Genomic DNA, 144179 nt, shown 5'->3' on the forward strand with positions numbered 1-144179 from the left:
TATATATTACAGGGAATATGTGAAACTAGGGATTACACGTAAACCCTGAAATAATCAGGGATTTCATGTAATCGCTGTGACCATCAGCAAATACATGAAATCTCTAAATTTTGTTGGGATTTCGTGAAATCACTGGTTTATAAGGTGTCCTGATACACAAATTCCCTGTTAACTTAACAAGTATGAGGTTCTACAATGTGGTGATATTGAAAAGCTTATTAAGAAGAGACGCAGGCCAGAGGATGATATTTTGTATTATGTCTCTATAGATGACACCTATGATATAATCAAGCGGGCACATCTTGCCACTGGCCACGGTGGGAGGGATTGCATGCTGAAGAAAATTGGAAAGAAGTATGCCAATATCACAGAGTATGCTTTACAACTCTTCAAATCGCCCAATTTTATCAAATGAATTCAGTTCACGAGCCCAAATTGATCTCATTGATATGCAATCTATGGCACATAAGTCATTCAAATGGATCTTTGTTTACCAAGAACATTTGACAAAATTTGTCATCCTCCGTGCTCTGAAATCAAAACGAGCTGCAGAAGTTGCTCATCATTTACTGGATATCTTTCTTTTATTTGGTGCCCCGTCCATTTTCCAGAGTGACAATGGCAGTGAGTTTACAGCCGAGGTGATAAATGAACTCAAAGTACCGTGGCCTAAACTGGTCATAGTACATGGTAAACCACGGCATCCACAGAGCCAAGGGTCAGTGGAACGTGCAAATGCCGATATTAAGGATATGCTTGTGGCTTGGATGAGTGACAACCAGACAAATGAGTGGTCAGTGGGGATAAAGTTTGTGCAGTTTTATAAAAATTCCAGTCTACATTCTGGCATTAAAAGAGCTCCTTACAGTGCAATGTTTGGATGTGATGTTAAGGTTGGACTTACGTCATCATCCTTGCCAAACGAAATCATTGACCGCATGCAGAGTGAAGATGAATAAATAGTTGACCAGATATCATTTTAAATAAAATTGATGATTTAAATAAAGTTAACCAACATTACGAATTACATAATTTTTATTCTTAATTTTTGTGATTTTATATTATTCCAACATATTTTATCATTTAAATGAAAGTGCATTATTGACATATCATGTAATAAACCTTATGAAGAATGTTACATGATTTTTTTTCTTAATTCCTTATTATTTTATAGTTTCCTGCAGATATATTTTACCATTTAGATGTCAATGCATTACTGATATACCATACAAACTGCTCTATAGGTGTTATATTTTATATTAAACACATTTTTAGAGATTTCGCGTAATAACTGGAGTTAAAAAACAGTGATTTCACGAAATCCCTACAAAATTTAGAGATTTCATGTATTTGCTGATGGTCACAGCGATTACATGAAATCCCTGATTATTTCAGGGTTTACGTGTAATCCCTAGTTTCACATATTCCCTGTAATATATATATATATATATATATATATATATATATATATATATATATATATATATATATATATATATATATATATATATATATATACACATATGAGCATGCTGCGCGCAAATGTCGTCTTGGATTTTTTTTTTTTTTTTTTTTTTTTTTTACGTTGTGGCCTATTGCGCCTGTAGGCTTCTTCCCGCTGGGACCTGATGGTCGGCCCAAGTCTTCTTCGCGGTGGGGCCTGATGGTCGGCCCAGCCCGTTACGGCGCAGGCGAGTGTTTATAGTGGCACCATCTTGATAGTTTTCAAAGTACCGCAAAAAAGTACCGCAGGATTTTTTTGTGCGGTCTGCGGTATTTTCAGAAATTTTGCGGTAGCGTTTTTTTTTTTTTTTTTATTTATTTTTTTTTTTTTTTTTATTTACGTCGTGGCCTGTTGCGCCGGTACTACCGGACTAAGTACCGCACTTGCCCACCTCTGTTATCGCCCCAACTCGGGTGAAGCAGCAGGCGCAGGGTAGCGGGTCAGCGGTCACATGCCTCAGGCGTGTTCCATGGATATTAACCCTGTTGAGGTCTCATGGTACACTATTTTGACGCAGCATCTGCACAAAACAAGTTATTACAGGCGACTTACTTTTTTCAGTTTTCAAATAAAGTTTTTTTGCAAAATTGTTTCATTATTCCCTAATACCTTATAAAATAATGTTTGAAGTGTTGGATGCAAGAAACTGGACTCCTCTATGTAGTTTAGTTCCAGGGATATACCCCTTTAAACTTTTTGTCACGAATATGACTCATGATACCAATACCGTAAAAAAAATCTTATGATACCTGAGCAGGGTTAAATATATATATATATATATATATATATATATATATATATATATATATATATATATATATATATATATATATATATATATATATATATATATATATATATATATATATATATATATATATATATATATATATATATATATATATATATATATATATATATATATATATATATATATATATATATATGATTGCCGATCATTAAGAGGATAAAAAAAGTATGGTAAGTCAACTAAAGAAGAATTAGGTAACTTTTGTAGGAGTGAATTTGAGATGAAACCATCAACCAAAGTAATAACTATTTATATTACTTCCAGTAAATTTCATTGAGGCTTATGATGACAAGAAAATTGAGTTAATTAAGGTACACAAAATAGCCTGTCAAAGTATGTGCTGGTAAAAGTGAATTGTAAATGTGGGTTGTTTTGTCGACTGTAGTAGCAAAAGCAACGTTGGTTGGCAATATCTCTGGTTTGTTGGTGGTCATTCAAAATTGTCACCATATATGCTATTTCTACCAAGGACCCATAAGAGAATCTCAGGATCAACAATTACTACCGCCAAGCAATGAACACTGAGCCACTGAAATCCTTTACAAATCCTTTAAGAGTAATCCTGTCCTGAAGCACTTGATAATGTCTTATGAAATTCTATATATGTAACAATCAAATGTAGAGTTATTTAGCCCGACACATGAATTTTTTTGATGTAATATGGACTATGTATTGCTCTACCTTAGCACTAAGAATAATATCAGGGGTGAAAGTAAGCCGGCGCACAGTGGTACGCGGCGGTACGCCGTACCGGTAAGAGATATACAGCCGTCTACAGCTGGTACACAGGGGTACGCTTTTGAAGACACAACTTTCACTCCTGGCTACCTACCAGGCGACAGGATTTGTTTGTAAACATGAAACGCTCGTATTGCAAAATAGCTCATTATATTTGGCGGATTTCTAGCGGATTTGGATACCCAATCTAGCACATTTTCGTCCATCAGAGTTGACAGCACTGCCTGAGTGGCTTGCGTTCTCAGTTTCTCACGGGTTCTGGACGAGAAGAGTGGCGGCCAGTGTCGCGTGCACAGGGGTATGCCGTACCGGGAAGAGATATACAGCCGTCTACAGTCAGTATGCAGAGGTACGCTTTTGAAGACAGTACTGGCAAGTATCCAATCTTATTTTCACCCCTGACTAATATGTTACTCATGTAAGGAAAGGCATCATCTTCATCTCACATTTAATCTAAACACTGTACCACAGGGCCAGATGGGGCTCACATTTATGCTCTCCAACATATTTCCTTTCAGTGAATAACTAACAAACTAGTACAAGTTGTATTAATTATTCACTTACATTAACCTACAAAGTCAGTTCATCAATTACAAACAAATCTTTACCCCTTGTGTTAAGAAGAGCACAAACATACCCTGGCCCCATACAGAAGGAACATGTCTTCTCATCATGGTCCAGCAAAATAAATTAATATTAATTAACATTAGTTTCACTTGTATACAAGGCAGTGGGTACACTATTGGCTTCCTAACCTTGGCAGTGATGAACTGGAAAAAAGAGCCTCACAATAGTCTTCCGTACAAGAGATCAATTACATCACAAGCAACATCAGCGCACCATGGCAGTAGATCTCATTAATGAATACAACAGCTTCCATGTCAGGAGTACAACTCCCACACTTCAAAACAGTATTGCAAAACAAGAAGAATTGGTGATTCCTTCAAAAATATTACCAAGTGAATATATATATATATATATATATATATATATATATATATATATATATATATATATATATATATATATATATATATATATATATATATATATATATATATATATATATATATATATATATATAAAATCATGTGATATCTAACAAAAGACACTTCTCAGTGCACTGATATTTTGTATATTCACTGTATATTCATACACAAGAGCACTTTGAGTTTGATGAAAGAGCATTAAAAATTGTCATCATTTGGTAGACAGGCAGTAACCGTTGCTGGCATACAAACTACCTATACACTTACTGTTAATTACCTGAATGGTACTGGCAGTGCTAGTTTTATGTATCACTATAACAATAAAATTGTTTGGACAGTATAAGTCCCACAAACAATCAATAAAATATTTAAACTGAATGATACAACAAAAATACATACAAAATCACTTTTGCACTCCGTTGACAGACTATTCAAAATGAGTGTTAGATGGCTTACATATAAATTACAGCATACACAGTAAAATGTTTTGGGCGCTGATGTGCTAAAATCCAGGCATTGATTATATAGCTACGAATTTTTTTCCACATTTACAATACAATTGCATGTCTAGACTGTTGGCTCTTGCAGTGCAGTTTAGTACAGACTATGCTGTGTAAAAACATCTGATCCCTGTGAGAAATAGGTTATGTGTAAAATGCACGTGTTCTTTATAAATCTATGTATCAAACATCCCCTCTCATGACATCTGGATTCTTTTTCCCTTAGATGCTCTGAAATCGTTGCTAGATAATACAATGTGCTGCATTACATACAAAACTCCCTTGATGCAGCTTTGATTTGATTTAACTTGCAAAATTGTAGTTTTCTTTAATATGACCAAGGTGGCATCTTACCCAATGGCCCCCTGACATGGCCCTCTGACCTCATTGTGGAGGTTTAATAAGAGTTCTGATAAAGTTTCTGCATAAGTGCCATTTTGGCCTTTGGATTTAACTTAATACAAATTCAGTATTATGTAAAACCTTGAAGAGAATTACAAGGCAATGATCATGAACACTGCATGATACTTTGCATTGTTACACACATGCTTAGATTCATAAAAATCTACAAAAAAAGCATGGCCAACAGATGTAATTATCTAGATAATTAAATTTGTACACCAAAGGTAATTATCTAGTGCTAATTCTGTACTTTCACTGCTGCCTAGTTGGTGACAACAGTTTTCATAACTTTAGATTTATATACCTTCAATTTACCAAACTTGACAAAACCAAGGAAGCTTGTGATATGTTCCCTACTGCTGAGGAAAGGCACTGGTTATGCTTGTTTTTGGCCAGGGCTCTATTTTGTAAATCATAAGGAGGGCATTTGGGATTTTTTTCATCTAACCAATTTTTTTTACATTGAAAGTTATATCTAGTTTTCCATATATAGGACAAGTCTACATAATTTTAACTTTACATTATTCACTAATCAACAAGTAAGCACTGCTGATGTCTTCAGTACTTCTTTACATAAACTGAATCTTTCCTTCTTTATATGAATATCACATATATCTCATAAAAAACATAAAAAAAACACTAGTTTATTACACCAAGCATACCATGTTCTGCTGTGACTACCTACACTGATAAGGTGTATACAAACTCCACAGTGGCAGTTTTACATGCTAACAATGCCCATTTGTTATTCAGTGCTCATTTATAGGATCTTCATACCAACAGTGTGCAAGGTATTTATCTCCACAGTGGGTACAATATTTATAGTTACTCAAATGCCTGTTTCACCACTCACTTGCATGTCAAATGCTGGTTTTCATAATTTAATGGGCATTATAATTAATGAAAAAAATTACAGTACAAACTGTGATATTATAAATATGATAAATATCCATGTACTTAGATAATAAATATATTTTGTATGAAGTATCCCATAGTCAATCCCTGGCCACAATGATGAGAACACAGCCTATCATGTTGTTACTATGAGAATCAAAGTAAACGTAACAGAAAATGTTGTAATTTTAAACAGAAGAACTCATATATAATGTTTTCCTCAACAATCTGAGGCCACCAATGGCCTGAGCCAGATGAAGGGAACACCAGGGCCTCAAACTGTGGTGACAATGTAAATTTCAATTACTGCCTTTTTTTATTGTGCTATGGACACATGGGATGGGTATCTATTGTAGAAAAGTACAAAAAATCAATACATCACTTGTATAAAGTGGTCAATAGCCAACAGACATGACATGGATGCATTCAGAAGTCATATATGTATCTAAAACCTAACGCATTCTTAACCATTTTTACATTCATACAGATATTACTTTTACAACCATAAATGCATCAAGTACTGAGTTCCCTTGACTGTTAACAAGAATTTAATCTTCTGAATACAGTCTGATGGTACTGAAGGCAAGTGGATGCAGAAGTAAATAAATATTAATAAATCACTGAAGAAATGGCTAAAAATTCTAAAAAACAACAGGTTAACAAATATTCATTTTGCATATAGTCAACCATTATCTGCAGCTGACTTTCCTAACAATGTACCTCTAGGATAACTCAGAGTAGATACTATGGATGTACCTGGAACACAGACCACACACACACACACACACACACACACAAACACACTCAGCCAATGGCTTTTTGTTGAAATATTTTTCCTAGTATCATTAATATGATAACCTTTTATAACATAGTTCTTTTCTTATTAGAACTACAAAAAAGTGATTTTCTTTTTTGGTGTACTAAAACTAAATGGGTATGAATGTCACTGAAAATTTACACTGGTGCACCATACACTTATGAGTATGTTTTATGCTGCATTGCAGATTTATTTGACCTTATTTCCAAGTCTAATTATGTGTTATCCAGTTGAATGGGTTAGTACATTTTAGGGTTTCAGAGTTCACAGTACAGCACATCTGATATTATACTGATGGAATTATTTTTCTCTATTTAAGTATCCAATCAGTGTTGAAGAATTTTGATTTTCCTGTTTGGATGTGAAATTAGATGAATTAAAGCAAATCATGTTTCCCCATTGTAAAGGTATGTCCAAAATAGTTGAATAATAAAGTACTGTAGGGCAGGGTTGTTTTAATCTGGAGAGAGAGAGAGAGAGAGAGAGAGAGAGAGAGAGAGAGAGAGAGAGAGAGAGAGAGAGAGAGAGAGAGATTTACATAGATTTACATAGAAAATCAGACCACACAGACCCCATGGTCCAGACTAGGTGGTCTGTCCTTAAACCTAAGTGATTTTACATTAATCAGATGGCTCCAAAACGTTGCTTTTCTACTCTAGTTAATATTAAGTTGAAGGAAGTGACGGTCGAGCTTGTTTTTAAAGGAGTCAATCGTGTTACACTGGACCACTGATGGTGGGAGCTTATTCCATTCTCGCACTACAACGTTGGTGAAGAAAAATTTGGTGCAGTCTGAATTTACTTGTCTACATTTGAGTTTTGTGCCATTGTTCCTAGTTCGCAAAGTGTCATCGATCATAAACAATTTTGTTCTGTCTACATTCGTGAAACCATTAAGTATTTTAAAACATTTGATCAGTTTTCCTCGGAGGCGACGTTTCTCAAGAGAGAACATGTTAAGGGTGGAAAGCCTTTCTTCGTAGGATTTGTTGCGCAAGGAAGGGATCATTTTTGTTGCTCGACGCTGAACACCTTCTAGTTTAGCAATGTCCTTTGCATGGTGGGGAGACCAAAACTGTACCGCATATTCCAAGTGGGGTCTGACTAAGCTATTGTAGAGCGGAAGTATTACATCTTTATTCTTGAATAAAAAGTTTCTTTTAATGAAGCCCAACATTCTGTTCGCTTTATTTGCTGCATCGATGCATTGATGTGAGAATTTGAGGTTTGACGCGATTTTAATCCCCAGGTCCTTAACACATTGAACGCTTGTGAGTTTAACCCTCTGAGTACCGCGCTATGGCGAGAAAACTAGTACACCCCATACCGCACTATGTGCAAATTTTTTTTTTTCTTTCAAAACACTCGAATCTATCCCAAAACCATAAAAAATGTTGTCATTCCCCTTTCCGTAGCTTAGAAGTGTACCCCCTTCATCTCACCCACAGCCCCGCCCCACCCGTCCAGCCCCGCTCAGCCGAGAGCGAGTTCATGTGGCTGTGCCCGCCACTCCGTTTCAGCACGGTTTTGTAGTTCCACACTTTTTACACTCAGTGCATCATGGAACAATTATATTTCGAGAAATAAGACCGGTTTTGAAAATTATAAAATGACGATACGGTATCGTCACCCGTATGGGAAGCAACATTTTGTTTTTGGCAGAGGGTGGTAAGCTGTCCTGAACTTTTCCTTTGTTTTCACTATGTGGCGTATCCCATAGGATCACGAGAACCTGGGAGAGGCTAGCCCAACTCTCTAGCTATCACGTGATACCCGGCTGGTCTTCGGGGAACCAAAACTTTTCGCGAAATAAGACCGAGTGTAAGGGTAACTCAGTGACGATGTGGTATCGTCACCCGTACTGGCGGTAACATCCAGTGGTGACGATACCGTATCGTCATCGGTACTCAGAGGGTTAACGCCGAGTATTTCGTAATCGAACTTCTTATTTTTTGTTCCAACTTGAAGGACCTGGCACTTGTCTACGTTAAAGGGCATCTCCCATTTATCCGACCAAGCTGAAATTTTGTGCAGATCCTCTTGGAGGCTTTGCCTGTCTTCGTCAGTGAGAACGGAGTTACCAATCTTTGTGTCGTCTGCAAATTTACTAATGCGATTATTGAGTCCAACATCCACGTCGTTGATGTAAATAATGAAGAGCACTGGGCCAAGAACCGAGCCCTGAGGGACGCCACTAGTGACCAGCGCCCACTCTGAGTTAAATCCGTCAATCACTACTCTTTGTTGTCTGTTGCTCAACCAATTCGCGATCCATTGGTTTACTTGACCGTCAATACCTATTTGCTTTAATTTATAAAGTAATTTATGATGTGGGACTTTATCAAACGCTTTCTGGAAATCAAGATAGACTACGTCCACTGATTTGGTTACGTCATAAATTGAGAAGAGATCGTTATAAAAGGTCAGTAGGTTTGACAGGCAGGATCTTTTGTTACGGAAGCCATGTTGTGAATCTCCAATTAATGAGTGGCTTTCGAGGTAACTCACAATTTTGTCTCTAATTATGCTCTCGAGTAGCTTACCTACAATTGAAGTTAGACTAATGGGTCGGTAGTTACCTGATATTTTTTTGTCTCCTTTCTTAAAAATCAGAGAGAGAGAGAGAGAGAGAGAGAATTAATTTTCAGTTACATAATACACACACACATGTATATATGTCCAGCCAGAAAAATAAGCTTGAGAGAAAAAAATGCATCAATCACTTAAGAAACTTGATATGACAGGTCTGGAATAAACTCTACATTTAACATTAAAAATGTACTGAAAAAGAAAATAATGAGATCAATTACAATGAAATTATTGTAACTATATATTGTGTTAGGCTGTTATAAGCCACTGAATCGGCTTCATATAACTGAGCTGCTGTTAGCCGGTTATGTTAATGGAAAAATCTTACCCACCACCACTTGTCATCTCATCTTTACATGTGCTAGAAACAGTTGATTTTGGCAAGTAAACGAAGCTTAACATGATACCAACCATGGGAGAGACAGGGCGCATATAGCGGGTATGTCTTACTAAAAGTTTGATTCTGCATAGCTTTGCTACTGGGAATATTTTAGTATAATCATAAAAGAGAGAAAATGAAAGACAAGATATAGTATGGTCATTAGGAATAGAAATAGCAGGATAAGTATGATAAGAATGATTGAAGAACACTTGAGTTTTGTTCACCTGTCACAAGTTTGAATGGCATACCTGTGGGTTAGACCTATTATCAACTGCAAACCATGCCTCTGCCTCACAAGCAGTGTGCATCACCACTTAGCAACTGCTGATTTATATAAAAAAAAGTTGTGTGCAGTCATTGTATTTTTCAATGTACACATTTAATATTTTTCACAATGGAGTTCACAACCTATAAATTTGCAAAGTACGAGGATAGATTGTGCACCTGTACAAAGAGCTATTGGTTTCACCATCCTCTCACTATTTCATATGCTCCTCCTAAGCAAGTAATCTCATTTCCACTCGCCATAAGTTCACCTGTTATGCCTCATTTTATAACTGTCGTTGAGGCACTGAGATGGAAAAACCAGTGTTCTTCAATTTTCTTTATCATACTTATTATCCTGCTATTTCTACACCTAATGACCATACTATATCTTGTCTTTCATTTTCTCTCTTTTATGATTATACTAAAATATTCCCAATAACAAAGCTATCTCTTCCACATTTTTTCTCAAAACTCTTCCTAATTTTACTCAGCATTCTCATAATTAAATGGTAAATCACTTGCAGCCTCCATTTTTTTTCTTCAGATTAGCATATTTAGAACTTTCAATGGTGATGTGTGACAAGGTAAGTCATGTGCTCTGGGAGAAACAGAATGACTAGGGGAGGGGATGATCAAGATGGAAATCAAAGCCAAATTACTGCATAAAGTAAGTTGTCATCTACACATCTAAAGATGAAATACTTGATGCAAGACATTTTATAATTCCTAAGATGATGACCTTTGTTTTTCATCATATTTACATTGTAAGTAGTTTCAAGAAACATGAAAGTTTTGGCCTAGTGGAAATGAAGAATCCCCATTCTATGGACATTTGATTCCTTTATCAACTTAAATATCAATGGATTTTTTTTCCAAACACAGTACCATTAACTGCTGTACTGAGAATATTGTATGCTGCACATAATAAAAAAATAAGGGTCTGGTCCAAGCAGAGTAACATGGTCAGTCCCTTATAAGTAATAAGTGTGGTGCATACTACTTTGAACCTAATAATTCAATACTTTCTATATATCAATGGAATAACATTTTTAATCCATTCAGCTCTATGCCCAAAGAGTTTCCCCTTATCACATGAGTAGTCAGATTTTTTAACCATTTCCACTGTCCAAAATTTATTTATATATTCAGGTTATTAGGCTGTGTTTAATGTCTCTCTTAAAAATGCAGAGGCAGTTTAAATTCTATATGCATGTCTATGTCAGTATCAGTCTTTTCAGGTGAGAGATGCCATGATGCAGGGGTGGTACAGAAATATCAAGAATTTTGAGGGAGAGAGAAATTAGGCAACAGATCTACTTGCACCCTGATGATGACATTAAATTAAGTTTTAGTTGGGGAAATAAAAATTACAACAATATTCATGATCCCTGTTCATCCAAATATTTCAAAGGTCACACACAGGAGGAAGCCCTCAGTATCACATAAAACAATTGCAGTTAAATAATATAAAAAAATAAATCATCAAGATTTCATATTTTCATGATTTGTAAAAAGTAACCATACTTTCTGGTGAGCATAAAACCTCATGGTGAGTTTAAAAAAAATGTTTTTAGCAACTTTCCAACATTTTCATATTTTCAATGTGTGCCATATCACTTTTCTGTCATTAAGAACTCATGGATCTTTAGAAAAAGGGAAATCATGTAAAATAAAATTACAATGTTCCCTATTTTTTTATGACAAACAACTGATTGCATATTCTTTAAACTAAAATAATAAAATTAACAACTATAAATACTGATGATCAATACAACAAATAAAACTTAATATGATGTACACCAAACGCACACTAAATGTCAGATTTTTATAACCTAACACATTAAACAGCACCATAATTTAAATCATTATAAAAATTGAAGTTTTTGCTTAGAATGTTAAATAAGTATCAAGAACACAACATGCTAAGTTCTGGACTTTTAAAATAATGGTGCAAAATGCTTTATATCTTTAAAGAATTCTTAATTACAGCAGCTAAAACACCCAAAATACATGGTAGTGAAAAATATTTTACCTTCTCGAACATAAACACAGAATTTCCGAGTATATAAATATTTTACTCATATTTGTGGTGCACCAGTGTAGTTTTCCACTAATACATACAATACTTTTCTTTTAATTATTATAAATGCATTATACCACTCATCCAGTTTATATGACTGGCAATGCTACTCAGTTAGTACATTTACAGAAACTAATTATGATCAGGAAGCAATGTGCTTCCATTCAAATTGAGGCTGAGGTGCCACAGAGGCTGGAGGGCTGGTGGGTGGAGGTGGGGAGGCTGGGAGAGGGTTGGGCTGTGTGTCTGCAGCAATGCATGATTCAATTATTTTTACTTTTTTTGTTGTTGTTAATTCATGAGTTTGAGGAGAAATTGAATACTGATTAGAGAAAAAAAAATATACAAAAACATATTCAAAACGGACTCATTGTCACTGATACAATTAGATTCCACTGGTTTTGATCCTTGCAACACAAATGCCCATTTATTGCCATGAGGCAAAAGCATATCAAAGCTGAGGTATATATATCACAAAAACCTGAGAAAAAATCCATCAAAACATGAATGTCAATAAAATTTCCGTTTCATATGATGCATTGAATATCTAAAAAAAAAAAAAAAAAAAAAAACAAAAAAAACTTTTGGGTTCAAACTCATGCAAAGCATTTGTAACACACAATCCCAAGTGACTAGTATGACAAAGCGACTTAGCAAAAGGCCAATTCGCTACAATTTTTGTATGACGCAGTAGAAGAAAACAGATGCCAGTACATTCTGTCATCTTAGAAAATAATTCCTCCTAAAGATGTTCAGAAGAATTTCTGCATGGCATATTAAAAGTCCCTTGACTTCAGAAAAAAATGACACCTGATCCATATAAGATGAGTGTCATACCTTTCATGATGGCAGTCAGCTATCTTCTACCAAATCCACTCAAAGAGGAGTAAACAGCCCTATGTCCTACAGAGATCACATTGAGCGTATCTGAAGTTTGTTGAAAGGTGAGGAGGGATATTGTCATCTTGGCATGGGTAGGTTGTTTTAGTAAATATATGGCACCACATATTGGGCAGAGGAGGTAGGAAGATTCACCTTCTCTCTTTTACAGCAGTAAATAAACTAAAAGGTAGTAGATAACTGAAGTACAAGCCATTAATTCAATATCACTAATATCGATTAAACAAAGAAAGTTGTTAGAAGTGGGTTCAGAATTACATTTCTTTATGGTCTAAAAACTTTTGCATTGGCAGTTATGAAATAAAAGATATTTCTCTCATGATTAAAACAACCTAGTGAGGAGAATGATCAATACACATTTGAATGAAAATAAGAACATTATAAAACAGTAAAGTAATAGTCTTATCATATAATGGGCAGTGTTGGCATACTAGGAACTATCTTGAGCCAGACCCCACAGTAGTCCAAAGCTATAAGGACCTATAAATAACAAAATACAAAAACACACACACATAAAATTAACCTAGGGAATAAAATCAGATCTCTTATAAGTCAATGAGGACAAAAAGAGATGCAACAAAAGATACATATTTGCAGACACACAAGACGAACAATTATACATAATGGGCACCCGTTTTGTTGTGTGTGGATTGGTCTGGCCGAGATGTTCCTGATGTCTGGCAGTGGTAGTTTCTGAGTGGCCAAATGTCACCATTACAATGCCACCTCCCAGATATATGGCAGTTATGCTACTGTTAGTAATCAGTCTATAAGACACTATAATAACTACTAATCTTTACAATCAGATAATTAATATAAATACAATTTTAATTAACTAACAACAATTATATTTTCTTATAATTTTCATGTCACTCTAGTTGCCAAATATCTGTACGAGACAGCAGTTCTGGATCACTAGGATTAGGTATATCCTAATGTTGGTCACATGACCCTTTTACACAAAGTAATAGTATTAAGAGCTCCTGGCAGTGGACAAACTATGCTGGTTGTTCAACTCTCACGCTATTTACAAATATACAAAGCAGACTGTACACACAGACACAAATATTTCCCCTTAGTTTGCACAGAATATCATTTTTGGTCCAGTATTTGGTCCATATAATCCATAAGTTCAACATTCTGAGCTCCCAATGTGGTGAGGTCTCCCTCCACCACAGTCATAGAGGAATGCTCACATCACATACACACACTGTGTTACTCCGTAATGGAATGAGATCAAGACCTAACTTTGTCTTTAAAAATAATTTTCCCTAAGATCACACAGCTTTAGTTAACTCTAAAGATAAAGATTTAGGACAAGAAGAGCCTTTGCGTTTGTGTTTACGAGGCCATGATAAGCTGGGATAACACAGCTGAGAGACGACTTGCTTGGCCTCAGGGGACAGCTGCTCGAGGGGCACCTGCCGGGTCGGTTCCAGTTGACCAATGGGAATCCACTCATCAGCAAGTCTGCCAAAAGAATTACACAGTTGTAGTTACTAGAGAAATGGACGAATACACATAACAGCAAAAAGCAGAAACAAATGGAAACACTTGAGAGAGGCCTATGTTCAGTAGGAATGATAAAGGCTGCTGCTGCTGCTATGTCTTATACATTTTAAGGAATCATTATGATATTATATGATGCTGCACAATAACCTAATAATGCAGACACCAAATGGTCATGTAATGTCAGTCCTGTGACTCAAAGAACATGAAAAGATTACACCATTAGCTACAAGCGGAAATGACTCTTCTAACCCTTATGTTAAGAAGCTAATGCCAAAAGTCTGCGGTTGTCTTAAGTCTTCCTGTATAACAGAATGGAAGAAAGTACAATAATATGAAAATTATGAAATTTAAAATGGCTTCTTGAAAAGCAAATGTAAACAAACTAACATCTTCATATACAGGAATTACAGTACTCAAGGCTGGACACTACAGAACACTTGACTTGTCCTTGCCAACACTTCTAAATGGGGCAGGGGGGACTCAAGTATCTTTCAATGGCTTAAAAACTCAATTTTTCCACCTGTCAACTTGACACAATCTTCCAAACACCTATTCCTCATTTTTTAATAACACTCAGCTGTCCCCATCTTTTTTGCTAAATATTCTCGGTCTATCTATATTATAGATAGACCGAGAATATTTAGCGTAGAAGGGGACAGCTTCTATAACTAATAATCTAAACTGGAAACTTCATATCTCTTATTAAATCAGCTTCCTCAAGGTAAGGTGTTCTGTATCATCTCCAACAAGTTTTTTGACCCCTCACTGATGCTATCCATAAACAAGGGCCACATACATACTGATTATGCATCTCGTGTGTGGAAAAATTCCACACACACATAGCCTTATTTGGACAGAGTAGAGTCAAAGGCTTTTTGTCTCATCAATTCTCCTCTTATTGATAGAATTCTACCTCTTAAACTCTGCTGCAATGTTGTATCTCTTTCTATCTTCTATGTATTTTTGGGGTTAACTGCTCTACTGAACTTGCCAACTGCATGCCTCCACTCTGCCCATGTCCCCGCTGCACACATTTTCCTCCTGCCCACTCCTCTACTATTCAAATCCCCTAAACAGGAGTTAACCAACATTTCCATTCTTTCATTCTTTTTACTGGTAAACTCTGGAACAGCCTTCCTTTATCTTTATTTCTTCCTGTATGCAGCTTAAACACTTTTAAGAGGGGTGTCAAAACACTTCTTCTAATGGCTCTGTCCTCTCTATTTCAAACACTTCAACTGAACACTGTTTGTGGGAGCAGTACCATTGCAGGCTTTTTCGTTTCTTCTTCTTCTTCTTCTTCTTCTTTTTTTGTATCCTTGAGCTGCCCCCCCCCCCCCCAAAAAAAAAACACCTGCAGAGCAAGATCTGAAATCCTTGCCATACATCCAGGCCTTCTCTCCACTTAGTACAGGGCTATAGCATAGGAAGAAATTATGAACAAACACAGGATTTGAACTTGTGATTTTCTTGGTTGTGTGCTGACCATTCTAAATACATTACCAAATTCCTAGGTTTACTAGTGCATATTACTAATATAAAAAAATAACTGTAGGAGCTATATCCCTTTTGGTTGCCTCTTTTAACACAATGGAATACCAAAATGTATTTGTAATATGCATGTCTCAGATGGGAGAAGTTGATAATAATAATAATAATAATAATAATAATAATAATAATAATAATAATAATAATAATAATAATAATAATAATATATAATATATAATAATAATAAAAAATAATAAGAATGATGATGATAATAATAATAATAAAAAACTCACATTGTAAAGGTTTTCTCAGATAAAAAGTAGGGTGGGGGGACACCAAACCCCAACCTTTTGGCGTAAGAGCTGCAACTCTTGGTCACCATTTCATGAAATGTTATGGAAGGTAGAGAAGATGGAAAGCATTACAACTCCTTGAAAGAGGTCCTTGCCTGCTTGTTGTCCACTAAATAGGAAACCACGTGAGAGGACACCAGCTTATAATGGGGGGACACCAAACCCCAACCTTTTGGCGTAAGAGCTGCAACTCTTGGTCACCATTTCATGAAATGTTATGGAAGGTAGAGAAGATGGAAAGCATTACAACTCCTTGAAAGAGGTCCTTGCCTGCTTGTTGTCCACTAAATAGGAAACCACTTGAGAGGACACCAGCTTATAATTTTCCCACCTAAGCTAAGATTTCAACTGGAACCTCCTGGGCTGAACATTCTTGGCAATACCAACTACCAGGCAGCTCATGAGAAACCCACAGAGACATGGAAATCTAAGTAAAAGGAGGAAACGCTACCTGGTAGAAGAGGCCATACATTACATAAATCATTAAACCATATGATATTTAGTCAAAGAATGAGATATGTGATGGTTTATCTACAGTACTACTGTATAAAAAGCAAATCATATAACTCACATTCATTAATACACTATATGATTGTTTAATATACCAATACACAAGACCACTGCATATCAATCAATTATTACATTGAAGATAATAAGCATTTCATTAATGTGCATTAAGTACTCTCTTATTGGAGTCATTAACAGGGTTCGGTTCATAATCAGGAAATTTGAGGCCGAGTCTTTATCCTGACATACGCAATTTGGGTGGGTCTCTTTAGTCCCTGTTCATTTAATAGAGAATTAGACACAGACCTATGGATAAAAGGTTCATCTTCCTTGCTGACAAAATGGGTCCCAATTCTATAATAATGGAGATGCAGTATTACAGGCCTGATGACAGGCCTAATATAAGAGTTTTGTTCTTTTGTAGTGAGATGCTGTAAAGGCATGCACCTTTAGTTTCCTTTTTGTCCAAACCCATATCTCCACTCTCCCCAGTAGAATGGAACATGTAAAATTAGGAAAAAAAAAAAAAAAAAAAAAAAAAAAAAAAGTACAGTAAAATTTCCTCATTTTAGTGCAAACACTGTCATTGAGGTCTGGATCACTTTTCTCACTGGAATAAGGCTTTGTACCTGATGCGACATTTTTATTCTCAAACAAGCAGAGGTGGGCACCCACTATTTTTTTGTTAGTACGGAATTCGCAATTCTGCTAACTTTGTTGGGCATTCCGCTACTCGCTAATCCGCAAATTTTCCGGCTTAGCCGGTCCGCTATCGCAAATCCACTAATGCTAATGCTAATATTTTTTTTAGTCCACTAATAAAGTCTGCAACAGTCTGGTAACCATTTCCATTTTAAAATGTAAATCACTGTGAAAATATCAAAATAAATCAAATACAAATACTGCAAGGAATACGTCTCTAAGACTCGGCGAGTTATTGTAAACTGCCTCCCACGCAGGCTGCCGGGACAGGCCGGCTGCACAAGACAGTTCTAGAATATTCCTGCCCATGCAGCCTGGGCAGCCTGCCGCCTGCATGCTGCGCAGACCAGCTGCACATCAGACATCTAGAATAGGGTGGCCAGATTTCTGGATGTGAAATCCGGGACACTTTAATGAAAAAAAAAATTCCGGGACAGTGCATGAAACCCGGGACAATTTTATTTTCAGGATGAACCATTAAAATCCGGGACTGTCCCGGAAAATCCGTGACGTCTGGCCACCTTAATCTAGAAGTTTCTCCACACTTTCAAGAATACTCTTGAATTTCCCGGAAATTTCATTGTTGGCGGATTTTTACAGTTTGCGTTAGCAGACTATAATTTTGGCATAATGTTAACTGCAAATCCGCTCATTTTTCTAATTTTTTGCTAACGCTATTCCGCAATTTTTTGTTAGTCCGCTATTAGATGATTAGCGATTAGCGGACTTAAATTGCGGAATGCCCACCTTTGCAAACAAGTAATATGCTTTTGAATGGCAGTCACCGATGCATATAACACACGGACCTTTAGATTCAATGTTTTGGCTTGGACGCTATTCAAACACAAGAACTTCACAACTGTTCATCAGTTGGCTCTCCTGCAATCAGGAAATAGGATCAACAATTTTGTGTAAAACATACCAAAACCTATGGTAATTGAGACAAAGTCAAATTTGTCCAATCTGGGAGTGACTGTGGCAGAAATTTCTGTTACATCATCATGTGATTCGTGACATATGAAGTTTATGGAAACTCCATGAGGTCATTTGTCTGGAACATTTGCAAATGTTGTCATGGGTTATTGATAATTATGAGATCTGCACTGAGATCTTTCGCTTCACCAGAAGGAAAGGAGTCCTTCTGTACTAGAAGTCAAATTCACAAAATTTTGCATAGCTTTGAAGGTTTTGGGCTATTTTTATGAGAACATTACTAAGTGATGAAAATGGTAAACAATGGTAGTAGACTTATCTCAGTCGTACAGAGTTACGCTGACCCCAAACCTGTTGAGTGGTGAGATCAAGTTGATACGGCAGCAAGGGTCAGGTCACCCAGGTCAGTGTGGTGTGGTCTTCAGTAACAGGTGGTTGTCGAGCAGATAATATATTGGGGTCGCTCTTCAGGATTTAAACCTCATTTGACATCCTCTTTATCCAAGAGGTAGACTTCATACCTTTGGTATGGAACCATGAACAAGCCACTTTCAGTTTGAGAACTATTAAATATCATATAACAAACAGTAAGCCAACTCTAGTTTTATTCTGGGCTATCTTGCAGATGTGGATATCTTTTCTATCCTTCTTGTAAACAAGCTCACTTCACTCTCAGGTTGCAGAGAATGCTTAACAACTTCTTAAGTGAAGATCTTACCCACATCTTTTAATAATAATGGTTAAGTTAGGCAAAAACTTTTAATTTCAGTACTGAAAATCAAAATGATTAATCCGATGATAGATTAATTGAGGTTTGAAGGCAGTATAAAGGTTACTGCAAATAATTTTAACTATGGAGCATATCTGTTGCTTATAACAAATTGAAAATGGTGTTCAGTTGAAGACGTACTCTTGGATGCTCCAAACATTTAGCTTATAATGAAAAAGTGTGCAATGCAACTCCACACATCATCAAAGTCATTCTTATTTAAGTGATTGGGCTCGGGAACTGATTGGCTATAATATTCAATAAATAATTCAGACATAATTAATTAGCTACAGTCATGAGATACTGAACATATTAAAAAATGGAAAAAAATATAGAGATAAAATAATTAAACCAGCATTGCTTAACATCGTACCGTCATTTCTTAACATCTTAGTATTTGTACAAGATGCTCTATGTGACAATACTGCAGAAATGGTTTGATTTCTAATTCAGAAGTTAATTTTTTAGGTCTTTATTACAACAATATTGATTTCATTCAATTTACTTTTAGATAATATTGCACCACTGGAATTAATTAAATCGGCATATCATAACACATGCAACTGGTGGAACACTCTTACAGATAGCTTATGAAAGAATAAGACTGCATTTTATCACTTTTGTTTAATACAAAGGCAAGATATCATAATGAGAAATATTTTTCCTTTTTCACTGTCCAGAGCAAGGTTTAATGAAAACTACTTTTAAGTCGAAAATTCATAAATTACTCTGCAAAACAATGGAAACTAAACATGAACAACCCAAAATGTAAGTGGGTCAAATATTTTCTAGTGCTGAAACCAAAGAGCGTGCATACCACCAGGTCATCATTATAAAGAATGAATTTAGAGCCATTTGAGTTCAACTTATGTAATATGATCAGTATTTCATCCTGATTAACTGGTATATTTATATGAGGCATACTTATATCTTCTGCCCTTAATATTTACAAGTGTTCAGTATCTATGGAGTCTTCAGAAATCAAATTAGTTCGTTCGTAGGCCTCAATCACATAAATAAAATGCTATGACTACTGTAGCCAAAGCTACAATGTGCCCTTCTCTGGTTCTTCTTGCTCCCAGCTTATTTCAATTGCATCTCAAACACTGCGTCATACCAGTGATGACTAGGGAATAAAAATAATTATGAAATGGGGATTACACAGAAGATAGGTGATACACAAAGTTCTGCATCTAAAGAATAAAGAAGTTGTGTGGACTTGCAGATGACAGTTCACACTAGTTTGCTATTCATATCAAGTCATCAGTAGCTCAGCCAAGTAAGAAAAGTAGTGTACTTCAATAAGGTAGATACTGATTTCAAATTACTCAAAAATAGTATTAAATTATAAATATATCCACTACTTCAGAAAGAAAACCATGGATGAAAGACTGAAGAAATAATTCTAGGTGCACAGGCAGTAACTGTGAATGAGAAGGTCCACTCATAAAGAACAGCTGTGCTGACACTGCAGTATATAATTTCAAATTCCTCATCAGTACCTATACAAGAGCAAGAGCTCCCTTCTACATGCACCGTACATCTAAGGTGGTGGTATACAGGTGACTGGCAGTTCCTTCACAAACATGTCTGAACACCAGATGGTATTCAGCACATAGTCAAATAAAGAACTTGTACACTTTTCACTAGCAACTTCAGTATGTACTTAAGTAACGATCCTGTAAAAGTCTTTAATCCTAACTAGGCAGAAAAATAGAGAGCAGTTACTCCCTGGGGGTGTCCTTACGACTTCCATAATTAGACCACGTAGACATACACTCATCCCACCAAACCTAAACAAACCAATATTTGGTATGACTTTGCTGACACTAATGTTCACAGGTTGACGGAGATAGAATTATGGAATATGAAATGATCTGTTTACTTTCAGTCAGCTGACTTGGCATGGTCACACAGCATAAATGATGAGCACACTATAAGACTCACTGCATAGCCACCAAGGTTTCTAGAGAAATCCTGTAGATTCCTTGGTTACCACTGCATGCCTCATGTCTATATATGCACCCAAGCACACAAGCACACATGTGCGGACACACATACAAATGCATGCAAGCACACACACACACACACACCATGTCATCTTTTCTATTACCGCCTGACCCTTGCCTATAAAGTCTCACCCTGGTGTTGCAAGCCATTGCCTGCCCATTCCCTACAAATAGACATACATGCCATATGTCACATTGCCAGTGCCTTCCTTTAATTTTTTTTTTGTGGGGGGGGGGTGTAGATTGGACATTGTAAAAATGAGTGCATTTGTGGTGGGTAGCCTAACAAGAGCAAGAAGAGGCTTAGAGAGGGTTGTATGACTTTTATACAATATTACGAAGCAGAAAGACACAAGGCAACCTATGCAACAGTTAGGAAAGTATAGTTTCAAGTAAATTTGAGTTACAAATTTCAGCTGGTGCACAGAAATCTGTACTTTTGTTGTACATGAGTTACTTATTATTTTTCAGTGTGTTCATTCCAAGTGTAAATGAGGCAAAACACTAAGAAACTTATGCAATCACTCAGCAACTACATTATTCTCACCCTCAACCAATCAGGGGCAAGGAGGGACTCAGTCACAAAGAGGCTGACACAGCCAATCTGAGTCTGCGGTGTTCTTGCCCCCAGTTAGTTAGGGGTCAGTCTCCTGCCTGTCAGACTCTTCTTGGTGCACTCATGATACTGACTTGCCTCACAGAGTGGCTCATTGATATGCAACAAATTTGATTGATTCTAAATGCATAATATTCTAATAGAATTGATACTGTGACCCAAATTCAGAGCTTCAAGATATATATATGTAATGCCCCGACGAGCTTACTTTCCATCCTTCCTATTTCTCAACACGGCCTCTGCGTGTATCGAAATAACACGAGAAATTAATCAAGAGTGAGGGTATTCCCCGGCTGCCTGGGATTGAACCCGCGACCAGCGTGACGGGAGAGCCACTCCTTACCGAGTCGGCCAAAGAGGTACCCCACTGGCTAAGTGGGTTATGGGAGGCTCGTTCATCAGGCCGTCGCCGCACTACATATATATATATATATATATATATATATATATATATATATATATATATATATATATCTATATATATATATTTTTTTTTTTATGAGACAATCCTGAGTGGGGGAGGCCCACGAAGCTCATGCCTAGAGTAGGTCAATGGATCCTGGTGAAAGTTACTTGGTATGGGAAAGGTGCCTGCATGGAGACTTGCTCAGACTGATGTTCTACTGTACTATAACTGCAACTGCAAGTAACATTTTTCTTTACTGCATGCTTACATATCAAGGTATTTTCAGCTTACTTAACCCTAGCATATAATGATAATTGCTTCTGCAGACACACCATATCTTTAATTTTTCAGGAAGTCACAGGGCTGGTAGATGACACTAGGGAGAACACTTAAAAACAAATGTCCAAATTTTTCCTCACAAAAAAATAGATGCAAGCTGAGGAATAATACAAAATTTATAAAACTTTTCTTCATCAGTAGATGGAGTTCATCACGGTATGAAGGCTTCATCTGACCTTCAGACAAATGTTACAAGAAAAATGCCAAAATGTTTCAGCACCACCACCTTTGAATATTTCTCAAACTGTGTATGAGATTTTAAATAAAAGGATTTTATATACAAACTGCCTTCACTTATCTGTCTACCCACTCACTTTCTAATGCCTGTGCACATCAATTCCACCATAACCATTACTCAGAATATCTGAGTAATCACTTATTCCTGGATAACAAAGAAAATACCACGTCTTTCTTGTATGCACGCTACCCTTTGTATGACATTCTAATACTCAACAATTTTACCAAATGGCCAGCCAAATAATGAAGTTTACTTCAAGAAATTTGACTGATGGAGGAAAAAAGTATATCCTATCTTGTGAAAACCCATCATCAATAACAATTGTTATCAAATTGTGTCATATAAAGAGGTAATAATAAAGATTTTCTTGTAGACCAAAGGAAAATATCTTAAAGTTTGCTAATACCATTTAAAAATAACTTAAGAAATTATCATGCATAACTCTGCAACTGTAACACTTACATTCCTGGTGGAGACCATCTTACTAAGACTTCAGCAGAATCTTTGTTACATGCGCGTCTTGCAAGGACCTGGCAAAAAATGATAATATATAAGACATGTGTACAATAATTGATGAACTCCTGTAATGACAATGTTAGGAAATCACATATTCAATTTATTATCATGTGATTAACATAACTTTACCCAATAAAATTGTCCTTTGGTTAGGTCTTACCTTTTGGAGTTCAGCTCTTCTCAATTAACACAAAATTGCTATTAAAGTCACTAGGAATAATCTTAAAAAATCAAACAAAACCTAAATAAAAATTAATGATGCAGAAAGGCAGGTGAGCACTGCAGATTTTAAGAAGCTCAGATCAAGGTTGGAAATTTTCTTTCTTGTTCCCTACAATAGTCACAGTCCTAGAAACGGATTCTCCTAGTGAACAGGTGTGTAGCTAGCTGGCAGGTGTGAGAAACGAACAGATTACTGACTACAGGCAGCTTATTTAACCAAGAATCTGAAGATATGCTTCCTTGAGTATTGAGGAGAATTACCTTTTCATTAATTACTAATAAATTACCAAAAATGCAAAATACAAAGTGAAATACACATATTTTCAAACTAAAGAAATATTAAATAATTATGCCTGTAAGGGCATGTCATAATATCAGACTATTCAGACCTAGTTATGCTTATGTAAACTAAGGGAAACACTGGAAATTAATAAGAAAAAAAATATTCGCATTTTGACAACAATCACCTTCTATAAAAGACCTTAAAACCAAAAAGCCAAATACTCAAGAACCCAATTCAGAATATGGAAAAATGTGAGTAGGAGAGAGGACTGACAGAAAGCCAGGGCAAACCAGGCACCATGTTTTTTGTTTTTAAGAGGGGGGGGGGGAAGGGAGCTTGGACCCTTGGCATTTTGGAGGAAGCTGGAGGAAAGATTGCCTGGACTGAACACGAGGAACCAAGACACCAAACGTAGCCAAGACATAAGACTCAGGAGGCGCTGACGGTGCGCGTAGGGCTCTGAGGGTGACCTTGAGGTGCTGCCGCATGGACGATGAAGGAAGACCTGTAACCCTCAATGTGTTGCACTTCATCTGCCTTAGATCCTCTGCTTTCCTTAGCTCTTGTGAGTGACACAATATTTCCACTGTGAACCAGAAGATAAAGGAGTGAGTGCAGCCAGTGAACTGGTGGTAAACGGATTCCTCATTACATGTGAATGGAAACTTGGATTTCCTTTTTTAATTAAGGCCCCAACCAATTACATATTCTTCTTCAATGAGGCATTCACCAGCAAGTATTTGTGCCCATTCACTGTGTTGATGGTTTGGTGTGTTTGCTGAGCACACACTCAACAACTCTACTCTGAGAAAACCTTTAAAGCAATCCTCCATAAGGATATCCTTCCTCTTCTGAACAGCTCTTTGCAAAAAGATAAGATTTTATTTTAGTGAACTCCTTAAGCTTGACTTGGCTAGGAAACCCTGGACATATCACTGAAATGCATACAGTTCATCTTGTTTTTAGATTTATTTATTTTTTTTATTTTTTTTCATTGGTAAATTTGTAGAATGTATCTTAACTCTTAAACACACCAAAAGTTTAATAAGTTTCTCTTTCCACTGCGACATCTGTCTGGGGCTCCCTATGGGGCCTTGTGGAATGGCCTGACCGTGCAGCGAAAAAAAAATTCATGTTATCAATTTCACCCACAAGTATTCTTTTTTCCAGGTATTATTATATATCGTTGGTTTTGAAAGAGATTATTCTGCCTTATGAAAGAAAGAAAATATCAAGAAATGCAAATAAATAGTGAAGTTTACCGACTCGAAAAAAAAAAAAAAAAAAAAAAAAAAAAAAACATTGATTAAAGATAAATAAGAAATGCTTACGTTCACCACCTCGTAGCTCGAAACTTCCTGAGTCGACTTTTTATAATTCATATGCCAATATTTTTATGAAGATTCCAACACTATCATTGGAATTTTCATATGACCAGTAGCTCTTGAGAAAATGGAGGAAAACTATATTCTTCTATCTATTCTGTTCTCTCCAGTAGAAGAAACAGCTAACTGGCAGCAAACAAAACACAACGGGCAGGTCAAGGCTATCAAAATAGAAGTCAATTTTGTCTGGAACAGAGTTTTGATAATAATAACAAACATGACTATTAGCGCACCTATTTGCTGTCGGGAAGAACTTCGCCAGACGTAATAATAATCATAATAATTACCACTAAGTCTCTCTCCCTAACACTCTCTGCTGGAGTTTTTTTCAATTTTTCCATCATCACCATCACTTTCATGAGAACCATCATCATGCTCTGTACAAATGGGTCTCAAAATCTCTTCACTTGATAATTTCTTAGCCATATTTTCTAATAGAAACAGTTACTGGTCCCTACGAATATAAAACAAAATACTGTATCACAACACGATCACTTAACATCGCAAGTAAGAATAAATTTCAACAATTTCGTCTGACAACTGTAATCCAGGCTTACCAGGCTTCGGACACAATTTAAAGGGATGACAGTGCGTGCTCACAGGCTGCCTGCTGAGAGGCAACTAAACCACCGGCAATTATCACTTCAAATCCAACGGCACGAGAGTTGACAATTAGTTTATTTTATAGGTCCAGCTTGGATCTCTGATGCAAAAAATTTTGATGCGATTTTGAAAGATACTTTATTTTTGGGGAATTTTAAAAAAAAATTTGACGCGATTTGAGTCAAAAGCTCTGATGTAGACGATTCCGTTTTGACGCGAATCGTGTCATGGTGTGTGAAAGGGTTAAGAGACCCAAAACCCATTGAAATGGAGCCTCTCAGGGTTTAACTGTATGCATGTAGCTGAATTTACACTTTATTGGTTCTTTTAATCTAGTCTTTCAATAGAAAACAACAACATTAATTCAATGTAGAAATCACTTGTTATACCATTACCTCAAGAACAGAGTTAGTCCTTTTTTTTTTCTTTTTTTTTCCCCAGCAGAGGAGTCAGTACTTGATAATATATTACAGTTATTGTTCCAAGACTATCACTGCAACTACCAAGTATATAGGCCTAGTCGACACAATCCTCACTCCAAGTCCAGCTATAGTAAGATCTATTTCAGATGGTTCCATTACATCCATCTTAAATGCCTTTCTCTAAAGTACATTGAGAGATTTACCAAGAGGTTCAGAATACTTCAGGTATCTTGATGGAGAATCTTTAAAGGTTCACTTAGGGGCTAGAATCACCTCTGCCACCACACCACTGTAAGTAGTTTGATAAGGTGTCTTTCGATCAGGATGCAGGGACATCAATCAATTTGCCTTACACCAATGCTGTCTCAATGGCTGCATGCTGTCTCAACACCTTGGCTTTAAGATAGCATGCTGGGAAATTACATTCCACCAGAGTTGAATCAAGATCAAAACTTTATCTAATCCTGAATCCATATTTCTTTTTTTGTGGTCAAATTCAATATCTTTTTCTTCAAGGGATGGATTACAATCCCAATCCCATTCAACCACATCAAAGTTTAAGTGGGTAGTGTCAGAGGCTCCAGGGGGCAGCCCTATCTAACCATTTTATATGATTACTCACACTAGAATTTAAAAAAACATTTTGGCTGGTCAATCATTACACCGTTATCCCACAAGGAATGCTACTTTAGGAGGGTGCACCAAATTCCTACCACACAAATAAAGATTGATGGTCACCTACCTATCCATAAGACAAACATGGATAAGAAGATGGAAAAGCTTCAGAACCCAGCTCTATTCACTGAATAAGACTTTATAGTAGTTACCAGAACAAAATTACTGTTACTAATGAAGGCAAATCCTATGATACTAAAATGGCTACTAGTCAGAGTATGCATTTTTACTGCCATGCACTGTTTACATACTGTAAGTGGCATGTAATACCAGCCTTTCTCAAACCACAGTTCCTTAATACCAGCAAGTGTAAACATGAGACCAGTTGTTTTTGTGCATCTTACCATTAAACCATTCCTATAAGAATATTTTGTCTGGCAATACATTTTTAGTACATAGCTACAAAATAATGCATTGATTTTATAACAACATATAAAAGTACTATATTTTCTAAGCTGCTCTCAAGGCAGACACCCACACCACTAATTCAACTAATGTAAAGTGCAACAAGTTGCAATATAGTTGTCATTTTGTGGCCAGCTTTACTAGAAATTTGTCTTTGTTTTCAAGCTCCATGCTCTCTTTATATTTATATTTCTTATAGTGTTATTATTACTTCCTGACAAATTATCTGAGCTCCAGAGAGTACTTCTTAAATTAAACACAGAAACTGTCCATGTTAATGAGAGTTTAGTAGAAGAATGAACATGTGAGCCAAATAATGAAAGGAATTTAACATGTGTTTTATTTTCATGAATTTTATTATTGTCAGTAAAAACTAATGAGCAACACAAAATTTTGAGGTTATGCTTTCTTGGTGGATACTTCATGTTTACAGTAAGTCAGAGTTAAGGTGCTGATAATGAAGGCCAATGGAAGAACTTGTTACAAATATCTAACACAATTAAGTAGCTTGCTACCATGTGTAATACAAAAGATGAACAAATCTGTATCCAATACAAGCTGTGACAGTAGAATGTTGAGATACATGACAGGCATCAACTGGAAAGATCAAGTATTGATCGAAAGGTGGCCTGTTGATGTGGAGTTTGAGAACTAAGCAGTGTACTAACAGCCAGAAGGTTACATTGGTTCGGTCATGTGAAGAGAAGAGAGGATGGGCCACAAGCACAAGTTGTAATATAGATGTGGAAGGTCAAAGACCACCCAGAAAAACAAAGAAGTCATGGAAGAGGTGCACTGAGAAAGACCTGACTAAACTGGGAGTGGAGGAAGAAGCTCCTGACCGAACAAGATGGAGAAAAGTCACTGAATGTCAATCCCTTGAAAAGGGAACAATTAACAAAAATTAAATGAATGAATGATTGAATAAATCTTTACCCAAGATATATGAACTTTAAGAATCTTGAAGATGATCATAATCATTTAATATTCAATGCTACATGAGTGAAAATAACTTCACTTTTCATATTATGCATTTAGTAAATGAACAGTTTAATGATTTTCATTGTTCGAAACAATGGCATTATTTTAACATAAAACTGCCTTCAAAATGTTTCATATATTCTCTCTCTCTCTCTCTCTCTCTCTCTCTCTCTCTCTCTCTCTCTCTCTCTCTCTCTCTCTCTCTCTCTCTCTCTCTCTCTCTCTCTCTCTCTCTCTCTCTCTCTCTCTCTCTCTCTCTCTCTCTCTCTCCAAGCTAACTTACAAGCAATCAGTTCTACTGTTGGTTCATTCTTGTCAAGCTGTCGTCTTGGACTTGAAATCTCTGATAAAATTCCCCCTGCATAACACACACATTATGTTACAGACATGATATTTGTGATCAAGATGATGATATTGGTTATGAAAAGATTAGGAGTTTCCCTTACAATGAAGGTTAACTACCAAAGAGATAAATAGCTGTAGAAGAGTAACATTTACGTTAACATTAAACAGATGACAACTGGGAGTCACAGCCAAACAATAAAAATTAAGGTGACAAGAAAAATATTTCATTACCTGTGGCCGCAAAGTGAAGGTCTGGGCAGAGGTGATGGCAGTGCCTCCGTTCTGCACCTGAGTGGCACACATAAGCCGCCACTGCAACCGTTCCATCACTCCAACATCAAACATGTCAAACATCCGGGCAGCTGCACCAACATGAATCAGTTTAGTGTACCTCATTTAGAAAGGTTAATTAATCTTTCATACTTATATTCCTGCCGCTTGAGTATATCATTTTCAGGATGTCACTTGAAATATTTCAAATGTGAATGCTTATCCATTATTTTGCAGATTATGAAGAGTAATGTGTGTATAATGTCAAGAGATGAATTACATTTTCAATGAGCACTGATGATCATCCAGTCATTTAAGTGTACAACAAGTAAACATAAAAAAGGTCATGAGCAGATGAAATGAACAGAAATTCAAAGGGGAATGAGAGAACCAGATTAATAGAAGTAAACAATTAACTACTCACGGAGCTTCATCATTAGTTAAGAAAAACAAAAACACATGAACAAGGGACAGTTATTTGTAACTCATTACAGCACTATGTAATCTAAAGTTTCTAACTTTATGAGGTAACATAGAAAATGACCTTTGTATTGTAAAAATCAAGTCAGGATGCAATGAAGTTCCTTATGTATTTAACAAAAAGCAATCATCACTTCAATATAGGTACATAACATACATGGAAAAAAAAGAAAACTAAAAGCAGTTAGAAGCAGGATGCTACTAGGAGGAACCCAATCTTAGAAAAAAAGTAGGCACCATAAACACCACAGAAAGTTAAATATCCAATTTTTAGGGGCACGAAAATCTTAAAGCAATGACAATTAAGAATGGCCTAGAATAAATTTAGGATTCTGAATAAACCTAATACACTTTGGCAGCCATTTGCTTTAGTGAATTGGCATATTCCAACTGATACAAGCACACTGATGGAAAGCATATTTGAGATTCCTTATTAATTTAGTATCCAGCAGTCCAATTATTTTTCTCTCGTCTCTTGAGAACATCTTTAAAGGGCAGCCGGTTTAGATCCTCTTTAAATGTTATTTTATTAGTTAGGGATCCCATATTCATCATTTTCTGCTTCCCAAATCTATTCCCCAACTCTTTCTTTTACAGCTTTTCTAAAAATTCTAGAGCTTACTCCTTCCATACTAATAGCTTTACATGTTTGAATTTATACAATATGGCTTAATTCTGACCTTGAAAGAAATAGGAAAAAAACTTTGCGAAATTCATTGATATGTAGAATAGGACATTTCTTCCCACCACCACTGCAGGACAACAGAAATCAAGGCAAAATTCAACCATATAATGTGAATTTTTTTATTTATTTTGTGAAAAGAACAGGTCTTTGATTATCACATCTCTAATTTGGTTAAGAAAGGAGTAAAGAGTAGGAATTAGAATACTGATTACTTATAATTTGGAATACAGGATTGTTTAAGCTTTCATTAACTTCAACTCGTATATACTCTGCCTTTAGTAAATTATTTTATGCCAGTGACCTTTTTCTTATTATATTCTTGAATATTATTAGCAAACTCAGAAATATATGTTCATATTCAATCATGGGTATTGATATCCAGTCATCATCTGTCTTCAGGCTCCTGGCCCCCCAACCTCTTCATGATCTACTGCATGAGTCAGGGCCCATCTTCTCAGACACTTTCGGCTTTCACAACAACTATTTCCAAAGATCAAAAAGGAGTTAAGTTCAGTTCTCAAGATTGTTTTTTGCATTCATGGAGCAGAGGCTTTGTCAAACTATCACTAACTCTTAAAATTACCCATGGAAGTACTCACAACCTCTAAAAGAGCCTTATCAAATGTGGGTGTGCAAGTCCCAAAATGTTTGAGAATAAGGGCCTGGGATATTATCTCACTTCTGAGGGTATCATAGTTACACAAGCTATTCATTATTTTCTTTGTCTTAATTTTTTTATTTTTTTTATACTTTTGTGTGTGTGTGTACTATTCCTTTTTCTTTTCTTTTCATGCATCACCAATGGCCAGTCAAGGGCTCTCGGGTTTATGCTCAAAGCTTTCAGAAGAAATGCTTTTCTATAGCATTAATTATTATGGTCTAAGATGACTGAACGAGCAACAAAATGAACCCTTGAAGCTCCAGCAAGGTCTATTGCAATGACTGAAATATCACATGGTTTCATTTGGGCTAGTGGGGGTTCGTTAACCACCCATTACAAGTAAAGTATGGCGAATTTCAATGAAATACTTTTCAGAGTGCAAAATGTCTCATGCAGCTTCAGATTGATTGAGGGGAGCTACGTATAATGTTCAACATCAGTTATGTTACTCATACCTTGGCTCTAGTTTTCATTGAACTCTATGAATACAATAAACTGCCATAGATGCATTGCCGAGGCTATCAGAGAAAACCTAGAGCATAGCTAAAACACACAACAAAATGTTGGAAGCCACAAAGATGGTGATACATAAATGGGCACCAGGTACACACCATGACACGGAACATAAAAAAAATCAAACATCTATGTGTCAAAACATTAGCGTGTATTTTACAGACGCAATGAATTACTTACGGACTGGTGGCTTTGCTCTTGAATCTGGGCCAGGTTGAAGGAGAAGCATTGGACAGGAATACAACTGAATGAGCAACTAGACTGATATTCCCAGTACAAGAGTGTGTAAAGTCAGTTAGAAAAAATGTGTGTGTGTTTTCATATAGAAAATAATTTTCAAGAGTAAAATATATCTCAATTGTATACTTATTTTTCACCAGAAAATCCATCATGTGTCGGTCAGTCAGTAAAAAAGTTTACATGCATCAACCAGTATTAGGGAGCTTTTTGGCATATTTCATTACCACAGCAACATTACTTTTAAAACAAACATGGTAGTAAAATTTGTGACCAGATGCAAGAAGATCTGTGAAGTGTAAAAGAACTCAAACTAACTAGGTTCTTCTGTCAGTGCCTCTACAAGTTCCAAATGATCACCTCATTCTCAGTTTCATCAGTCACTTTTTGGCAGTTAGTGGTTGTCACATTTAGTAAAATAAGATGACATTTTCCATTAACTCTGTATAAATAACTAATCTTACAGTCCTTTTCTTTTTTTGTTTTATTACCTCATATTTATACTATTACTACCATTTGTTCCTATCTTGTAATATGTATACTCTAGTTCTAATGGATTCTGAATGATGTCCATTCAGTCATTCATGATAGTTTACACTTAGATTATGCACATGAGCATTTTCACTTATTATCTCCTTGACAAGAGAGGTACTACTGCCAACCTACCTGACCATGGCTTTTTCCTATAACGACACTTGCGTCCATTCTTGCGTATAAGCTTGGTGGGGGAGGGCTGGGTGGGGGGGCGGGGGGCAGGGGCAGCAGCTGCTGTGCTGAAATGGTGATTGACGTGCCGTCCCAGTGCCATCTGAGGGGTATATTTTAAAAATTATTATTGACTCACAGCTGCATCTGGTCCAATTCTATTTTCCTTGCAGCAGCATCCATGAGCATAATGGCAACCTGCTAATGAAGCACTGTTGCAGTTTGAATTTTTCCTATTCATCAATCATATTAGTATAGTACTTTATTTAAAAAAAAAATCAATATACATACAAAGTCAGAAGGGCATGCATGGTATACTCAATCTAGTCACACAATAGGAATGGTAACACGGCATACTCACTTGAGAAGTAAATCTCTGACCACAGCCTTCGACGATGCACTTGAATGGTTTGTTTCCTCCATGGGCAAGGACATGGCGTTCGAGCCATGACACAGAGCAGGAGGCTTTCTCGTACACCTTGCAGCCGACCCACAGACAACGAAAGCTCTCAGCTTCCAACTGGCCCTCTACATGCACAGCCTGAAGAATGAGAGAGAGAGATTTAGAGATGTTCCAACCACACAGACCTTATGGTCCAGAGTTTGTGATCAGTCTTTACATCTACTACATAGTTGAAACAACATTGAATGGCAATGGTATTTCTGCCTTTGAAGGAAGTGGCAGCCGAGTTTGTTTTTAAATGTGTCATCTGTACTGCACTGATCCACTGAAGGTAACAGCTTATTCCATTACCATGCAATAATGTTGTTGAAAAAGAATTTGGTGCAGTCTGAATTTATTTGTTTAAACTTAAGTTTTGTGCCATTATTTCTCGTTCATGACGTATTGTTGATCATACACAATTTTGATTCATCCACATTTGTAAACCCATTAAGAATCTTTAAACATTCAATCAGTTTCCCTTGATGGGGCATTTATCGAGGGATAACTTTCTTCATAAGATTTGTTGAATAAGGAAAAGATCATCTTAGTTACTTAGCACCGAACACCTAATTTAGCAATGTCCTTTGCACAGTAGAAAGAATGTGAGGTCTGACTAAACTGTTGTAAAGAGGTACTAGGACTTTTTTACTGAATGAGAAGTTTCTATGAATGAAGCCCAACATTGTTTGCTTTAATCATTGCATCAATGCATTACTGGAAGACTTTGAGGTTAGATATGATTTTGACACCAAGATTCATAACACACTGTATGCTTTTGAGTTTCACACCACACATTTCATAACTGAACTTCCCATTTCCAGTTTCAACCCATTTCCTGTTTCAACTTGCAGAAACTGACACTTATTTATGTTTAAAGGCATCGCCCATTTATCAGATCTAATTGAAATGCTACAAAAATCTTGGTGGCTTTGCCTGTCATGATCAGAGACTTCCAAGCAACCAATCTTTATGTTGTCTGTAATTTTAATAACAAAATTATCGGGCCTAACATCGATGTCATTGATGTAAAGTATGAATAGTACTGGCCCTAAAACTGGGCACTGGGGGATACCATTAGAAATTGGTCCCCACTCTGTGGTAGATCAATTCATGTACCTCAATTCCTACTTGCTTGATTTTGTAGTTATTTATGGAAAGGAACTTTGTCAAACTTCTTCAGAATAAAACAGATAAACAAGGTTATGTGATTTAGTTATACCGTAAGCTGAGAGAGAGAGAGAGAGAGAGAGAGAGAGAGAGAGAGAGAGAGAGAGAGAGAGAGAGAGAGAGAAGGGGTGGGACCATGTATTTATTAAACTCTCTCCACTCACACACATATATAAAGGGGGGGGGGGTAAAAGCTTTTTTTCTTTTTTTCTTTTTTGGTATTTCGTTGGGGATATACCCCAATGGAGGAAGGCGGTGCATTCCGTGCAACCCCCCAGACGGCTGGTAGAGATATACCCAATTCTTTCAAGGAGGAGGCCCAACAACGGGGCTGAGGGTGTCGGAAAGAGCCCACCTTTCCACCCCCATGGCACGGGATAGGTCTCGAACCCACGCCCTAGCAACCCGCCGAAGCGCAAGGCCGAGACTCTACCACGGGACCACGGGAGCCCCCCTGGGGGGTAAAAGCTTTATATTATTATGTGCAAATAAACTTACAAGTTTAAATAAAAAAATCGGTATTTGTAGTACGAATTTTACTTGAGTATATATAACAATCGTTATCCCACAGACGATGTAATTTAATTTCACGATAGTGCTTTTCTTATAATAGCACTATTATATAAATTTCCGTGGGTGGGTGGGATCATTGCCTATATATGTTGTTTCTTCGTTGCTTGTGAATTATTCAAATCATTTACATGAAGCACACGGCAACGGTTGTGACGCAAGTGTTGGCTCGTCGGGAGAACGCCCGTGGGTCACTGCACCTGCTGCTGGAGCGGTCACCGGCCTGCAGTGTGTGTGTGTGTGTTAAGCAATGCTGGCTGGCTCTTTGGTTCCACAATAAATCGGAGATCAACTCTGCTTCAGCTTCACTGAAGATTAATTCTTTGCAGCACCTTCATTGAAGATCGCATCAGCAGCTTCGTGAGAATTCACGTCACCGAAGTCAGCAACAACTAGCAACTAGCAGCCTTGCCAGTGAGCAGGCCACCGAGGGAAAGGGTGGAATTGTGTAATAGACCACATGCCACTGTTATTCATGTCTTACAATGGCAAGATTTCATAAATATTACGCGTAGCCAAGTCTCCTTTAGCGCCCTTACAGCGACTATTGGTGGCTTAACTCTATGGATAGCCTACGTCACAAATGAAAAGAACGTTGATTGGCTAATATCCGCTGACTCCGCCTACAAAAGTGCTCCCTCCTCTGATAGGCGGAATAGAAGGCCAAACTGTGACGTCGCCAGCGCATCATGTGACCTTGGGAGAGAGAGGACGCACGGGCCAGCAGACATGAGCCAGACGTACCGAAGACACCGCCAAGGTGTTACTTGTCGCACTTTTCTGTCATTTAACCATGTATTAATGCACTAATTACTTAAAATGTTAGGTCTTGCGTTAATGACGATTGAGTGGCTTGACAGTACTAGGTAAAGACAGGCCAAGAGACGGGAACGGTTCACACCAACATGTAGAGCTGCACCCGGCACTCCGCTTACCGCAAAGGTCCTCTAATCCTAACGTAAAGGCCCACAGCTGACACGGCACCATCTACCTACCACACCTCCCCTGATGCCAGGGCGAGGCGGATATCATGTAGAGATAGTATAACAAGTGGTTGGGTGGGTGTGGGATGCATACCAAGACCATACACATCACCCGAAGGGAGGGGGGAGGGGACTCAAAAGAAATGCACCCGAGGGTTAGGTATGATCACAGGAAGGCAGATGTGTCGCGTGCGTCAGGTGTGTGTTTGTGTGTGTGTGTGTGTGTGTGTACGCTGAGGAGCCATTTAAATGTTGAGAACAGTGACCCCAAATTCCATTAAGTTATTTCTACTGCAGTGTCCCTTCGGCTCCCTGCCACAGGCCACCAGCAGAACCGGCGTCGCTCCGCCCCAGCCTCCGCCCCGCCGCTTCGCCTCAGCTCCGCCCTCGCCAAGACGCACTCTCATTAACCTACGGTTTACCTCACGCTTTATCTTAACTTGTCATCTCTCTCTCTCTCTCTCTCTCTCTCTCTCTCTCTCTCTCTCTCTCTCTCTCTCTCTCTATATATATATATATATATATAGATATATATATATATATATATATATATATATATATATATATATATATATATATAATCACAATTTCGCAGAATTGTAAAATTATTTCACTTCACTCTCTCTTCATTTTTTTTAACTCGTCTTCCTTCCCTTAGCCTACTCGTATTCGCCTTCGTCCTCGTCTTCCTTCTCCGATCGATATGGCGCCATAAGTTCCATGATCTCACACACACACACACACACACACACACACACACACACACGCTTGTGTGTAATAGTAATAATAATAATAATAATAATAATAATAATAATAATCGGTTTATTTCGGAAATTGCAGCCGTTAGGCTGAAAATGTACACACACACACAAAAAAAAAAAAAAAAACGCGCGCGTGTGTGTGTGTGTGTGTGTGTCACCATGGCCATCTTTCTCCTAACCCCCAGTTTGCTTACCTGATTTCAGATTGTGATGAAGGATCGCGGACATGGATGTTTTTGCATGGCCGAGTCGCATCGGAAAGGCTTCGTATAATAAACAAACACCTGCATTATTTGAAGGGGCCCGAGGCAAGATAAGGTGGCTCTTGCATCACACCCTATTGGTTGGGTTAGGCTACACAATTATGTATATCATTATTTCAAAACTTTCGATTGTCCCAACCTGTCCCTCCCACCCCCTTTGTTCTCCTTTGGACGGGCAGGAGTGGTTGCGACTTCTTAATAACCTTTATTTTTTTACCTCCGTCTTCGAAACAATCAAAGATTCAGCTGTCAAATGAGCCATCAATACATGTAAATTAGTTAGTATACGCAATTTTCCGGTGAATATTTTTGCATAATGTATCCGAACCATCAACGCGCCCCCCTGTCCGATAAGCGCCTAACATGATTCCCATATATTGTTGCGGCTTCGTCCATTCCTTTCCCTACAAATTCTCAGGTGAGGTGTGGCGAAATTGCGTCCATCTTTCCTTCCCGCTGACCTGTCATGTCGCGTGTAATAATTGCTTTGTGAAAGCTTTTTCTCGGCAGTTCGGTGGGACTAGTTACAAAATGTTTGAAAATAGAAAATTAGATGCGCCTTACTTGTGTGGGAGGGCTGTTGGGCACATCCTCACTAATATCATCAAGCATCTAAAAAAAAGTCTGAGGTTTCTCGGGTCAAACCCATTTACTTCCTCCCCCAAGCAAACCTCTGGGCACGGGCAGTCCTTGGCCTTTGAGTCATTCCTCTCAAGACACATGTGGGGCTCGGTCCAATGACGCCGTCCTCCTAAAACTACAACAAAGGGAAAAAATACGGGTTTTGCAACTCGCTGCAGTCTTATTTTGCGGTGATTACCAGTTACCTCTGGAAGGCCTGGTCAACAGTAACTTATCCAACAAGCCTAGTCAAATGACTGGCGAACACGAGTCCAGCACGTGATCATATATATATATATATATATATATATATATATATATATATATATATATATATATATATATATATATATATATATATATATATATATATATATATATATATATATATATATATGTGTGTGTGTGTGTGTGTGTGTGCCATTGAACTTTCACCATGATCTGATAAGGCCTCCTCAGTGGCCTGATCTCAGCGCAACATCGACGTGGGGTTTCCCTCCCGTTCCCGCCGCCGCTGCCAGAATGGTGGTGATGAGCCGATGACTTGCTCCTCCGGCAGGGCCCAGCTTATGATCTGGGCGGCTCAGCCCCGAAAAAATAGGAAGGGGCAGTAGACGCAGTGGTGTGTGGGGGGGAACACCTGTCGGATTTGAATCAAAACAAACTGTCTGTCTCGGCCGTTATAGCGGAGTTTCCTATCAGCGCCTCACGGTTCATGCCCGCCACTTATCCGTTAGCACGGATTTTTAAACATGCGGCGAAGAGGCAGTGTTCTGTGGTCGTCGGGTACGTAGAAAAGCATGACGCTTGCGGCACCGCAAGGCCGCTCCCAGGCCGCCGCCCTGCATGGTCTCCACCTTACGCTTCTTCCCTGCAGCTGGGTCCTCGGCCTGTTCCGCCCCCCTTGACCCCTCAGGAGCAAGTGTGGACAGGAGCTGAAGAGTACGCAGTGCGTTTTTGGTTTACGCTTGTCACAGCTGACTAACTAAAAATAACAGCATGAGGCGGCAACACCGTCTTGTCCAACTGAGGCACAGCCGCAAGACTAGACTATGGGGACAAAAATGTGACAGCCAATGACAGGAGACGTTGCTGCGGGCGTGCTTCAGTTTATTTCAACCTGATGGTTTCCCTTAAGATCTATATTATATAACTATGAGAAGATTTACTTCTTACTCTTTCTTATCTTAAAGTTACTGACCATAAATGTGTGAAAATGACACTTCTAGCGCACCACAAGAACCGCGGTAAAAACTTGCCGGAGAATGTTTGCGAGGTTTGGGACGGGCTGGAGAGAGGGCGGGAGGCGGCACGGGGAGGACAGTGTCTGGGGACGAGAAACCAGCACAGGAGCTTGGGACGAGCCGCCACCACCCGGTACAGATGACACTATGATTGTCTTTCTGCCACTTATATACAAACCTCTCCAGAAGGACGAAGCGATTGAAACCTCGCATTAGAGATGGCCAAAGAATATAACAGCTTTCCTCAGAGGCATGCAACGAGAAGCTAATGAATAATAAATGCTTGTGCGGCGAGGGAAGACAAGGAGTGTTGCCCTCACGCGCGCTCTTCTTTCGGGCAGCTGCTAAGTCCAAGGCGGCGGCGGCGGCGGTGACGACGATGGCAGCGGCATCCTCAAGCGGTTGGTTGTGCCGACTTCTTAGGACCTAAGCAGTCGGCACAACCAACCGCATTAAGTCATTACTAACGTGCCTTCTATCTTCAAGGGCTGTAAGGTGATACCGAGACTTACATGCATGGGTCACAGAACGGGACAGAGGAGCGGTCAAGTGCTTCCACTATATATCCACTTATACCGCCACCGCTACCGGACCACCAAGGGAAACACACCAAGCGAGGACGACTTGAGGCCCCGCCGTTGTGGGGCTGATGCCTTTAGGTTCAGCATGCCAAGGCGTTCTCAAGCCACCTCCGGAAAACTGCATAATTACCCGGTATGTAATGTTTGCCTTCCCATGACAGTGTTACACCACCGAGGCATTGCATAATCACAAATTTCCTTCTCGTTGCACCTACAATATCACAATTTTAAGGTGTTACTGAATCATAAATTTACCATACACTCCGGCAAAACTACATTAAGTCCCCAAGGAAAAAGAAAGAAAAACATGGAAATGCTTGGGGGAATACTGACCACATTTGGCAAATTTGCAATCCCCGTCACTGGACCGGCGCATCGAAGAGGACACTGGACGCAAAGAGACGTCTGGACTAACCTGAATGTGTTCCAGGAGGGAGGTGGTGGGGTCAAGGGTCACGTTGCAGTCCCGCCAGCGACACACGTCACTCGCCTCCTTCTTCTCTGGTGGGGGAAAGCGCACAGTGCATGGGGGAGTGGGCGTGGAGGTGCCGGAACTGGGGGCGGAGGAACCTGCACCGGAGCTGCTGGAGCTGCTGCGGCTCTTGCTGCTGGCGGGGATCGTGTGCGCAGGCGGCGGGGAGGACTTGGCCGAGCACCTGGCCGACGTAGGAGACAGAGGGGGCTGGTGGGCGGCCCAGGGGGTGGGGGTGGGCGGCGTGAGGCCCACATCACAGCTCAAAGTTAAGCCCTGAGTTGAGTGAGGGAATCCCTGAGTAGCACGTTTGCCTGCGGCGGGGGCATGGGTGTGGGCGCGGGTCTGGGGCAGCGTGTCCCCCTGGATGAGCCTGACGGGTGAGGGCGGTAGCGAGGGCGGTGAAGGCTCAGTGTTGTTATTGGTGAGATGATCGGCCTTCCGTCGGTGTTCCTCGCCGCTCACCCGTCGCAGCCGCACGCCGTTCAACCGATCCTGCCGCACGACCCCATTCTTTCTGCCATTCACGGGTCCAGTAAAGCATTTTATCCCATTTTTACCCAGCAGGTGACCGACGCCGTTTTGCAAGGCATCTTTGGTCACCCCATTGTTTCTATGGTGGTGGTTGTTGGGGCGGGGGCACTTCTCCCCCGCCCCTGCCAGCCCTGTGAGTCGGTGCAGCCAGGCACTCGCGTCGCCGTTCATAACGACATTCTCACAGCCATTGAGGTGCGTCACACCGTTCACTGGTGACGGAGGCGACGACGCCTTGGGTAACTTGGTGCGCCTCTCGCCACCCATGCTGACCTCCTCCCCTGGCCGCTTTCGCACATGCTCCACCGGCACTCTTCGACGGCGATGTGCGGCCTCCAGTGGGGCCGTACGCCGTGTGGTCCGTACGGGCAGGGTGTCCGTGTCCGGCGGCCGGTCCTTATGAGGTGTATGGCCCACCTGTCCCCCCGGGCCAAACCTGCCCATCAGCTGGTCCCCCTCGTGACCACCCTTACGCCCCACCCGCACGCCCGAGCCATCATTGGGCGCCATGCAAGTCACCGGGGCGTCATGACAGGCGGCAGGCGGCGGGGGCGTGGTGTGTGGGGCCCCAGCCGAAGGCGTGTGAGGGAGTGCGGGACGGGGGCCAGGTGGAGTGCCGGGCCCGGGACAGCAGTCGTCGAGGTCTTCTGGGTGGGGTGGCGGCGAGTCCGTCAGGGAAGAGCACGGAGAGGACGCGCTCCACTCCCCTCCCACACCACTGAAACAAACCATAAGTCAGTCATGACCACCTGATTCTATGCACATAAACATACAGGTAAAATATCTTAACCATATAATTTATACAACATGCCAACACGCTCAGGTCTGTATCACTTGCACTACCGATAGTCGCCAGAACCACTAGGCACCAAGTGACACTCCTACCTACTATTAATAACATTCAAGAAGTCCTAGAGCCCCTCAGTACTCCTAACCCCGCCCTTCCCCAACCAACAAGGGATTCTAGCACCTGCAGCTCCTGTTTGGGTCTTACCACACCTCATTACCCTCACTCCGCTTCCTCAGCAGACATCTGCCGTACTTCCGGGCCAGCTGGTGCATGAACTACCCGTCCCACAGCCCTCTAGCGCCCCGCCACTGCCGCCGCCCTACTCCATCACCCCGACACCAGCAAAACACAGCACCTTCGCCGCACCCCGCCGCGACGGCCACGACAGGCATGCGCCAGGAAGCTGTCAGTTAAATAGGAGAGAGAGAGAGAGAGAGAGAGAGAGAGAGAGAGAGAGAGAGAGAGACTGGGAGGCGGGAGGCGACAAGACTAGGCAACAAACACAGGAACAGGGAGGGAGGAAGTGAACAATTACCTAAGCCTGCGGCACACACACAGATACTCTCACCGTGGGACTCCCCTGACCATCCCCACATCCCTAGAGTACCCGACGACACCATCAACACGCACAGGTACTTGGCAGAAACGGTGGAGAAGAGTAAAGCGAGATGCGTTTGTGTGTGTGTGTGTGTGTGTGTGTGTGTGTGTGTGTGTGTGTGAGAGAGAGAGAGAGAGAGAGAGAGAGAGAGAGAGAGAGAGAGAGAGAGAGAGAGAGAGAGAGAGAGATATATATATATATATATATATATATATATAGATATATATATATATATATATATATATAAATAAAAAAATAAAAATATATATATAGATATATATATATATATATATATATCTATATATATATATATATATATATAGGGTCTATTTAGTCTAAGGAAATAAACCATCGTATTTTACTAACATGGAAACAACAGCTCCCTTTATCCCTAATAATAATAATAATAATAATAATAATAATAATAATAATAATAATAATAATATAATAATTAGTTAACACATGCATGCTTAAAGAGTATAATGCCAATGCGGTGATAGATGTATGTAGGAGATAGATGTGTGGGCGGGTGGAAGTATGTGCGTATGTATGTTGGGGGGAGGGGGGGGAAGGGTTGTGTGATGGGTGATCTGGGAAGTCTGCATATAGGGAGTGGGTATATTGAAGAGGGGTGCGTGAGGGTCGTTTGGTAAGTGTCGCCCCTTCACCCCGCCCCTCCCCCACCCCAGCACACGACCACAAGTAACTCAAGCAACAACAACAAAAACAATCCAAAAAACAGCAACAATCAGAAAATTTAGCATGTCATTGCCAGGGAAAGTGGCCAAGCCGGTAATCCTTCGCATCTCGCTTCCTACTCTCCCCTTCACCCCTCCCCGTCTCCCACTCATCATCTTCCCTCCCCCACCACCACAACGCGCCCAGTGCTTGTTATGAAGGTGGACGAGGCCGAGGGGGGAGGCGATGAGGAAAGAGAACGGGAAAGGAAAAGACTACAGTAGCTTTTTTTTTTCTTGTGTTACCATCAACCGCACACACAAACACACACACATGTTTATATGTCCCACTACCCCTCAAACTCAGCCCATATAGCTGAGACGCGAAGAAACGGGAAAAGAACGAAGAGACTGCAGGCAGCTTCTCTTCTTCCGCCATCGTCACCCGCACACACACTAACACACAGACTTATACTGACGTCCCTCTACCCCTCACACCACCACCACCACACGGGAAAGGAACGAAGAGGCTGCAGGTAGCTTCTCTTTTTCCGCCATCGTCACCCGCACACACACTAACACACAGACTTATACTGATGTCCCTCTACCCCTCACACCACCGCCCATACAGTTAAGACGCATGTAAGTACGACAAGACCAAATATGTAAATTAAGGATACTAGCAAAGAAAGAGCTCGGGCACATATATAAAGAAATAGACATCCGTCGTGCTAACATTTAAGCCTATTGAGAGATTGTTCTTGGGCTATACATACAGTGCACAACAGAGGACGTGGTTATATATAAAGACTACACAACAGAGATCTTTTGAGTCCGCGAAATAGGGGAGGAAGTGAAATGTCAAGACAGCTCGGACAGGGATGAGCGGGAAACAATAATTAGCTTGACCTCGTCGGCAATAATCGTTTCAGACTTTGGTGTAATCTGGAAGGTAAAGTTTGAGGACGGCCCTGTGAGATGATGATGATGATGATAATGAGGAGGGAGGGGAAAAGGGAGAAACTAACAGGCCAAGGAGGAGAGAAAAAAAGTTGTAATTACTAATGCTGCTACACCATTACAAACGACAAAAAGAGTTATTACCAACGACTGAGTCATCAAACAAATAAGCTGTTTAATTAGTCCGGGAGAGAGAGAGAGAGAGAGAGAGAGAGAGAGAGAGAGAGAGAGAGAGAGAGAGAGAGAGAGAGTATAAAACGTCAATAAGCAAAGCAATGTGATCTTTACAAAACTTACTCTCACATAAAAAAAAAAATATTAACGATGGAGGAGAAAGAAAACGAAAACAGAAAACGAGGAAAAATATCAATCCCACAACCACAAGAATACCAATAATAATAATAATAATAATAATAATAATAATAATAATAATAATAATAATAACGGGATATGAGGGGAAAGTCTCATAAAACTCGACTCGATACTAAACAAGGGAGGGAGGGAGGGAGGGAGATAGTACTAGCAGGGGAGATAACAGGGACAAAGGGAGGGAGTAGGAGAAAGAAGAGGGAGAACTAGGTGAATATGAGGAGGAGGAGGAGGAGGAGGAAGGTAGGAAGATGCAACGAACAGCACTACAGGAAGACATGGAAAAGGATAAAGGATGAAAGTTGAAAAGGAGGAGGAGGAGGAAGACTAAACTTTACGCATCAACTTTATACCGTCCGTGAGAAACCTGAAAGAGAGAGAGAGAGAGAGAGAGAGAGAGAGAGAGAGAGAGAGAGAGAGAGAGAGAGGAATGAACAGTAATACCTCCTCCTCCCATGTTTCCCCTCCTCCCTTTCCTCCTGACCTCTGTAACCCGACTCTCTCTCTCTCTCTCTCTCTCTCTCTCTCTCTCTCTCTCTCTCTCTGTGTGTGTGTGTGTGTGTGTGTGTGTGTGTGTGTGTGTGTGTGTGTGTGGTGAACAACCTCGTCAAACATCCGATATGGTAAAAAAACACCACACACACACACACACACACACACACACACACACACACACACACACACACACACACACACACACACACACACACACACAGGGGTTTTTAGGTAAATGTAATAATGTCAAATGATTTATAAGTCGGGTAATGCAGGAAGAACCAAATACACCTCAATTTATTAGCGGCATCGACCTTTTACTTTGTGTGTGTGCGTGTGTGTGTGTGTGTGTGTGGATATACTTAACCCTTACGACCCCTCATATCGCCACATCCCGTCTAGTTCATACACACACACACACACACACACACACACACACACATACATGCACTATCGTTGTCGCTTTCCTCTTCCTCCTCACTATCAATAATAATAAAAAAAAGCAGAAGCAATAACAAGAGTAAAAAAAACAGCAGCAGTATTAATGTCACAGCAACAACACAACAACAGAACACAACAAAGCAACACAACACAACACAAGAGCGTCTAAGTTTGCTACAAGAAGCCAGCAAAGGTCAAGTACACACACAAACACACACACATACACGCACATACACACACGCAGGTAACACGCACACACACGCCCTTCACTCACAATCTCACCCGCTTCTTCTGGCCTCCTCCACCTCCTCCTCCTCCTCCTCCTCCTGGCTGCTTGCGTATCCCCTTCAGAGGCTTCACTGATTGGGTGGGTCGTGTTCCCTCGAGCGGAAGAGGAGGAAGGGGAGTAAACGGCAAGTTTCCGTTTTCATTATCCTTCTCTTTACATACTGTTACCTCCACTTCTTCTCCTAAGCTCTCAGCCTCTTTTCCTCCTCCTCCTCCTCCCTTCACAAGATGAGGGGTAGAACGGCAGAATTTTCCATCCTTTCCATCGTCTCTTCTTTTAGTTTTCCTCCGTTGGGTGTATCTTTTCCCCGCTTTTCTCTTCTCTTTGTTGCTGCTGCTTTCCTCCTGCCTCTCGCCGCTCCCCACCTGCTCATGCTTCACAAATGAGCTTTTGCCGTGCCATCCGCCGCAGGACGCCTGTGAGGTTTGTTGTGTCTGGACGGCGGGAGCCTCTTTCTCCAGTCGTAGGCGTGGCTCCGGTGGCTTGGCCTCCACTTCCAGGGCACAAGAATTCGGGATGGGGAGTAGCCTGAGCCTTGGGCGGAGTACCTGCGGAGATGCAGGGCGGTGCGTGGGTGGTGGGGGTGCTTGCTGAGGCAGGTCTGGTGGGCGTGTCTCTTGCTCTAGACACTCCCGCCCCGGGGCTTGCCAGCAGGTCAAGGAGGCCTCGTGGCGCTGTCTACCTCCCCCTCGTGTGACGCAGCCTCCACGTGGCTGCTCCCTTGTCACTGGCCTGACAGGCCCCTTGTTGCCTTCACGCTGCCCCTTGTTGCTCCTCTTTCCTCTCCCCAACGGCTTTCCTTTTCCTCCCTGGCTTGGTTTCCCTCCTTGCCATGCCTCCCTCTGGCCACTCCAGGCGGGGTGTTGGGCCTGGCGTCGCCGCCCCTTCCTATATAGGGCTTTGCCTGCTTGTCTCTCCTTCCTCGGGGCAGCCACGTCTCGCCTCACACCCTCACGCTGGGCCTCACGAACACCCCTGCTGCCCTGGGCCACCGTGCCCCTGCCGAACCGCATGGTATCCCCTGTGTCAGCTTACTGGGCAGCAGGGGAGTGGGTACTGCCGCCGCTGCCTGCTCAGTCAATTATCTCTTCTCCTGAGGCACCTTCTGCTGGCTCAAACCTTTCCTTTGCTGCCTGTGTGTCGGCGTGTGTACCTTTCCTGATCAGAGAGGCGGACTGTTAGCGCAGCGCCCGCCATCATCAGACTTGTTCCCTCGTTCTTTCTCCCACAATCCCTTTTTTCTCCTTCTCTTCCTTGCATTATAGATCGCGTCCTTCCGGCGGGCACGTGAGCTGCGTTTTGTTCGTGTGTGTGTGTGTGTGTGTGTGTGTGTGTGTGTGTGTGTGTGTGTACGCGCGCTCATGATGAATAAATAAGTACTAAATTGGTGTAATTACACATTCATACATAGCGTGTGTGTGTGTGGGGGGCTTAGATCACACACACACACACACACACACACACAATATGCACATTATGCTTTTAAACCTGAGAGAGAGAGAGAGAGAGAGAGAGAGAGAGAGAGAGAGAGAGAGAGAGAGAGGGGGGGGGGGAGGAGGAGGGTAAGCTGCAGGAGAAAGGAAAAACGGACAGAGAGAAAGAGAAGAGGGGCTGAGGGGAGAGAAAAAGGGAAAGTGGGAAGCATGGGGGAGAGAGGGGAGGTGGAGGCTTGAATAAAGAGGAAGAAACACAACGTGGGAGGTGGAAATAGGAGGAGGAGGAGGAGGAGGAGGAGGAGGACTGGAGAGAAATACCGGGAAGTGAGGAAGTGAAACAGAGGACTTTGAGAAGAAAGAGACAGACGGAAAGGAGGAGGAAGAGGCGAAGAAAAGTAGGACGGTATACTGAGAAAGAAACCCCTCCTCCTCCTCCTCCTCCTCCTCTTCCTCTTCCTCCTCCTTCTTTCATACCTCCCCACAACCCAAGGCAAAGAGCAACTAGTATACGGGGTGGAGGGAATGAATGGGAGGGGTGAGAGGGAGGGAGGAAGAGGTGGAGGGAGGGAGAGAAATGTTACCATGATACCACCGCCACCCTCGCCTCTCTGTTACATCATTCAGGCTGGTCTTACACGGCCTTGCTCGGGGGGAAGGAGGGTAAGGGGGGGAGGGGTCAATGTTGCATGGCGCCCTTGTGTCTGCCGCTTCCCCCCACCCACTAACCTCACCACGCATCACCCACCTACCTCCTACCCACTTACAACCAGGCACTCACCACTATCCTTCCTACTAACCCACCCGCCTTGTGCCCACCCACTAACTCAGCCACTCAACACCGACCACACGCTCACCCACTCTCCCGACCACTCGACACACACCCTAACCCATTGATTCTACCCCCTTTCCCCTCCCAGAAGCAACCACCCCCGCACTCCACCTACCACCACACACCCGCCAGCCCACACGCACCCAAGTCCGAGGTAGTTTCCAGTTCATTGGGGACTCTTAAGATTTACTGATGTATGTGTGTTCTTGTTACTTGGAGACCTTCACAAACAGACTGATACATATCCTTACACCCCCCCCCCCCACAACACACCCCAGACGCCGGCCCAATACCACATTTCCAAACCATCCCTTCTCTTTCTCCTCCTCCTCCGCGGGGCGTCGGGGTGGAGGGAAATGGGATGGGGAAGGGGTGGCGGGGGGCAGGGTGGGTCTCACTATAAATAATAAAGCATCATGACAGATAAACACCCCCATGCCGCCTTTTTGCCTCCCCTCACCCTCCCCTCACTCCCTGACCCCTCCCTCCTTTCTCCCCTCATCCCCTCAGGCTGCCTTCTGTGTAGCACGTCAAGAGCCTTCAGTTTCCCCTCCTGAGTCACTTCTGCCCCACCGGAACTAACAGCTCGCCCCTCCTACCCCTCCCCGCCTTCCTCCGTCCTCCTCCTCCCTTTCGTTATCTTATCTCCGCTACTTGTCCCCCTTATCAAAGTTAAAGCTGCATTGTTATCGCCTCCTGAGTTAACTTTGTGATTAGTTTATCGTGAAACGCCATCTTCCCTTCCGGTGGTCAGGGTGGTCCGATGCGGGTTCTCCCCTCACACCTCCCCTCCACGCCAACACCCCCACCACAAATAGTACCCGACACTATCATCATCGTCATCTTCACCATATAGCACTACCACAATCATCACATCAGACAAAATCATTAATACTCCCCCACACCATCACACTGTTCTCACCACCACTACCGTCAAAGCAAACACCATCACCACCACTACCACCATAACCACCAACGACTCTCCTCCCCGACCCGAGAACAAAAACTCAACCACCACCACCCAATATCAGCATCCATCACTGTCCACCAACATTCCCTTCATCCACCAACCCCACCACCACAACCACCGCCGCCACCACAACTGTTAACCGTACAGTTGCCTCGGGAGAAGAAAGACTAATAAAATTTTACCAATGGGATGTGGTCTTACCCTTCCCTCCCTCCCTCCCTTCCTCTTTCCCCTCATCTGTCACAGTATGAGGGGAAGGGACGAGAGGAGAGAGGGGGGCATCTTGCTACCCCTCTGCCTCAGCTGGGTGACCGGAACGGAGAGGAAATAAGGGCAGAAGATGGGACGGAAGGGGATGGTTAGGGACAGTGGGAAAGAGAGGAAAGGGAAGGAAGGAGTAGGAAAGGAAGGGAGAGGATGCTAAGACGGATAAGAGGGGACGGGAGGAAAATATGGTGTCACAAACGAAGGGAAAGGAAGAAAGGAAAGAAGCAATGGTGAATCGAAATGAAGGGAAGGGAAAGATACTAGGTTAACGAAGTGAAAACAATAAAAGGAAGAAAAAAGAGCGAAAGGGAGAAAAAGGAAAGATGGTAAAACGAATGAGGAGAAAGGAAGTGAAGGGAGAAAAGTAAAACAAACTAAAAGGAGGAAGGGAAGGGAAAAGAGGATGGAATGCCGAAGAGAAGGGAAAAGAAAACAAATACGGAGAAATGAACGAAAATAAAGGAAGAGAAGAGGAAGATGGCGCTACGAAGAGGAGGCGGGAAGGGAAAAAAGGAATAACGAACCGAACGAAGACACGGGAAGAGAAGGGAAGGGAAAGAACAGTGGAAGTAGATGAGCTGAAGAGAGAGAGAGAGAGAGAGAGAGAGAGAGAGAGAGAGAGAGAGAGAGAGCGTAGGGGAAGGCAGGAAGGGAAGGGAAGAAGGGGAGATGTGCGGAATGAAAAGATTTGAAGCGAGAGAGGACAAGGGGACGAGAGGAAGGGAGAGGGAAGGAAAGGAAGCGAAGGGGAGCGAAGGAGAAGTTAGTTTGACCTGGATGAGATCAGAGGGGAGGGGTGGGGAGGGGAGGGTCAGGGGGGGAGGAGAGGGGTAAGGGGGAGCAAGGAGAGTGGGACAGTAATAATAATGATAATAATGATAATAATAATAATAATAATAATAATAATAATAATAATAATAAGAGGAGGAGGAGGAGGAGGAGGAGGAGGAAGAACTGTTATCGAATTTTACCTCCTCCCTCAGATGCAGCACAATACTCTCTCTCTCTCTCTCTCTCTCTCTCTCTCTCTCTCTCCACGCCCCTCCTCTCCTCTCTCCCACCTCAGCCCATTTTTCTGGCAGAGTAATTTCCTCTCTCTCTCTCTCTCTCTCTCTCTCTGTACTTTTGTTTTGTGGTCTGATATCACGTAGCCCCTCCCTTCCTTGTCCCCCCCCTCCCCATCTCCCCTTCCTCCCTATCACATTTCCCCTTCCTTACCCACATCCGATCTCAACGTCACAGGAAGCCCCGTCACCATCTCCCCCCTCCCCCCTTCCCCTCCCCTCCCCACCCCCTCCTCTCATTATCCACCCTCACCATCGCCTTCCTTCTCTTTTCCCCCTCCCCCCCTCTCTCCCTGCTTGCACTCCTCCTCCTCCTCCTCCTCCTCCTCCTCCCCTTTCTCGACTCTATCTCTCCCACCATCACCTTTTCAAAGCATTCTCTCTCTCTCTCTCTCTCTCTCTCATACATAAACACCCTTCCTCCTCCTCCTCCTCTCGGATCGTTCTTTGTCCCTCCCTCTCATCATCATTCCCCTCTTCCTCCTCCTCCTCCTCCCTTCTTCTTCCTCCTCCTCTCCCCCATCGTTTCTCTTTCCTTTACAATTGCATCTTCCTCTCCTTCCTCTTCTATATTCCCTTTGTCTTTCCTTCTATCCCTCTTCTAGCCACTTTCTATCTCCCATCTTCACGGCCGTTTCTCTCCTCCCTTCCTCTTGTTTTCCTTTCTATCCCTCTTCTTCTAACCACGTTCTATCTCCCTTCTACACAGCCGTTCCTCTCCTTCGTTCCCTCCTCCTCGTCCTCCCTCTTTCCTTCCATGCACTTCCTCTCTTCTCTGTTCCTTCTGTTTTCCCTTCTATCTCCCTTCTTCACGGCCGTTCCTCTCCTCCGTTCCCTCCTCCCTCTTTCCTTCCACACACTCGCACATATACATTATAATCCCCTTTGTATTGTCTACCCTCCCTTGCCCATGCACCCCCTTCCTTCCCCTTCCTTCTCGAATACATCAATACCCACCCTCTCTCCCTGCTTTCCTCCACATCTCTCTCTCTCTCTCTCTCTCTCTCTCTCTCTCTCTCTCTCTCTCTCTCTCTCTCTCTCTCGATGTGCCTCAGAACGCTGTTATGTGGATTGATTCAATATTTTGCTATCAACACTGGCAACTTGTAATCTCCCCTCTTCCCCCTCTTCGCAGCGGCAATAAATGTGATAATGTGTCCCCTCTCTCTCTCTCTCTCCTCCTCCACTGTATTTTCCACTTTGTCTTCTTTCCATTTTATTTTCCACTTCATCCACCTCGTCTCCTCCTCCTCCTCTAGTTCTCTCTCTCTTTCCCTTTTCTCCTCTCTCCCTCCTCCTTCCCTCACTCCCTATCTCACCCAACCCATATTGACTCGTCTCTCTCTCTCTCTCTCTCTCTCTCTCTCTCTCTCTCTCGTCCCCTCCTCCGATCCGTTTCCTCTGTTCCCCCCTTCCATTGTCTTCTTCCTTTCCCTGCACTCTCCCCCCCCCTCGCCCCCCGACTCCTCCCTCCTTTCTCCCTCCCTCTCTCCCCCTCTTTATCACCCTCACTGAGGTCTTCCCCAAACATTAATTAACACCTCACGGGGAGTCGCCCAGTTAAGAGCGTTTCTTCTCCCCCTTCTCTCTTCCTCTTCCTTCTCCTTCTCTTCTTTCCCTTGCTCTTCCTTCACATCCTCTTTGGTTTGATTGTTTTCCATCTTGCATTTATTTCTATATTTTTTTCTTTCCCTACCCTTGCATTTAGATCTTCCTTCCTTTCTTCTTCGTCATCTGGTTTTTATCTTCCTTTATTTTGCTCTTCCATTTCCGCATCGTCCTCCTCCTCCTCCTCTTCCTCCTACTCGTTTATGTCATCTTCCTATTCCTTTATCTTTGGACCAGTATCTCCCTCAGCTTCCTCTTCCTCCTACTCTTCTTCCTATTCCTTCTCCACTTCCTCCTCCTAAACCACTACTCAACTAACAGTGTCCCCCCCTTCCTTTATCATACTCCATCCTCTATCCTTTAACCCCTGATTCTTCCCTTCTATCTTTCATCCCATCATCCTGCTTCCTCCTCCTCCTCCTCCATCTTCGCGCCGTGTCATTGGTTTCAGTGCGGCCCTGGAGGATCAGCGCCCTTACACTTGCACCCTTCCTCACCCTCTGATCCGCCTATTCCAGTCCCGCCCCCCCTTCCCTTGCCCTAACCCCCCCCGATTTACCCCATCCTCCCTCTTTCCATGGCCTTCTCTTCCAGTTTATTCCCTCCTCTTCATTCCTTCTTTTCCTCCATGCCCTCCCCCTACTCTCCTCTCCCACGCTACCCCATCCTCTTCATTCCCTCTTTTTCTCCCTCCCTACCCTCCTCTTCATTTTTTTCCTCCCTTCCTCTTCCAGTCTACCCTTTCTTCCCTATTTTCCTCCCCACGCCTATCCTCATCTTCATTCCCTCCCGCCTACTCCTTTCCTTTCTCTCTCACCCCCGTTCCCTTTCCTTTCCATACCCCCATCTCCCATCCCTCCTCACCCCAGCGGCCTTTCGTCCCCCCACCCCCCGCCGGCAGCACGAGGGCGCCTCCCGCGGGGATCATGACTTCGGGGGGAGAGCGGGATGTAGGAGGGCCGTTTATTGTTGTTGTTCTTGTTCTGGTGCACGTGATGGCTCAAAGGGGGTAGGATGCAATGGCCTCCCCCCCCCCCCCTCTCTCTCTCTCTCTCTCTCTCTCTCTCTCTCTCTCCGCCCCCGCCGCCTGCAGCTGTTCTTTGCCCGCCGCCTCCGCCGCCGCCACCACCGCGCCACGCCCTCCCCCTCTCACGTCTGTCTCCGCGGGCTGTCACACACACACACACACACACACACACACACACACACACACACACACACACACACACACACACACACACACAGATTTTTTCAAGACCTCAGCGTAAAACGAAATGAGTAGCGACTTGGATGAAAACTTTTGTGAACTTTAGTGGTCCTTCATTTTTACCTCTTCCTCCTCCTCCTCCTCCTCTTCCTCCTTTCCTTCCTCATACATCGCTTCATCCTACTCTTTCTCTTCGATTCCTCCTGCAACTTGTCTTTTCCTCTTTCTCGTAACTCTTCTTAAGCTTCTCTTCTCTTTCTCCTCATCTTCATCGTCGTCCTCTTCGTTCCTCCGCTCCCCTTCACCCTCACCGTCTTTCCTCTCTTCCGTATCCCTTCTTAAGCTTCTCTTCTTTCTCTTCATCTACGTTCCTCTGCTCCCCTTTACTCTCCCACCCTCTTTTCTCTCTTTCGTATCCCTTCTTAAGCTTCTCTTCTCTCTCTTTATCTTCGTTCCTCCGCTCCCCTTTACTCTCCCACCCTCTTTTCTCTCTTTCATAACCCTCCTTTAGCCTCTCTCCTCTTCCTCCTCATCTTCATCGTCTTCATCTTCGTTCCTCCGCTTCCCTTCACCCCCTCGTCTTCAAGGGCACGTCAGCAGGCTCCAGCAGGCTGCCCTAAACGGTTCCACGGCCCCGTGTGGAGGCGGCAAGCAGCACACGTATGCCTGCGACAGCTGTGTTCCCGTTAATAACACGGTCAATAATGCAAATGAAAGTACCAAGTCGTGAGCAGAAAGGCAAGTTACGAGGAGGAGGAGGAGGAGGAGTGTGTTGGTGGGAGGGTATGGCAGTAACACCCTTGGCAAGTTACGTGGAGGAGGAGGAGGAGGAGGAGGAGGAGGAAGAGGAGGAGGTGATGATACGGTGAAAGAGGAAGTGATGATAATGGGAAGAGGAAGAGAAAGGTAATCATAAGAGGAAGAGATAATGATAAGAAGGAAGAGGAGGAATTATGGAACATATTAAGGTTGATAAAAGAAGAAGAAGAAGAAGAAGAAGAAGAAGAAGAAGAAGAAGAAGAAGAAGAAGAAGGAGAAAAAGTTGAAGTGGTAAAGAGAGAAAGGGGAGAGGAGGAGACGATGAAAATTTGATGTAAAATGAGAAGGAAGAAGAAGAAAAGGAAAGGAAAATGAGGTGATAAAGAGAAAGAGGAGGAGGAGGAGACGATGAGAAGAAAGAAAAAAAAGGTGATGAAAAATGAGAAGGCAGAAGAGGAAGAGGAGGAGGTAATGGCAAGTGTGTGTGAGGGGGGGAGGGGGGAGGGGTGGCAGGTGTGGTGATGGGCTCGACCTGTACGGAACTTTAATGCCTGTTCCCCCCCTCCCCCCCCTGCTACCCCAACACCCCCCACCTGTACACATGCATTACACGAAGGGAAGAGGAAGAGGAAGAGGAGGACAATACGCATGAACTTCTGGGGAGGGGAAGGGGAAGAGTATGATGGAGGGGAGGGAAGGAAAGAGATTAACAACAAACTAAAAGATGGGGAGGAAACAAACAAACGAAACGACATGCGAACACACACACACACACACACACACACACACACACACACACACACCGATGACGACCCTCCTCCTCTCAGCCTTTAAAAAAAAAAAAATAGAGTTGAAAGAAAGAAAAACAAGTCAACTAACCAAACCAAACAAAAAAAAAAAAACAGAACAACGAACAAAGAAAAAAAAAGAGGGAGCAAAAAGAGGAGAGGAGGAGGGGAGAAGGAGACGTCAGTTGCTAGAAAGAGTAGGGAAGAAAGAAAAGGAGGAAGGAGGGAGAGGAAGGAAGAACCACAACACAGGATGAGAACTTGGAGGAGACAGATTAAAAAAAAAAGGAAGAGATGAAAAAAATAAAGTCAACGAGAAAAATGAGGAGGAGGAGGAGGTAGAAGAAGCTGAAGGGTAAAGGACGCAGCACCAGGAGCAGTAGGAGCAGGAGCAGTAGCAGCAACAAAATCAACAGTCGCAGAAGCAGAAGCAGGAGGCGGAGAATGAGGAGAAAAAAGACACAGTAGAAGTAGCAGCAGAAACAGAAGCAATATACGAGTAGAATCAGAAGGAGGAAAAGCAGAAGAAGAGGAAGTAGCAGGAGGAAGAGGAGGTAACCGAGATGGGGGGGGGGGGAGAGAGAGAGAGAGAGAGAGAGAGAGAGAGAGAGAGAGAGAGAGAGAGAGAGAGAGAGAGAGAGAGAGAGAGAGAGACGCAGTAGTAGGAGTAGCAACATTATCCTCTACACAAACAGGAGGAGGATCAGGGGAAGAAGACGAAGGGGAAAAACAGACGCAGCAGTTACATTAGCAAAAGGAGGAGAACCATGAGAAAGAGACACAGTAGTAGTAGTAGTAGTAGTAGTAGTAGTAGTAGTAGTAGTAGTAGTAGTAGGACCGGGAGAAAGAGAAGAAGGGGAAAGAGATGTAGCAGGAGTAGCAGCTCGGGCAGTTACTCTCACGCTCCGACAATCAATACTCAACCCAACGGTACCCAACCTGCTCTAATCCGCCACCTGGCCCTCCACCCACCTGGCTCATCCACCTCCTCCACCTCCATCCCTTACATCTATGACCTTCACCTGTATCTCTCTGTGCTGTTTAACTCCTCCACTTCGGCCAACTTCCACCTGGCTCATCCACCTCCACCCCTTACATCTATGACCTTCACCTGTGTCTCTCTGTGCTGTTTATCTCCTCCACTTCGGCCAACTTCCACCTGGCTCATCCACCTCCACCCCTTACATCTATGACTTTCACCTGTGTCTCTCTGTGCTGTTTATCTCCTCCACTTCGGCCGACTTCCACCTGGCTCATCCACCTCCATTCTATACATCTTTTACCAGCATCTCTGTCTCTTCCACCTCCATCTACACCTTCCACCTGCATCTACACCTTCCACCTCCATATACTACTGTACTGCTTATCTACACAAGTACTCTCATCTCACTTTTTCTTCTCCTCCACCCCGCCTATCTACTTCTACCGCCTATCTCCTCCATCACCCTCAACCTATACATGTTCTTTCTCCTCCTCCTCCTCCATTTCCTCTACCTTCACGTTCATCCGTTCTCCTCTCCACATTTATACGTTCTTCCTTATTTCTTTCTTTCTTCTTTCTCATCCTTTAGCTGTTATTACGTTTCCTCCTCCTCCTCCTCCTCCTCCTCCTCTTCTGCGACCTCTCCTATCTCGTTTATTTTCTCTCATTCCACTTACTTGCATGCATCCACTCAAACTCCTCTTTCACTTCTTCCATCAATGCCTTTTTCACCATCATCTCCTCCTCCTCCTGTTCCACCTTTATTACATTTATCCACATTTGTTCATCTATCCCGCTCCACTACTACCACCATAACTTCCACCATGAGCACTCCACCACAATATATCCACTAGTGCTTCGTTTTCCCCCTCACGTTCCCTTTTTTTTTTTTCCTCCATTCCCACCTCCCCCACTCCCTCCACCCTCAACCGTGACTCCTCCACCACAATAATTCCATCACTAACCCCCTCCCCCTTCCCTTCCTCTCCCTCCACCTCCCGTTCCTCTTTTATTTTCTCCACCTCAACCACCACCACCGCCACCACCGTACCCAATACTCCCACGGCCGTGACCTCAACCCCGCGGCCATGGTCACGGTACCGCTCCTCCTCCTCCTCCTCCTCCTCCCCCTCCTCACGACCCTTTCTGACCGGACACGCCCACAGTCACATCCTCCATTGCACCCTATTTCTCACCTCCCTCCGCCCCTTCTCCCCCCTCCCTTGTTTGTCCTTGTGCCACGCCCCCCATTTTCTCCCCTCCATCAAGTCCCTTCCCTCCCCCCTTAGCCCCCCCTCTCCCCGAATGCTTATGTATACTTTTAGCTCCCCAATACGAGTCACTCCGTACCTACAATCCCTCCCCCAGTAAGTCATCCCCAAGGCTTTCGTCTCCCCCTCCCCCTCATTTCATAGCAAGACTTCCCCAACCCCACTAACTCCTCCCCTGACACTCCTCCACCTCACGTAGCAAGGTAAGACCCCCCCCCACCAACCTCCCCCACACCCACTCCTCGCATCACCTCTCGTCAAGTACTACCTCGCTTCAGCACCACCCCCCTTCCGCCCCTCCATGCAGCACCCCACCCGTCCCTCCCCTGCACACTGGGTTGTCTGGCGGCTTTAAGAGCAAGATCGATCACAGCAGATGAAGACAAGATACTCATGGACTCTTTCGGAGGGATGGATGGGCAGGTGATGGACAGGTAGGGGTAGGCTGGCATGGGGTAAGGATGGGGCCGAGGAGGGATGGGATTTCGTATAAAGGGCAGAGGGATGGGTAGAGGGGTTAGAGGGGATGGGGTTGAAGAAAGATGGGATTTCGTATTGGGGAAGGGCAGAGAGATGGGTAGAGGGAGAGAAGCTGAGATGGGGCAGGAGATGGAAAATGGGATGGGGTAAGAAGGGGTTGGGGAAGAAAGGGGTTTTGTGTAGGGGGAAGGGTAGAGAGAGAGAGGTTGTGATGGGGACTAGGGATTAAATATACCATGAAGGGGTAGAATAAGGATGGGGCTGCAAGGGAAGAAAGGGGATGAAGTGGAATGGATAGTAAAGAAGTAAGGGTACGAAGTTGAGGGCGTGAGGCGAGGGGGAGGAAGGACATAAGTGACAGGTAGTGGAGGGGGCTTGAGAGGAGGGGGAGTGGAGAAAGGGGGAGTGTTAGGGGAGTATGATAATAGGGAGAGGGGGGGAGAAGGGGGTTGAAAGAGAACAAAAGGAAGACAGAGCAAGGAAGGTGAAGGGGGGAGGGGGCGGGGAGGAACAGGAGGAGGAGGGAGGGAGGGAAAGAAAGGAGACAGAGACAGAGAATGACAATAATCACTGACTCACTAATAACAGGAGTAAACAAATAATAGACGACAGGACAATAACGATAATAACAACATGTACTCCCTCCTCCTCCTCCTCTACTGCTTCCTCCTCCTCCACTGCGTCGAGAACCAATATAAACAAAAATAAAAAATAACATCCAAACGAAAACAGGAAAACAACGAATCAGTACACATTGAAAATACGAAATGAGAGAGAGAGAGAGAGAGAGAGAGAGAGAGAGAGAGAGAGAGAGAGAGAGAGAGAGAGAGAGAGAGAGAGAGAGAGAGAGAGAGAGAGAGAGAGAGTAATAATAACTACAGGTAGCAGTATTAAGGCAGGGCAGGTAGGTCGGTAGGCAGGTAGGTAGGTAGGTAGGCTCAAGGGGTAGGCCGGGAGGTATTTCTGGACGCGAGGAGAAAATGGAGGGACGTGAAAAATACAGCAAACATATATATATATATGAACGTGGAAATAAAAGAGGAAGTATGGAAACGGGAGAGCGGAGGGAGAGAGGAAAATGTGCGAGGGAGAGAGAGAGAGAGAGGCAAAGTGAGCGGGAGGGAGGGAGAGAAAGGTATACAGGGGAGAGAAGGAGGGCATGAACGAGGTAAAGGGAAGGGGAAAAGGCTGTTGGGGGAGGGAGGAAACAGGAATAGTACGGGAGGGAAAAGTTAAGAGGTGAACAGCAAAGGTAATTGTGCACTGGGGGGGGGGCTAGGAAGGCAAGAACTGCAAGGTGAGGTAAAAACTGGAGGGTGAAAATAAGAGCATGGAGGTAAACTATGAATATGTATACGAACTTAGAGGTAAAATGGAGGGAAGATGAGGGAGAAAGGGAAACTATGTATAGGAGAGACCAACAAACTCATTATGACAAGGTAACTTCGAGAGGTAGACAGGTAACCAGGGAACAATAGACGTATAATGGAAGGTAAATATTAAAAAAAAAGAGGAAGATGAGGGAGAAAGGGAAGTTATATATGAGGGATAAACACTCATTAAAACCAGGTAAAGGATGCGAAAGAGGTAGACTTGTGCTGTAAATGAAGGCAACCAGTATAAAGGTAAAACAGAAGGTAGGTATTCAAAAGCGAAGATGAGGGAGAAAGGGAGAAAGGGGAACAATAAACATTAGAGATAAACAAATTTAACAAAACAAGGTAAAGAGTGAAGGAGAGGTTGACTTGAGGTAAAAAAAAAAAATGGAAACCAGTACAAAGATGAGGGAGAAAGGGAGAAAGGGAAACTATAAACATAAGAGATAAACAAACTTAATAAAACAAGGTAAAGATTGAAAGGGAGGTAGATTTGAGGTAAAAAAAAAAAAAGGAAACCAGTACAAAGAAGAGAGGAGAGAAGAGGGAGAAAGGGAGAGAAAGAGGAGAGGGAGAAAGGGAAACTATAAACATTAGAGATAAACAAACTTATTAAAACAAGGTAAAGATTGAAAGAGAGGTAGACTTGAGGTAAAAAAAAAAACGAAACCAGTACAAGGATAAATGAAAGTGACTTCAAAACGGGAATAAGGAAAAAAAAGATACTATATAATTATAAGAGATGAACAAACCCAACAGAACAAGGTAAAGACTGCAAGAGAGGTTGGAAGACTAGTTCGGTATAAAAAAGGTAAAGTTGGGAGCGTACGCTATAGCTGCGCGTGGCCACGGTGCTCATCTCCGTTTCACTGATCCACTCTCCAACCCTCTCTCTGTGCTAACTAAGTTTATGGTCACAAATCACACACACCCCTTCCCGACCACCTCTTACTAACCCTTCCAATCCCAAATTTCTCCCTCTTTGTGTCATATAACCCCACCCAGATTCATGGCTAGGCGTACTAAAAACTTCGCCACGGAGGCGTTAGAACGGTAAATAGGTAACCAGTATGAAGGTAAAATAGAAGGTAACTGCTCAGAAAAGGAGGATGAGGGGAAGAATGGGAAGTTGTGTATACGGGAAGGGTAGACTTTAGGAGAGGTAGAACTGAGTAGAAAATGGGTAAACTGCGTACAATGGAGATAACTGAGAATAGTAAAATAGGTAAATAGGGAGAATAGGTAAAATGTGTTAATTGGAAGATAGCTGTGAAGGGTGAAAAAATACTATTCTCTTGGGTATCTGTAAACTGCCTCCCCTTTCCCCTATCAACCTTCCCTTGCCCAACCACCCAAACCCTGGAACCCCACCACACCCTTTACTTTGCACCCCTCTCTCTGTGCCACCTAAGTTTATGGTCACAAATCACCCCAACTTAACCCCTTCCCGACCACCTCTTACTAACCCTTCCAATCTCAATTCATCCCTCTTTCTACCATATAACCTCAGCTAGTAACCCCCTTCACCCCCCATTACCTCAACTCCCTTCCCCCCATCCCTCCATACTAACCCCCACAATCTTAACCTCTGACAAACCCCTCCCATCCCCATATTCCTTCCTCCTTGTACCATATAACCTCAGCTGGTAGTCTCTCTCACTCCCCCCCCCCCCATTACCTCATCTGCCCCCCATTCCTCCATACTAACCCCCACAATCTTAACCTCTGACAAACCCCTCCCATCCCCATATTCCTTCCTCCTTGTACCATATAACCTCAGCTGGTAGTCTCTCTCACTCCCCCCCCATTACCTCATCTGCCCCCCATTCCTCCATACTAGCCCCCACAATCTTAGCCTCTGACAAACCCCTCCCATCCCCATATTCCTTCCTCCTTGTACCATATAACCTCAGCTGGTAGTCACTCTCTCCCTCCCCCATTACCTCATCTGCCCCCCATTCCTCCTAACCACCACCACCGCAGCCACTTCCATTACATTTCCCATACCTACCGAACCTCCCATTCCGTTCCTCCCTCCACCCTATCCTTCCTGACCACTACCGCAACCACCTCCATTTCACTCCCCATAACCTACCATCCACCCCTCTCCCCCCCTTCCCCTTCCCATACACTTAAACTGACCACAACACAACCTTGCCCTCCACCACCACCCTCGCCCCCTCTCCCTACTTACCTTCCTGATACAAAACATCCTCTATACCTCCTCTCTCTCCCTCCCTCCCCCTTTACCTTTCCTAACCTTACCTTACTAATTAGGCCCTTCAACACAACTTTGCCGCCCCTTTTCCTCCCTCTCTCTCTCCCGTCTTCCCTTCCAAACACATAACAACCTCTTTAGCGCTCCCCCCCTTTACCTATACTTGCCTTACGTTACCTAACCTTACCTTTCTAACTAGGCCTCTTGACACAACCTACACACATATATGTCTTACCTTTCTCTAACCTAAACAACTAGCCCTACCTTACCTTACCCAACCTAACCTTTCAACACAACACTACCTACCTACCTACCTATATATATATATATATATATATATATATATATATATATATATATATATATATATATATATATATATATATATATATATATATATACACACACACACACACACACACACACACCTGTCTGATTCTATAATATTTCTATTCTTTCCTTACTCACCCCGAACCACTTTTAAACACCCCAAAGAAGAAAAGAATAAATTAAACCTCAAATTTATTCATCTTCACATCACTCAGCTGTCCATACGTCTTCTTCCGCTTCCTCTTCCTCCATCATCAGTTCCTTCCACCTCTTTTCCTTTAATTCCCCTTCTTTATCCTTTCTCATCATCCCCCTTCCTCTCATTTTTCTCCTCCCACGCAACCTCCTCCTCTTCCTTCTCTCTTCCTCTTAACCTCTTTATTGTTCCTCATTATTATTCTCCTCTCCACACAGCGCGTTCATCATCACTAACTCCTTTCTCTTCTTTTCTGTTCCTGCCGTGCACCACCACCACTCTCTTCTCCTCCTCTTCCTTTCCTAAACCTCTTCTTGCTTCACTCTTAACTTCTTCATTTTTCATTATTTTCCTCTTTACATAACCACGCTTCCTTCTTCTCTCCTCCTCCTCTTCCTTCCTTCCTCCACCACCACTCTCACTCCTCCTCTTCTTTCCTCTCCTCCTCCTCCTTCCCTCTTCCCTCCCCCAGCTTCCACCTTCCTCCCGGCCCGTCAGTCGCTGGGGGTAAGGAGGGCCGGCGTCTGTTACGGGGCAGGGCATGAACACGACCACAATTGAGGCGGAATAGTGTCATCAGAGGATAATCAATAGCGGCGGATCCACGGCTCGGAAAAAAAGAGGTTTGCACGCGTACCCAATTACACTTACTTAAAGCCGGTCGATGCTCACCGGCACGAGGAGGAGAAGGAGGAGGAAGGGAGTGCTGGTGGTGGCGGTGGTGGTGGGAGCAGAAAGGAGGAGAAAGAAGTGGGTGATGATGGACGTGGAAGTGTGAAGAGGAGAATAATGAGGAAAGATGAAAAGAGGTTAAGAGGAGGAGGGAAGGAAGAAGAAGAGGAGGAGGAGGAGGCGGAGGAGGTGTGGGTAGCGCTGGAAACGATTGCGTGGGTGGAGGAAAATGAGAGGAAAGACGATGGATAAAGAAGAAGATTTAGAGAAGAGGAGGTGGAAGTAACTGGTGATGAAAGAGGTAGAGGAAGAAGAGTGAGAAGGAAGAGATGGAATATTTGTAAGAGTAGTGTTGTTAGATGGAATAGAGTAAAGTAAGTTAGGAAAGAAAAAAGAAAGAAAATGGGGAAGAGGAAGAATATGTGTAGAAGTAGCGAGTGAAAGAAGAAAAAAATGAAAGGAAGAAAACGTAAAGAAGAAAGCAGAAAGAGAAGTAAAGGAGGAGAAAAATGGAAAGAGGAGATAAAGAGGAGGAAGAGGACGAGGACGAGGAAGAGGAGGAGGAAGTCCCTTTAAAGCACACTCTTGACATGAGCTTTCACTCCCAGGAGACAATGTGTGTGTGTGTGTGTGTGTGTGTGTGTGTGTGTGTGTGTGTGTGTGTGTGTGTAATGAGATCCTGGTGGAGGTTGGTGGTGATGGTAGTGACAGCAAACGACCTGGTGACATCCTGGTGGTGGTGGTGGTGGTGGTGCATCCTCCTCCTCCTCCTCTTCCTCTTCCTCTTCCTCCCACCAATATCGACCAGCCGCCCTATGCTATGCTGCTACTGCCATACACGCACCCACACGCCACCCGCTACTGTCCACCACCACCACCACCGCCGCCGTCTCTACACGCCTCCCTCACCGCCTAGCCTCCTCCCTCTCTCTCTCTCTCCCTCTCCATCCTCATCAACATCACAATCTCCTCCCTCCATCCTTTCCTCTCTCCTTTGGATTCACCGCCTATACCAACATTTTCACATTTCCTTCCTTCCTTGCTTTCTTTTACTTTCATTTTCTCCTCCTATCCCCTATCCATCTTTCCTTATTTCCTTCCTTCCTTCCCTATTTCACTCACTTTTCCTTCATTCTTTCCGAGTAACAGCAGCATCGTAGTCGCAACATCAGCGGATAGATAAAGCAAAAGTTTCTTATTAACCCCAGAATCACATAATTTAATACGACACATAACAAAAACATACTCGTGTAACAAACATTCGTCAGTACCGTGATCCACCCCAAACCCCTTAATACGCTAAGATATATATAGGATCAAAACTGTGAATGATATACAGTACAGCAGGTTTTCCAGGTAATAATGTCAAACTGCTGCTTCAGATGGGAAGATCATTCGAACACTTATTTCTCAGTTTGAGTCTCCCAACGCACGAAGAAACTCCCCCAAAAGCAACCTGGGACCATATTCTCAGACGCTTTCTACTCTCACAACAAACATTTCTGAAGGCCACAAAGGAGATTAATCGGGTTCTCATGAGTATTCTGTGATGTTCAAAGTGCAGAAGCCTTGTCAAACTATCACTAGGCTCATAAAGCTCCGCATGGAAATACCACAGTTAATATGAAAGCCTTTACAGATGTGGTGTGTGTAAGCCCCGAAGTGTTTGTGAGTTCAGGTCCTGCCTCTCCCACGCCAAGCCCAGCGCCTTCTTCCACGGCAAGGGAGTACCGCTGACAAGTAATCTGGACGAGGATACACACGTCTACTCTCATATGTCCCTGATTTATATGTCATGTTATAAAATTTGGGTTTATAATGCAATAAAACTGGATTCTGGCTGACAATGAGTTTGACAATTTATGTTTCAAGTCCATACTGGCAATATGTACATCAGTCTCCTCAATGTCCTGAAAATTCCGTCAGTAGCGTGGCTCTTTGGGATGATAGTAAAGTGCTGTTCGAATTGCACGGGCCAAAGGATCATCATATACTGGACTCTCTCTCCACAAGGTTGAGAAATAATCGCTGTTTGTTTGAATCAGAACACGCAGGGAAGGGTATTATCATTCCATTCTACATATTATGTTATGCTGTCCTCACCAGTAAGAGCTATTTAACACACCACATGCAGCTTGCTGACTGATTACAGATACGCTGAGCCACGAAGCGCAGCCCTACAACAGTTCTTAGTGCAGCCTCCATTTTTTTCAAATAATATCAAAGAGTAATCATTATATTTGTTGACAAAAGCAAAACACGCCACGTGAAGACAAAAAACACAGCATGAACAATGGCCACAAGTGTGCTTCGTGAGTAAACAAATCAACGGCAGGCATCACCGCAGCTGCTGGGTAACACGCTTGATGGCGACGTTGTCAAAAAGGGGCCGCCGCCGCCGCCGCCTATACACACGCAACCAGCTGGTGGCCCTGCAGCACCACGCCCTTCCCATTCCCGCCATGCTAACTCCAGGGGACACCAACGACTTCTGGTGTGTCCCAGTGCTGGGCGGGATGCTGGGCCTGCTGAAGGGATGCGCGGGCCTGCAGTGCTCGAGTGAACCTAATCCGACGGGCCTGTGGTGGACGCAACAACCTGTTGCGTCCAGTGGCTCGCGTCGCGCCGCCTGTCCGCCACCGCTGCGGCCACCACGAGGCCCATCACCCCCCCCTCCTGGCGCCTCTGTCTGGTGCAACCCTCTGACACACGGTTGGCATCACACGGTGTCCAGGGGTTGTGTGTCCTCGACACTAATTCCTCACAAAGCATCAAGGCCTTCATTGAAATAAGGCAGCCCCTCCCCCTGACCTCTCCGCCTCGGTCGAGGGGCGGCAAGTATTGAAGCGCTTGGAAGATTCAGCTCAGCAAATGCTTGCGTCCCTCACATGTGGCAGGAACACCTGCACACACTTGCCCACACTTGTAGCCACGCCCCCTGTTCTCCTTACGGCACACCACCAGGGCTTACCACGCACCGCCTGCACAGCCCCTCAGGCCAACATGTTTAAAGGGCCTTCCTGATATGACCGAACAATATCAGCTCCTGCGGGTATTCAATTAATAAGTCATGCTTGGGCGAGTTCTTCGGCGAATCGTAAAAAGGTTACACATACGCCATGTTCCTCAAAAGACAGAGTACTACCCCATTTGTCAACGAGCCCCAAACACTGGCGCCCTGTTCTCCGCCGCCCCGTCTTTCAATCTGCCCTCAGAAATATTGCTTCTAATCATAATCGAGCACAAATGAAGAGGAGAGCCGCGGCCAGTAATATACGTAACTAAGATTTGTACTACGTAAGGCTTATTATTAGTTGCAACCTGAGGGATAACATGCATTTTTCTTGTGTGTGAATAGAAACATATGCTTCTGGCCGTATATCACCAACACCGCAAAAAACGGCCTGCGCGATAACACCTGCCCAACAAACCCTTCACGTCCGCTGCCCCGCCCCGCCCCTCGCCCCACCGCCCGCCGATGCGCCGCTCACCTGGCACCTGGCACCCCGCAGCTCCCCTGCCTGCACGGACACACAACAAACATGGCCACAGCGGCGGCACAGCACGCCCCGAGCCTCTCCTCACGGCCACACGTGCACGGCGTGACCTCACACTGTACCACGCTCCAAGTTTAACAACACTCCCAAACAAAAAAAGGGAAAAACCTTCACTTCCAATTCTCTTTTATATCAAACATTTCGGTGAAGCGCGAAGTTCATAAACTGTTTTTAAAGGTGATACACGAGGCGGCGGCAGCGGCGGCGGCGGGGGTGGAGGACGGGGAGGCCAGGGGTCACAGCCGCCCTGCCGCACCACCTGCCGTGTTGATTAATAACTCACGTGATGGCTGCGGTCAAGGTGAATACATCACAAAAATGCCGCGTGGCAAGTGTTTCAAAGTTTTGTCTCGACAAGGCTGTGGAAGACCCGAGGAAGCGGCCAGCGACCGCCAGCACGTGACCAGCAGCACGGCACAGCAAATGACAGAGCACGCCGCGCCGCCACGCACCTGGGGAACTCTGCGGAGGCTGCCCGCCGCCACCAGTGTCCAGGCGTTTAGCGCCGAGAGGAAAGGGCACTTGTTTTCCAGGGCTCTGGTTGCTCAGGATACCTGGCGCCGAGAGGAGCACGAAGTGGAGGCAGCTGCTGGCAATGCGAGAATCGATACGCCTCAACAATGCAGGAGGATCGACACGCTGTTCAGAGCACTCACCGTGTCGGAATTATACACGGCCTGCCGCCCAGCCTGACCAGCGCTTTGCACCTCCAATGCTAACAGTCGCAGAGGGGGCAGGTGTGTGTGTGTGTGGGGGGGAGGGGGGGGGGCTGCTGGCAGTACCCGAGGGAGGCTGCCACACGGGACAGCCACAACACGCCAGCACGGACACAGCTGCAAGTCCCTGAAGCTTCTATCGCTGCCTAACCACCGGATACAACGAAGGGTGCGGCTCCCGAAGGTTCCATGACAGCACCCATACCCGCTTCTGCCACACCGAGGAGCAACAGCCATGTAGCCTGCACAGGGGCGGCGGGGCATCGAGAGGTTCAGGAGACTTTCAGGACAAAACACAGCCAAAAGAACACCTGCTTTCCACTTGTTTCCGCCTGTTTTCCACCTTCGACACCCCCCCAGCCCCCCTTACACTACACAAGTCATTTGCACACAAACACACGAAACTTCAACATGCAGATCCCGCCCGCCTGAACAAGGAGGTATACAGTGTGCTTCTTAGCGTCCCACACCAAGGCCCACATTATACACCACACTTCCCCTCACCCCGCAAAGCGTACCGCACCTTGACCATTCACAGCAGAACAAATGTATCTGCCTCCCTTGCCCCCTTGTACGACAGCCTCTGGAGTATTACAGTGTCTTCTGCCACACCGACCCCTCATTCTCAAGGGACTCAAACCCAGATGCTAGATCGAGGGCGGTGAGGTGTGCCACGAGTGTCTCCCCGTCTAGTGCCTATACAGTGCAAAGGAGGAAAGGGGTAGGAGGGAAGGAAGGGAGGAGAGAAGGAAAGAGTTACGGGAGGAGGAAATGAATGAATGAATTAGGGACGGGGAAGATAATGTGATGAATGAATGGATGAGGGGAGGAAGGAAGGGAAAAAATGGAGGGAAAGTTAACTATATTGATTAAACCAATGGAGTAGGAAGATGGGATATAAGCAGGAGAGGAGAGGAAGGAATGATGTGATGGAAGGATGAATGAATATTTGGCCGGATGAAGGGAGGAAAGAAGGAAAGGGAAACATGGAGGGGGTAAAGAAGGAAAGAGATAATTAAGGTGTGATAAGATGAATGAAACCAAACCGAAGAGGGAGGAAAGAGGCAAAGGGAAGCATAGAAAAGAGGAAAGAAGAAAAGAAATGGAGAGAAGGTCAGATAAAATGGAATAAATAAATGGAGAGAATTAAAGCAAAGCATGGAAAAGAGGAAATAATGAAATACAAAGAGCGAACATTAGATAGATGAATGCTATTAATATACTATGAATGAACTAGACAGATTGTATGACTTTAGACAGGGAAGTGGCAGATGGAGTTCAACCAATGCCGGGAAACACAGTATTCCGAGTGTAGGCAGGAACAACCCTTCACATAATTAACCCTGAAATGACACTCCCCTGATCACTGAAGAGGGAGAGGAGAGGAAGGCAAGAGAAGCAAAGGGAGAGGGGGAGGAGGAGGAGGAGGGGGATGCGAAGGGCGGCCTGGCGGATCTGTGTAGAGGTAAACCAACATGGAGCTACAGGAACAAAGGTACGGCTTAGGCTTAGCGGCCAGGTGTGGTGGTCCTGTGTGGAGGCCTCTCGTATACAGGTGAGTGGAGGAGGAGGAGGAGGAAGGAAAGGGAGGAAGGCAAAGGGGGCTAGGGAGGCGAAGGATGGCTACGGAAGGAGGCAAAAGAGGAGTAGGTGGATGGAATGGAATGATGGGATCGGAAGGAAGAGGAGGAAGAGGTGGAGGGGATGGGAGAAAGATGATAGAGGAAGGGTAAAGGGATGGAAGAGAAAGGAAGAGAATGGATGAGGAAGAACTAGAGGGAACACACACACACACACACACACACACACGCACACGTACAGAGCTAGGCCGGTCATGAATTTTACAACAAAATTCATTAAGCTTCAACTTCACCTGCACGGCAAAGAAGTAAGCCTGGCAGGTAACCGTGTGCAGGTGTGTGTGTGTGTGTGTGTGTGTGTGTGTGTGTGTGTGTGTGTGTGTGTGTGTGTGTGTGTGTGTGTGTGATCCTTCCCTCTCTTCCTTTCAGTTCTTCATCTCCTTCCCTTCCCTTCCCTTCCATCATCTTCCCTTCCTCCCATACATACATACATATATAGACAAGAAAGTAAACAATTATATAGAGGTACTAAAAGAAGAGGGAGGGAGGAGGGGAAAGGAAGGGAAGGGAAGGGAAGGGAAGGGAAGGGAAGAAAAGGAGAGACGCATCAGGGATTACATGCCTATCCAAGCATTACCTGAGATGACCAAGAATAGGTTGGCGAGGGCAGAGGTGGAGAATGACTTGACTATGAGAGAGCGAGAGCGAGAGAGAGAGAGAGAGAGAGAGAGAGAGAGAGAGAGAGAGAGAGAGAGAGAGAGAGAGAGAGAGAGAGAGAGAGAGAGAGAGAGAGAGAGAGAGAGAGAGAGAGATGCAAAGGCCACCAGTGTAAATGTGTACAGTACAGTTGTTCCCTAAGGAGGAGGAGGAGGAGGAGGAGGAGGAGAAGGAGGCAAGGAAAACGCTGTGAATGAGCTACATAATAAGGACTGTTACAATTTAACAAAGGGAGGAGAGACGAGGGAAGAAAAGGAAAGGAAGGAGGGGGAATGAAGACAACGAGGAGTAGGAGGAGGAGGAGGAGGAAGAGGAGGACGAGGAGGAGGAAGTGATTGGAAGATGGAGAGGAAAAAATCAATGATGAGGAGGGTGGAAGAAGGTAAAGGAAATGGGGGAAAGCGGAAACAGAATGAGGAGAAGCAGGAAGCGAGCGTGAAGAGAGACGAGAAAAAGAGAAGAGAGAAAAACGAGAAGCGAAAGAGAAAACCAAAAAACAATCTACTGAACGAGTAAATAAGGACTGAATGCAGGAGTAAAGGGAGGAAACCCAGCAAGTGAAAAGATGGAGGAGGAGGAGGAGAAAACGAGGAGATAGAAATGAAGGAGAGAAAGGAAGGAGAAGGACGTGAGGAGGAAAGTTTTAAGGGAGGAAAGAGGAGTGAGAGGAAGTGAGGAAGGGAGGAAGAAGCGAGGGAGGGAGGGAAAAGGAAACGGAAGGAGAGTAGGAGACGGTGGAGGAGGAGGAGGAGGAGGAGGAGGGCTGAGTAGACCTAGGGGCAGGGAAAGAGGAAGACGCCGACAGAGTGGCCCAAGAATCAATACTGTGAACCAACCACCAACCACCACACACCCTGCCTCACCCTACCACCCTCACCCTACCACTAACTATCCTCACATGTTACCTCACCCCCTTCACCCTACCATCTTACCTCACCCTGCTATCAACCAACCTTCAACCTTCACCCTGCCGCCTACCACCCTAACACCCTTACCCTGCCACCCTTAGACCCTCACCCTACCACTAACTATCCTCACATGTTACTTCACCACCTTCACCCTACTACCACTCACATCTTACCTCACCCTGCTATCAACCAACCCTCAAGCCTTCACCCTGTTTTACCCAGCTATCACACATACCCTACCTCCCTTTTGACCAACCCTGACTAACACCCTACCTCACCCTGCCACCATTACCCTCACCCCTTCACCCTATACCAATTCTCACTCATCTTACCTCACCCTGCTATCAACCAACCCTCAAGTTTTCACCCTGTCTCCCCCTGCAATCACACCCTATCTCCCTTATGACCAACCCTGACTAACACCCTATCTCATCCTGCCGCCATTACCCTCCCACACCTTACCTCACCCCCCCCCCCTCACCCTACCACCAATTCCCAGTCTACTCTGCTACCACCACAGTCAGCACTCTTACCACACAGTCACTTTGCACTTCCAATCCCCATGAAGACTTGAATATTCGTACGACGCTTCTGTAACAGCAAAACCGTCTTAACCCATACACACGCGAAGTTAGAGGAAGACTAGGCGACGTGCGTGAGGGATGTGTGTGGAGACGGTTGAAAATTGGTGGCCTTCTCCCTCAAGTTACAAACATCCTCTTGCGTAGGCCGCTAACGAACCTATTTACGTCCTTGGTAGTTTAGGCTTATATAGGCTTAATGGACGGGTGGGTGGATGGGCGGCTAGGGGGGTGGATGGGTGGGTAGGATGGTGGGAGGTCTTGTGATGGTGGTTATGGAAGTGGTTGTTGTTGTTGTTGTTGTTGGTGGTGGTGGTGTCGGTGTTTCAGACTTTAACTGTCACGTGTACTACTACCACTACTACTACTACTACTACTACTACTACAAAGAATCACCTGTCACCCCGCCAGGTGTATACTGATTACTTTCGGCGCGGGACACCACACCTGGAGGCGAAGTATGTGAAGAAGTTTTTTTTTATTATTTTCTATGATTAAAGGCAATCAATTGACAGAAAAAAAAATAAGCCACAGGAAAAATAATAAACGTAATGATGGACACTATTGCTGCTTTTAAAAATATGAGTAATGTTCAAAAATAAGTGTAATGTTAAAAATAATAATAAGTCCACAATACGCTTCTAATAATGATGATAATAATGAACATAATGGCTGTTGCTTAAAAATGTGAGTAATGTTGAAAAATAATGTATATATAGTGTAAAAAAATAATAAAACACACAACACGCTACTCTTAATGATGAATGAAAAAAGAAGTAGTAATAAAAAAAAAAATTCCACGGTCACTTTAATATTTCTGAACGAAGCGAGTTTAATCACAAGGACAGAGACGATAGCATGAGCATTAGTACCCACAAGGACGAGCGGCGAGAGAAATAATATGAAGATGAATAAAAAAATAATGACAGGTATTACGTTGAAGAAGGCGAGTGATGGCCGGGAAATCACACACCCTGACGAGGGAAGAAAAAATACAGGTGAGGACAGGTAAATTTGATTATAAGCGGCCCGGTGAGGAATTACATGCGTCACGACACGGTAATGATTCGTGAGAAGGAGAAATAAGGTCGTAAAAGTCATCTCTCATCAAATGGTGAAAAAAAATCGCAAGTTAAATCATGCACGTAGAAAATAAAAGTGGGAGAAAAATAATAATGAAAAGACAGGAAAATACAGAAGACAGAGCGACGACAAAAAAGAAAGCCATATATCATCAAATGCAGGAAAAAAATCGAAAGTTAAATCATGCACGTAAAAAATAAAAGTGGGAGAAAAATAATAATGAAAAGACAGGAAAATACAGAAGACAGAGCGACGAGAAGACAAAAAAAAAGAAGCCATATATCATCAAATGCAGGAAAAAAATCGAAAGTTAAATCATGCACGTAACAAATAAAAATAACAGTGGGAGAAAAAGAATAATGAAGAGACAGGAAAACACAGAAGACAGAGTGACGGGAAGACAAAAAGAAGCCATATATCATCAAATGCAGGAAAAAAATCGAAAGTTAATTCATGCACGTAAAAAAAAGACTGGAAAAAAAAGAATTGTGAGGAGAAAGACAGGAAAACACGGTAGACAGACCGACGGGAAGACAAAAAAAAAAAGATCCATATCTCAACTGCAGGAAAAAAAATTGAAAGTTAAATTAAGCTTGTGAAAGAAAACATGAAAGAAAAGACCGGAATAAAAAAAATAAAGAGAAGCAAGAAACAGACAAACACAGAAGACAGAGTGACGGAAAAAAAAAAGTACACACATCACAGACATAAGAACAGAGGCAAGAAAAGAAAACCCAAGACGAGATAAAAACAAACACCAAAATAGACAGAAAGAACACGAGGCACACGAGAACGAGAAAAACACAACGTAACACATGATCAAAAAACAACAAAAAAAAAGACAAAATAAGCAAACACAACATACCAAACCACGAGAACATGACACAGGAAACAAGACAAACAAACACAACACGATAAGAGATTCGAGAAGAGAGAGACGAGACAAAACGAGAACAAGTGAAACAAGAGACGAAATGGTCAACACAAAACGAGACAAAACAAATTAAATAAACAAACGCAACAAACACAAGACGAGATAAGAGACACGAGAACAAGAGAGACGAGACAAAAGGAGTAAATATAGAGACAGACACGAGAACAAGACCCAAAACAAAACAAAAGCAACAAGCGAGAGATAAGAGACGCGAGAACAAGAAAGAGACGAGACAAACTTAGCAAACAACACGAGAACAAGACACAAAACAAAACAAAAACAAAACGCAACACGAGGACAAAGAGAAACAAGGGACAAGATGCAACAAAGACACTCCGTAACGTGACCGGAGGGAGAGTCAAGGCACACCGGAGGCAGGTAAGGTACACGGAGGTAAAAGAGGAGGCGCCACCCACTCTCACGCACACCCACGCACCACACGCCCACCCAAACCCATTCTTCATCCGATTACGTATCACCTGCCAGGCCGTACGTCTCTCTCTCTCTCTCTCTCTCTCTCTCTCTCTCTCTCTCTAAGACCGGGTAAGCTTACAGGTGCGACGAAACAATTCCTCCTCCTCCTCTTCTTCCTCTTCCTCCTCCTCCTCTTCCTAGTTTCGGCACTAGATGAAGATTCCCTTTATTGTTATTTAACTGCGGGTGGTGGTGGTGGTGGTGGTAAAGGGGGGTAGGGAGGGGGGGGGGACTGGAGATGAGAGAAGGGGGTGGGTGGGATGGGGTCTGGCCTTTTTTGTACTGTGTGTGTGTGTGTGTGTGTGTGTGTGTGTGTGTGTGTGTGTGTGTGTGTGTATGGGGCGGTCACTTGCTGGTTCTGGGGGTGGATCGGAAGGGTGGAGAGGAAGGGGAAAGGGTGGAGCATGGGAGGAAGGAAAAGGCGTGGGAGAGAAAGGGAAGGAAGGGCGGAGCATGGCGAGTGAAAACGGTGAAAGAAGCGGAGGAGAGGAAAGCAAGGGGAGGTAAGAGGAGGAGGAGGAAGAGGAAGACGAGGAGGAGTGACGTGATTGAAGAGGGAAAAAGTAGAAGAGGAATAGGTGGAGAGAAGGAAAAAGACAAGAAGAGGCAAGGGGAGAGATGATGAGACGAGGGAGGAAGAGGAGGAGGAGGAAAAAGAAGATAGTAGCTAACGAGAGAGAGAGAGAGAGAGAGAGAGAGAGAGAGAGAGAGAGAGAGAGAGAGAGAGAGAGAGAGAGAGAGAGAGAGAGAGAGAGAGAGAGAGAGAGAGAGAGAGAGAGAGAGAGAGAGAGAGAGAGAGAGAGAGAGAGAGAGAGAGAGAGAGGACGTGAGAAAAATGCAATACCTGAGGGAGAGAGAGGGAAGAGAGGAGAGAGAGAGAGAGAGAGAGAGAGAGAGAGAGAGAGAGAGAGAGAGAGAGAGAGAGAGAGAGAGAGAGAGAGAGAGAGAGAGAGAGAGAGAGAGAGATATGGGTGTCCGCCGTTAGAAGATAAGCTCCACCTTACCACCGTGGCCCTGCAAGACACTAAAAGCTGCCACGGAGGCTACTAATGGCGAGGGGAGGACGGGTGGGGGGCGAGGGGGGGGAGTGGGGCGGGAGGGGAATGGACATGAGCAGTAGAAGGGAGGAAGGACGAGTGGGAGGATGGGCGCGGGATGGGACGGGGCGGAGAGGGGTGCATGAGTGGGGGCGGGTGAGCAGTGAGGGAGGGGGGCAGGGGGGTTGGGTACGGATAGGGGCGGGGCGAGGGGGCTTTGGTTGGCAGGGGGCGAGGACCTCATAAAAGACTAAGCTGTGTAAAGGACTAAGCTTCTAAACGGGAGGCAGACTGAAAGGAATAAGCTGGAAACGACTTGGTACTCAGCTGACGTGTAAAAAAAGGAATGATTAACTTTGGACGATTTTTTATTTGACTTTTATTTTAGGTCCGGTAACGAAAATACTCCATCTAAGCTTGTAAAGGGTGAAGTTTTGTGCGTTTCAGGTTAAGCTCTACAGGGACACGATAACCAGCAAAAAACAAAAAAAAAAAAAAAAAAAGTTGAAAAATGAATACACACACAAAGAAAATATACATTCCCCAACAGAGTGATTTTTTTTGTCATTGTTATTGTCCGCGTAACCAAAGTGTTAATGAATCCTATACGCAACAGATAATTTAATCCTTCCGCTCAGGGCGTATACCTCTGTGACGCCCACACACACACACACACACACACACACACACACACACATGGCAAGGCTTCCTCAGAGGGGGTACAGTGCAGGGGAACACTATTTATAACACACACACACACACACACACACACACACACACACACACACACACACACACATACACACACACATACGGACCCTGCCCCCACGAGTCACTGACCTAAAGGGAAGAGAGGGAGGGGAAGAGGCATGGGCGTGAGGAGGAGTCAGGGGGGCGGGGGGGTGGGGATGAGGGGCGAGAGTTCATGGGGAGAGGATGTGACGGGTGACTAGGGGGAGGAGTAAAGAAGTGTCGTGGTGGTTAAGGGTGACAGGAGTGAGGTAAGTCAGTGGAGTGGATGTGTGAGGCGTGGAGTGGATGTGACTGATGATTAAGTGATTGGGAAGTGGAGTGAAGTGCCCTATCAGTGGTGGTATTGGGCTTTAGAGGATGAGGAGGACGGGGTAAGGAGGTAGGGTAGGTCAGTGAAATGTTGATGGAGGAGAGGAAAGGATGAAAGGGGAGGGGAGGGGAGGGGATATGGAGGGAAGTGGGACAGTGGCATGGGGCAATAGTTAGGGCAGTGTGGTAGGTCACTGCAAAGTTGGCACTGAATTCAACAAAATGTCTCTTCAGTTTACCTTCACAACATCCTGCGCCGATAGTCAGTAGGTCAGTCAATCCACGTATCGTTAACTACAATCTGCACAGTCAGTCAGTCAGTCAGTTCGTAGTCAGTCCGTCAGTCACTTTATTCAGCCTTCACACCACCAGTCAGTCAGTTAACATAACATTCTCACCCAGTCAACAACTCTTGCACTCTGCCAGTCAGTCAAACAACACGTTCCCATCAGTCAGTATATATCACATTTTCACAGTCAGTCAGTCAATGAAACGCAATTCTTCAGTTAGTCAGTCAAACACGTTCCCATCCACTCAGTCAACATCACACATCACACTCCCAGCCGTCAATCAGTCATTCAGTCGACATCACATTCTCACCAGTAAGTCAGTCAGTCAATAACACACACTTACCACTTCAGTTAGTCAAAAAAAATACTCGTCACCCAGTCACTCAGTCAAAATCACCCAGTCAACAACACCCACCTCTTTAGTTAGTCAATCATTATCACATCGTCACGCAGTAAGTCAAGCAACATCACACTCCCTCCCCGTCAGTCAGTCAGTTCTCAGTCAGCCTCACACTTGGCCGAACTCCGCACACACGCTTCCCACGCTTCGATCCACTCAGGGTACGAAAAGAGGCTCTGGTGGAGGGGGAAGAGGGACCCATGCTATACAAAGGTTGACGTCGCCTGCCCCCCCCCCCCCCCCAAAAAAAAAAAAAAAACTCATTGCGCCTGTAGGTTTAGTTTTTTGTTTGTTTTTTAGTCAGGCGAATGATCATATTCTCTCTCTCTCTCTCTCTCTCTCTCTCTCTCTCTCTCTCTCTCTCTCTCTCTCTCTCTCTCATTGTGTTCGTCAGTAGTGGGTGTAGATGGACTCCTCAACGTATTGCGCTTCATGCTTCACTTCACTTCACCTCAACTTCACTCACTCCCACCCGGCGCCTTTTACTCCCGAGGCTCAACTTTTCCTCACTTTTTTCTTATTCTTTTGTTTTTCACATCTTTCGCCAATTTGTGTTACTCTCAAGGCCCAGGTGTTGCGTAAGTATACCACGGTGAATGTCGCCTAACGCACCTCACGCACTTACTTTTCCCTACCTTTTCTTTTAGTCACTTTTTATACCTTTTGCCAATCTGTGTTACTTTCGGGGGCCCGGTGTTGTGTAAGTACGTAGGTGGGTGTCCCCGAACTCACCTCTCGCTCTTAGTTTTCCTTACGTTTCTTTCTCTTACTCTTTTTTTTCACACCTTTTGCCAATGTGTTACTTTCGCGGCCCCGGTGTTGCGTAAGTACGTAGGTGGGTGTCCCCGAACTCACCTCTCGCTCTTAGTTTTCCTTACGTTTCTCTTACTCTTTTTTTCACACCTTTTGCCAATGTGTGATACGTATATGTTTCCAAAAATTTCAATAGTGCGCCGAAAATTTGTCGGTGTGTGATGAGACTAGAGCACAACTTTTATTACCCTCGTGTGCGTCTGTCCGTTTCCATGGTTCTCGGTGTTATGCAGATAATGAGGCCATTCGTGACGGGACGCGAGCACAATTTCACTTTTTACACACTTCACTCTGATCCGTTCACAGCTTCCTTTGTACCGCACACAACACTCTCGCACCTGCAGTAAGCAAGGGAAAGTCACATTCAAGCCAGGAAAGCTACGCCGCGAGGGTCGGGACCTGTGTGACGGCAGCAATGGGTGGATGGGCGCCGCGAACCCTGGCCACGGACCCCCACCTGTCCCGCAGCGTCACCAAAACAGTCCACCACCACCATCACCACCACCTCGGGAGCAGCCCCCCACCACGCACCACAACAAAAACAAAGGAGCCCACATACTTAACACGAGCTCCTCCTCCTCCCCCTCCTTCTCGTGCCGGCGTGGTATTTGAGCCGCCTCCCCACACTGAGCCGCCACAGTCTCCTACAGCGAGGCTTCTTTGTATCACTCTGGCTCCGGCTCGCCAGGCACCGCGCCACAAGGGAGGGGAGCCGGACACGCGGACGTCACAACACGGGATAAGCAACGCCAGGCTCTCCGGCAGCAGTTTCAGGCATGGCACCTTGGCTTTCAGGGACACACCGTTTCCTGCAGGTGTGGCGGAGGCGGCCCTCACCAGAATAGGCCACCGTCACCCCCCGCGCTGCAGGGAAGGGCTCGCCTGCAGCAGGAGGTCCCGTGCTGGCTGTTCTTGCCTCCATTACGCCCCCACGAGGCCACCCGCCGGGGACGACTGACAAGGCGGCGTGTGCATGGCAACCTGTCCCTTGCTAGTTCTCCTTGTGAGGGTGACGTGAGCTGGTAATTACGCCGCCGCACTTCTAAAGACTGTTGTGAAGAGGGAGCGGCGGTCAGTTATTATAAACGTCCTTCATGAAGATGGCGAGCAGGGCGACAAGAAACTGAGACCTTGTTATCTCTGCTTGTGAGGACGGCGTGGACTGGTGGTTACGTCGCTACACTGCAGGCGACTGACTAAGCGTAAGAAACTACTGAAAAAGCCACATAAACATTTTTCATAAAGCTGAATAACACGTAAACGAAAAAAATGACACCAGAATAAAAAAAATTAAAAAACATAACCAAAAGTCACCCACCCGACACACTAATACACACCACTGAATACTCGTTGTCCTCCTCCTCCTCCTCCTCCTCCTACACCTCCCGCACCACCACCGTCACCAGCACAACAAAGCAACATGCACCCACAATGAATCCATTACCCCAAATCACTATTATCATTGTCCTTACCTACCCCAACCTGCCTTCTAGTGTGCAGGTGTACCCGGGGGCAACAACCAGCCCGCCCCCACAAACTACTACTCACTCCTGGCCCATGAATTCTTGCCCCCACCCTGCACACGCCCATCCTATCCTCCTCTTTAATCTCCCTTAGCGCCTCCTCGCCCCCCCTCCTTCCACCTCCAGCCAAGATTCCTTCCACCCCACTTAGCGTCTCATCCTCACTCCCCTCCTCCAAGCATCCCCCATCCCTCTCAGTCTCATCTTCCCTCTCCTCAAAGCTCCCCTCCCATGCCTCCCATCCCTCTCAGCGCCTTCTCCTTCCCCTCCCTCCCCCCGTGCCTGCCTTCCTCTCCTCACTCGCTATCTAGGCTATCTTATCGTCTGCACACCTGCCTCCCGTCACTCTCCCTATCACAGCTGCACCTACCTGGCCACGGCTCCGGCCCCACCTGTCTACCTGCACAAACCTTCGCCTCCCCACCACCTGACTTAATAACCACCCTCACCACAAATAATAGTAATTAGTAATGTTATACTATCATGATTATTACCATCACCATCATTACTGCGATAAAGCAAATTAAAACTGACACAAACCAAGCGCGAGTTGCATGCACGCACGAAGGCGCACACACACACACACACACACACACACACACACACACACACACACACACACACACACACACACACACACACCGTCATGCACCACTGAGTCTGCCATAACTTTTACATCCCAAGATAAGAAGCTTAAGTGTGAAGTAAACATTATGAACTTACATTATATAACCTCCTCGCCTCTTCTCTAGCAATGACTTGTTTATCTAACTTGTTACTTATTAATGTGTTTAGGTAAGAATCTGTTGAGACAGCACCTCGATCACCTGCCTGATCACTTTACCTGTATTTAATTTACCTCTCCAAACCCCTGCCGACACGCAACGTCACCACTACTCACCATGACCAGCCCTCATCACACCTGACACACACACACACACACACACACACACACACACACACACACGACCAAGCTACAGCCTTACTATTACATACATATATATTTCCTCTTGTATAGCAATAAAACAAGTGGATATTCGTATCCGCATAACCCGAAAACACTTGTGCAAGCTTTTATTATTTTACTTTTTTTATTACTAGTGAAGAGAAATAAATATAAAATTGTTCACACACACACACACACACACACACACACACACACACACACACACACACACACACACACACACATCGAAAACAAGACCATTTAAACGCAACGTGTGCAGTTTGTATGATGAAACAATATGCAAAACACACACACACACACACACACACACATAAAATAAATCATGCAACCACCTGGCAAAGATCCAAATGTTGAGGTCATCCATCCCCTTCGCGGCCCTAACTGAACCTTCTCCTCTCCTCTTCCTCCCTTGTCTGACCTCACCTGCTCGGCCTTGACCTCGCTGTCTCACCTGGGACTAATTAGGGGACTCACCTCTCGCCTCACCTGATCCCCACCTGACGTATTTTGTCCATAGATTTTTTTAACGTCTTCATCAACAATACTGCAGACATTTTTTTGTGTATTTTTTTTACCTGTTTTTCATGGCGTATTTAATTGGCTTTGTTGATTTTTTTATAACTTTTTTACGACTTAGTCTGCACTATGTCAACTTAATGGTGAAAATCTCTCCGCCCCTCACCTTCTTTCCCTCTCATCTTAGCCTTCACCTTGCTCATAGTGTCCACCCCGCCTCTCTCTCTCTCTCTCTCTCTCTCTCTCTCTCTCTCTCTCTCTCTCTCTCTCTGACCAAACCCACCTCATCCTCTTGCTTCCTTGTTAAAATGTGGATGCTTCTCAACGTCACCCCCCCCCCCCCCCCTTCCGTAAGCCGCCCGCCAGCCAGCCTCACACGCACGACCTGCCTCACCACTCAGGAGCTGGTCACCCTGAGCCACATGCGTGACGTCACACCTAAGTCATGTTTTGAAGGGCAACATCACCTTAAACATCGCCATCAAACTAGCCACCATCATCACAATCCTACTGAGTGTCACAAACCCAGTGATTTGTAGGGAGAATCGAGCTGTGGTCCGCTAGGCAACCCAATAACCGCCTACCATTGTTTCCTACCTTCACTACCAATACCCAACAACACCATCACCATACCAATGACAATCTCGTTACTAAACCACATAATTATATCCTCGACGTCACCTTTCACTTCTACAACAGAATATATTATGATCGCCAGGTACTTATTTGCCCTTCATATTCACCAGCAGCAGCTACCAACACGCCACACCACACCACCCCTACCTATACCACTTAGCACTTTGTTGACATTATAGACTCTCTCTCTCTCTCTCTCTCTCTCTCTCTCTCTCTCTCTCTCTCTCTCTCTCTCTCTCTCTCTCACCTGTTGCTTCCACCCCCCCCCCCTCCCCAACACCTGGTTCCTCTGTACAGCACAAGGACGTAAAGCAAGTAATAAGCCTTTTTTTAAGTGTGGAGTGTCGCAGGGAGAGAGAGAGAGAGAGAGAGAGAGAGAGAGAGAGAGAGAGAGAGAGAGAGAGAGAGAGAGACGCTAAACCTAGGCATGTCACATTCCTCCTTCACGTCCATGGTTCGCCTTCCTCGCATTTTTTTCCCTCCTCCTCCTCCTCCTCCTCTTCCCTCCATCAATACGACACGTCTGTTCCTTCCCACATATCTTCCTCCTCCTCCCTCTCAAACTCTTCCTTCTTCAAAATGTCCAAAACTCAGTCGACAGTCCGTCACCAACGGCCACGAAAAAAAAAAAATGAAAAAAAAGAGGGCCCGAGAATGGTCACCCGGTCCCTTCCTTCCTCCTCCCCCCTCCTCCTCCTCCTTTCTCCCTGCCTTGTGTGTGGGGGTCGAAGGGCGCCCAACTCCTCCCCTTTCACACGCTAGCTACTGACGGCGCGGTGGACGAGGGAGGAAAGGAGGAAGCATCGACAATGATAGAGAAAGGAGCAACAAAGACCATGGAAATAGGATGTTTACCGAAATTTACACAGCTATTCATATCACACAATCCTTATGCTCTTTCTTAAACCTGAAAGAAACGACACCATAAGGCCACCAAGACGCTGCACTGAAACACTTATTTTCTTATACTTATATTGGTGCGGACAGTTATGCGGTGCAGTCTGAATTTATTTGTTTACATTCTTCGTCCGCGATGTATCATGGCTCATAAATAATTTCGATTCATCCGCATTTGTAAAGCCATCAAGTATTCTGAAGCATTCAATCAGTTTCCCTGAGAGGCGACGTTTCTCAAGGGAAAACATATAAAGATTTTCCTTGTAAAAACAACATTTTTTGCTCTACGCGATGCACCTAATTTAGCAATGTCCTTCGCATGCTGGAGACCAAAACTGCACCGCCTACTCAATGTGAAGTCTGACTGAACTGTTGAGGATCGCATTGTGGTGGTATAATATATTTATACTTGAATATAAAGTTTGTTTGTGAAGCCTCGAGGCATGATTGTATTGTTGGAGGAATTTGAGGTTTGAAGCGATTTAAACACCAAGATCCTTTCCACTTTACGCTTTTGAGCTTCACACCGCGCATTTCTTAACTGAACTTCCTGCTTTTTTTTTCTACTTGAAGACCAGGAATTTCCCTATATCTCCCATTTACCATCGAGAGAGAGAGAGAGAGAGAGAGAGAGAGAGAGAGAGAGAGAGAGAGGAAGAAGTGAAAGAGAAAGCTTTCAGACAACCACCACGTGTTCAACAAGTCCTGTGTAGGCCTACCCGGCACCACCCTCGCCGCCCACTCACCTCACAACCTCACCCAAACATTTCTTCTTCAGTTGGCTCCTCTTGCGCTCTTCTTCCTCCTCCTGGCACGCCATTCTCCTCTCATCGGAGCGAATATTGTTACATTCCACACACCATCCACGCCACCACACTCCATCACCACGCCTTTTGCACTACCCTCACCATAAACCACAAACACCACTACCACTTCACCACACCATCACCGCTGCATCGCCACATCAACACACGCACGAACACAAGCAGGTCAGACGTCGGGACCCAGACAGACGGACACGCACACAGACAGGTCTCGCGGAGCTGCACTCACCTGCCTTCTCTCACGCCCTGTCAGAGATGCTCCCAAACCTGCTGGCCTCTCCCTCTCCCTCTCTCCTCTCACTGGCCTGCGAGCCGAGTACTGGGGATGGCGGCTTATTGTATAGGCCTAGGTCGGGGGCGTCCTGCCTGCCCTCTGTCAGCAGTCTGGGGAACCATTACATCCCTCCCTCTCTCCTCCTCCCTCCCTTCCTCATTTTCTTCCTCCCCATCCATCCGTGTTGGGCTGAGCTACTTCTACTTCCATCACTTCCCCCACTTCTCTCTCTCTCTCTCTCTCTCTCTCTCTCTCTCTCTCTCTCTCTCTCTCTCTCTCTCCTTCATTCTTCCCTTCCTTCATCTGTATCCTATTTACATCCTCTCTCTCCTCCATCCTTCCCTTCACCTCCAAAATATCCTGCAGCATCTTTCTCTTTCCTTCACCTTCCACGCCTTTCTCCTATCTACCATGGCTTCATTGCATTTTTTTTTATGGACCTATCTTCCTCCACGATCGCCACTACTGTTAAGAGGAGGAAGAGGAAAAGAAGAGGGATGGGGAGTGTAGAGGTAATAGGGACCCAGCACACACAAACACACACACGTACACACATCACCCTCCTCCTCCTCCTCCTCCTGCCGCAGTTTGTCGGGGGCGGGGCGGGGCAAGTTTCCCTCAAACACACTCAATTAAACAACAATTAGAAAACCAATCTGTCTCCGGCTTGAAACCAATTTACATTCGCGCTTATCCGTGTCGTTTGTACGCGAGGGAGAGGAGAAGAAGAGGAGGAGGAAGAGGAAGAGGGAGAGGCGGCCCCGCGGAAGACTGTGAGAGACCCAACAACCCAGGGAGAGGAAGGGAGGAATGGAGGCAGGGAGGGGATTATATGGCCAACCGCCCTACTCCTGGTCTCCCGTCCCTCCTCTTCCTACTCCGCCGCCGCCGCCGCCGCCGCCGCCGCCGCCGCCGCCGCCTCCACTTACTCCTTGTTGGCGCCAAGTGGAGTCGTGGCTAATGGGATGTGAGGGTGGAAGTGACGGGGAAGAGGAGGATGAAGGGGCGAGCTGATCTAGGTATAGGGTCGGGAAGTGGAGGAGTGAAACAGAGAAAGAGGAAAACCAAGAGGAGGGTATGGGCTGACTGGACACGTGGTCGCCAAAGAAGACCCCCTCCCCTCCCGCCTCACCCCCCAATCCCCCCGCTCCTCTTCAGCCCATAATGCCCCTCAGCACCACCACAACATCAACACTCGGGCGACGCAGCACAGGGCGTCCCGAAAAATTGGAAATATTACCAATTATAAAACGCTTACGTGTCTCTCTCTCTCTCTCTCTCTCTCTCTCTCTCTCTCTCTCTCTCTCTCTCTCTCTCTCTCTCTCTCTCTCTCTCTCCCTCCTTCATTCACCTCTTTCATTTATCTGTCTTTCTTCCTTCATTCATTCCTCCCGTTCTTCACCGCTGCTATCCTATGTATCCCCCCCCTCTCTCTCTCTCTCTCTCTCTCTCTCTCTCTCTCTCTCTCTCTCTCCTAGGCGCCATAAACCCAAGAATGAGCACCCACTGTGGGCCTGCGTGTGGGTAGGCAGCGGGTATTCCTGGCCTGCGGGAGGGAGTGGGTAGGATGTGGGTGGTTACTGGTGATGCTGACAATGGCTGATGACAGTTCCCAGTTACCCACCAACCCACTTGCGGCCCGACAATCGCGGCCACTCACAATGTCTCGGCAGCGCCAGTCAGGGAAGGGAAGAGGCCACAGCCTGAGTGAGGCGCCAACCACTGCCTCCCACGGAACTGTTACATCGACTGAACGCTGTCTGTCAGTTTGGTTCTTGGTGTTCGATGTTTGAATGGAGTGTTGGCCGCAAAGATCTTGAGGAATGGTATAATGTAGTCTCGTTTGCGAGGCGTTTTTTTTTTTAAGTAAAGGAAACAGCTCAAGGGCAAAAAAAGAAAAAAAAGAAAAAAGAAAGCAATTATGAAAAAAAAGTTGCTTATTAATCACTACGAATGCAAACACTGACAAGCCCTATCAGAATTTAACGCTTGCGGTCTTAACTAATTTCCATCATGCATTCAACATCCGACTCTGCAATTTATTTTCTTCTTGCATTAGCCTACTTCCGCTTTCATCAAGTTAGGGAAATGTATTCCCCGGAACTTATTATGTCCGATAAATACCGTATGCAGCCTTGGCCAACCCTTCTATGCCCTAAACCACACACACACACACACACACACACACACACACACACTGGAGGGTAAGGTCACAGTACTCCCATCCCACGTAAATACATGGTCCCAAACGCCTTAAGGCCCACCACTAAACCACTTGCCCGTGGAAGCCGGAGGGAGGGAGAAGAGAGAAAAGGAAGAGGTAGTTTGTTATGGAGGAAGGGAGAGCGGGAGGGACATTTGGGTATCCGTGTTGAGCATGGTTTTAGGGACAAAGTAATTCAGTATCAGTCCCTTCCCCTTCTTCATGCCTTCCCTTTCAGTACCCTTAACATCCTCTGACTCCCTCCCCTACCAAGCTATTCTCCGTTTTTCATCTACTACCCTTCCCTCCCCTCCCTCCCTTACGTTCCCGGCCCCCGGCACCACCTGTCACCACTGTCAGCGAGGCCTACCCACCTGCCAGCATAACCACCAGCTGGCCTTGTTCCCTCACCCTGACAACCTGCTCACCCACCTACTTACCGAGACATTCCTATTTACTCCTCCTTCCTCCTCCCCTCCGAGTTTGTTTGACTATGTGTGTGTGTGTGTGTGTGTGTGTGTGTGTGTGTGTGTGTGTGTGTGTGTGTGTGTGTGTGTGTGTGTGTGTGTGTGATTAGTTTGTGGTTTGAAGATGTAACATTAAATTATAAAAAGTCAGGAAAAAAAATACTGTTGATTGTATTATATTTGACAAGGTTTAATCTATTTAATGGCAAATTTGATAATACACACACACACACACACACACACACACACACACACACACACACACACACACACTGATATGGGCAATAGAAACGCGGAAGCAGGTGGGCGACGGTATCATTATTATTATTATTATTATTATTATTATTATTATTTGCTGCCCCAATAGAGGTCGGAATGTCTTTGCCTGTTCACATCATTAACATTATGGTAATGAGGAGGAGGAGGCGGAGGAGGAGGATTAGTTTAAGTAGGAGGGAGCCAAAGAAGAAGAAGAAGAAGAAGAAGAAGAAGAAGAAGAAGAAGAAGAAGAAGAAGAAATGTAGGGAGGCGGAAGAAAAAGAAGCAAAGAAAAGACGAAGAATAATGAGAAAAAAAGTAAAAAAAAAAAAAAAAGTAGGGAGGCAACAGGGATGGAACGAGTTAAAGTGACTAGTAGCATCAGTTGAGAAGCAGGAAGAGGAGGAGCATTCTTCCGAAACACAACACAACGAACTCCCACCCAAAGAAAGTTTCTGATTACGTTTCTAAACATTGCTCCGTCAAACTTTGGGAAGGAAAGTGAATGTAAAAGAGAGATGCGGCTTTTATGCTACTTCTGAGAGAGAGAGAGAGAGAGAGAGAGAGAGAGAGAGAGAGAGAGAGAGACGGTTAGGGCTGTTGTAGGTTACGTTATGGTCTCTTATGCTGTTACTGGCGTCTCTTAAATCTCTTCTTTCCTGTCTCAATGTCTGTCTGTTTGCCCCCCCCCCCTCTCTCTCTCTCTCTTAGCCCCCCCCCCCCACGCTGCCATCACCCAGTATTTTGTGGACGTGAAAAAAAGGGAAGGAAAGGAGAAAAAAAAAATGGAGGAAGAACGAAAAAATAAATTCATCCTTTTTTTCTTTAAACTATACAGCTTCCCTTCCCCTTCTCCTTTTTTCTCTCCCTCTTCCCTTCCTCATATTCTGTTCCCCTGATCTTTCCTTACCTCCCCATTCTCGTCCCCACCCATGATACGCCATCTCATCTTTCCTCCCCACTTAAACTCTCTCCCACCTACCATTTCTCTTCTCCCCTGTCACTTTGCCCTCTTCCTCCTCCTCATTTACTCTTCGTCAACCATTCCTCATCTCAGTCCCACCCTCATTCTTCTTTCTTCCTCACTCGAACTCTCCTCTACCCATCATCTCTCTCCTCATCTTATTCTTTGTCCAACTTCCTTATCCAATCCTCATCTTCCTAATCCTTCCCTCACCTCGCTTTGCTCTCTTCCTCTCCCCTCTTTCTCCTCTCTCTTCTTAGTAATCATTCCTCATCTTTCCCTCTCTTCGTTCGTCCTCACTTCTCCAAGTCCCCATATCACTCTACCCATGGAGGACTCTACCCCTTCATCTACATACCACGCTCCCCTCTCCTCCCATCCCTTCCCTCACCCCGGCCTGCCCCCTCACCCTCACTTTCTCCCCTCCCGTTGTTCTTTCTCTCCGCTGGTCCCGCCGGCGCCAGACCCTCAAGAGTCAGTGCTGGGATGGGCTGGTGGACTCCCCGTCCTGACCTGTGCCATGCTGAGTGAGGAGGAAGGAAGGGAGAAGAGAGAGTACAGGACTGAAAGGGAAGTATGGTTAAGGTGGAATTGGGAAGTGGAATGGGAGGAACTGAGTGGACTGATGGAGATATAAGAGGAGAAAGGAATGTGTGGATGAAGGATGTGATGAGGAGGAAAGAGAGAGAAGAACACACACACACACACACACACACACACACACACACACACACACACACACACACACACACAGCGGCTCATAGAAGAGGTGGAGTACGAGATTATAGGAGAAAGGGGTGAAGCAAAGTCCAGAAAAGGTGGAGTGATGGTGATAAAAGAAAAGAAAGGAACAGGGTGGAAATGAAGAATGGGGTGAGAAGTACGGATGAGGCATTTATGAGGGAGTGGTATGGGGTAGGGTATCAGGGTATGAAGGCAGGTCAGGGTAAACACGGGGCACCTTGGAATGAGAGAAGAGAAAAAGTAATGAGGTAGAGATGAAGGGATAAGGGGGCATAGGTGAGGGATGAGATGAGGGAGTGGTATGAGGGTATGTGAGTGGGGAAAAGAGGGGCACCTTCACCATACCTCCCTCGCGTGTGTGTTTCTCTGGCAAGGGAGGAGGAGGAAGAAGGGGGGATAGGAGAAGGAGGAGGAGGAAGGCCGCGCGTTAGGGGTCGATATCAGGAGTCAGGTCCCCGCCAGCTCAAGTTCCCAAATCCCCATGTTGCTCCCCCCCCTCCACCACCTCTTCCCCTCCCCCCCTTCCCTACCCTTCCTTCACCCCCAATAGATTGTTTTCCTTCCCTCCTTCTCCCCTTCAAAACACCCCTCACTCACTTCTCTCCTTACCTACCTCACCTCCTTTCTCTTCTCTTTTTCCCTCTCCTCCCTATTCTCTCTATATTGTCGTCCCTTCATCTGCACTTCCCTCCCTTCTCCACCTAACCTTATCTCAGTTTATCTTCTCCCTTCCTTTCTTCCCTTTCCTTATTCCTCTCCCTCCCCAACTTCATCATCTCACTTATTCTTCCCTTCACCACCACCACCACCACCACCTCTCTCTCTCTCTCTCTTCCACTTACCTCCGTTGTCGCCCCTCTTCACCTCTTCTCACTCCACTACTTAAGGCAGCTCTCTCTCTCTCTCTCTCTCTCTCTCTCTCTCTCTCTCTCTCTCTCTCTCTTGGTTTCATCTACTTAGCACTTTTTCCTTTCTCTCGCCTCTCAGCTCTCACCCCTCTTCTTCCATCCCCTTACTCCTCTTTCTCCCCCTTTCCTCCACGGGTTCTTTTACACTAAGGACTTCCTCTTCATCAACTCTCTCTCTCTCTCTCTCTCTCTCTCTCTCTCTCTCTCTCTCTCTCACACACACGTTACCTTGATGAAATAGAAGATATGGAGATAGGCAGCTAAGAAAGTATGAAATTGGAGGAAAGGAATAAAAAGAAAAGAAACAAAAGAAGGGGGGGGGACAAAGCAGGGAATAAGAAAAAACAACAAACGAAGGAAGGAAGGATGGAAGAAGTTAGGTAAGGGTATAAGCTATGTTGGAAGGTATAGTTTTGCACACAATAGCTGGATGGGCATGAAGAGAGTGGTGGTGTTGAAGGTAGTGGTGGTGATGGTGGTGGTGAAGGTAGTGGTGGTGGAGGTAGTGGTGTAGTGTAGGTAGTGGTGGTAGTGAAGGTAGTGGTGGTGACGGTAGTGAAGGTAGTGGTGGTGATGGTGGTGGTGGTGATGGTGGTGGTGGTGAAGGTTGTGGTGGTGGTGAAGGTAGTGGTGGTGATGGTGAAGGTTGTGGTGGTAGTGAAGGTAGTGGTGGTGATGGTGGTGGTGGTGATGGTGGTAGTGAAGCAGTTACCAGGAGGGATTTATGGGTAACGGCCGACACCAGGAAGACTACTATACATAAGAGGGGGGGGGAGGGGAGGAGGAGGGAAGGGGTTGTTAAATTTACAGCCGGCCGCCCTCCCTCCCCCCCTCCCTTCCCTCATTACCTCGCCCAGCAGCTTTCCCATTCCCTTTTCTTTTTACCTTTCCTTTACAGCACCTCTCTCTCTTTCCTCCCCTATGTCCCTTTTTTCGCTCTCACTCGCATCCCTGTCCATCTTTTCTCCATTATTTATCCCCTGCCCTCTCTCTCTCTCTCTCTCTCTCTCTCTCTCTCTCTCTCTCTCTCTCTCTCTCCCCCCAAAGCGTCTCGAGAGCCAAGATAAGCAAGGGTATCACACACACACACACACACACACACACACACACACACACACACACACACACACACACAGCGATCCTCTCGTAAAATTCTTGCAACCTTCCTGCTGTTGATGCGTCCTTGAAGATGTGTGTGTGTGTGTGTGTGTGTGTGTGTGTGTGTGTGTGTGTGTGTTTAAGGGGCTAAGAATAAAAGTAAAAAAAAACATGAACGGGGGAAGGGGGAGGAAGGAGGAAGGGGAAGAGGAAGGGAAAAGGGGAAGGGTCGGAGGAGGGGAGGACCCTTGGGGCAGGTCAGCACATGTGATCAATATGACCATGATGCAGACACGTGCGTGGGAGGGGGAGGGGAGGAGGAGGATTGAGTTGCTTTCGTACTGTACCCAAATCGAGGACAATGACAAGACGAGCTGGCGACACGAGTTTTGCAAAGATAAAACGTATATCCTACCATTACAAACACAGAAAATCATTATATACATCAGACAGCATGTGGACGAAGGGAATTGGACGATGAAGCGAGGGTGTCCTGAGAAGGGAGAAAGAAAAAATGCAAGAATGAAAGGAAGGAAAAAAGGAGGGAAGAAAGAAAAAGATGAATGTAAAGTAAAATGTAAGGAAACAAAATTACTGGGTCCTTATATAAAGAGTAACACCCCCTCCCCTCTCTCTCTCTCTCTCTCTCTCTCTCCTCAATCAAAAGGCACACATGGGTAGGCGGTGGCTGAATGGATAGCAAGACGGCCCCGCGTTCAGGAGGACGCGAGTTCAATCCCCGACCGGTGCCACCAAGCTGGGATTTTTCAGCCGCCGCCGAGTGGCTAAAACTACCCATATGCTGTCCAGAAGACCACCTGTCAACCCGGCCTCTAGATTCTAGGATTAAAGATGAGCTCCGGGAGGGCAGCATGAGCCAATGCAAGATGGCGCCACTATAAACACTCGCCTGCGCCAGAACGGGCTGGGCCGACCATCAGGACCCACCGGGAAGAAGCCTACCGGCGCGATAGGCCACAACGTAAAAAAAAAAAAAAAAAAAAAAAAAAAGAAGCATCCGATATAAAGCACCAACACACACACACACACACACTATCATGTCCATCCCTGGAAATAAAGCAAAGTTAGTGGAAACAAGCAAGAGTTAGCCTCCACACAATCCACGGAAAAAGAAAGAAAATAAAATAAAAAGACATCGAGCCTGTAACTTTATGCTAGAAAAGACTGGCTGACTGACTGACAAACTTCCCGAGCCTTGAAACGGGGAAATGGGCCTGTCTCTCTCTCTCTCTCTCTCTCTCTCTCTCTCAGATCACCAGCATTACTCTTAGCCTTTCCTCTGCACCAACAACTCCCCATTTTACACACCCTTCCACATCCACTTCTCCCTGTCACCCCTTTTCCACACCCCTTCCACATTCCCCTCGCCCATGTACTCTCCCTTCCTCCCCCCACCCCACGCACCCATCAGTTTCAATAAAGTTCCCCCCTCAGTGGAGAGCTATTCTCAATGGTACGAAAGGTCTCATGTTGACTAGGTAAGTATTTCTTATTGGATTCTTGTGTGTGAGTTATATTTAGCTGTTCTGTCGACGAAAGAGCTGACGGTAGTATGTTACGTCACCTCTTAAATTTGAGTTGTTGTTTTATCTTCTCCATGTTCTCTTTTTCGCTGTGGACATTTGAGCTTTTCATCTTTTTGTGCTTCAAGTTCGATCTGACTCAAGTTCTCTATTTCTCTGTGGTTATTTTATACACTACCAGAATTCGTGATAGCATTTGATCCTTAGAGCTAGTATCGTCTCATGCTCCTTTGTGCGTAAGTTATGTTAATTTCTTGCTGGTTTGAAGGAATAAGATCTGAGGACAGTGTAATCCATCGCCTCCTCACCTCAACCTCACTTTTTTTCCCCTTGAGCTGTCTCCTTAACTGTAAAAAAATAAAAAAAATAAAAAAAATAAAAAAAAACTCCTACCGCTCATGATCATTATTTTTTTCTTATTACTTTGATATAATCTTTGCTGCTTCTTTTTTTTTTTGTCAGGGAAGTTACGTTTTTTTCTTGGGTCTGTCTCTCATCGCAAAGGACGTAACAAGGATAAAATAAAGTTGTACTATTATACAGGCAACTTATTCCTCCCCCCCTTGACCATTTACTGCACCACCATTCGCCAGCACCATCACCCTAGTCTACCATCACCATCCATTACCACTTGTCCCCTAACCTGCCTCACGTCCACTGCACCACACCAAGACAGACAACACCAACGTAAGAAACTGAACACTTCTCCTCCTTCTCCTCCTCCTCCTCTTCCTCTTCCTCCTCTCGTCCACCCAACACTTCCCGGACATCCTCGAACTCCGCCCTTGTATACCCAGTCAAGGGCGAGTTGACCTCTTTTTTTTTTTTTTCTATTAAACTTGTCGGTGAAAAGTTCCCTGCAGCGCCGAGGATTAACTTCGTCACTCTCCTCTCAGAACCTTCCCTTCAATTCCATTACACACACACACACACACACACACACACACACACATAAACACACACAGTTAAGGTGTTGGAGGCTTCAATAGGGCAAAAAGAAGAGGGGAAAAAAATCTACTCGTGGTTGTTGATTCTAAGAACTCGTCGTCTCTTCGGTGACTTCCCTTTATATGGAGACCTGTGACGGCTCAGCGATTCCTTACATTCGTCATCCCTTTCCAGAAGAACTAATGTATTTACCCTCCAGGATTCCCGGTATATATTTTCAGTTCACTCTATTTGTGGAAGCCTCGATACACAGTTTTAAAAATTAACGCACGATTTCACGTCATTTCACACGGAAGTATTACGGTTTAAAGCGACATAGATGTGTGAAGTGAAGAATGTAACTGAAGGAGATAGACTGAGGGGAAAACTTTTACTCCTCCACCGAGTAATAAAATGCATCGCGGTTTATTTCTCTGAGCCTGGCGGACTTGGAGCGAATATCTACGAACTGTTGGTGGTGGTGGTGATAGTAGTGGTGATGTTACTCAATATGTATCTGCAATCTGCATACACTTGCCTACAACCTAACCTGTAATAACCGAACATCACTTTCATTATCATCACAATCCTGCTTCTCACCATCATTATCACAACCTACATCACCATAATACACATAAAAGCTAACTCAATTCTCTCTCTCTCTCTCTCTCTCTCTCTCTCTCTCTCTCTCTCTCTCTCTCTCTCTCTCTCTCCACTCGCCTGTCTGTTGTTCGCCTCTCAGTTCACTTCGGCAAATATATTTTCCCCTCGGCTTGGCTCTCCATCCTGTTTTCCCTGACCTAACGCAACCTTGGCAGGTGGGCGAGGTCAAGAGACGCATCAAGAGGCCCTGGAGGAGGGTATAAACAAGGCGATGCTGCCAGTCATTGCCCTTTGCAGAGGAAGAATTGGACTCGCCTGTTAAGAGAAGTCCAACACACACACACACACACACACACACACACACACACTACAACTTCCTCCTAGAAATAAAACAAAATATAAACCTCCACCTCTACTACTACAGGAAAGGAATAAATTGCACATTGTAGTAAAATGAAATACATCCGCGTCTTTGTCGAAGGAAGAAAAATGAATTATGACGGACCCTCGCTACAACACAGGTATGAACAGTATTTCCATAAAGTGAGTGTTACAGAGCCTTGTCATAAGAGCAAGAGACTTTTAAAGGGACACTTAGGCTTCTCTTTCTTGCTTTAAAAATACTTGCGGCACTATATGTTATTCTTAAAGAAGCAGAATGTTGGTTAAGGACATTTTTTAAGCCATTACTGCCCTACTTCTTGCAGCAAAAGATTCAGAACACGAGGAGGAGGAAGAGAAGGGATGAGTGAGAGAGCAGAGAAGGAGGAAGAGACAGCGCGGGAAATCGTGGAGTTAGTATGTGCATATTGTAAGGAAAGAAAGGGTGTGAATATAAATGGATCAATACGTACTAACCTCGGAGACTTCTATTTTTACGTCTCCTATATACAGCGCGACAGTGCAGTGAGAGTGACGTCGAGTTAAAGGACAACAGCAACCGCGAGGCACGAGCAAGGGAGGACTGCGGCAAAATTGAAGCGACGGGTGAGTGAAAGAGCGAGCGACATGGACGTAAAAGAAAGGGTAGATTAAAAAAAATGGATGCACAACACGAGAAAAGACGAAAGGACATGGAAGACAAGTGAGAAGGAGAGAGAGAGAGAGAGAGAGAGAGAGAGAGAGAGAGAGAGAGAGAGAGAGAGAGAGAGAGAGAGAGAACGCCTCACATTGACAAATACAAATAATCACACACACACACACACACACACACACACACACACACACACACACACACACACACACACACAGCCATTTAAACTCTTGAGAGGCAAATCGATGAATGAATGGATGGTTGACGCCGGACCCTTCGCACAGACGTGATAAAGTTTACAAATAGATTGCAATGGCAGCCACCACCACCACCACCACCGCCGAGGATGAATGAATGACGAAACGCTGCCAACAAAACGAAGACGCAAACACAACGTAACGCAGCGCCTCAACTGAATGGAGCGAGTAGGTAGTATCTCTTTCTGAGGGTGTAAATCATTCCTATCAATTTTATTTATTTTCCTCTTTACCTGTGTGTGTGTGTGTGTGTGTGTGTGTGTGTGTGTGTTTAGTCAGCAGGTTTTATTGTTGTTGCCGGCAGCATGACCTAATACAGATAATATTTGCTAAAGGAGAAGCAGGCGGAGCGGAGAAGCTGGGAGGAGGAGGAGGGGGAAAAAGAGGATAGGAAGGAAAACAAGACAAATGTGTGAGTAATAGTAAACGGAGAAGAAGAAGAAGAAGAAGAAAAAGAAGAAGAAGAAGAAGAAAAATAAAATAAAAGAAGACGAAGAAGAAGAAGAAGAAGAAGATGAGTCAGAAGATGAAGAAGAAGCAGAAGGGAAAGAAGAAGAACGATAAAAAGGTGGTAGGTATAGCTATTTATAGGCTACATCTCTTTCACTATGAAGCGGCCATGAGCTGGTGGGATCGAACTCGTAACCTCTACATCGTGAGCCAAGCACCGTACCCAAAGAGCCACCCAGCCACCCAAGAAGAACAATAAACAACAGCAGCGTCCGCGTAAAACTAAACAAACCACCCAGCAATAAAAGTAGCCCCCTTCCCACCACCACAAGCAGCAACAACCACCAACACACTTACTAATCCACAGGAGCCCCGAGAGAGAAAAGGGCGGATGGTGACTCAACACACACAGCACAACGCAGCATAACACAACGCCGTCCAGCCGAGCACAGCACAGTCAGTCACCCCGCGGCCCCATAGGAAACATATAAACACGAACAATGATGATGATGACTACAGCATCCCCCCCCTGGACCAGCCCTTGTATATGTGACTCGCCTAGCGCGCCCTCACCCAAACCACGTCCTGTACCGTTCCATCCCCCATCAAAAGTTGACATAATACTCCTCTAATGATACCCCGAAAAAGCCAGTCTCTCTCTCTCTCACACACACACACACACACACACACACACACACACACACACAGAAGGGCCGCGGAAAAACGGGTAACGACTTCACATACCACGTGGTGACCATCCATCCATCCCTCGTCTTTTCCCTCTCCCTTTTCTCCTTGCTTCTCCTCCCTTTCTCCTCCTCTCCTGCACCCACCCTCCACCTCCCGCCCCTCCGCCGCCCGTACACCATCAGGCGGACTCAGAACAAGGCCGCACAGAGTCACCAGATCAGTCAGTCGGTCAGGGACTTAGTTGTGTGCGATTCCTCCGGCGTGTTGCGAGGCGATGACGAGGCGGGACCGTGTTGGAAGCCTCTTTGGTAAATTCCTCTTTCGATAGTCTCTCTCTCTCTCTCTCTCTCTCTCTCTCTCTCTCTCTCTCTCTCTCTCTCTCTCTCTCCATCACTGACGCCACGTACTCCTCCCTTCTTCTTTTCTCCCACCACCGGCTTTTTCCATCTACTGACCTTCCCTCCACCTCCCTCCCTCCCGCACCCCCCTCCAGCTTTTTACCATCCCGCCTGACCCTCCCTTCGCTCACGTCTTTTTTTCCGGCGGCTCCCTCGCGCGCAGTGTCCAGGTGAAGTTACACGGCGCTGAGCCTTGTAACAGTACACCACGAGGGAGACGCCATCAGCCAGGCAGCCACGGGGAACTTAACCACTAGACTAAACCCATGTTACCTACTTCCTCTATACCCTCCTGCTCTCACCTCTAATGCAGCCTGGAATTTGCATGCCCATCGCTGGTTCTCTATTTCATCCTCTCTGTCCTCTATCCCTTAACCTCCATGCCCTTCCTCTACTCTAACCCTTTTACCTTGCATGCCCATGGCCGGTTCTCTCCTTCATCCTGCCCGTCCTCTTGTCCCATGCCCTTCCTGTACCCTCTTCCTCTTACCTCTGATGTAACCCTCAATTTGCAAGACCATCCTCGGTTCTCTCCTTCATCCTGCCCGTCTTCTTGTCCCATGCCCTTCCTCTACCCTCTGATGTGGCCCTCAATTTGCATGACCATCCTCGGTTCTCTACTTCATCCCATCTGCTCTATGTCCCCTACACAGATGCTCTTCCTCTACCCTCTTCCTTACTCATGATGCAGCCCTGAATTTGCATGGGGAGGCGTTGCAAAGCCTTATCCCCAAACCGACTACAACTACTTCTATGCCCATCCCCGGCCGGTTCCCTCTTCTACCCTGTCTGCCCTCTCCCCCTTACCCTTCGTCTGCATCCCCAAATTGTCTGCTTATCTCCAAATCTCTCCTCCACTGAGCTCTCATAAGAACATAAGAACATAAGAACATAGGGAAACTGCAAGAGGCCCGTATGATTCACAGTCCTATGTATGTATTATTATTGTATGCCAGTCTATCCCTTGCTCTCTCCTCCCTCCATCCCGTGCCTCCCTCTCATCCTTCCTGTCTAGATGGGATTACCCGTGTTGGTTAATTTGCTGCCTAAGTGATAAGATAATTCATGCACCGACGGAAAGTGACAGTAATGAGGGAATACCGTACCAGTTTTAATCTTTAACGAGTTGGGAAATTGTAATATTCGCTTCCCCGCCCCTACCTCCGCTCTTCCACCCCTAAACCTCCCCCTCGACGCCTAATCACCCCTTCCTGCAGCCCTCATTCCATCCACACCATCCTAACCCCGCCATCACTCCCAAGGGCGCATTCTCTGGATGTTGATCACCTGCACACACACACACACACACACACACACGGCCCAGTAACGTGCGTGACGCCTCCACCTGGTGTCCACTATACGTACCTTTCCAATTAGTAATCAAGCTAGAAATTTTAAAAGGTAAAAATGAGCCAAAATAGATTCTCACGCTAGTTATTTCTTATACCTCAGATAAACTTGTCAGATTATTTTGTTTTCCTGATGTGAATACCTTTGTGAGTACTAAATGGGAGGATTCGTAGACACGGGCGAGCATGCCCCTATAGGTGTTAGTATGCCCTATTTGTGTGTCAGCCCGCGTGCTTGCCCCAGGGGAAGGAAGGTACTGCCGCCTCGCCCCGCCGCCGCCCTGACTCGACATTACACGCGCCACGACGGGTTTTTATTCTCTCGGCAGGTCTCTCACGCGCATAAAAAAGACTCGATATACGAACCCAGGGTCTGATAGCACGGCAGCGAGCACGGTGGCTAACCCCCCCCCCCCCCCCCACACACACACAATCATCTACCACCTACCTGCCTGTTTACCTGCTGAAGACCTTGTATACCTACCTACCGACCTAATACCTAAGTGCTTGTTTACCTGCCTGCTTCAGTGTGTGGGAGTGTCGTTCTCCTGCCGCACGCCGCCAGCTGACCACTAGGTAGTCACAAACGTTACCAGATAATCGTTACTCAACACACTACAGTTATCGGTTACTGCCAAAAAGCTATCGCAAACACAAATAACGGCAATAAGTCAAACTCATCATCTAAAACTTAACGATCTTCATATTTTACACGAGTGGAAAGAATATATCAACGTTAATGAAGCTGATTTGGCTGTGGTATTTAGGAAGCATTCTCATACGTATGGAAACGCTGGTAGGAAGTCACACGACCCGACATCCTGCCCTAAGGAGAAGGAAGGTAAAGCACCCAACCCTCCTCATCCACGATCCACGCCCCTCGAAGTAGAAGAGAACCCGACCAAGTGCAGGTTCAGATCTCCAGTGGGGCGCTTCCTAGGCCTATGAACGGAACCCAACACTTCAGAAGACATAACCCCATCGTCCCCCGCCCCGAGCGAAGGAAGCTCTCCACCCTTCCTTATCCAAAATCAGCGCCGCCCAACGTGGAAGATAGTCTGACTACATGCGGATTCAGGCTTCCAGGGGGAAGTTCCATCACTGTAGACTACCTCGACGGCACACAACACCGGCTACAACCACATCGCCTCCGTCCGTCCCATGCATCGCTGCCCGCTAAACCCCGCGTAAGGCCGGCCCTAGACGTAACTGTTTATCTGAACGATATAACTGATCAGATAAAAATCGTTGCAAGCCATCTGACGTCGCTGCCCCTACACCATTCCGATATATCGTTACAATTTTCATCGCTTCCACACCACAGTTTCCGTAATGTCATCCGAGGAGGACTTTCTTCAACTCTTTTCTATATGTGGTGCGTAAGTTATTGATTTTTTTGACAACCATATCACGGTCAGCATCAGGTGTTGTTTCTCTTAACTTTTCAATTAATTTTCCATATGCTGCGTTTCTTTTGTCACGGTTATGATACTCTTTGCACTTAACTTTCCATAAACACTCTTCGGTTTGGTAAATGTCAATAAACTCCTCCAATGTTTTGCGATTCATAATGAAGTATTTCTGAAAAGCTGGAAAAGGCGTGCACACTTTATTTAAGTCACAAATAGACTGATAATCTGTACAGTTTTAATCATTAGATCGTTCAGATAAAAGTTTGAATGATTCAACTGTTCATGCCGCTCGATCAGTTCATCTGAAACGATCAAAATCTGCGCAAATTTCTTATCTGATCAGTTATATCGTTCAGATAAACAGTTACGTCTAGGGCCGGCCTAAGGCCACCATCAGCAGTTCCGGTACTCGAAATAATACTCAGTGAATCCTCAAATTCCCGATACCCAATGAACGGCTGTACACATCTGTCAATCAAGGAATTTACATCTCCAGCAAGACTATACTACATTATTACTAGATCTTTTTCCCAGCAACTAAAACCCACCAACTTTATTCCAGGATGACACGCGGCGGCTGTAACACGTCTCCACGGGGCCCGGAGCAGTAATGGCAAGAGAGGAGAGGAAGGGAGGGAAGCGGCAGGGTGGGGCGGGAGTCCAGGAGGCAAGGCAGCCCTCATGAATAAGTAATCTGGTCGCAAGCCGCACACATCGATACATTACGTGAGAGAATTAGTTAGTTAGGAGCACAGTGGGCCTCCCGCCTCCTGAGGGCCCCGCCGCGGCGCTCAGGACCTGCCTGGGAAATCAATAGACCAAAGCCAAGAACAAGCGGACGAGAAGTGACTCTTGTGTCGGAAGAGGAGGCCGGGGATTGGAGGGGGACGAAAGAATGGAAACTAAACACTTCTTTCTTTCAGTGCCTAACTACCTGCCAAATTATAAACAATTCCATTAACTTTAACACACACACACACACACACACACACACACACACACACACACACACACACACACACACACACACACACACACACACACACACACACGGGGAAAAATGCAGCACCGTCGTAACTATCCTCACATTCGCTAGTCATCTATTTTGCAACAAAGAGAGAAGTTCTGATGATGCTGAGATCGGAAAAAAGTACACGGGAAAGAACTGATGGGATGGCGGCGGCGGTGGAAGGCATGGGAAAGTGGTAAGTGGTGGTTGAATAAATGCAAGTGGAGATGTGGTGACACTAGTGGAGGTGGAAGGGTTGAAGTGAGGTAATGGTGGTGAGCTATGGTGGAAGAGACATGGAAAAGGGGTGAGAGGAAGCCGTGGTGGAGGAAGTGGAAGTGGCAGATGAAAGGTTTAAAGGATGTGACGTGAATGCTCCAAAGGGCGACATAGTGCTGCGGGATGACGTGATGGGGTGTGAGGGGAGTTGAAGTGATGTGATGTGTGATGTTACGTGATCTGAGGTGATGTGAGGTGGTGTTATGTGATGTGCTTCTATCTGATGTGGTGTAGTGTGACGAGACGTGAGGTGAGGTGAGGTGAGGTGAGCAGCCCCGCGCGTATCACACCTGCCGTCCCCACCTTTACCTTTCTTGCATATACCTTCATGGGAACAAGACCCTCACTTTTCCCTTCCTCTCGTCTCCTCTGTAGCCAACCTCACCATGCCACGACCTCACGGCTAACACACACACACACACACACACCACGAGGCAGGCAGATGCTACTTTTATGGGCCGGATCGATGCCCGTGACCCAGGCCCAGAATCTACTGCTGCACGGACCAAAATGGCTGCTAGACGGGGTGAGGACCAGCGCGGCGGCAGCACACACAGTACGACAGCACAGCACAGTACATATCGCATCATAGTCTCTGCATCCACCTCCCTCCACCTTCTGCTGCTATCTACGTGGCACTCATCGGTGGAATGTAAGACTGCATCACTGACTTCGCCCGATTTCGGGTTTCCCTAGGTGGACGGCGAGAGAGAGAGAGAGAGAGAGAGAGAGAGAGAGAGAGAGAGAGAGAGAGAGAGAGAGAACCACTGTGCCACAAATGTAAGGTCAGGGTCACTGATGGCGTCGCGACACACACACACACACACACACACACACACACACACACACACAACCTGAAGAAAGAAAGGGTTATTATGTTTCCAGGCAACGGTTGCGTTCATGACCTTGTTCACAACGCTCACGCCTGGCAGGACGCCTCACGCCTCACAGCCGAAGCGACAAGGCCACAGATATTAAGCGTCAAGATAACACAACACTTCCCGCCGCCACCAGCCAGCCCGTGCCGTGCAGCGCCCTCCGCCCTCCTCTTTCTCCTCGGCGTGGCGGCTGTCTTGCACACGTGGTTTAATAATTTTCCCGTGTCAGATTGCATCATAAATCCGATTAACTCCATCGCTCCCTGGGCCCACAGCTAATAGCTGGACATGTTGGCATGAGACTTTACAACATTATGAATCTTTTAAGGGAAAAATTATAATGATCCATCTGTTCTTATCAAGGCGACAAGGACATTTGGCTGCCTCTGCCTGACACATGTGGCCCGGCTCACGCTGGAGCCAGGCACGCGAGGCCACACCAAGGGCAAGGACCACCACAGCAGCGCGACGCACCCTAAAATTAACCCTCGCCTTCTTCACCACCTGGTCTGGTCTGGCCTGGGCGTCGCCTGACCCCGTGCTGTGGCAGCACCAACAGCAGCTTCACGCCCGGCCTCTGCACGCCACGTACTGCTCGCCGCGTCCTGGCCACAACACAGGAGGCGAATGAAAATAAACGAACCTTGGCAGACCTCTCCTACTGATACCACTCCGCCTCTCAAGAAGGGCCAGGCCAGGCCAGCCAGCAGCGGCTTCCACTCCCGCCCATTGGTTCACCTCGCCTCCCAGACATCGAAACATGTAAACTTTGGCAAGATGAGCTGATACATGCATGAGCAAATCAAAGATGAGGCCTAGAGAAATAAAAGAAAATGATAAATAAAAAAATGAATGGATCAAAAGCGTAAAAAACACAGAGAGAGAGAGAGAGAGAGGGTAGAGGAAGATACTATCGGGAGCTGGCCACGTGGACTGGACCGAATCATTTCTGTGCCGCGGTCCCGACTCGGTGTGGTGTGGGTGCCTTGATGGGGGCTTGCAGGGAGGGGTGAGGGAGGGTAGTGTCACCCCGGGTGCTGGGCTGCATATGGCTACCCCTAATAGCCAGCAACAGAAAAATGTTGCACAATTTTGCTCACCAACCACATAAAAATGTTCTTCCACTTTTCAATACCGCAGAGGCACTGAGGCAGTTGCAACCTCCGTGCTACACCAAGCTACACATCGGCGGGAAACACCTGTGTCGGGCGGAGGAGCAAAGGTGCATCAGCGAGCCACATCACGCACGGTACCTCCCTTCCTCCTCCAGCGTTCACCACCTCCCACGCAAAAGAGGACGACGACTGCAGCCAAAGTACACAAACTCATGGAATAAAAACTATATAACAGCCAAGAAAGTAGTGACGTATAACCTGCAGCGCGAACAATGGCGGTCATCCTAGAGAGCGACAGCACCCCGTACAGAGAAAAAGCTGAGCGGTGCAGCAGCAGCAGGGCGGCCCGTCACCGTCACACCCAGCTGGGCCGTGAACAAAGTGTCGGCCAGTGCCAGGGCCACACCGTGTACCCTGACAGGCCCCGCTGAAAAGTTATACTGCGCCGAGACCTGAGAATGATTGTGTTTTATGACGCTGCCACAAGGGTATCGACGGAGCGCACACTGCCGACCAGTAGCAACCATGACAGGGTACGCTACATACATGAATACATACATAGCTAAGTACATGGAGGCCTGAGCCAGCTAGAGTACAGGCGATGGGGTAATCAGCGCCCACCTCGAGGCACTACCACCGCGACCACCATCACCCCTTGCTTCCACATACCCCGCCAGCCACAGCCCTGGTTCCCTCCTTCAGCAGAAATCACCATCGAATATAGGACACACACACACACACACACACACACATACACATACACACACACAAGGCTGACGCTGGAGCCATGTCCCTGTACCCAATGGCAATGACCGGGGCTTCCACACGTCGCGAGTTAAAGCGCCCACCCTCCCCCTCCCTGCCGCTGCCCTGCTCGCCCAGCAACACTACCACCCCCTGCATGCCAGCCTAACGCGGCGTATGACGGGGACACCACCAACAACAACAACAGCACCAGGGACAGCGGCAGTCAGCATCGTCAGCAGCAGGGGGCTGTCTGTTGTGTATGACCCAGCTATGGTCCAACTGAGGGCACAGCCTTCCCGAGCGGGTGATGCCACAGGGTAGGCCTAGTTTATTTGTTATTGCCTTCTCCCGAAGGTGTCGTGGCCCCTAAACAGGTGAGAGCGAGGCCAATCACTCACCCTCAACCCCTGGGTGACCCTCTGGCTAACTATCGGGGGATGGAAACTTGCTAAAACTAATTATAAAAAATTGCACAAAAAAATCTGTTAGTTTGGCACACCCGCCTGCTGCCGCCCCATACACTCCTGTACGCGGCGGGCAGGCTGGCCACCACCCTTTAAACCCACACACAGCCGCCCCTGCCTGCCCCAGCCTGGCCTGCACGGGGCGGGGGCAGGGCAGGCTGCGGGGCACGAGTCACAAGGGAGGAAAGAAGGAAATCCATGCAGTAAACACGAGTCCTCACCAGCAGCCGACGCACCCAGCAGCGACGCCGAGGCGAGCACTCCCCCGATGCTGAGCTGAGGTGTAAATCCACTCTGCCAGGCACTGATCTCACACGCAATGCACTTCACCGGCACTGTAGCAGCACCCCACCACTCATCCAAACGTGTATTATCTCACTACCCGGCCCACACACTATATATTCAGTTTCCACCTCGACCCGGCACGAGCAAGCAGCCCCTCACCCCCTAAAGCCTCGCTGGCAACTGAGTGAGAGAACCAAGCGTATGAGAGCAGCGACGCGCGGCCCACGCCACCACACTCAAACTTTGTGGGACCCGACCTCGCCAGGCGGGAAGGACTGCATACCTGGGGAAAAACATCGAACTACGTGTATATTTACGAGGAAATACACCCCATACCCTCACCAACGACATGGACGGGGAACTCTAGATCACGTCAACCATTCAATATACTCAAAATCACTTGGGAGTCACTCATGAATCAGTTTTGTCTAATAATGATTGTGCAAGGGTAAGCCTCTTAAAACACAGTAACCTGCAAACATATGAGAGCTTCGGAGGTGTTTTGCTGAGACAGTTGTAGAGGTAGAAGAGACAGGTCCAGCCTTCGACGTTACATCACAAAATTTATCCTGTAGTGGCCTGGATATTTGGGAGGATGGGAGACAAGTGATATGAATGGATGGAGGACACACACACACACACACACACACACACACACACACACACACACAGAAAAGCGTGCTGAGGGGCAATAATTAATGGCGCACCTGTGGAAACTACCAAATAACAGACGCAAGCTAACATAATATCGCTGAAATTCCGAGTGGTCAAATAGTAATGTTCACCTCCATTCTTTTCAGTGCGTTTCGCGTTACACTGATATTAGGGTAAGGTTTTCTCTCTCTCTCTCTCTCTCTCTCTCTCTCTCTCTCTCTCTCTCTCTCTCTCTCTCTCTCTCTCTCTCTCTGACCTAGACACACATCGGGTGACGTCGTGCACCCAGCCAACCCGCCCAGCCGTCCTCAAGCCCACAACTTAATATTTTTAGCATGTGGGTTAAGGTGGCTCCGTCCTCGGCGGTGGTGGTGGTGATGAAGGGACCCGTTAGCCACCTACTCCACCACCACCACCACCACCACACCACTACTGCAAGCACTTGTCAGCACACACACACACACACACACACACACACACACACACACACGCACACACACACACACTTCGAGGAGATAAGGTTACGAACACCAAGGACAGCATCGCCCCGCCCAGCTCCCCGCGTGCTTTCCTCGCGAGCAGCACGTGTGCTTGGAAGACTCCCCATCCTTACCTTCCCCTCTCCCTAGGTCCTCCTCCCAAATGCCATCCCCCCACACTCCACAGCCCCCTGAGAGGAGCGGCTGGCTGCCCCCTGAGGCCTCATTCATCAACTTGACGCGGCGGCCAGCGGGGGCTGAATAACCCTACCAAGCCAGCCAGCACGGGACGCCCTGCCCGTTCCTGCCCTGCCTGCCTCACATCGCCGTACCCCTGCCTCTCCTACTCGTCTCTGCCCCGCCCCGCCCTGGCTAGCTAATCTGTCCTCTCCATCTACCTCTTCCCTGCCCGGCTAACTTGCAAGATTCCACCCTACTACCTCCATGATTCCACCCCATCCGTGGTCTTCGTTCCATTCTCACCCCATCCCAGCGACCCCTCCTCCGCCCCGTCCCATTAGCTCCCGATCCCATGAGCACATTCTTCCTCTCTATCCACTCCGTCTCTGTCCAGCTGGCTTGGATTATCCCATCCCAGGCTGACCCCAACCCACCCTGCCCAACATAGCATGCGATACATACCCCATCCATCTCGTTCATCCCCCCCCCCTCCCCACTCCTTCCCAGCACCCCGCACCCCACACCCTCTATTCATTTCCACCCCGTCAACTCTATAATACTTCACTCATTTGTAACACTCCACCCCGGTCCTTTCCATGTCTTCCTGTCCACCCCGTCAACTTCTAAATGTTTAAATACCCAGACTCCCTTTTACGTTGAAAGCTAATGTAATACGAGAAAAGGCTAAATCCTCAACGGGATTTTCCTCTCTCTCTTTCTCGGTCTGCTTCTCACTGGGAAAAAATGATATTCGTTTTTTCCTAGATTTCCACTGTCACACAAAGGAATTCCCCATCAGCAAGAATGAAGTCTCACACACACACACATACACACACACGTTGTAGGTCAAGATCACCGCCCTGACGTCAACTCTCTTACACGGTCCAAGTGACGTCAGGTGCAGTGTGTGTATAATTCACCACGGCCTGATCGCGAGTTGGACTCGCTTTCGCCAGCAGGTACCCTCACGACGTGAGAAAGTGCTCATTATTGTCGATCTCTGGGTACTGCCAGGACCTCACACACTCCACACCCCATCCCCCTTGCTCAAGGGGGGACAGCAACCACTCCTAGTCAACGGAAAGAATCCGGCCTGAGCGGAGCTCGAACCGCTGCCTGTTTGGCCGTGAAGCCTTGCAGCGTGGCGCTCTAACCGATTGAGCTACCGAAGTGTGTGTGTGTGTGTGTGTGTGTGTGTGTGTGTGTGTGTGTCGCCGAAATATCATCCCCATCACCTTGTCAGACCCACAACGAACACCTGCGTCACAGTCTTGTTTGACGTGAAGAAGTCAATGTGACGTCACCTTAATCGTATTTGTGTGTCCAGGTGGCGTGTGCGTGTGGGGGTGGGTGGGGGGAGGTAAGGTAGGTGGAGTGAGTGTGTGCGTGTTTGCGTGGCTTGGGTTGTTATGCACCTCAGTAATAAAGTCAACGGTGACGTCAAATGTATTACGAGTGTGAGTGACGTGGGTCCGCGTGTGGGTGTGCAGGTGTGGGGGCGTCCGGGTGTGTGTGCGTGCAGGTGGTGAGTGGGCGCCTAATGTTATGCACGCTGATTATGGAATCTGAAGAGACGTCAAATCTAGCCAAGTGCATGGGCGGTGTGTGTGTGTGTGTGTGTGTGTGTGTGTGTGTGTGTGTGTGTGTGTGTGTGTGTGTGTGTTCATGCGCAGTAAGGTAATAGACCATAAATAACCGAACCCACACCTTAGTATACGCCTTAGAGAAATTAGACAGGAATCCCTCACAATTTATTCTACTTGACAACAATAAAAAAAAAAGATTAAGAGTTGCAGCAAATGATAAATAAAAAAAATCACACTGTAGCTCCCTCAAAATAATCGTACCAATAATAATGAGTTACTCAAATTAACCCCCACCCCAAAATAATAAAAAAATAATTCCAATAAAACAAAAACAAAAACTTTCCTACGACTTCCCCCTTTGAAGCAATAACTCGATTTCCTTCCCTTATCGAACGTCAACACACCTTACTTAAAAATGCTGCCCCGCGTCGCGATGACAAACAATGATATAAAAGTTTCCTCGTGATAAAGGACCAACGAATTAACACACGAGAGAATACCTTGAGCGCGCCCCTGGACACAACACAACGATGGCGAGAACACTGCCGACGGGACACCACGGAACACTTCTCACCTGGAAAGAAAAAAGGAAAAACGTTAGACGAATGCATTATAAGAAGCTTCGCGGAGATTTAAACTTAAACCCTGTCGATCTATTGGGTCTTTTTTTATTAATCATTATATTTTATTTATCTATTCAGAAGTACATTTATTTATCTATTTATTTATTCATTCATTCATAAATCCATTTATTACCTCAATCAGTGTGTCATTAATGCCTCAATCGGGGGAATTAGTCATGAGTTTTCAATTATTCTTGTTTTCAGACCCAATTAGACCCGTCGACTCTGGTCTGTTGGTCTTATTTCCTAAAGGAGTAACATTTGGTCAACCATCCTTTAGTTGCAAATATGTAAAACCATGCACCTACTTTTGACAAGGCTTTCGTAGAGGTTGTGAGTTCTGTGGGTAGTTTGGTGGGCCTAGAGACAGTTCGACAAGGCTGCTCCACCATGAATGTGAACAACACTTACGATAACCCGACTAAACTACTATGTGTCCTTTAAAATGGTTGGTGTGAGAGCCGAAAGTGTCTGAGAATACAAACCCAGGAGAGAAAATTATGAGTAGTGGAACATATTTACACTTCAGCGAATGGAGGAGCTGGGTGACAGGAGAACCGAGGAGCTGTAAATCAAACAGATGAATAAATAAAAGAACAAACAATAAAAATAGATTACAAGTCCACGTGGTTTGAGGGCCCCATTCTATCGCGGAGTGAGGACAAGGCGAGAGGATGACTCAGTAAATTGTGCTCTTGTAGGGGGAGAAAAAAATGAACGGACCACTGTTTCCACTTTCCTCAGCAACAACGTGATATTTTCCCTCGTTTCCTGGTATCATAACGTAAATAAAAACTTTGACGGGACTTAATACACGGACCTCCCCCCTGCAACTACGCCTCGGTTAGATAATTCCAAAGCGGTAAATCAGGACTTATAGCGAGGACAGCGGGAGAAAAGAACGGCTTATGGAATGGCAACTCCCGTAATCGTAGTGGCACTTGTGACCCTCTTCGGCGCTCTTATCGAGGGGTGGTGATTGGGAGGGCCCGCCGCCGCCGCCCCTAGACACTCCCTCCACCACCACCAGCCACGACCAAGCACCACCATCACCACTACTACAATCACCACCACAATGCGTCCTTGTGATACCGATGCTGCGTATACTTTCCCAGCATCCTGTCTCAGTATCTTTCTTCGATGATTCTCTCTCTCTCTCTCTCTCTCTCTCTCTCTCTCTCTCTCTCTCAACCACTGACTTTTCGTAGGTGAAGTAGGACAGACGAAAAAGAAGTATACAAGGGGAAGAAGAAGAAGAGAAGAAAAGAAGAAGAAGAAGAACAAGAAGAAGAACAAGAACAAGAACAAGAAGAAGAAGGAGAAGCAGAAGAAAATGGGAAGAATGACTGTAAGCAATTTGCGGCTCTCACACACTACTTTTGCCTTTGTTAGTTAATCATTCCACGGTGACTCAGATGTTTCCTACCCTCTTCACTCCATCACTCATACCCTTTCCACTGTTTACCTTCATCTACCTCCCTCTCCCTCCCCTCTCCTCCCTTCCCCATCCCCTTCCTCCACCCTACACACACCCATTACTGACCAGATAAATTATTGTTCCCACTTTTTTCCATTCCTTTTCGTTACTCTTTATCTTCTTTTTTCTTACCTTCCCCTTCCTTCCGCTTTTTCTTCACCATTCTGTCCGTTTCTTCCTACTCATTATCATTCAAACTCATCACTATATTCTGTCCCTCCTCACTATAGTCTTCACCATCATCACCATAGCATATCCTAACCTCATTCTCACATAATCATCTTCCCTGTCACCTTCATTATCACCATCATTGTCTTAACCTCACTTGCGTTCACTATCACATTCTTAACACATCACTATCACCACGATTATCTTTACCAGACCATCACCACCACCACCATCTTCTCATTTTCTACATCAATATCACCCTCATCCGTCCTCCGCCTTCTCTTCTTCTCTCTTCTCCTATCCCATCTTCCCATTCCCATCCTTTCTTCACTACCATCATCACCGCTCCGCCTCTTCTTTCCCTTCCTTCCCTTCCTCTCATCTCCTCCCCTTCCGTCCTCTGATGCTGCCTCTCTCCCTGTCTCTCTCTCTCCCTCTCCCTCCTCCTTCCCTCCCGCCACTCCACTTTGTAATACTCTTCCTCCACTGATCAATGCGGCAGCCCCCTCCCTACCTCCCTTTCTCCCTTCCTCGGCTCTTCTCTCTCTCCCTTCCTCCCTCCATGGCCCTCTACATCTCCTCCTCCTCCTTCTCCCACATCTACCCGTCCTATCTCTCCTTCCCTTCCCTCCTCTCCCTCTCTACACAGCGTACCCTAGTCTCTCTCTCTCTCTCTCTCTCTCTCTCTCTCTCTCTCTCTCTCTCTCTCTCCTTACACCTCCTTCCCTCGCCTGACCTTTTCCTCCTCCATATTGTTGTTCCCTCCTACTCAAGAACACACACACACACACACACACACACACACACACACACACACACACACACACACACACACACAATGATGATGATGAAGGATTATATGAGTAAGAGGAATCTGTATTTTTTCTCCTGAGGCCATTTGTGTGTGTGTGTGTGTGTGTGTGTGTGTGTGTGTGTGTGTGTGTGTGTGTGTGTGTGTGTGTGTGCTACATCTTTGTTACCTGTTAACACCTGAACACAACACACTGACCCTCACCCATATGTCGTTCCCTTCCACCTCCCCCCATCATACACACACACACACACACACACACACACACACACACACACACACACACACACATTTTTTTTTCCTCTCCTTCCTCCTTTATTTTATGGTCCATATCATCACTCTCTTCCTAGTTATCCTATTTCTTCTTTTCATTTTCTCTTTCATTATCCCCCACCCTCCTTAATAGCACCATCATCTCCTCCTCCTCCTCCTCCTCCTCCTTTCCCTTCCCCTTCTTCTATCTTCTTTTAATGTTGACAAATGCAAAGTCATGCACATTGGGTCCAGAAATAGTAACCACACATACATCATGAATGGGAGACCTCTGCAAGCGATGCAGGAGGAAAAGGATCTTGGAGTCACTATCAGCAGTGACCTGAAACACGCGAATCACTGTAAAAAAGCATACAACAAAGCCAACACTATGCTCGGGTTCATAGCGAGGAACTTCGAGTGTAAAACGCCAGACGTGATGCTATCCTTGTATAATTCCATGGTAAGACCGCACCTCGAGTATGCAGTACAGTTCTGGTCTCCTAATTACAGAAAGGACATTGATTTACTGGAAAGGATTCAGCGACGCGCCACGAAAATGATACCAACCTTAAGGGCTCAACCGTACGAGGAACGACTCAAGCGACTCAATCTCTTTACATTAGAGAAAAGACGCCTACGAGGAGATATGATTCAAGTCTTCAAGTATCTGAAAAAATTCAATAACGTCGATTACTCCAATTTCTTTGAATTGCAAACCAACCTAAGAACTAGAAATAACGGTTTACCCATTCAGTCTAAGCGATGTAACACAGACATCGGAAGGAGTTTCTTTTCAAACCGAATCATCCGTCACTGGAACAATCTTCCTTCAGAAGTAGTAAATGCGAATACTATCAACTCCTTCAAATATAGAATCGACCGTCACTTCGCTGCGTCGGGAGTAAACTGAATATTGAGTTGCTTTCATCTGCTCCTCAATATCGAGGTGCTTTCATCTACTCCTCAATGTCGAGGTGCTTTCATCTGCTCCCCAGGCCCCAGGCTGTCGAGCAGATTAAATCACCAAAGCGGGCAACCTCGTAATGAGCCAATAGGCTTTCTGTTGCCTGCGTTTCCATGTTTCCATGTTTCTCCGTTTCCACCTCGTCCACCTCCAAGCCTCCATTATTGATCCAAAAATGATATTGGCTGAGCCGTCTCTACAATCAGACCAGCTACTCTCTCTCTCTCTCTCTCTCTCTCTCTCTCTCTCTCTCTCTCTCTCTCTCTCTCTCTCTCTCTCTCTCTCTCTCTCTCTCTCTCTCTCCTATCTACCTCTCCCGTTGTCTCTTTGTTCATTTATTACGTTGTTTGTCTTCGTTTCCTGTTCTCCTTCCTGCATCATCCACTTACCTCTATTTCTACTTCCTTTCCACCTATTTGTTTTCTTTCATTCTGCTTAACTCACTTTTTTTCTTTCAGTTTCTGTAAGTTACGCATCTTGATCCTCTTTTTTTCCTATTCGTCTCAATTTGTTTCCCTTTTTTTACGTGTTTTTCCGGGTTTCTCTTTTTAGCATATCCCATTTTTTTTTCTTATGTCTTACCTTTTTTTCATTATTTTTCATTATTTCTCATATTCCATTTTAGTCTCAATCTAATTTCCCATTTTCCTTTTCTCGTATTTCCCGTTTTCTCAGTCCATTTCTCATTTTCTATTTTCTCAGTCCATTTCCCATTTTCTCAGTATTTCCCGTTTTCTCAGTCCATTTCCCATTTTCTATTTTCTCAGTATTTCCCGTTTTCTCAGTCCATTTCCCATTTTCTATTTTCTCAGTATTTCCCGTTTTCTCAGTCCATTTCCCATTTTCCTTTTTCTCAGTCCATTTCCCATTTTCTATTTTCTCAGTATTTCCCGTTTTCTCAGTCCATTTCCTATTTTCTATTTTCTCAGTATTTCCCGTTTTCTCAGTCCATTTCCCATTTTATATTTTCTCAGTATTTCCCGTTTTCTCAGTCCATTTCCCATTTTCCTTTTTCTCAGTCCATTTCCCATTTTCTATTTTCTCAGTATTTCCCGTTTTCTCAGTCCATTTCCCATTTTCTATTTACTCAGTATTTCCCGTTTTCTCAGTCCATTTCCCATTCTCTTTCTGCCTGCGTCCTTTCCATGCATCCGTTTTTTCCACTCCCTTACTTCCATTCTTCCTCCTTGCCTTCCTCCGTGTCTCCCTCGCTTTCTCCCATTGTCTCCCTGTCTCCTTCATGTTCTATATCCATCCTTTCCGCCCCTCATCTCCCTCCTTTCGCATCTTTACCTCCTTGTCTTATCTCTTTTCTTTGTTTGTATATATCTTCTTTTTCTTCTCTTTGCTTCATTCTCCTATATATCCTGATTTTCCTAGCCCCTTATTCGTTGTTTAAATACCTTCTTGTTTTGTTTCCTTCCTTACATCTCCCACATTCTATTTTTTAATAATTCTCTCTCTCTCTCTCTCTCTCTCTCTCTCTCTCTCTCTCTCTCTCTCTCTCTCTCTCTCTCTCTCTCTCTCTCTCTCTCTCTCTCGTGTTAGTATGGAAATATATGTAAATTTCTTTCTGCATCACACACGTATATGGACAGGTAGGCAGATGGAACGAGACGTGAATAGGTAGATGGACAGGTAGATACACATATGAAGATAGATTGATAGATTAATAGATTGATAGATAGATGTAGATAGATAGATAGACAGGCGAAAGAAAACAATACGTAGATGAGAAGCTTGGAGGCACACACACACACACACACACACACACACACACACACACACACAAACAAACAGGATGATGAGTAAGACAATAATAGACATGAGAGAGAGAGAGAGAGAGAGAGAGAGAGAGAATAAACATTTACTCTTTCGTATACGGCTTGTAACGTTGTGAGAATACGCTGGTAACACGAGTAGTAGTAGTAGTAGTAGAGAAAATAGCAGTGGTGTTAGTGGTGTTTGCAGTGCGGGAAAATAATGGTGATGGATAGTGACGGTTAATAAAAGCTGTGATGGTGATAGCATGGTGGTGTGGGTGATGGTGGTGGTGATAGTTGAGCAAGGTGTTAGTGGCGATAGCGTGCAGGTGTGATGATAGTGGTGATGAAGGTGGTGATGATAACAGACACGACAAGAACAAACGATTGTGAATATGGTTAAGAAACAATGGTATATAGTGATGGTGGTGATAGTGGTGGTGATGGTGATGATGTTCGTAGTAGTAGGCACACGAGAGAAGGATACATGGGAGGTGGTGGTGGTGGTGCCACTGTTACGACCCACCACCACCATCACCACCACCACCACCACCACCCTCCCTACCTCTTGCTCCTCTCGTTCTCTCTCCTTTATTCTTTAACGTCCTTTCTCTCTCTCTCTCTCTCTCTCTCTCTCTCTCTCTCTCTCTCTCTCTCTCTCTCTCTCTCTCTCTCTCTCTCTCTCTCTCAACACAGGTAAATGCACACCTTCCCATAAGCTAAGTAACACAGATATCATTAAAGCCTCCACTATTATTGCAGGTGAGACAGAATTACAGGTAACCTCTGAGTGTGTAGCTCCTCTTTTTTTTCACACTTGCGAGGAGAGAGACCACAGTAATATCACCCGTCGTAGCTCCTCGCGGCTGGCATTTAGCACGCACACACGGCACAATTATTCCGGCCTCCGCCTCTCGCTACGGGCATCGCAAAATTAGACGCCGTTCAACAGGGGCCATATCCTTAAACATCTCCGAGTCCAAGCACACATATTTGACAAGGCTTTCGTTGGAGTTTTGGGGCCGATCCAGGGGTAGTTTAATGACCCTTCTGTTAGTTTGACCTTTCTTCTGTACCATGAACCTGAAAATATGCTAATGAGAACGCGATTAATCCTCTTTTTGGACTTTGGAAATAGTTGATGTGAGCGGCGGAAGCGTGTGAGTGCCGACCCAGGGTTGTAGCGATGAGGTATAATGCTTTTGAAGGCTTGAAGTTGCGTGTGAGCGGTTTTGTTTTCTTTCTTCACCTTTTTCCTTCCTTCTTGTTTTCTTTTCTTTTATTCTTTTTTTCTTTTGTCTTTCATTCTTTCTCTTCTTCCTTGCTCTCCTCTCTCTTTAAACCTTTCTTACTTGCTTCCTTGCTATCTATCTTCTTTGCTTCCTTCTTTCCAACCCTCCTCTTTATTTATTTATTCATTCATTCTTCTTCCTCTTCTTTTTCTTCATCATTTTCTCCTCCTCCTACTCCTCCTCTTTCTCCGTTTTGTCCTCTGTTCCTCATTCTCCTTCGCTTCTTTATCTTCATTCTTTTTTCATATATATACGTCTTACTTCTCGGCGTGTGAATGAACAAAAACAAAACATAAGAAAATAAAATCAGAGAAAATCACAACAAACGGAACCCCGGCAAGCAGGAATATAATTGTTGTTTCCAGAGTTATGCGAGAGTTTGTTGATTTATCGGCTTCAACTAATAAGCTGTTTACATTGGACGGCGATTAAATTTAATGAGGATGAGGATTTATTATGCAAGATCAGGTTTGAATGCAATTGAACATAATTATTTGGCCTTTTTTAATGTCACTAATCCAATAAAACTAACACAGAGATTAATATAAGCGGACGTGTGGAATAAAAATAAGAGAGTAGAGAGACAGGAGAGAATTTTCAGGCAGGTAATTGCGTATAGCTTAGAGAACATAATGAAGAGAAGGGAGAAAGTGAGAAGCGAGGAAATGAGAAGAAGGGAAGGAGAGAAAATACAGGAAAATAAGGAAGCGACGAAGAAGAGAAATGAGGAAATGAGAAAAATAACGAGGCGAAGAAGAGAGATATGAGGAAATGAGAAGAGGAAAGTGTTAGAGGAAAATAACGAGGCGAAGAAGAGAGAAAGGAGGAAATGAGAAGAGGAAAGTGTTAGAGGAAAATAACGAGGCGAGGAAGAGAGAAATGAGGAAATGAGAAGAGGAGAGTGTTAGAGGAAAATAACGAGGCGAAGAAGAGAGAAAGGAAGAAACGAGAAGAGGAGTGTTAGAGGAAAATAACGAGGCGAGGAAGAGAGAAACGAGGAAATGGGAAAAAAGAGGAGCAGGAGAGGAACTTGTTAAAGAAAATAAGAGAAACGAGGAAGCGAGAACTGAGTAAATGAGGAGAAAGAGAGCCGGAGAGAAAATGTTAAGAGGAAAATAAGGAAGCGAAGAAATAAAAAAAAAAGCGACGAAATGAGACGAAGAAGAAGAAGAAGGGAAGGAGAGGAAAATGTTGACGGATAAAAAAAAAGCGAAGAATCAAAAAGAAGAAGGAAGGAGGAAGATATGAGAGGAAAATGTCAAAAGAAATATAGGAAGCGAGGAAGTTAGAAGCAAAAACAATACAAGAAGCAGAGGAGAGGAGGATATTAAAGCTGATAAAAAAAAAGCAAGACGCGACGAGGGAAGGAGGAGGAGGAAGAAGAGGAGGAGGAGGAGGATCAGGAAGGGAGTGGATAATATTAGAGGTGATAAGAAGCCCAAATTAAGATGGTAAGGTCATGTGGCGCGAAGAGAAGATGATGAGCCTATTAAAAGAGCCCGGGGACCACCTGTTGAAGGGAGAATTAAGATCGAGGGGCGAGGTGGAGCAGGTGGAGAGGTGGACTTCAGGCGGCGGTGCAGAGGTCCATAATCTTAAACGTATCGGATCAGGCTTCCATTACGATGATTTTCCAAGGCCACAGAGAAGATTAACTTGATTTCCATGGGTGATTTTTCTCGTTCAAAGTGCAGAAGTCGGGTTAAACTGTTACTAGAATCATAAAACAGACCATGAAGATCCCAGCAACTTCCACGAGAGGGTTTTGAAATAGGTGAATTCTGAGGTGCCAAGACGTGTAAGGATACGGGCTTTTAAAGGGACGCCCACGTTACTAAGGTGCAGAAGTCAGGTAAAACTATCACTACAATCACAAAGCAGTCCATGAAAATCCAAGCAACTTCCACGAGAGGGTTTTGAAATAGGTGAATTCTGAGGTATCGTGACGTTTAATTAAGGATACGAGCTTTTGAAGGGACGCCCACGTTAGTAAGGTGCAGAAGTCAGGTAAAACTATCACTAGAATCACAAAGCAGTCAACGAAAATCCAAGCAACTTCCACGAGAGCGTTTTGAAATAGGTGAATTCTGAGGTATCGTGACGTTTAATTAAGGATAGGAGCTTTTAGAGGGACGCCCACGTAAGTAAGGTGCAGAAGTCAGGTAAAACTATCACTAGAATCACAAAGCAGTCAACGAAAATCCTACCAACTTCCACGAGAGGCTTTTGAAATAGGTGAATTCTTTGGTGCTGAGATGTTTAAGAATAGGGGCTTTTAAAGGGACGCCTAGGTAAGTAAGGCGCAGAAGTCAGGTAAAACTATCACTAGAATCACAAAGCAGTCCATGAAAATCCTAGCAACTTCCAAGAGTCTCTTCTGAGGTACCGAGCTTTTAAGGGGACGCCCACGCAACTCATGAAAAGGGCAAGTCGATCGATCCTGCTAAGAGTGAGAACAAACAGAGAAGGATGCAAAGAACAGGAATAGTAAATGGCGTCTACAACCATGACTCTAGGAAGACGACGAATGACGCTGAAGATACAATAAAAAAAAAGTAAGGTAAGGCGTGTCCTCGGTCCTCATCTCAGTTAAAATAGGAGGAAAATAACGAGGGAGGAGGAAGAAAAAATGACTAGCAGAAGGAGGAGGAGAAAGAAGAAGAAAAGAGGAGAAAGTTGAGAAAGTTAGAAGAAAAGAAAAAGAAGAAAACGAATAAAGAGGAGGTAAAGAACTAGAAGAAAAAGACGAAGACCGGAAAGATAAGAAAAAGGAAAAAATTATATGAAAACGGAAAATGGAATAAACGCAAGACAAAACAGAGAGTGGGAGGGAAGGGGAAGGAAAAAGAGGAAGGGGAAGGAAGCAAAACAGGCCAGAAAATGAAAACGAGAGAGAGAGAGAGAGAGAGAGAGAGAGAGAGAGAGAGTTAAAAGAAGAAAAATAGCACGAAAAATTATACTAAGTCGTTCGCTAATGCATACGAGATTTATTCATATATATATTCTTTCCCTCTCTCAAATCCCATGGCAACAAATGAATGAACCCTTTCAGAAAAAACAAAACAAAACAAAATAAATAACAGTGACTTTCTCGAATGCATGAATGGAGTTGTTTGTTAAGTGTAAAACCGTCAGTGCTTCCTAACGAGTGGCCTTCACCTTTACCTGTCCCACGCCGGCACTAATGAACCAGGTAACTTACTCTCTTGCGTGACAGAATACGTGGCGTGATGGAAGGCTTGTACAGACTGACATGCTTTTACTCTCTCTCTCTCTCTCTCTCTCTCTCTCTCTCTCTCTCTCTCTCTCTCTCTCTTAGCACCTCATTGATTCATTACATGCTCCTCCTCCACCTCCTCTTTTTCTTTCTCCTCCTCTCCTTCCTCCTCCTCTCCGTCCTCCTTCTCTTCCTCCTCCTCCTCCTCCTCCTCCTCTGCCACCTTTTACTTTCCTCTTTTCTCAACCATGCTCTTCCCTCACCATCCATCTTCATTTTCCTCTCGTTTCCTGAGTCACAGCCCCTCCCTTCTTCCTCCCGTCCCTCCTCCTCCCTCCTTCCTCTCAAATCTCCACTTTCTTCTTTTCGTATATTAACTTCATTTTCTTTTTCCCTTTCCCTCTCGTTTGCACCCTTAACCTCCCTCCTTCCTCCCTCCTTCTCACTCTCTCTTCTTGTTATTTTATTTTCTGGTCTGTTTTGCTTCCTTTCCCTTCCTCCTCTTTCTTCCCCTTCCCTCCCACCCTCTATTTTGTCTTACGTTTATTCCATTTTCCGTTTTCTTTTTTTTTTCTCTTCTTGTTTTCTTATCTTTCCGCTCTTCCTCCTATATTTTTTTTCCTTCCACCGTTACTCTTTTTTCTCTTGCTTATTTTCCCCTTATCTGTTCTTCTTTTCATTTCTTTCTTATTAGCAACGTCTTGTAATACTCGGTTAATAATTCTCTCTTTTATCTTATCTTCTTCCTCCTCCTCCTAATCCTCTCTATTGCGCCTCCTCTGTTCTTTCTGCTCTGTTGCTTTCTCCTTCTTCACTTTTATTCCACAAGATTTTTTTTCTTTTATCTCTTATCAACTTTTTTTTTTCTCTTCAACTGGTTTTTTTTATTTTCTTTTTATCCATCTCATCTTCATCTCTTCTAGTTCTTTAGTTTCTTTCTTTCTCTGCCTTTCTTACGTCTTTCCTTCCTTCCTTTCATCTCCCTCGTTACCCCTTTCTTTCTTTTTCATCTCCCCCGTCACCCTTTTCCTTCTTCTCATCTTTCTTTTCCCTTCAATCCCTCGTTTCTTCATCTGCTTCACTTCAATCCTCGCCCCTTTCTTTTGCTTCCTTCCTCCACTTCATCATCGCTTCTTTCCTTCCCCTTCTTTGCTTTCCTCACCCCTTCCTTTCCTTCCTCTAACCTCCCTTCTCTCTCTTGTTATCGCTCCTTTCCTTCCTTTCGTTTCCCTCCTCCCCTTCCTTGCCCCTTTCCTTCCTTTCGTTTCCTTCCTCCACTTCCTTATCGCTTCTTTCCTTCCCCTTCTTTGCTTTCCTCACCCCTTCCTTTCCTTCCTCTAACCTCCCTTCTCTCTCTTGTCATCGCTCCTTTCCTTCCTTTCGTTTCCCTCCTCCCCTTCCTTGCCCCTTTCCTTCCTATCGCTTCCCTCCTCCCCTTCCGCGCCCCTTTCCTTCCTCCGCCGGGCCTCAGCTTCCCCCAGGCACGCCGCTTCCTCCCCTTCACACCTGGATCTTCCTTGCATGCAGCTGCCCCAACGGTCTCCTGCTTGCTTGCTTCTTGAGGGGTCCAAACACGTCCACTCCTCCTCCTTGATCCTCCTTCCTCCTCCTTCTCGTACTACTGCCGACTCCCTCTGGCGGTCTTTGTTTCCTCCTCCTCCTCCTCCTCCTCTTCCTCTTCCTCCATCCCTTTTACTTCCTCTGTCTCCTCTCATCCGCTTCAGCCTCGCGACATGCATCTTTTAGGGCTCCGGAAAGCACTCGTCCGCGTCCACCTCTCCACTGTCCACCTGTCAGCCCGCCTTCAAGCATGACACTCCATACCTGGCTGCCTTTCACCGTGCTTCGTTCCGTGTCATTCCACCGCGGGGCTCCACCTGGCGACGTTACCTGGCTGTCACTCGCCCTCACCTGGCCTGGCTGTCTTAATACCTGTCCCATGGGATCTTGTCTGCCAATACTAGCTGTCGGTCAATATTCAGCCTGCCCCTTCCCCTCCCATTACCCTTTACCTCTTATTATGTTTGTCCTTCTGGATTAGCCTCATCTTTTAAATCAATTGTGATGTTGCTGTTGTTTATGATGTGTTGGCGGAAAGATTTCTCCTCCAGCTATTATTTCAAGACATTATTGGATCGGGAGAGGAAAGGAGTAAGAGAAAGGGAAGAAGATGAGATAGAGGGAGGAGAGGAAGAGGGAGGTATAGTGGGAGAGGTAAGTAGAGAAGAAAGGAAAAGAGAGAGGTAAACGGAAGTAGAATGGGTGAGGAAAGTAGAGAAGGAGAAGGAAGCTGAGGAAAAGGGAGGGAGAGGGAGAGACAGAGGGAGAGAACCACTAAGCCTGTTCACGTTAGGTTGGCGGAAAGGCTCCTCCTCCCATTACTTCGAGACCGCTATAGGGAAACTTTATAACCTCTGCTCAGTTTCCCTTTCCGAAAAGAACTATTGGTTAAGGTAATGAATACACGCCATGCTCTTCTTTGCCTGTTAACGATGAATTGGCGGAGCGGCTCTTCCTCCAACCGCTACATTGAGGCTAAAACTGACCGACTGACCGATTGACTGACTGACCGACGACTTAAGCCCACTGACTGATCTAAACCCACTATTCCCTCACGTTTTCCCTTTGTTCTTCAGCTGGCCACTCCCTTCTGTCTGTCTGTCTGTTTCCTGGGCCTTCACTCTTCCAGTCCACCTGTCACCTGCCCGCCTATCAATCAGTCAACTCACCTACGTTCAATACAATTTACTTTTCATTCCCTGGGTGGGTGACTGACGCACTCACATGACTGATTTACTTATTGAGTACGTTATAGGTTGACTGACTGTCTGACTGGATGATCGGCTGAATGATTGGTTGAGTGATTGGTTGATTGACTAGTTGAGTAAGTGCGTGAATGAGAGTGAGTGGATGTCAGTGATTGGTTGAATGACTGGGTGAGTGGATGTTAGCGAGTGGTTATAAAACTTCAGCCAGTCAGTCAGTTTGTCAATCACATCAATGAACGTCAGACCAATATCATTACAATAAATCCAGCGTTACCAGTATTTCCATAACGGTCGGTCAGTCAGTCAGTCTTTCAATAAATCTGTCCGTCTATCAGCCAGTCAGTCAGTTCGCAAGAAGGCCGGTCAGCCAGTCAGTCAGTCAGACAAGCCGGCAAACAATCAGACAATCATCACGCACAGCAACCAGTCAGTCAGTCAGGCATTCATTCATTTAGCCAGTCAGTAAATAAGTCGGTCACTCGAACAGCCAGTCAGGCAGTCAACAAGCCAGCTAGTCGGTTAGTGAGTCAGTCAGTACATAATTCAACCAATCACTCATTTAGTCAGACCGTCAGTTACTCGATATATCAACAAATCAGTCAGTCAGTCAGTCAGTCAGTCAGTCAGAGGCAAACAAATCCCTTACAGCATAAATCTGCAAACCTCATCAACAACACACACACACACACACACACACACACACACACACACACACACACACACACATTTCATATTTTTCTATTTTACTTGTCACTCGCTCGAAAAACAATCTTTCTCTCTCTCTCTCTCTCTCTCTCTCTCTCTCTCTCTCTCTCTCTCTCTCTCTCTCTCTCTCTCTCTCCACAAACCAAAACACATTACGTACCATTTTCACAGTATTGCCTCGCTCCCTTCCTTCCTTATCTCGTCCAAATCTATATTCAGGTTTGTCGTCAACGCTGCTATCTCGTTATCTCCCAATCCACCTGCTCTCTCCCCCCTCCCCCCTTTCCTCTTCCTCTTCCCCTTCCTCTGTCCTTCTACCACCACCTCCTCCTCCTCCTCCTCCTCCTTCTCCTCTTCTTGTTTACCTTCCACTTCGTCATCATTTTCCTCCTTTTTTCCTGCTCGTCATAACACCTGTTTCTCCCCTACCCCCTCTCCCCCCCCATCCCCGAGAGAGAGAGAGAGAGAGAGAGAGAGAGAGAGAGAGAGAGAGAGAGAGAGAGAGAGAGAGAATAAGGTACACATAATCCAAAAGATTTTATACTGCACACACACACACACACACACACACACACACACACACACACACACACACTACCCGATCAATAGCAAGTGAAATTGGAGACAGACAGACAGACAGACAGGCAGGCAGATAGACGAACAGATAATGGCAACCAACAGACAAACAGACAGACAAACAAACTAGCAGGAGGAGGAGGAGGAGGAGGAGGAGGAGGAGGAGAGTAAATGTAATGGACGCGAATCTTTTTTTCCCTTTGAAGTTGAAGTGATGAAGAGAGAGAGAGAAGAGAGAACAGAGGAGAATAAAAAAGAGAGAAAGAGAAGTAAAGCGGTGAGGAGGGGGAAGGGAGGAGGAGGTGAAAGAGTTATTGGGAAGAGAACAAAGATCGCGGGAGATGACGAGAGAAGAAAGGGGAATAAAGCACAAAACGGCGAGAAAAGAAAAAAAAAAGCTTGAGAAGGGGAAGGAAAGAAAGAAGACTAGAGGAAGGAAAGAAGGAAGGAAGGAAGTGAAAGGAAGACAGGAAGGAAAAATAAAATAAAATGAGAAGGAAAGAAAGATTAAGAAAGAAGGTAGAAACAAACAAATAAAAGAAAATAGAAAATAAAAAGAAGGAAAGACAGAAAGGAAGAAAGTACAATAGATCGAACATAGAAAGGAAGAAAAGATGGAATGAAGAAAGAAACAATAAAAGACTGAGATTAAGAAAGAAGGGAAAGAGAAAACAAAACAAACATAGGACATAAATAAAGAAAAAGAAAGTTAGAAAGAAAGAAGGAAGGATGTGAACGAAAGGAGGAAAAGAGGCAAAGAAGAAAACAAATAAAAAAAGAAAGATAAAGAGGCAATAAAGGAAAACAAACATAACAAACAAACTAAGAAAAAGGAAACAAACCAAAGACGGATATGAAGACAAGAAACAACGAAAAAAAGAAAGAAAAAAACAGGAAACAGATAGAGCGAGAGAGAGAGAGAGAGAGAGAGAGAGAGAGAGAGAGAGAGAGAGAGAGAGAGAGAGAGAGAGAGAGAGAGAGAGAGAGAGAGAGAGAGATTAATTGGCTGATAAGCGGACAGGATGTTAAGACTGACAAATATATTACCAAGAGGCTGACAAACAAAATAAAGAAAGAAGGAAAAAAACAGTGACACTTAACACGATTACGAAATACGTGAAAAAGAAAAAAAAGGAAAAAAAAGAAAAAGAAAGTCCAAATAACGAGGTACGGAAAACAAGGTGAGAGGAAAAGGAGGAGGAGGAGGAAGAGAATGAAGAGGAGGAGGAGGAGGGGTGGGAAAGAAAAAACAAAAAGGGATACGAGAAAAACACGATAAGGAAGAATCAGAGGAAGACGAGAATTGAGAGAAAAGAAAAAAATACAGAGATAGGAGAGAAACACGTGGACAGAAGAAATTAAAGAAAGGAAGTGTGTAGGAGAAAAAAAGAGCGAAGATAAGGGAAAAAGTAAAAGACGAAATTGAGTGAAAAGATAAAAGAAAGAGAAGTCTGCAAAGAGAAGATTAAGGAAAATTAAGAAAAGGATAACAAGAAGAGAAGATAGAAGAAGAAAGAAGGGAAGGAAAAAGTGAATAAAGAGGGAAGGAGAGAGAGGAGAAATATTTAAGTGAAGAAAAAGAAGTCGGTAGAGGAAAACATAGGAAGAAGAGAAAGAGGAAATGGAGGAAAAGCAGAAAAAAAAGTGAAAAATCAAAGTAAGGAGAAAGAGAAAGAAAAAAAAGAAAAAAATGAAAATAATAATGATAAGGCAAAGATAAAGAGGAAAAATAATGATGTAGGAAGTGTGATAAGAGATGGATAAGAGGGTGGTGGGGGGGAGCAGGAGGAGGAGGAGGAGGGAAAGGGAGAGAGGGAGAGAGAAGAGAGAGAGAGAGAGAGAGAGAGAGAGAGAGAGAGAGAGAAGAGGATAGCAGAGAAGGAGAGGAAGTAGAGAGAGGGAGTGGGAAACAGAGAGGGGAAGGAGAAAGGGGAAAGAAGTAGAGAGGAAGAGGAAATACGAAAGGAAAAGGAATGGAGAGAGGGGAAGGAAAGGTGAGGGGCAGGGAAATAAAGAGGGAGGAGAGAAAGGAATTTAAGAGAATGAGAGATGGAGAAAGGGAAAGTGAGGGAGAGGAAAGGAGAGGGATATAGAGAGGGAAAGTGAGGTAAAGAGGGAGAGGGAGGTAAACAGGGAGAGGAAGTAGAGAGGGAGGTAGAAAGGGAGAGGAAGGGAAAGAATGGGAGGAAGGGAGGGAGAGGAAAGGAGAGGGATATAGAGAGGGAGAGGGAGGTAAAGAGGGAGAGGGAGGTAAAGAGGGAGAGGAAGTAGAGAGGGAGAGGAAGGAGAGAATGGGAGGAGAGGAAAGGAGAGGGATATAGAGAGGGAGAGGGAGGTAAAGAGGGAGAGGGAGGTAAAGAGGGAGAGGAAGTAGAGAGGGAGGTAGAAAGGGAGAGGAAGGGAGAGAATGGGAGGAAGGGAGGTGACCTTTCCGATAGTTTACGTCCACCTGCAGCAGCTGGAACCTTAACCCCCCCACCCCCCCTTCCTCCATTCAGACAAAGCCCCCCTCGCCCCTCCCCCTCCCCCCTCCATCCACCTTCCCTCTTATCCACTTTTCATAAACCACACAACCACTCCCTTACTTTTTAACGGCTCCTCCTCCTCCTCTTCCTCTTCTTCCTCCTCTTCTTACTTTTCTTCTCATCTTCCTCCTCTTCTTCCTACTTAATAAGGTGTGTGTGTGTGTGTGTGTGTGTGTGTGTGTGTGTGTGCATGCTATACAATTTTTACGCTGCCATTTCCTTCCTTTCTCTCTCTCTCTCTCTCTCTTACCGTATCCTGCTGAGACTTTTCGCACACTTCCTTGCCCACTTCCGCCCCCCCCCCCCCCCACACACACCTTAACGCTCTCCCTTCCTCCTCCCTCCCTCCCTCCCACTCCCTTTCCCTCCACCTTCCTTCCTCTTCCACTTTCTCACGCCGCCTCCTACAAACTCCATTCATTGTCCTCAAATCCCTGTTTCCTTCCTTCCTTCCTTCTCTTTCTTCCGTTCTTCTTTCATTCTTCTATCATTTCCTTCTTTCCTTCCTTTTCTCACGTCCTTTTTAGTTTCCTTAACTTTTTTAATCACTCATTTCCTTCTTCCTTCCTTCGTTACTTCTCTTCAGTCCTTTTTTCGTTTCTTTTATTCTTCTATTATCTAATCTCTCCCTCTCACTTGTATCCACCTCTCCTTTCTCCTTTTTATTCCATTTTGTCTCTCTCTGCATTCTTGTAAATCCTTAATCTTCTTTCCTACTCTCCTTTCTCCATTCCGTTCCATTCCGTCTATCTCTACATCCTTGACCTTATTCAATCTCCTCCTCTTCTCTCCTTTCTCATTTTCGTTCCTTTCCTTCTCTCTCATCCTTGGCGTTCTTTGATCTTCGTTCCATCTTCTCCTTCCATTGCGTTTCACTCTATCTCACTCTCTCTGAATCCTTGTCCTTCTTTAATCTCTCTCCTTCACTCATCTTCTTTTTTGTTCCATCCCATCTGTAACTCCATCCTTTTTCCTTCCATCTCCTCGTTTCATTCCGTCTCATTCTATCTCACCCTCAATCTCTCTCTCCTTCACCCGTATATATCCTTCTCTCCTTCCTCCACTCCGTTTCCTTCGTCCGTCGTGTACCGTGGCGCATCCTCTCCCGCACAGCCGCTCTTCCGGAACCGACAATGCCTTCAGGGCCCGCGAGGTCGCCGCCGAAGACACGCGGAGAGGTAAACAGGATACTGAGACAAAGGGGTCGGTGCCGTGTGGGTTGACGGACTCGGCGGTGGAGAAGATAAGCGAGGAAGGAGGACAGATGACGGCAAGGAAGGAGGAGAATAATGAAGGGAAGGGAAGAGAGAGGGAGAGGAAAAGGAGAGAGCAAGGTTAGGAGGACAAACGAAGGTAAAGTGAGAGAGAGGGAAAGAGAGGAGAGTAATGAAGGGAAGGGAAAAGAAAGGAAGGAAAGAAGGTCAAGGTAAAGGTAATGAGGAAAAAGGAAAATAATGAGGGGAAGGGAAAGGAGAGAATAAGAGGAAGATTAGGATGAAGGAAATGAGGAGAGGAAAGTAATGAGATGAAGGTGAAAGAAAAAGAGGAAAAAAGGAAGGTTGGGTGAAGAGGAGAGATTAGCCAAGCAAGGACAAATAATGGTAAAGAGAGAGAGAGGAAAGAAATAAGAGAAAGATAAGAAGGAGAGAGGAAGAGAAGGTTAGGATAAAGAGGAAAGGAGGGGAGAAAAAATGGCATATGAGGGTAAAGAGAGGGTAAGGAAAGGGAGGGACAGGAAGGTTAGGGAAAATAGGTAATATGGGGAGAGAAAGGAAAAGGGGAGGAAGGCTAAGAGGAGAGAAGAAGAATGGAGAGAAATGAGGAGAGAGAGGAAAGAACAGGGGAATGGAGAGGAGAGAGGGAGGTTAGGAAAGGAAGGTAAAGAGGAAAAAGGCTGATAAAGAAAGGAAGAGATAAGAAAGAAAGGGAAGTGAGAGAGGAGAGAAAAAGCAAAACAGGATTAGTAAAGATAAAGATAGAGAAGAATTTAGCGAAAGAAACGAAGATGCGGAAAGAAAGGAAGAACAGAAGAGAAAGAGATAAATGAAAATGTAGAAAGGGAGAGAAAGGGAGAGAAAGGGAGGGAAAAAAGTGAACACAGAGATAAGGGAGGAACAAAAAAAAAAGAAAAATAAGGAAAAAGGAAAAGTGGAAATTAATAGGGATGTAAAAGATGAAGGAAGATGAAAACAAGATAGATAGATAGATAGATAGATAGATAGATAGAGAGAGAGAGAGAGAGAGAGAGAGAGAGCAGGTAAGTACGGTAGGTTAAGGTATAAAGGAGAGAAAGTAAAAGTGCTAGGTGTAAAAGAGAAGAGGAGGAGGAGGAGGAGGAGGAGGAGGTTTGTCGCAGGAAATTAGTCTTATGTATATAATTTTTATCGTTTATCCTTCAGGTGATATTCTGGTTCTCTCTCTCTCTCTCTCTCTCTCTCTCTCTCTCGTTCCATCCGTCCGTTTCTCCTCCTCCTCCTTCTGCACGCATACCCTCAGGCTTTCTTCCTCTCTTCCTTTCTTAACTTCATCCATCCGTTTCCGTTTCCTCTCTCTCTCTCTCTCTCTCTCTCTCTCTCTCTCTCTCTCTCTCTCTGATGGTTGTTTTCTCGTTTTCTTTTATTATTTTCTCTTATTCTTTCTTCCCCTCGTCTTCAGCCTTGATTCCTCCTCCTCCTCTTCCTCCTGCTCCACTTTGCCCTCTTCAACCCTAATGAGCTCCTTTTTCCTTATTCAATCTTTATTTCTTCTTGTTTTTCTCCTCTTTCTCAACCTCCTTCTTCATCGTCGTCATCATTAACACCATTTTCACCTCCTCTTTCATAATCATCTTTTTTCTTCCTCTTAATCCTCCTCCGCTTCTTCATCATCATCTTTTTTCCTCCTCCTCCTCCTCCTCCTCTAATTGTTATCATCCTGTGTTATCTGTTTCCTCCACGTGTTCCTCGCATTACTTTCCTCCTCCTCCTCCTCCTTCTTCTTCTTTCTCTTCCTCCTCGTCCTCGTCCTCGTCCTCCTTCTCTTCCTCTCCTTCCATCTTCTCCTTTGTTTGTTTAATGTGTGAATTTCCGCCGTTTTACTTCTCTCTCTCTCTCTCTCTCTCTCGACCATCCCCACCACGACCACCATCACTGCCACCACGACTACCACTACTCCTACTACTACTACTACTACCACTACTACTACTACTACTACTACTACTGGCCCCATCACTGTCAGCTGTCAGTATCACCACCCAAGACACAACCCTATAACCTCAATTTTCACCCATCATCACCACCACCACCACCACCAGCATCACCATCACTCCCATCACCATCACCACCCCATCGCAGTCTCTCCGTCACCCTTATCAACTCCACATCACCACCAGCACCACCACTACCAGCTATTATGTTGATTATCACCACCACCATCTCCGCCGTCAACCATCATCACCATCATTAGCACCACCATTCCTCACCATTATCTTCACCATCACCAAACAACACTCATTAGGGAAAACAACATGGGAGAGAGAGAGAGAGAGAGAGAGAGAGAGAGAGAGAGAGAGAGAGAGAGAGAAACTGGTAACCTCATGAATAATAATAAATACAAAGAAAAATCAAGGACAGGAAGAGGAAGAGCAGCTGAACAATTTTGAGGGAGGAGGAGGAGGAGGAGGAGGAGGAGGAGGAGGAGAAGGAGGAGGAGGAGGAGGAGGAGGACGAAGACCAAAAAGCGACTCTACTACTGAATCTATAACATGTTCATCCATCTCATCATTCTGACCATCACCATAATCATCATCTTCCTCCTCCTCTCCTCTTCCTCATTACCATCATCCTCACGTGGGTTATCAATAAAGTAATACGATGAGCACGGCATTAACAGGTTGATAAGGATTTGGGGCACGCTGATAAGAGTTGCCACCAAGGTTACGACACAGTTGGCACACTTCCCTCGTGGCGAGACGCATCAAGGCTCAAGTACACACATTTAACAAGGCTTTTCGCAGGCGTTTTGGGGGGCATTTCCAGGGTTAGTTTTAGACCCTGTTGGTGGTTTGACCCTTCTACTGTGTCGTGAGCCTAGAAAAGCACTCATGAGAACCCGATTGATCTTTTTGGACTTTGGAAATAATTGACATGACAGCGTACTCATAAATGAATAAAAGAGAGAATGTCTGAGTATACTGCCTCAGAACTTCAACTCAGGGACATATCCTCAAACGTTTCGGGGCTGACACATTCACATTTGATAAGGCTTTCGTAGAGGTTGTGGGTATTTCCATGAGTAGTTTTATGAGCCTAGTGATAGTTTAATGACGCTTCTGCATTATGAATACGAAAAACATTCATCTCCTCTGTGGCCTTTGTGAACAGATGTAGTGAGAGTCGGAAGTGTCTGAGAATACGGGCCGTCATCTCATTCTCCAACGTGTGATGTGGATGAAGAAGACCATGATGGAATACCTGACAATAATAACGACGTGCACTGAAAATCTCTCCAGCTATAAATAAATGTAGTTGAGTATAGAACGCTAGAGGCGAGTCCCGGGGGCCGACTTAATGATCGTTTTCCTTCAAGTTTGTCAGGATTTTTACGGACGAAGGAAACAACCCCCGGGACACACACTTTCATTCATACTTTACTCTCGCGTGAATATGAAAAGGTGAAGCTGTGTCTAAGAATACTGCCTCAGAACTTCAACTCAGGGACATCGTGTTCTTTTTTTATTTCTTTTCGTGTTCATGTCACTTTTTTTTACAGCAAGCGAGGCAGCTCAAGGGCAAAAAAGAAAAAGAGGAACAAAAAAGGCAGCTAGATGCTCCTCCTACAAAAGAAAGAGCGAGAGGGGTCAGAAGAGAGGTCGATTTTTGGTGGAGATGGAGGTGTCTGACTCACACTCCCCTTTGAAGTAGCTATCGTGAGGTGAGTGCCTCAGCGTGCCGGGAATGGGTGTCCACGGCAGGTGTGGCACAAGTGTGGCCTCGCAGAATAATACGCTAAAATACTCTGGGTTTTATTTTCCGATCATTAAACGCTAATAGGGATCATTACCTAAAAATACACTTCGATATCTATATTTTTCTCCCTCATTATGGCGAGGAAGAAAAAAAAATGTGTTAGGGTGTTCTACGATTGCGGAAAAAAAAGGTTCGAACCACATGAGTTTACAAGAAATGTGGTGATAATAATAATGATATGCACTGACTATACATTTTTTTATGTTTTATATCTCTGTCTCTCCCATGCAAGGCCACCACCGCCAACAATCAGACGACACAGTAAGAGTAGATCAGTCTGCATCAGTCAGTACTTAGGCAAGTGTGTCAGTCATTACGTCAAGCGGTGCAGCTGCGTGTCAGTCAGTCAGTTCGTCACAAAAAGGAGTGGTCAGGGCAGTCATTCACTCAGTTAGATGACACAGTAAGCGTCGACTAGTCACCAGCAGTCAGTTAGTCATTCGGTAAGCGGTGCAGCTGTGGGTCAGTCAGTCAGTCAGTCAGTCAGTTCGCCACATACAGGAGTGATCAGGGGAGCTAGTTTTTGGTTTAAGTTATCGACCACAAATTTCAGTTAACATATAATAATTTCGAATGGTATCATCTCTAATACAGTTGGTTTAAGTTACTGACCACAAATTTCAGTTAACATATAATAATTTCGAATGGTATCATCTCTAATACAGTTGGTTTAAGTTACTGACCACAAATTTCAGTTAACATATAATAATTTCGAATGGTATCATCTCTAATACAGTTGGTTTAAGTTACTGACCACAAATTTCAGTTAACATATAATAATTTCGAATGGTATCATCTCTAATACAGCGCACCATAACTTACTATTAAACAAAAATATAATAATTTTTCAATATTTTTTCTTCAAATCATTAAAACTGATGGATGTAATTAAACACATAAAGGATGAAATGAAACACAATCAACTTGAAGGAGACGCAAAGCAACCGTAAAGAAGAAAATAAAGCGTTCCAATTCCATCACCTTAAACCAACAAAGAAAGAAATACCAAGACATCCACGCAGCCAGCCAAGTGTCAGCCAAGTCATAACAAATAGTTCCAGATGTCGACGAGTATCTTGCCTTCTTTTCCTCCCTCTCCTTTCCCCAACCTACACGCACCAGGAATTGCTCGCTATCACGCTTCACATTCAATCAACTCAAACCAATCAACAAAGACATACTCAGCCATCCACGCAGGCAGTAAAGTGTGAGTCAGCAAAGGCAGAACAGATGGCTCCAAATGTCAACGAGTATCCTGTCTTCTTTTCCTCCCTCTCCGTCTTCCCCCCAAAAAAGAAAGCTATCTATTTCTATCAACTCGAACCAACAAACAAAGAAATACCCAGCCATCCACGCAGGCAGTAAAGTGTCAGAAAAGGCAGAACAGATTGCCCTAGATGTCAATGAGTAGTATCCTGACGCCTTATATCCTCCCTCTCCCTCTTTCCTGCACCCCTTTTTACCCCCTCTCCGTCTTTCCCCAACACACACGCACTCAGGCATCGCTCGCTATCACGCTTCTGTCGAGTCACTCTAATATAACGCCACTCTTCATTTCCACTCTCATAAACGGACTAGTCAACTTTCCTGAGGTTTACATTGAAGTATTACACACAATTTATATATTACAGAGGAAACAGCTCAAGGGCAAAAATGAATAAATAAAAAAGTCCGCTAATCACTGCTCCTGTAAAATAATGAAGAGGTGAGTGGTCACAGGAAAGGTCAAAGAGATGTAGCATATAGCAACTGGAAATAAAAGAACTAAAATACTGGAAACGTAACGGCGCAAATATAAATAGAATCGTATATATAAATGCAACACAAAGAACGACAGCAATCGGAATACATGTACAATAAAAACACGAGCATAAAAATCTGAAAAAAACATTAATAACAGAACACCGAGGAAGAAAAAAAAAAAAAAAGCAATCAAATATATAACCTGGCAAAAGCTGACCCAGTAGGAAAAAATATATAATTAAATAAAACGAAATAAAACTAAAGAAATTTATAACGCCGGGTAGAATATTTTGTAGTGAAGGAATGATAACTTAAAGCTGAGCGATCTTCTTACCACCCCCCCCGCACCCCCCCTTCAACCACAGCGACATACGTATACTACCATCACTACCACCACTACACTACCACCACAAGAAGACATCCACAACCACAACAACAACTATTACTACTACTTTTACAACTACTACTACTACTACTACTACTACAACCATCACCACCACCATCACCAACATATCTCTCTCTCCTCTCACTTTCATTTCTAGGGTGAGGTATGTAGGTAACGCGCGGGGGGTGGGGGTGATGGGCGGGGGCGGGGGGGGAAGGGGGGGCGACACAGGTGATAAGGCAGTCATATATACACCTTGTGATTAGCTTATTGGCAGGACTCGGGAGTTTTGTGTGAGTCAGGTGTGTGCGCTTGTGTAGATTACGGGGGGAGCGGGGATTCTCTCTCTCTCTCTCTCTCTCTCTCTCTCAGAAGAAGAAGAAGAAGAAGAAGAAGAAGAAGAAGAAGAAGAAGTAGTAGTTATAGAAGAAGAAGAAGAAGAAGTAATAGTTATAGAAGAAGAAGAAGAAGAAGAAGAAGAAGAAGAAGAAGTAGTAGTAGTAGTAGTAGTAGTAGTAGTAATAGAAGAAGAAGAAAAAAAGAAGATAATTTGGTGGCGCTGGGAACAAAGAGAAAGTAGAAAAGAGGGGAAAGAAGATTAAAAAATACATGAGGAATGAGAGAAAAAACAAAATGAATAAGCAAAAAACAAATAAATAAAATATAACCTAGTAAAGAAATCAGGCAAAGTATATTTATAGGACCCCAAAAAAACTTGTATTCAATTAAGCGTAGCAGCAGCAGCATACAAACATGATAATGATACAAATTAAAATAAAACGAGGCAAATATTCATACCGTGTAACTCTAGCGATAAAATCTAACACATATTATTTACATTGCACACGAGAAGCGCAAGGAAATATATTAAGTCTTTATGAGCGTGAATTTGTTGTAGCAATTATTTTTTTCGTGCGAGTAATCGACATTTTAATTCTCCTCTTTTTCTCCCTTCCTCCTTCTTTACGAGTGTTTGTTTGTGTTGGCCGATACGCCGAGCACGGACTGTATCATTTTACGCTCTCTCTCTCTCTCTCTCTCTCTCTCTCTCTCTCGAATCTCTTCTTTTGCTTATTTTCCCTATTTCTACCTTCTCTTCATCACCAACATCATCAAAACTACCATTACTATCTTCATCTTCTTCTTCTTCTTCTTCTTCTTCTTCTTCTTCTTTCTCCTCTCCATTCTTTTTACAACCCTGGGCCTTGTTCTCCATATTCTTATCTATTATCATTATCCTCGTCTTTTCTTTAAACCTGTTCTTGTTCTTCTTTCTCATTTTTTTTCTCTTCTCTCTAATCATTCTACAACTCTGGGCCCTGTTTTCTATTTGTTCATCTATTTCCTCAACTCAACGCATCAAGACCACAAGCCAATATTAATTATCAAAGGACCTCATTCTTGCCTCCACCACAACTATCACCAAAATAGCCACCCACACCACAGCCTTCGCCACCACCTCCACCACCACCACCACCGCCATCGCCACAATATCACCACCAACTCGTCGTTTTCGTCTGGGAAGTGTAAGGCCCGTATTATCAAACGCTTTCGACTCTCACATCAATTATTTTCAAAGGCCACGAAGTTGATTAGTCGTGTTCTCATGAGTGGTTTTCACATCCATAGTGCAGAAACCTTATCAAACTATCACTAAACCTTATCAAACTATCACTAAACCTTATCAAACTATCACTAAACCTTATCAAACTATCACTAAACCTTATCAAACTATCACTAAACCTTATCAAACTATCACTAAGCTCATAAAACTACCCATGGAAATACCCACAACACCTACGAAAGCCTTATCAAATGTGGATTAGTCGGGTTCTAATGAGTGGCTTTCATATTCATGGTGCAGAACCTCATCAAACTATCACTAGGCTCATAAAACTACCCATGGAAATACATACAACACCTACGAAAGCCTTATCAAAAGTGGATTAGCCGGGTTCTCATGACTGGCTTTCATATTCATGGTGCAGAACCTCATCAAACTATCACTAGGCTCATAAAACTACCCATGGAAATACCCACAACCTCTACGAATGCCTTTATCAAATGTGGATGTGGTGCAAGTCCCGAAACGTTTGAGAACACCGGCTATAAAGCACTATAATCACAACACTTTCAACACTCTCCCTCTATCTCGCCTCCCTCCTCCTCCACCACCTTCACCCCTCCACCTCCTCTATCTCTATCTCTCATTGTGCACGTATACAGACACACGTCCACGCGCAACCTTCCCCTCGACAAGGATCAGTAAATATCCTCTTATCGCGTGATCGGGGCAAATTACAGACTTATTTATGTAAGACGCCGCAGATAAGATTATGCATGACATTGGACGCCTGATAGAACATTCTCATCACATAAAAGTCGATTGGTATTTTTCTCTTCCTTTGTCCTTATGTCCTTATGTCTCTCCCTGTTATTACTTTTATGGATATTTTCTGTTTACTTCAGTATCATCAACAACTCTTCCTGTATCTTTCTTCGCCGTGACTCATTATTTATGTTAATCACGAATATATATATACAAAGGAGTTTTATTATCTTTATTATTTTCATTCCTCCTCCTCATTACTTATACCGTTAAGGATATTTTCTGTTTATCATGAGTCTTTCTTCTCAGTGGTTCATTATTTACTCAACTTTACTTCTAAATATATATGAAGAGGATTAATATTTCTTTCTTTATCATTATCATTCCTCCCTTTACTTCTTTGGCTGTCATGGATACTTTCTATTTACTCTCTAATCTCGGTGATTCGTTATTTACTCAACTTTACTTCTAACTACATATGAAGAGGATTAATATTTCTTTCTTTATCATTATCATTCCTACCTTTATTTTCCATTTACCACGAGTCTTTCTTCTTAATGATTCGCTATTTACTTTACTGTGGGTGTGTCTAGGGAAGCACAAGACAGCCCGCCCCGTGCAACACCTCGAGACATCCGGAGTTTACTATTAAAGGGAAGACAAGACACGTTTTAATTGCTAGTATTGGGAGCTGTAATAGGAAAGTTTCTGGCTCTGTTATCGAGGCTGGATGTGGAAATGGAGTAAATCTGAGGTGTGGGTGTGTCCAGGGATGAATAGAGAAACAAGAATAAATAAAAGAATAGAAGAAAGGAAGAAGAATTAATAGAAAACAAAGAACATAAAAGAAGTACAGAGGTGTTTCTTAATTATGAATACGTTTGAAGAGTATTTTTTTTTTTAATCCTCTACCATTACCACTAATCACTTATAATCGTTCTGAACTGCCAATGTATACATATGAAAGTCGAATTTCCTACGCATCTTCGTTCTCATTGATTCCATTCATATCATATTCTTTCCTTTTACTTCATTCCGGTAATTGGTTTTATATTCAGAAAAAAAGGAGTATATTAAAATTATTTCGTGATATATATAGTAAAGTCACACACTTCCTCCATATGAATCAGTATTATTTTTGTATTCAGATTTTCACAAACACACAAACATAACTTCCAAATTTCTCCTTATTTATAACTCCATTCCTTCAACTTTATCGTTATCAGTTGCATTCACTTCTCAGTACTGGCACTTGAAGATAATATACACTCTTATCTTAAACACCTCAAGTACATAAACAAAAGATAGAGAAATGAAAGAAAAGGAAATGCGAAATACTGAAGAAAAATTGAATACAGCAAAACAAGAAAAAGCGAACAAAATAGAATAAGAGAAAGGCAAAATACGAAACAGAAAATAATGTCGTAGGAGCAAAAGGAAAGAAAACGAAGCAAAAAATAAATGTATAGGTAATAGAAATTGCTGAGAAGTGGAGTAAAGAAACACACACACACACACACACACACACACACATCCTGAGCCTACTACTGAAGGGAGAGGAATGGAGTTAGGGAGAGAAGAGGAAGGTCTATTGGGGGGAGGGAGGGGGAAGGGGGGAAGATGGGACGGGGAAAGGGGGGGAGGGAGGTAACAAGAAAGGGAGTCCACGGCTGGCTGGTCGAGGAATTTCCATTCAGTAACAACTTTACAACGAGAGAGAGAGAGAGAGAGAGAGAGAGAGAGAGAGAGAGAGAGAGAGAGAGACTTACCCTTATACACGATGCGTTCACACTAATGCATAAAACAAGCCAAATACAGACAGACACACCCACTCCCAACACACACACACACACACGCACACACATCGGGAGGCAGGTCACATCCCGGCGCAGAGGGACAGGCCAAGACGGGAGTCAGTGGCATTAATCAGGCCTTATACAGGAGGAGGAGGAGGAGGAGTAGGAGGAAGAGGAAGAGGAGGAGGAGGAAAAGAGGAAGAGCAAAAAGAACCAAAGAAGGAGGATAGATTGTTTATATACACACAGATGGAGACTTGGAGGAAGAATAGGAGGAGGAAGAAGAGGAGGAAGAGGAGGAGGAGGAGGAAGAGGAAAGTCAATTCAGAAACACACACACGAACACACGGTATACTCGAACACTTCCCTCTTGAACCTCCTCCTCCTCCTCCTCCTCCTCCTCCTTGCCATCCATCTTTAGGGGCCTGGAAGAGGGAGAAAGAGAGGGAGAGAAGGTGGAATGAGGATAGAAAGGAGGAGAAATAGGAAGGCAAGGAATAGAGGAAGGCAACTAGAAGGAAAGAAGGGAGAGGGAGGAAGGGAATAAAAGGGAGAAGAAGAATAGGGTATAAAAGGAAGGGAAAATTCGGGTAAACTCTCTCTCTCTCTCTCTCTCTCTCTCTCTCTCTCTCTCTCTCTCTCTGAATGCTGCTGCTGCTGATGATGATGATGTAAATTATTATCTTCCTCCTCCTCCTCTTCTTCTCTTCTCCTCCCCCATCTACCCCTTCTTATCTCCCCTCCTCCTCTCTACTAAGTCAATTGATAAGAAAAAATAAATAAATAAAGTAAACAAATCAACACAAATATAAACAGGAGTAATGTAAAAAAAAAAAAAAACACTACTTCATTTAATTCATCAACGAACGCTAAACAAAAACTGGCGCGTAAAAACTAAGATTTCAAAACAAGGAGAAAAAAAAACTCGCCCAAACTTTCCCAAACAGGTTAAAAAAAACACGAACAAAAAACAAACACTTCCATAACAAATAAAAAATAAATATAAAAACAGTAACAAAAACAAACACTCCCAAACAATTAAACAAACAAACAAAAAAAAGACAAAAACAATTAATTCCCGAACAAGTAAAAAAGAGAAAGAAAAAAAAGAACAACAGCAAACAATACCAAACAAATAATAAAACACAAACAAATCAACACAAAACAAACAATTCCTTGACAAATAAAAAAAACACTTACGGAAGCAAACAATTCCCAAACAATTAATAAAACACAAACAAACAAACAAACACAAAGCAAACAACTCCCGAACAAGTAAAAAAAAGAGAAAAAAAAACACTAACAAAAACAAACATTTCCAAACATTCCCAAACATTTACATTACGCTCGGATTGGCAAAAAAATACAAAAACAAATCCCAGTAATACAAATAAACAAAAAATGAAGTTTAATCGGTACACGAATGCAAAAAAAGTACCTCCATTTTTTTTATAATATCGAAACGCATAAACGAACAAACAAACAAAGGTAAATATATATACAGTAAAATACGCACATTATGTACACATGAACGTACACAAAACAAAATGCGTACATGAATGCGTTCAAATACAAATGTTGAACAAGTCTATTATAGTCTCTCTCTCTCTCTCTCTCTCTCTCTCTCCCTTTCAAGAATGCGTCATGTAATCGATCCTGCTGCCCGGTGAGAGAGAGAGAGAGAGAGAGAGAGAGAGAGAGAGAAAAGGGAGGGGGAGTGGCGTGTGAAGACGGGTGGATGAACAAATGGATAGATGAGAGAGAGAGAGAGAGAGAGAGAGAGAGAGAGAGAGAGAGAGAGAGAGAGAGAGAGCGTGTATGTGTGCGCAAGGGTATCGTCCTTAAAAATTACACCCCCGACACACACACACACACACACACACACACACAAATAATATACCAACGATAACCACCCTCCCCCCTCCCCCTCCCCCCCCTTCTCGTAACCATAACAATACTAAACATTCCCTAACCACTTACGACCATGGGACAGACGGATCACACACACACACACACACACACACACACACACACACACACACACACACACACGCCGAAATCGAGGGGCCGTGAATATCATTGCAATCTGGACCTGGGCGATGGATGGGGACTTATATGACGCACTTTGCAATGAGTAAATATCGACTGAGGGACATTACGGACCAAGTGTGTGGACAGAGTAGCCGGGAGGGAGGGAGGGAGGGAGGGTGATGGGGGGAGGAGGGGAGGAAAGGGAGGGTGAGGGAGGGAAGGAAAGAGGGTCAGGGAGGGAGGAAACGTGTGAGGGAGGAAGGGAACGTGAGGGAGGGATGGAAAGAGAGGGTAAAGGAGGGAGGGACAAAGTAGGGAGAACAGAGGAAAGGAGACCAAAGGCAGGGAGGGAAGATGCACGAAAGGGAGGGAGTGGAAAGAAGGGAGGAAAGAGGCGAGAGAAAGGGAAGGTAGCGAGAACAGAAGAAATGGGGGGGTAGCAAGGGACGGAAGAGATGAAAGAAGAGGGAAGGGAGAGAAGAGAGGAACGAGGAAGAAATGGAGGAAGGGAAGAAATATGAAGGAGAGGGAAAGGGAGTGGAAGGGATGATACACGAACCGGAAAGGGAAGATAGGAAAGTAATAGAGGGAACGAACTAAAGAGGGAGAAGAGAAAAGGGAATAAAGGGAGAGGGTAGAGGAGGGAGGAAGAGTGATTGGAGATGGAGAAAAGATGACTGGATGGAAGAGGGGGGGAAGATATGGAGGGAGAGAGAGAGAGAGAGAGAGAGAGAGAGAGAGAGAGAGAGAGAGAGAGAGAGAGAGAGAGAGAGAGAGAGAGAGAGAGAGAGAGAGAGAGAGAGAGAGAGAGAGAGAGAATCAAACTCATACAAACAGGCAGACAAACAGACAGACAGGCGGACAGACCAGGACAGACAAACAGACACCAAGTAACAGGAGCAGACAAACAAACAAGCAAAACAAGACAAAAAACAGGGAAAAGGTCAAACAAACCAACAGACAGCAACTAACAGGAGCAACAGCAGGAAAAGAAGGGGCAGGATGTGAGGGAGGGAGAGGGAGAAGGGGAGGAAAGGAAGGAAGAAATTATGGAGGGAGGGAAGGAAGTGCAGAAGAAAGGATTGAATGAATGAATGAATGAATGAATGAATGAATGAATGAATGAATAAAGGAAGGGAGAAATAATTAAATGAATGGTTGAATGAATTAATTGAATAAAAGGAATAAAGGAAGGAAGGAAGGATGGAAAGAAAGTAAAGAGGAAGGAATGAAGGAAACAAGGTATAGGGAAGAAGAATGAAGGAAAGATGGAAGGAAGGAAGGAAGGAAGGAAGGAAGGAAGGAGGAGAAAGATTTGAACACAGCGGGGGAGGGAGGGGGGATAGGGGGGGTTAATACTAGGCAAGGAAGAAAGACAGGAAGAGGGGGGAGGGGAAGGGGGCTAAAATGAGCAGGTGGGACACAGGAGAAGGAGGAGGAGGAGGAGAAAGGAAGTTGGTGGCGGTGAAGGAAGGGAAGAACATGAATGAGGAGGAGGAGGAGGAGGAGGAGGACAGGTGGCGTTAGCTAAGACGAAGAATGAAAGAGAAAGAGGAAGTGAAGAGATAGAGGAGGAGGGAGAGGAGGAGGGAGAGGAGGAGGCAGAGAGGGAGAGGTGAGAGAAGGAGGGAGGGAGGGAGGAAGGGAGGGAGGGAGGAGCAGGTGTTTTGGTTTATGGAAAGAAAAAAGAAAACGAAAAAAAATCACACATGTTCAAATGGCGAATCAGAATCTGCCAGCTGTTCTTTCAAGGCCATCCACAGACGTTATTTTCACCTCTATCTCTCCTCTTCCTTCTTTTATTTATTACTTCTTAGCCTTTGATTCATTCCGTCCCTTATTGTTACTCTCCTCCTCCTCCTCCTACTTTGTTTATTGTTCTATGCTTTATTTTCTAACATGCGTAACCTGTAAGACAAGTATCTGATTTCTTATGTCTTTTCTTGTTCCTTCAGCTCTTCTATCTTCTCTATCCTTCCTCCTTTCTTTTTCTGTCTTTCCCTCCTGTATTCGTTATTTCCAAACATACAGAACCATATCATCTAATTCCTCTTGTCTCTGTTTGTACTTTCCCTCATTCCCTCTTCTCATTCCTTCCTCCTCCCTCCGTTCTTCTCCTTTTCCTTCATTTCTTCCCTTACTCCTTCACCCTTTCTTCTCGTTTTCCCTTATCTCTTTCCATCCTCTTCCCACCCTCCTTCTTCTCCTTTATCTCCTATTGTACTCTTTTTCCCTTTATTCCTCTTATCTTTCCTTCCTCATCCCAGCCTTTTCCTCTATCTCCTCTTTTACCCATAATTTCCAAGCATACCTATTCCTTGAGACCAACCATTTCTCTCTTCTTTCTTCCCGTCCCTCCTTCTTCCTCCTCCCGCTCTTCTTTCTCCTTTATTTCCTCCTTAAATCTTTACTTCCCATCCTTTCTCGACCCTTCCATCCTTACCTCTCTATTTTCTCTTCTATCTCTTATTTTCCAGTCCTTCTTCCTCCTACTTTCCTCCCCTCTCCTTCATTTCATGCTTAATCTTTTACTTTCCATCACTCTTACCTCCTCTGCCTCTCCTTTTTCTTTCCTCCTCCTCTTCTTTCTCTACCTCCTCGTCTTCTTCAGTTTTTATCTAGTAGTCCTTTTCCTCCTCCTCCTTTTACTTCCCTCGGTTCTTGCTTCTCTTGTCTCTTCTCCTCCTCCTCCTCCTCCTCCTTTTCTTGTTACTCATTCTTCTCTCGCGTACACAGCCCTGAAGGCCTCTCTTTGATGCCTCTCTCTCCTGCTTGCACCTCTTACCCTTCCTTCGCATTCCCTCCTTCACATGTCCAGTTCCTCCTCTTTCCTCCTTGCACCTCTTACCCTTCCTTCGCCCTCCCTCCTCCTTCACATGTCCAGTTCCTCCTCCCTCCTTCTTGCACCTCGAATCCCCTCCTTACACCTCCCTCCTCCTTCTCCGCACCTCCCCCCCCCCCACCTTCGCCTCCCACACAGCCTGCAGGAAGCCGGAGACGAGGCGCCGCAACGGACCAGCACGCGCCAAGCCTCCAGCGGGATGAGTCAGACGAGTTTTTCATTGCATTGAGTCTTCGGACGAAGGTGAGGTGGTGGGTTGGGGGGGAGGGGAGGGGAAGGGGGTGGTGGTGGTGGGGCAGGAAACAGTAAAGGTCGTGGAGTATAACTGAAGATGAAAGAAGAAGAAGAAGAAGAAGAAGAAGAAGAAGAAGAAGAATGAAAAGAGGGAAAATGAAACGCGAAGCAAAACCAGAGAGGAGGAAAAAAACATGAAAGGAGAAGAGAGAGAGAGAGAGAGAGAGAGAGAGAGAGAGAGAGAGAGAGAGAGAGGAGCAGCACAGCAAGGCCACGCCCCGCCCACCACTCTCACTTTTTGCTCCTCGTTTTTGTTTCCCGTCTGTTCAATGACATACAGCGGTGCCGTGTGTATGTGTGTGCGTGCGTGCGTATATATATATGTGTGTGTGTGTGTGTGTGTGTGTGTGTGTGTGTGTGTGTGTGTGTGTGTGTGTAAGTAAACTGTGTGGGTGTATTTTTTTATCAGTATGTATGTATGTGTGTGCGTGTGTGTTGCGGATGCCTGTTATAAAAGTCCTCTCTCTCTCTCTCTCTCTCTCTCTCTCTCTGAATGCAGTGCCTGGAGCCATCAATCAATCAGTTCCAAGTCATCGTCGTCCCCTGATGAGATGACCCCCTGCAAGGCAACTTCATTTGTCTCACTCCTCCCCGCATGCCAAACCTCCTCCTCCTCCTCCTCCTCCTCCTCCTCGATCTCTTATTGGTTCTCGTTTTTCCTCTCCTCATTCTCGTCCTCCTCCATTTTCTACTTATTTTCTTAGTCAGTGTTCTTTTCCTTATTTTTTTTTCCTTCTTCACATTCTTTTATTTTTTTTCTTGGTCCTTCCCCTCCTCCTCTTCATAATCTTCTTCTCTTCATTCTTCCTCTCCTTTTTCTTCACTTCTTTCTACTCCTCCTCCTCCTCCTCTTCATTCTTCATTTACTCCTCTCCTCCTCTTCTTCATTCTTCTTCCATTCTTTTTCTTCTATTCTCTTTTTCATCTACTCCTTTTCTCCTCTTCCTCCTCTTCATTCTCCATTTGCTCCTTTTTCTCCTCTTACTCATTCTTCATTTTTTTAGTCACCTCGACCTCTTCCTCATTCTTCTACTCCTTTTTTTCCTCCCTCCTATCTTCTTTCTCCTGTCCTATTCCCTCTTCCCCGTCCTCCTCCTCCTCCTCCTCAGACACATTCCTCTCAGCCCTTCAAACATATATTCGACTGTGCCTCCAAACTCATTATCTGCCAGTCATCTCAGCATATCGAATCATCTCCAACACTCCCTCACTCCTCGCCTCAAACTATCGTACCCATGCCACTACCACTACTACTACTACTACGACTACAAATGATAATGATAATAATAATAAGAACAAGTAAAACCCGGCCATAAAGAAGACTAAACAGACGCTGATGATGGCGATGATGGTGTTGATGGCCGCTAGGAAGACATGGCGCGGGTTCCCTTGACAGCTGGCGTAAATTTATGTCCGCCTTCAAGATAGAGGCTTTACCTTGTCACACCTTGTTAACCGGGCCCCGCCAGGTGATAGCTGTCGCGTGCGAGAATAAATAAAGCATGCACGTGTGGTGTGTGTGTGTGTGTGTGTGTGTGTGTGTGTGTGTGTGTGTGTGTGTGTGTTTGGGGGGTGAGGAAAAGTTGTTTGTGTTTGTGTTTGAACGAAGAAGAAGAAGAAGAAGAAGAAGAAGAAGAAGAAGAAGAAGAAGAGGAAGAAGAAGAAGGAGGAGGAGGAGGAGGAGTACAAAGAAATACAAAGGAAAAGCAAACAGCAACAGACCTCTTGGTCCTAACAAGGCTGTTTGTTGCTGCTACCATCTACTCTAACCTACGAGTCAGAGACACAGGACAGCAAAGGCGAAGGCTCCTCCCCTCCCACCAGTCCCTCCAGCCGAGGGAGGAGGAGGAGGAGGAGGAGGAGGAGGAGGAGGAGGAGGAGGAGGAACACAAAAGAAGAAACAGGAAAGACAAAACAACAAGACCTGCTGGTGGTCCATATGAGGTTGTTGTAGACAGCAACTATCTATATCTAATCAAGAGAGGAAGAGGAAGGAAGGCGAAGGCCCCCTCCTCCTCCCCCTCCCCCTCCCCCAGCAGGAAAGGGCAAAGAAGAAAAAAAACCAAACTGCATGATGAAAACTGCATGGAATTAATGAAAAAGAGGAAAAAACTATACTACTACCTACCACACCAAAACAGACACAATGAAATTCTTATTACGACAATGAGTAATATCTTAGTTGTTGGTTGATCAAAACACTTGTCTAATCTATTCTTGAAGGCCGTAACTGTAGAGAGTTCCAAACATTAAACTCGATGATTGAAGAAGTGTGTTTTCTTTAGCGAGAATTTACTTTTTACCTTTATCTTCAATTTCTTCTTTCTTCTTTTCTCTTTGATCGATTTGTAATCTTCCGCATTAATGTAATGTCACTGAATCCTTTGAACATTTTTTTTTTTTCTTTTAGATCGCCTCGCATTCTTTTTTCATATGACAAAAGAAGGAGAAATAGAAGAAAAAGAACAAAAACATAAACAAGGAAGATGAAAAGAAGAAGAAGAAGAAGAAGAAGAAGAAGAAGAAGAAGAAGAAGAAGAAGGAAAAAGAAGAAAGATAAATGAAAATCTGTTTGAAATATAATAACGATAATAGTGATGATGATGATGATGATAATGATGACGGTATGCGGTGATGGGACGCCTACCGCACTATCCTCACCTCACACACGTATACACGAACAGCCGCGGTGGTACAGTCCGGCGCGGCGGGAGGCGTGAAGGTGAAAGGGAGGGCGGGAAAAAGAGGAGGCGGCAGGAGGGGGGAGGGGGGGGGGGGCAAAGGGAGGGGAGAAGAGCGTCAAGAGGCGTAACAACCAAGACAGCAGCAGCAGGAAGAGGAGGAGGAGAAGGAGGAGGAGGATCGGTCACTGGCCACTACTATCACCACTACCACCACCACTACCACCACCATCACCACCACCATTTGGTTTACAAGGCCACGTTACTTACTCTCACAGATAAAGGAACACCTGGCCGCAAGGGGAGGGCTGCTTGGGGCTGCTCAAGGGCCTAGGGAAGGGCTGTGAGAGAGAGGAAAGACGCAGCATACGCAACACTCAGCCTGGCCCTTCACGTCTTTGATTCCTTCTCTTCTTGTCACTAATATAGACGCTTGGGACTGTTTCTAATAAGAGTTGTACAAGGCGTGGGACAAAAATAGGAAGCATTACCATTCGGGTCTTGTTTTACCACTGTTCTTTTCATTCTTTCTCTTCTTGCACCAAAAATTGACGTACCAGAAGAACATGTTAATAATACTGCCAATCCGAGAAAAAAAATGCTTGGGGATATTTTGAAAGTGGGACAAAAAAGGAAGCATTGCCATTCGAGTCTTGTTTTACCACTGTTCTTTTCATTCTTTCTCTTCTTGCACCAAAAATTGACGTACCAGAAGAACATGTTAACGCTACCAATCCGAGAAAAAAATATGCTTGAGGATATTTTGAAAGTGGGACAAAAAAGGAAGCATTACCATTCGGGTCTTGTTTTACCACTGTTCTTTTCATTCTTTCTCTTCTTGCACCAAAACTGACGCACCAGAACATGCTAATAATGCAATCCGAGAAAAAAAAATTGCTAGGGGCTATTTTAAAGAGCTGTGTAAAAATGTGGGACTAGAGAAGAAAGCATTACCATTTGATATGTACTTTCCACTGTATTTTTCATTCTTTTTTCATCTTCCTCCTACAAAAAAAGCAAATCAGAACATTAAGAAATCGTAGTATTGGGGGTGTTGTGAGTAAGAAAGGCTGTCCAAGGCGTGGAACTAAAGAAGGAAGATGCATTAGAATTTGATATCTTCTTCTTTGTGCTTTCCGTTCTTTCTCTTCTAGCAACAACAACATAAAGACATACAAGAACACCTAAGAGAAATATGACTTGGACTTTTTTTAACCAAGGGCTGTGCAAGGCGTGGGACTAAATAAGGAAAGAGCATTAGAATTTGATATCTTCTTCTTTGTGCTTTCCGTTCTTTCTCTTCTAGCAACAACAACACAAAGACACACAAGAACACCTAAGAGAAATATGACTGGGACTTTTTTTGTTTTTTTTACCAAGGGCTGTGCAAGGCGTGGGGCTAAAGAACGAAGAAGGATTACCATTTGATATATTCTTCTTTGAGCTTTTCTTTCTTTCTTATCTTACACCAAAAAACATTAAAAAAAACATTATCTTACACCAAAAAACATCTAAAAAAACATCTTAACCAAAAATCATTAAAAAAAACATTATCTTACACCAAAAAACATCTAAAAACCATTATCTTACACCAAAAAACATAAAAAAAACAATATCTTACACCAAAAAACATCTAAAAAAACATCTTACACCAAAAATCATAAAAAAAACATTATCTTACACCAAAAAACATCTAAAAAACATTATCTTACACCAAAAAACATCTAAAAAAAACAGACACTAGGGGATCTTTTAAGCAAGGACTGTGCAAGACGCGGTACTAAAAGAAAAAAAGTATTACCATTTGATATTTTCCCTTTGTGCTTTCTGTTCTTTGTCTTCTTGCAACAACAATAAAAAGCACACAAGAAGATTATCAAAGAAATCATACGTCTGGGTCGGTTTTAAAGAGCTGTGCAAGGCTTGGGACTAAAAAGAAAGTATTACCAGTTGATATTTTCCCTTTGTGTTTTCTGTTCTTTGTCTTCTTGCAACAACAAAAAAACGACGCATTAGCAGAACACCTAAAAAAATTAATAACAACATAAGCACACGTTTGGGTCTGTTCTAAGGATATGCATGCAAGGACTGTGTGTGGGGTTAAGAGGCAGCGTCACTCGGTCCTGCCCAGTCTTCCTCCTTCGCATTTTTCCAGCAGAGCAAAACTTCAAGAAAACTTCGACGTCTAAAGACAGAAACAACAGTACAAAGAAAGAAATATACAGAAGGAAAAAAATGATGAGGAATAAATATAAAGAACAAAGGAAAGGACAAAGGAAAGAACGAAACAAAAAAAAAAGAAAGTAAAAGAGATAGTGAAGTGTAAAGTTATGCTTCATAAAGATACGCAGCCACCCCCTCTCTCTCTCTCTCTCTCTCTCTCTCTGCCAAGTCCCTTTCTTACTTTTTTTTTCAATTTCCTTGTTAACCTTTACACAACCATCCTTATTGGTACGTTGTTGATTCATTTTCTTTTTCATTTATTTATATATTGGCGTATGTAGCGTCTCTCTCTCTCTCTCTCTCTCTCTCTCTCTCTCTCAGCAGCAATATATAGTTTCGTGAGCACCAAGACTCACAGGTAGGCAGACAGGCAGGTGGCAGGCAGGCAGCAAGTACGAGGTATACAGGAAAAGCATTGAACACAATAGAGGCCCACTACAAAGGATCCAACTCCCTCCCTCGCTCCTTTGTAGTATTAGCACCCGAATATATAGGCTCTGAGACTGGAAAACGCTCTCTCTCTCTCTCTCTCTCTCTCTCTCTCTCTCTCTCAGCAGCAATATATAGTTTCGTGAGCACCAAGACTCCTACGGTTCGTCGGTTCTCCTCGGGATCACTCACGTAAAGAGTATATCACCGTGCAATGAGAGGCTGTCACGACACTTTTGTCCACCGCTTATCGTGTCCACCATTGCCAGATTGTCGTACTCAGAGCATTGTATTTACCGGTTTCTGACGCCTAACTATTGCCAAGAAACATCAGGAATTAACTATTTTAACGATAATTATAAGTGAATCTCCTTATTGGGGTCCACGAGACAGTTTTTGAGTCGGAAGTCGGTAAATATAAGAGGCTGAGTAAGACAATCTGGCAACGTTGATCGTGTCCCGCTGTACCCGATCCGTGGCCACGTAATATTTTCCTCGTATCTGCCCAACCAAGACGTTCTCATATATACAAAAACATAATATATAAGAACATAACATTAGAACATAAGAACACCATATACCACATTAGAACATAACATAAGAACACACATCAGCTTTCTCCATTTCCTGGTGTATAATTTATTCAATTTACTCTGGGAAAGAGGTGTATTTAAGATAGTATTTTTTTTTATTATTAGGCAAATCATTTAAGGTATGGGAAACAGGTATATTTAAGATAGTATTTTTTTTTTGTTGTTATTAGGCAAATCATTTAAGGTTCACTATTTTCTATCTCTCCATTTCTTCACGCAAGACTTTCCTATTGCTTCATTTGTTTCTTCGTTTACCTTGCTCTATCACCTTTTTTACTCAACGGAAGGTTTACTTTTCTCCTTACAAAAACGAATCATTAAGAAAAAACATTCTTCTTCCCCACACTTTAAGTTAACACAGTAAGTACCTGCTTCGTATAATGGCGCTCTCGATTACTATAATGTAGCTCATCCTCTGATCCGGTGCGAGGTTATTAGCACCGCGAGACGTAAAAAAAAGGGGTGGGTGGGTGAGAGAGAGGGAGGAGGGCGGAGGGAGCTGACGGAAACACACAACAAAGGAAGAAGAGTATGTGTAACCCCTCATTATCACCTCCAACACCTCGTCTCCCTCAATGATACAACGTCATCGCCACGTATCAGGTTATTGAAATACAAAACAAAGGAGGGAGCGAATGCGTGTGTGCCCCGTCTCGCTCTCCTTTCGTTCCCTGGAGACAGCTAGGGTCCGAAGAGAGCAGTCACCGGAGCCTAGAAGAGAGCGGGAGGACGGCAACAACACGTAGCTTGAGGCAGCGATAAAACAAGACGGCCGGGTACACACACAGGTAGGCAGATAGACAGGTAGGTAGGTAGGTAGGTGAGTAGGTAGGTGAGTAAACAGGTATCAGGTATATAGACAGCTAGGAAACAAGACGGCCAGGTACACACACAGGTAGGCAGATAGACAGGTAGGTAGGTAGGTAGGTAAGTAGGAAGGTGAGTAAAAAGGTATCAGTATAGACAGCTAGAAAACAAACGGACAGGTAAAGGTATAGGAGTAGGTAGCTAAACAGGAAACAGGTAAATAGGTAGAGCACAACAACAACAACAACAACAACAACAAC

The 144179-nt window shown here is 44.5% G+C and overlaps 1 protein-coding gene across 4 annotated transcripts; it reads right to left on the reverse strand.

Annotated features, from left to right (window-relative positions):
- Window positions 1-4717: 4717 nt before the first annotated feature.
- On the reverse strand, window positions 4718-104138 carry LOC126999962 (uncharacterized). Of its 4 annotated transcripts, none has more exons than XM_050863214.1 (8): window positions 104117-104138; window positions 39184-40492; window positions 32495-32674; window positions 32095-32236; window positions 31372-31395; window positions 28814-28944; window positions 23208-23275; window positions 4718-14343 (listed from the first exon to the last, which is right to left on the reverse strand). In XM_050863214.1, the coding sequence occupies exons 2-8, from the start codon at window positions 40282-40284 to the stop codon at window positions 14151-14153; spliced, it is 1839 nt and encodes a 612-aa protein (XP_050719171.1). In that variant the 5' UTR covers window positions 40285-40492; window positions 104117-104138; the 3' UTR covers window positions 4718-14150. The 4 variants fall into 4 exon arrangements, 3 of the variants coding, with proteins under 3 accessions (XP_050719171.1, XP_050719170.1, XP_050719172.1); XM_050863213.1 differs by lacking the exon at window positions 104117-104138 and adding an exon at window positions 100654-101289; XR_007753679.1 differs by lacking the exon at window positions 104117-104138 and adding an exon at window positions 100654-101290 and having other exon boundaries at window positions 14262-14343; window positions 23208-24352.
- Window positions 104139-144179: the final 40041 nt, after the last annotated feature.

This window comes from Eriocheir sinensis, chromosome 17 (genome assembly GCF_024679095.1).
Source record: "Eriocheir sinensis breed Jianghai 21 chromosome 17, ASM2467909v1, whole genome shotgun sequence".
In the NCBI taxonomy this organism is placed as follows: domain Eukaryota; kingdom Metazoa; phylum Arthropoda; class Malacostraca; order Decapoda; family Varunidae; genus Eriocheir; species Eriocheir sinensis.

What these genes read in the sequence shown, in the direction of transcription:
- LOC126999962 (XM_050863214.1), bottom strand. Translation starts at nt 40,284, where the DNA reads ATGGCGCCCAATGATGGCTCGGGCGTGCGGGTGGGGCGTAAGGGTGGT. An exon ending in TAGGAAAAAGCCATGGTCAG is followed by an intron (nt 31,396 to 32,094) that starts GTAGGTTGGCAG and finishes AACCTGGCCCAG; the next exon opens with ATTCAAGAGCAAAGCCACCA. An exon ending in AGATGGTCTCCACCAGGAAT is followed by an intron (nt 14,344 to 23,207) that starts GTAAGTGTTACA and finishes TTCTTTTGGCAG; the next exon opens with ACTTGCTGATGAGTGGATTC.